Here is a 123,638-nt window from a genome sequence, read left to right as displayed (position 1 = left end):
GAAACAATACTATCATATCTTTCTTTTGATTTGTTTAATAGGTTTATTGAGTTAGGATCTTTAGATTTGTTTAATATGATCATGTTTGGATATTTTTCTTTAATGAATTGTAGTCTTGTTTTAATATTGCATTCTTGTATTCTCCCAGCCCAATACCTATAACTTTCATAGAACTTTACTTGTTCTCTTTTGTCTGAATCATACTTTTCTAAGATCTTTTCTAATTGTTCAGTTGTAAGGTTCTTTTTAATAATAATAATTTTATGTATTCTTCCTGGATCTTCAGTATGTTCTGCTGCTATTTCTTTAAGCTTTGTGTTTTCTATTTTTAATCTTTACATTTATTGTTCTATCTCTTCTACCTTTCTTTGTAGTTCTTCGTTATTGTGTTTGTATTGCCTGAAACCCTGAATAAAGTAATCTTCTATAATGTTACTACATTTATCATAAAAATCAAACGACAACCATGAAGCTATTTCTAAAAGTATTCTTTTGTAAACATATGTTCTGAAATTAATAAGTTACTTTTATTCATACCTTTTGGTTCTAGGTAATATGATTTTTGCCGGAGCATACCTGCTCCAGCTAATTTTTTATCATAATATAGAAGTAGTTTCTTACTTCTTACTAATCTTAGCCAATCTTCAAATGATTTTACACTCTTATTACACAACTTAGTAGGATTAAAGTATCCTGTACTCTTATCTATAATCAATTTGAAATCACCAAGAAATACCATACGTAGCAAATATCGTTTAAGCTAAGAGAGCTATCCATAATACTCATATTTATTATATAGAAAATCATTATTTTTTAACTTTATTTCGATCGTTATCCTTCTCATTGAAACTAGTCTACCGCCTTTGACAATCTTAGTCATCCCCACGAATTCGGTTCAATGTCTTTATATAAGAAATTAACTCTTTAGATTATTTTGTAACCATTTATAAAATTTCTTTCCTCCATCATGACACAACTTAGTTGCATTGAAGTATCCTGTTGTCTTATCAATAATCAATTTAAAATTACTAAATAAACCATACCAATAGTTATCTTTAATCTGTTCGTAGCAAATATCACTTAAACTATACGACTTATCCATAGTGCTCATATTATATAAAATATTTTTTTTTATTTTTTATTTTTCGTCGTTACCCGTAAGTTTTATTCCGTAAGTTGCTTTAATGAAGTTTTTAGAATTATAGGAGTTAAGTTTTTCGTTGTAATATTTTAATTGATACGTTTTCTAACAGATATCATAACACTTATCGTAAAATTCTTTAGACAACCAATGTGCAATAGCAAGAAAAATTTTTCTATATACGTATGTTCCAGAAATATTCGATGTTTCTTTATCTCCTCCTTTTATTAGATATGTAGAGCAACAAAGCAAAAGTGCTCCATTGGTCTTTTCCGTTGTGTTGTTAATTTTTTCATTATCCTCTTTAAAATATTTGTGGTAAACACTATAATATTTGATGAGTTGGTAACACTGACATTTTTTATTTTTTAACATTGATGCTGAAGCTAAATATGGTGGCTAGGTAAACATACTCTAGCAGTTACTCACTCATTCAATAGATGGTGTTGCATATCATTTAGCTTATTACTATGCTAATAGATGGCTGTTGCTGTTACCAAACTCTTCAAATAGTTGTACGCTTCTCTAAGAGATGGCTCTGTCTTTATGCATCACTTTCTTCTTGTGTGAATAAGAAAGTGAATTTTCTCTCCTATATACAGCGTTAACCAGTAGCTCAGTTGGTTAGCGCGCGGTTCCATTAAGCTTGTGATTTGTTACTGACAACGTAGGTTCAAATCCTTGCCGACGACTTGCGAATTTATATCTGCAGCCGGGGTATAAATTTGTAATTTCTCAAGGAACTGTAAAGTGAATTGAGCTAAGGGTTGTGTACCAACTTTAGCTAAGGGTTGTGTACAGTGTCCCCACCTCTGACTCATGTGTGGGATGTGGCTGGGCGTCTCTGATGCTTGGAACCAGCACATTAGAAGGAAAGGGAAAGGGGAGACCTGGCGCCAGGGGTAGGATTGAAGACAAGATTGTGAGCTGTGTGGGTAAATGTTGTGACTCATATTCAGATAGTGACTATACCGAGGCTGGGTGGAAAGCCACAAGTTCACTTACAGACCTCAAAGTAAGGAAGAAAGGTACATAGAAATTAAACAAAAAATCCTGGGATCCATCTGGGGGGAAGCAACAACAACAAACATTAGCGCTGACCTCTCAGGTGGATCCTAGGATTTCTGCGACGGCAGTTTTGCTGAAATAAACTGATTTTTTAAACATTTAACCTATTTATGATGATCTCGTGTAGCGCTGGTACTGGAATCGTTCAAATGAATGATAGATCATCTGTTCCAGCAAATGCTATATTTATTATACATTCCTATTCATTGATTTCTTAAGTTAATTTTTAACCGAATTTAATGATTCAAGTGTCAAATGAAAGCTTAGAAACTGGAAATTAAGATGCTGTAATATATTTTGTGTAGGATCCCATTGTAAGTTTTTATGATTTTAAATGTCATAAAAGCCTATGCTCAGAGACAATACTCAATCTCACTTGCGCTATCCTTGTGTGTTAAAGTGTAATGGTCAGCGGCGGCTTCATAATTTTTTGGCAGTTAGGAGTAGAGGGGAAAAGTGGGCTCGTAGTTAGGTATGTTTGCTACTAGAAATCACACATGTATGCCAGACGTCGCTGCTTGCGAGATAAGAAAACGACTCGCGAATTGCAAGAGAAGAGCAGAGGAAGAAATATTTACACCGGTAAATCAGATCTTCAAAGACGAAATGACAGTACCAGTAAACCAGGGTTTAGATTTGGTGAGAACAATTCCAATGTACAGCGACAAGAAAGACTATTTGACAAAGCAAGGAGAAAAGCTCAGTTTGAAACAGGACACAACAACAACGCCTAGCAACATCTCCTTCCGTGATGATATTCTCCTATTTGAGGATGGATCCTCATTCTTGCAATACGACAGATTAGAAGACAAAATGATTTTGTGTTTCGGTTATGAGGGTTTAAGACGAGCACTGAAAAATAGTGAGGAATGGTTCTTGGATGGAACTTTTGAGGGTTTCTGTAAACATTTTGCACAACTATATAACTTATATGCTGATATTGGAAGTATACATAGCAGTATATCGGTCGTGCCCGTTCTTTATTCATTACTGCTCGACTAGAGATGCAAGGGCTCGAAAAAAAACAGCTTTTTTTTGAAAAAACTCGGTTTTTTCTGCTTCGCTTTTTTGCTTGGGAAATGTTGGGCTTTTTTGAAAATTTTGTTTTAAACTAATAAAGCAGACTTTGTTTCGCTTCTCTACAACAAAAAACTCATTCAAATAGTGGTTGATGCAGATAATAATATGAAACCTCGAAAATAAACCATGAATTCCAAAAAGATTTTTTAAAATTTTTAACATATTTACATTATGAATTCCAGTAATATTTTAATCTCTTATATACAATAAGTACTTTAAAAAATGATACACAAATAACTAGCGAAATTGTATGTAGTATTCTTACTTCAAAATATCACACACCCTCTTTTTGAAACAAAATAAACAAAAACATGAGAGAAATCTGCACATCAAGAGCTTCATTTCGGGTGATTCTGTACATTCTTGAAACTTTTCAGTTAAGTTTTAACTTTCATATACATTGTATTAATATTTCGAACAAATTTTTCACTGATTGATCACATACGTATTAATATGTTACCACCTATCAGGTGCTTCGGATCTGCAAAATCGGTAAAGCTCCAAATTCTATAATGCACTGACTGTTCCTTAAGCTTGTTCAGAATCGGGAAAGTGTCGAATTTTCTGTTCATGGATCATATACGTAATAGACGGTTCATCTGAGCATATGGTTTCCTAGGCTGTAGAATATATAACCACCATCACGGTTTCTGAATTTTTAACAAGAAAATTCAACACATAGTCACGAAACTTTTTTTCATATAAAAAAAGAAAAACTATGGAATACATTTAAAAAGAGTGGAAGAATCAATCACTGTTCCAATTCACAAGAAAGACAAAATTGCTTTTAATTATCGAGGCATTTCTCTTAACATTCTATTAATAAGATTGACCCCATACGCAGATGAAATTATTGGAGATTATCAGTGTGAATTGAGTCGAAATCGGCCAGATATTTACCATTCGAAAAATACTCGAAAAGAAATGGGCATATATTACCCAGTATATCAACTGTTTATTGATTTTAGAAAGGCTTACAATTTGGTAAGGAGGGAAACATTGTACAACATTCTTACAGAATTTGGAATACTGAAAAACTAGATTTATTAAGTGTTTAAAAGAATCCCAGAGTAAAGTCCGAGTAGAAAAATGCGAGCTTCCACGTCGATATTGGCCTGAAACAAGGATATGAGTTATCGCCGTTATTATTCAGCTTTGTTCCGGAGTACGCTATAAGAAAAATCAAAGATAGGAACAGGGCCTAGAGTTGAATGCTATTCACCAGGTTATGGTGTATGCTGATGATGTAAATTTGATAGAACGATCGAAAGAAATGCAGAGGCCTTATTAAATGCTTGCAGGAACATGAGTAAATGGAGAGAAATCTAAATACAAGGAAGCTACGGCAAATAATGAATGCGTTAAAATATCAATTAATACTTTCGACACAGTGGATACTTTCAAATATCTTGGATCAGTATTACCAGACTAAAATCATACCCACAAATAAATTAAATGTCGACTAAAATCAGGAAATTCTTGTTATTATTCAGTTCAAAATATTTTGTCGTCGCGAATTCTGTCAAGAAATTTAAAGCTTAAAATATATAAAATGATAATCATGCCTGTTATGCGTTATGGTTGTGAAACATGGATGCTTACGCTGAGGGAAGAACGCAGACTGAAATTATTTGAGAATAAAATTCTGAGGCGAATATTTGGACCCAAGAGGAACGGGAATGGCGGAAACTTCATAAGAAGGAACTACATAATTTATACGATGCACCAAACATCGTTAGAGTCATCAAGTCTAGGAGGCTCAGATGGGCAGGTCATGTAGCCAGAATGGGAGAAAGTAGGAACGCTTTCAAAGTTTCAACTGGAAATCCAATCGGGAAACGTCCATTAGGAAAACCTTGGCCCAGATGGGAGGACAATATTAAGATGGATCTAGCAAAATTGGAATACAGAGTAGAAACTGGATTGAATTGGATAAGGACAGAAGTCAATGGAGAGCTTTTGTGGCCACAGAGAAAGAGAGAGAGAAAATACAACTGCACAACAAACGAATGAATGGTTAGCTTTCGCGCTTTTATCGTTAAGTCCGGGATTCAACTCCGCATTCGACCATTTTGACAAAAGTTTTTCTTAATTCCACCTGTAAATGTAGAGATAGTGCGTGTACTGTGAGTCCTGGCCGACTTACTTTCTAATCGTTTTTAAATCTTTGTTATTATGAATTACCAGCAGTGATGGGTTTGTGAAGAGGGTTAGGGTGGGGATGTCTTTCGGATTGAAGCCTCAACCCAGAAATTACGGAATTTCTAAAACAAACTAAATATTAGTTTTGCCTTTACTCATAAACGTCAAGCTCTCCTCAAACAAAAAATTAGGAATTTTTAGAAAAACTAAGCATTAATAAGAAAAGCCCCTCCCAAAATACTTTTCTAAATCCGCCACTGATTATTATCATAAAATGGTCTTCAAGGTTGTATCTGGAAGATTATAGCTCAATATGCAACCGAAACGAAATATTTGTTATGCCCGTACTCATAAACTTAAGCTCCTCTTAAATAAAAGTTAGGAAGTTTTAGAAAAAAAAACAAACATTATTCAGAAAAGCCACTCCCAAATATTTTTCTAAATCCGATACTCATTATTCCTATCAAATGGTATTCAAGGTTGTATCCGAAAGATTATTGTTAAATCATTGCACAACTGCAGTATAACGGAAATGTGGAAGTACGCTTTGACAGATATATTGAAAAACGTACGCTCTGATAGATATATTTGAAAACGTAAGTTTAATTATGTGCTAGAAGCTAGAGTACTAAGCTATAAGAAGTGAAACACGGATGACTAAAATGAAATGATCTAGAGAAGAAAAAATGTCGATAATTCAGAAGTTAAAATAAAGTTAAATAGCTTCTAAAATTGCCTTCAAATACTACGTACTTTATGTTTACTTTAATTCATAAACCATGTGCTCCATCCATCATAATGGTGAATTACAGAGCGAAATATGGCATTCAGGTCATGGAATCTTATTTAACTTTAGAGTATACTATAAGAAAGCTACTTAAACAAAAAAATCATGAAAATGAAAAAAGCCAAAATTTCCAAAATTCTCGTTATTTTCCCAAAAAAGCCGGCTTTTTATGTGCAAAAAACCATCGATTCAAAAAGCCAGCTTTTTTGCATCTCTATGCTCGACAAACGTGATGTCACGTACAGACATTGTTTTCATTCGTAAAATCATGGTATGGAGCTAACCCAAAATTGCTGAAAGTCAACTTCGAAGCAGCAGCTGTGAATGCTCTGAAGACTGTATTCCCCGCTGCTCAGATCTCAGGGCGCAACTATCACTTTAACCAGACAATTTGGCGCAAGGTACAGGCTCTCGGCATGGTGGAGGAGTACACAAAAAACGAAGATATACGCATCCATGTGCGGATGTGTGCTTCTGTGGCACTTGTGCCTCTGGAGTGCTTTGACGATGGTTGGTTAGTTATCATGGAGGACTGTCCAACAGGAGAGAAGCATGAGGCGTTCAATGAATATTTTATTGAACAATGGCTGGAGAACGCTAACGGCTAGAAAAATGTGGAACTGCAGTGGGCAAAGACACAGGACGAACAACGTCTTTGAAGGTTGGCATCATCGATTGAACAGCACCATATCAAGAAATTCACCGCATCTCTTCTCTCTTATGTTGAAAGCAGATGCCACATCCAGTTTCCATGTCCTTAACAGACAGGAAGTGTTTGGCAACAGCCAGAAGAGGAGGAGGTTGACATATGTGAAACAGGATAAATCAAATACTGGAAAATTTTGGAGAAGATGGTGACTTAAAGAGATGTCTCAGGAGATTGAGGTACGTACATAAACTCGAGTAGGCTAGATATTGTAATGTGTAAATGTTCATAAATTTGTAGCCATGTATTATTTTCGACGAGGTGCACTTAGTACGGATATTCTCGACAAGGCTCCTATCGGAGCCGCCTAGGGATATGGATCGACTGCGATGTAATTATGTAGTCATTGCTTTTTTTTCATGCTCTTGAGCGGCATGTTATAGGTCGTCCAGACGTATCAACGTATATTTTTGTTTTGCATAAGTTTGTATCCAAACTAAATTTTGTAGCTGTGAAGTGTTACTTAATATGCGTAACTTTGTACTGATGTGCTTTAATTTTAATATTTCATAAGTTTGTAGCCAACTGAATGTAGTTTTTCATGAATGTGCGTAATGTTGTACTGGTTTTGTTTTATTTTCATATTTTATAAGTTTGTAGCCAGTTTCTTATAGTCAGTTCCCTTTTCTATGTAAACAGTTTCACCCCTCTGCGCACCTCGCCTCAGGAAGCGTGCGGATTAGCACGATAATAAATACAGATAAAAATACGTGCTGATGTACACGAAAATCGTACTGTGTGGATGTGCACGCGTGCCGATGTGCACCACACCATAGAAACAGAAAAGGTTCCGAAGTTATTTATGTGTAATTCCCTCAGATTATAAATTGCGGAAAGTTTGGTGAAATAAATGTCAGAAAGACACATGCAAAGATGAAATCCGTCTCTGTTCCGAATTACATATCAAAAGTTTATGAATGTTTATAAATAAGTTTGAATACCTGAGCTTATACACATCGCTCTCGAAGGTCTCAAAACATTAAGTATTAGAACATACCTGTTTCGAATCTGACGAATTTCTATTTTAAAATATTTCATGAAGGATTCCACTTAGCATTACAATGCAACAAAGTAAAACATGCTCCACCGAAATAAGCTCTTCCAAAGGTACCAAGTAAATTTCGGTTTTGTATATCCATCCTCGAGGAATTATGTATGGTATAGAATCGTCTTTTCTTTCGAGGTACATGTCTTGTTAAAATAATTAAGACATTACGCAATCGTTACATACCACTAAAAATATTAACATTAAATCTGTATGTAATGCGCAAGAACACAAAATTATCTCTATGATAGTTATATAGTTTATTTGTCACGTAAAAGATTTGGCACATTGTACAAGAACAATAATATCTTACCCCAAAGTATATAATAGATTCTCTCATTGGTAACAATTATTTCATGCATGGTGGTACCATATCACGTAAGAGCATCAAATCTCTCCAGCACTTTCACACTGCAATGATTTATTTCTACTGCAAATATAGTTTTCCACGGGGAAAAAATTAAGTTTTCCACAGGGAAAAATTTATCAACAACAGTACAAAATTAATCTTCAGCATAATATTTACAATTTATAAATTTGTAAATTCAGTTCATATTTTGAAAAATTCTTTTTTATCATGCGATAATAAGAAATTTATAAACTATATATATATATATATATATATATATATATATCTGGCCATTTAAAATTCACATCAAGGATTTTGGCTAGGTTTAGACATTATATAATACTAAAACTAGGAATGAATATATTAAATTGTGAGTATCTTAAATTGTGTCTAATTAAGCGGCAGTCACAATAGGATCGCATATACTTTTGAGATCTCTCCTCTTCTGTTCAATATCTTCCTTAGAAGCACCTTCTTCCATATCAAGCCAAAAAAGTAAATCTTTACATTTCTCAAGAATAGTATTTTTGTCCGTATCAGAAATTTTATCTTTCAATTTATCTTCTACCGTTTTCTTCATGTTTAAGCAGTACAGCTCAAGAGAAATCCTGGCTTCAATTTTCTGTCTTAGCTTTTCATCTTCGTCTCTATATCCTTGTGCCTCAGCAATTAGTCGCTCAACATCCTCTTTGCTTAAACGACTTTCATTCGTAATCTTTATCTTATTTTGTATTCCAGATGACTTCTCAACCGCGTTTACATTTAAAATTCCATTCGTATCAACTTCAAAGGTGACAGTGATTTGCGGAACCCCTCTAGGCGCTGGAGGAATACCAGTGAGCTCAAAGGTACCCAATAAGTTGTTGTCTCTTGTAAAACTTCGCTCACCTTCGTAAACCTTCACTGACACGGAAGATTGCTGATCAGCATATGTAGTGAAGAGCTGTGTTTTCTTTACTGGAATTGTCGAATTTCTCTCGATTAGAGTTGTCATAACACCCCCTCTTGTTTCTAAACCCAATGAGAATGGTGTGACATCAAGGAGCACCATGTCTCTAATTTCTTCTGATTGATCTCCATGTTCAATAGCTGCTTGCAGCGCAGCACCATATGCTACAGCTTCATCAGGATTTACAGATTTTGTAAGTTGTTTGCCATTGAAAAATTCCTCCAATATCTGCTGAACCCTTGGGATACGAGTAGAACCACCAACGAGAACAATTTCATCAATATCTTCCTTTTCCATGTTTGCATTTTGAAGAGCCACCTTAACAGGTTCAAGAGCACGCTGCAGAATTTCTTCAATAAGAGACTCGAATCGAGCACGAGTAATTACCATATGGAGATCTATGTTTTCAAATAATGAGTCAATTTCAATTGTAGCATGTTTCTGAGAAGATAAATGTCTCTTTGCTCTCTCGCAGGCAGAGCGAAGACGCTGTAAGGCACGGTCGCTTTCATCTAGATCTTTGTCATGTTTTCTTCTGAATTCTTGCATGCAATAATCCACCATTTTGTTGTTAATATCTTCACCACCAAGATGGGTATGTCCAGACGTAGATTTTACTTCGTAGACGCCGTCTTCAATCTTAAGAATGGATACATCTAAAGTTCCACCTCCAAAATCAAAGACCAATATGTTAGTTTGACCCTCGAGCTGAAAGGAAAGAACACACTATTTTGAAAATTGGTATTACGAGTAGAGAAAATGCACTAATAATATATGTATGGAAACACTAAAATGTAACTATAAAAATTCACTGAAAACTCGAATCCAGTTCTAGAACAATGCATGATACATTTATCTGATTAAAACAGAACCTAAAAGAGCAAAACAAGTTCTATTATAAATTGTACCTTGTGTACCACAATATAAAAATCTCGGCATTCTATCATCACTTTGTTTTAAGATATCTTCTCAATATTTTTCCTAAAAAGCTACTCTTGAAATATCGCCACAACGTTCAGCAGAACAGAATATATTGCAGCTGCTATTTGTACGATTTAAGTACGCGTTTCCCAAGTTGTCTACGTCCTAAATTAAAAATTTCAGTTTTTAAGCATCCCTGACTGATCTAAGTGTTAGGATAGAGGAAGAACTGACGGAAGAGAGTGCAATTGGAAGGGGAGTTCGACAAGGATGCTGCCTCTCGCCAACGCTATTTAATGTATATCTAGAAGAGATAGTGAAAAATAGTTTACATGATGATGATGGTATTTCGGTAGAAGGTAGAATGATTAGATGCATAAGATTTGCACACGATATGGCGCTTGTTTGCAGAATCTGAAAAGAAAATCAATAAAATGTTAGAAAAAATGAGAAAGGGCTTTGAAATCGTATACCAAACGTAACTCAACGTTTCTATGTAAGATTAACTTTTAATGAGCATAGGAATAATGCATAATATGTGTGATAGTAAAATTCGTCTCATAATGCCTTAAAAGTCTTTCAATTGTAGCCTTATAGTTTTACTATGTATTCCTACTATTCTGGTGAAAAATAATTCCCTTGCTTTTCCAGATTTTCGAAAGACTGAATTTTCTCCCATTTTAGCGAAATTAAACATTGTGCTATCCACACATCAACATATAAAAAATATTCTCCTACGGCACGCACACTGGTAAGTCTGACAGTCTCTCAGTGTTATTCTTACCCATTCATGTTTCAATAGCAACACTAGTTTTAAGTATGGATAATTTCCAGTAACATGAGTACATTACAATACATCCAATAGAATCCATTAACTAGAATATTTTTCTTAAGTATCAACACACATAACATTTTACAGCCATCTCTATCCACACATGTGGTTTAAAATAACTGGTATATTTTTCTATAATACTATACTGTGGAACAGTACATGTGAATACGTGAGAATTAATAAAAAATAATAATACAAATATATGACAAGAATTTACTTCTAAGGTATAAATACTGACAATCTTCTTTTAACACAGCTACTGTATTCTTCCAAAATATAGAACAATACATACCAGCACGGGACAGAACGCAGAAAACAAAATACGTGAATATGAGAAGTGTAAGGTAGAAATACTTACAAACATAATTACAACAATAAAATAGTAAATTGTTAATAAAATAGCTCAAACCAAACATCCACTATGAACGCGGAAACATATATTTAGTCTGAGAATATTGTAGCAACGAAAGAAATTTCAAAACACGGACTTCATGGATAGTACCCAAAATATAGATAAACAAGTTTGGTTTTCCAACAAAAGGGAAACGGGATTTGAAACAGGGTCCAATAGAAATTAGGACCTGATATACATTCTTATTAAATAAGGATAATGTTCAGATATGTAATGCATTTAATATAAATAAATGAGTCTTTTGCAAAAATGATGATATTAACATTTTATAATAAGTTACACACATTTATTCCCAGAAAACATAAAGCCTCGAACTTTTCTATTCACAATAATTCTGCCCATTCGCACTGGATTAAACGAAATCTGTGGATCAACCTTTTCCTGACGAATACAGATTTGTATCCAGTAATGAAGTGTTAAAGCAAGGAAAACAGGTTTTCAATTTAGGCACCTTGAACAGATGTCCCAGCCTATTTTTAACCCTTGTACGTCCCTCGATTTTTGCATACACATAAGTTCCTCTGGGTCAAAATGGACTCATTCATTTTTTTATGTTTCAATTTGTAGTTTACACTACATTTGTACATGCAATAGCGTTGTTACTGGTTTGTGTCAAATATAACAAAAGATGGGTCAAATGTAGACAAGCGTCACTGTTTGGGGGGATGTCCTCGGCCCCCTGTACTTTTAAATACATGAAATATTTCCGGTCGTCCTCAAATATTTAGAAATAATTGTACAATTTTTGTACTATTCACCGAAATTTAACATGCCAGAGATGCCCTTGCATCTGGAACACTAAAACATCACACACACACACACACACACACACACACACACACACATATATATATATATATATATATATATATATATATATATATATATATATATATATATATATATAATACTTTTGACTTCTGTTGCAAGCAGGTTTTATTTAGGTTACTTTTGGTTATGTTAGGTCATGCATTCCTGTTGACTTTTATTGAAAACCTCTGAGAACAAAATCCACGTAAGTGGTTGTTTTCTTTTATGCTACTTGAAACATGTGAACACCCATTTTACTGTTTTTGACATTGCTCACAAATGTGATTGGGATGTCTTTTACAGATAAATTTGTTTCACAAACTGTATTTCATCGTATTTTTGTCGTCTGTTCCCTTTCACGTGTGGCAATACCTATTTTCCTTAGGGCATCAGGGCTACTCGTCGTTTGATGAACACACTCCTCCTGTGTCTCTCCACGGAGCGATCGTACGATTTCTTGGGCTGCAGGTTTTGCACATTTTTGTTTGTTTTATGTAGTTTTCAGTTGAGTTGATTTTAGTTTAGCGTTCTTTTGAGCAGCGAGACAATATGAGACGTAGACCTACTGATTAGCGTGGAATCCAAACCACATGAGCTCCCACCAGGAATCGAACCCGGGTGTCCCACGCCAAAGGCACAACCACTTAGCCACGAGGGAGATCTTGATGCAGTTTTCAATCAGAGCTTTCCGAAGAATTTTCATCAGACAAGGAAGACGAAGACAAAGAATCCTGCACTGATAATTGATCCTCCGTTTCAGATGTCAGTTCATCGTCAGAAAAAGTAAGAAAGTTTTGAATTCTTCTGGTGTCAAAGCAGTCATTTTGGACACCAAAGTGGTGTGTAATTACTACACAACGAGGAAACAAGCAATACTACGAATAAAAGTTTATCCAAAATGAACCTAAACAATGTTGCCAATACAAGGTATCTGAAAGAAACTAAACAACTTTGCCAGTACAGTATACTGGAAGAAACTAAATTATTTTCTGGACAGTGCAATAACTAATAATAATAATAATAATAATAATAATAATAATAATAATTTTTGCATTGTTTGTGGATGTATTATTATCAGAAATCCATTCAATAATGATTTTTCAGTCACTTAAATATTCATTGAACTAATGGGTCTAAATGAACCCGAGGAACTTATGTGTTAGTTTTTCTACTGTGACGTAAGAGGATGGAGATTTGAATCGAAATTTTTACAAAACACATATTTGGTAAAATAACTAAAAGTCACGAAGCATGATGATCACAGCTGACATAGGGTCCGAGATAATAAAGTTGAAAACTCGCTTTGGGTCAAAATAGACCCGAGGGACGTAAGAAGGTTAATAGAAATAACAGGCCCAAAAGATATAGGCTACAAACACAACAATGGTATCGACAAAAGAAAAGATATTGCTAAAAAATGGATTTATTTCCGATTATGGCCAGAACTCGTACAAACTATAGAAAGTCGCTTAGAAATGTATCTTAGAAGTAATACTGAAACTTCCGTTACATTTACGAAAGAATTTTGCAAAATGTGAAAATTATTACGCAAAATTTTTTAATGCATTACGAACCTATCTGGCAATTTGTCGATGTCAACAAACATACATAGAAATAACTAAGAAGAAAGTATCAACCAAAATTAAAGAACACATAAAGGATTTCAAAGACCAAAATCTCGGTTTCTGGATTGTCAAAACATTTCGTGTCTACAAAGCATATCAATAACAAAGTGCAAATGTTTCATAGAACTCATTCGCAAATTGTACATTGAATATTACTACATCAGAGCGAAAACAACCAGAATTAAGTCTCAATCAGATGTACATTGGATAAAAGCTGGGACCAAATAATTAAGCTTTTCAACTCTACCTCGACGACTTCTAATTAATAGACAGGTTCAACGCAAACCATTTAACAACAAAGAAATTAGAGTTACGCATTTGCATGTACAATCATTATAAGCACAGTAAGCATTTTTTTGTATTAATAGATTGAACATTTGAGAAAATATAAACTAATGGAAGCTGGATTTCGTAATTCGAAATTAGGAAACACAACAATAGATGTCAGCGAAAACCACAGAATAAATTCAATGCAAATATCATGAGGAAGTGTACTGCACGCAAATATGTGACTAGTATATTTAAATCGCAGAAACCATACTGACTGCACGTTTGGCAACATTGTTATGAAAATGTGATAGCTGGTTACAGCAGACTACAGTAAGAGAGTAGGACTATTCCATGCATTTTACGATTTTGTTTGAATTGTATATATATCAAACAATACCGAATTAATACGTGAATATTGCAACAGCGGAAGAAATTTCCAAAATATGAAGAGACAGAAAATTAAAATACATGTAAACAAGATTGGTTCTTAAACAACAGAGAAATTGTGCTTGACAAAGTTTCCAGTACAAATTAGGATCAAAAATATCCCTATTAAATAGGGAAAATACGTAGGTAGGACATTTCTTATTATATTGTGACATTATGACTTCTTGCCATATTAAGGAAAAACAAGACTAGTCTTTATGTTTTGCTCCTCTCCTTACTCTCTTTTTTATACACACACACACACACACACACACACACACACACATATATATATATATATATATATATATATATATATATATATATATATATATATATATATATATATATATATATATATATATATATATATATATATTCATATTTGTGTATGTAATACGTGTGTAAAGAGCTACAATAATATAAACTCTCTCTCTTATAGGCTAGGCGCTGGAGTTAGTGTTACCAATTAGTGTTAAAACTTTTCTCAAAACTTCTGTTCGAGTAGCAGCAATTATACAAAGAAAATGCAGCCTGAAAGGAAAAGTAACTTCTTTAAATGTATCATTCTCAATCATAGATAAACATTTCCAGAAATCAGAAAACACTCAACTTCAGGAATTCTGTTACAAGAATTTTGCTTGTAGTTTGTTTATTGAAGTTGTTTCTTCAATAGCGAAGCTATATGAGACATTGTTCTACAGTTTAAAGTGGAATCCAAACAACCATAACTTGTTCAATGCTTTCTACTGGGAATGAACCCGGGATCCCGTATACTGAAGGATCGCGTGTTGGCCACCACTATACCAGCAGGAAGGGTACACTTTTTAGACTCACGAAGGGAACACGTGGACAGCTTAGTTCTGTTTCGGGACACTAACGAAGAAAAAAATCACCATATACTTATATTCAGGGCCCAGAATTTAGGTTTTCTTAAATTCATGCAACAACTGACAACTTGCTCGTTGCCTTTGAAGAAGGTGCAAATAGTATAAATTAAAAAAAATTATCCATAGATAGATCAGCAGTTAACTGGAAATCTATATATATAAAAGAGAACGTACAATTCTTTGTCCGCTCATCACGCTAATACGGCTGAACCAATTTCTTTCATTTTTGGGGGGTTATTAGGATTTGGACCCTAGATGGTTTTTATCATATCACTTTAATTTTTAATTACCAGTGTCTTGAGATAATTGACCATTCAAGTGTCCATAACGTACAAATCCTTTGTTATTAGTTCATCATAGGTAAAAATAAACGTATTTATATGCAACCCGCATGACCGTGTCACTCGGCGGGTTAACATAAATGACAGGCGATATACAGCGGAAAATAGCTTGAATCTTCTGTTTAAAATTTTTTAATTGATTTGCTTATTTTTACAGACACTTTTACAATATGCCAGCACCGGGATGACCGCAGCGAAGCGGGGCGGGTTAACATAAATGACAGGCGATATAATGTTAAGATTTACTGCAATCTTCTATGGTTTTTATCATATCACTTGAAAGCGAAAAAGTAAAAATTATCTAAGTAACAAAGTTTATTGCGTTCCGGGGTGACCGCAGCGAAGCGGGGTGAACGCTGCTAGTTCATTAATAAGAGTAGAGCTAATTATGATCCATAATGCAAAATACTGAAATTAGTAGCTGTCTCTTTCACATTGTTCATGGTACCTTTAAAACATAGTTTTGGAATTTGGACGGGCTTACAAGAGTTATTTGAAACTTATTTAGCAACGTTTTAGTTTCGAGGGCAAGTTTTGCAATAATTATTGAATAAACAATATTCCCTCAGAAGTTTTTCTCGATAGAAGGAATGTGAACGTAGTTGATTGAGTATAGCGTCTGTTGCCACATTTGAAGGAATAGTCGATTCAGTTTTACATACTAATTGAGAATCATCCTGTGACAGCTTTTAAAACTTTTCTGTCATGTTTGAAAGATTCTTTGCGATGAGCTAAATTAGCTTGCATCCAACATATTCCAAACTAACATTAACCTTTCCTTACCTAATTACAGTTACATTCATCGATGGTTCCTTTTCTCTACGGTTCCTACTTATTTGGCAGGCGCGAATTCCCTGACTTTTTAGGTCACGAATCATTATATCAACCCCATGCCATAAGCGTCGGTGGACCACCGATGGGCAATAGCGACATCTCGCCAAAAATTGGCGGCCTCGCAGCGACGATCCGCGGTGGCCCCTCTTCCGTTTTGAAAATTATACCACCAGTGAACCACAAGTGGCAGAGACGCGACAAAACGCCAATGAATCACAAAATTACTCTCCCAAAATTTTGTTAAATCACCTGTATGTCTGATTTGTTTACATTAAGGTGAGTCTAAAATCACTAAAAAATGTACCAAAAAAGTACCCGTACGAGGCTCGAACCACCAAGCTCATGATTACTGGGCGGGTGTTCTTCCGACTTCGCCACGGAGGTGATGAAGGAAACGTCGCTCGGAAACGGGATAAATTGTTGAGATCTTTTTAATTTGGTGAATCAGTGCTCCTTTAACCGTGTATATGAGACGATAACTGTTTGGGGTAAGTTAAAATGCGTTCCCCATGTAAGTTTATAACAAAATGACGCGTGTCTATTTACTTTATTTCATAGTTCTCCCATATTCACTTTCTAATGATCAACGACAGTTGCGATCTAAATTCATACAATTATCGCACTTATCTCAAGATTTTTCACTTCATGATGTTGAGGCAGGGGTTCTTGTTGACCCCCGGAGCTCCTTTAGGAACAATTCGTCAAGAAAAAAATATATAATAATAACCGCATGCATATGACTGGCGATAGTACGTATTAGTCCCTTTGCGATTCTCCGCGACGAATCGAAGGAGCGTGGACCAAAACGAAGTCCTCGCTGCTACGCGGTGGTATCTTCAACACCCCGACTCGAGATATCTGTTTCGACTCGACGAAACATTGCCGCCGGTGGGACACTAGCGGCAATGCTTCGACTCGTCGCTATATTGACGATCGACGTTTACCCACAAGTGGGCCATTAGGTGTTGGCGACGTTTACGGCAAAGGGCATATATAGAGTGGCCCATTTTAATCTGGTTAACCCTTTTAAATTATGGCTTTTTTGAGGTATTTTGTAGACTTTCACTCAATCATCTATTGCGTCAAGACTATTTATAGTAGGATCATGGTTCATACCCCGTTTTATTTCTAGTAAAGCAGTGTTTCTAACTGCGTCCGTAAAATTTCCCTAAAGTGTACCAAATGCAGGAAATTTTCGCTCAAAGTGGGAAGTTATTTTCTTTTTTCTTTTTTTTAAAATTTTTATCGCGAATATATCCCCTTTGGTATAGGATACAATAATGCGAATGCTACTGCAAAGAAATCTTTGCTTTATGGTGAAGAGAATGAGATACAAAGAGTGGCCCTAGGATGAAAAGTTTTGATGCTACAGCTGATTTACATATTTTCCCTTGGTAATACCTTTTTAGCGAATTTCTATGCTATCATCATCATCATCATCATGACTGTTCATTGTGGGAACATGAATTGTACCTCGTTTTCTTTGCCATGAACCAGTCTTTCAAACGGTACTAATCGCATGTCTCTAGCATGTACCATATCGTGTACCTGTGAAGATAAAAATGGGAAAAAGGGACAATTTTCCCAAAAAATCCCCTTTTTCCATTTTGGACAGAGGTTCCCACTTCTGGTACACGATAGGGAAATTTGAGTGGTACATTTCGAAAGCCTGTCTCATAACGAAACCAATGAGGTACAAACCATGATTCTAGGGTAAATAGTAATGTGTCAGAGAGTTTTTGAAAAAACTTCTCAATTATACCCTTTTTTAACCCCATCGTTTATATTTGTGATGTCACAGCCCCCAGACAGAGCACGCGTGGCTGCAAAGTGCCCATAAAATGTGTTCTATGATGCTTCAATATTTGAATGAATGCAAAAAACCCGGTCTAAAAATCTTTACTAGAGACTTATAAAGCAAATTCCGAAGGTCGACGCCATGGCACAGGTGTTGTGCCATCATAATTTAAAAGGGTTAAATGAACTGAATAAAAACTCAAATAGGAAATACCATGAGGTAAATCGAATGGTAATTTCGCGATGCGCCTTAGGGCCCCTCTTCAAGGAGGCCCGGGGCCCAACTTAAATAGAAACAGAAAAATGAAGCGACTAACACCTCGTTCGATAGATCTCTAGAAACCAAAAAGCGATGTGGCAAAAGATTTTTCGTATCGGTCACCGTATTCAAAATGGCCGCCAAAACATCTCACCTGTATCAGATAAACGTCCAGGGCCAATTTAGAAATTTTAAATGAAAATATGGGTCAAGTTCTATAGATCTTCATACACTAAACAGCATTGTGGCAAAAGATTGTTTATATGTGTCACCGTTTTCAAAATGGCCGCCAAGACATGGTGCCTTTATCAGATAAAACGACCAGTACCACTAATATGAAAACGTTTGGAAATAAGTGAACAGGATAAAATTTGTACAGGAAATCACAGAGGGTATTTATCATTCCACGCCTCGAGAATAATCCAACGGAGAGAAAGATTATTAAAGTGTAAGTGACATAATGCTAAAGAGGAAATCTAATTGTTAGAAAATTATCTTTCCGATCTCCCTTTGTAAGTGGGTGAAGTGGGAATGAATTGTAAAATCTCAAATGAAAATCCCACTTTTACTTGCAATAGATATGGTTTGTCTGAAACACTTGGGTCTACAAGTGACTGGCACTGTAATGAACCGATATTGTACAGACGACTTTTGAGGAAAACCAAGGTTTGTACACATTGTTCAACAAATTGGTTGGTTTCGCATTTCAGTTGATTCATTTTTGCATAAATCATTGCCTGCAATCAAAATGGAAGCTACAATTTAACAAGAATTTTACCTACTTTTTTCCCATTACGGACATATATCTACCTATTAAAATGCTACAGTACCAATTAAGAGCGTTCGTTCCTTCGTTCATAGCTAGTCATAATGACTAGCACCCTTTTAGAGAGTTACGCCCTCTCTTAAAGAAGAGTATTACGTAAATGGAAGATTTGAGGGATTTTGTGACGGTCTCATAGAAGTTCTTTATTATAATAATTTTTAAGGTCTTAAATATCTTTCCGATCCTTAACATTTGGTAGGAAATTAACGAGGAATTGCAGTTAATTTAATATTGCACAGAACTGGAACAGCAGAAATATGATAGTAAGAATGGGTACCTAGTGGTAAGGCATATCATATTTATACAGAGTGTGAATGATGAGCAGGAAGAATGAGGCGAGGTGTGCCATCACATCGCAACACTATAAGTGTTAGTCAGACAGACGAAGATATCTTCTCGCCTAGGGGCTGATCGAGGTTTTAATGTAGATAGTGGGAGCCCTGTTGGTAGCAGATGGATTCAGCGTGCAAATGATGGAAATATGAGTGGAAGATGATCATGAACTTGATAGTCTGTGAGGAGTTCCTGGTCTAATGCGTCAGGGGGTAGAGTGTAGCAGTAGAGAGTAGAGTAACGATAGCGGTGGGGGTAATATCGAGATGGAGAGCTAAGTGGTGCATAGTATTCAGAAGTAAAGGGTGTTGTGTTTTATAACGAGAGCATATGTATGTGAGACGTAAAGTTTCAAGATGAAACTGAAGTGTAGGAAACTGAATCCGGTCGTGCAAATCTGCTGTGGGACTAGGCAGTTTGACTCGATATGCAATGCGGAAAGCATGTCGTTCTAACACTAGTAACTTTTCGTAAATTTTGCGGGTGGCCGCAATACATGCAACGTTTCCGTAAGTCAGCACAGGCCGTAGAAAGGCCTTGTATGTGTTCAGAATTGTGTTTGGTTTTAGTCCCCAGGACGTTCCCGTGAGCCTTTTTAATAAGTTAAGTCTATTGTAGGCTTTAGTTGTGACTGTTTGAAGATGTAGTTTCCAAGTGAGATGTTTATCGAATGTGAGCCCCAAGTAAGTTACAGTTGAACGTGCCTGGATGGGAGTTTGGTCTACTTGTAGTGGAAGGTGGTTAGGATTTCTTCTGACTCTTGATGTGCGTTTTGGTGGAATGAAGACAATGGCCTGTGTTTTTGTGGCGTTGATCGTTAGCTGCCATTTGTCGCACCAGCGAAGAAAATTGTTAATTGCTAACTTTAGAGCAGTGTTGATGGATTGGATAGTAAATCCTAAGGCAAGAAAGGCGGTGTCGTCGGCATATTGAAAGAGGTGAATTTTATCAGGAAGTGGACGCATATCGGCAACATAGAGAAGATAGAGGAGTGGTGACAGAGCCGATCCTTGAGGTACTCCACAGCGAAGGAAAATAGGATGTGAGAGGTAGTTATTTATTGAAACATATGACAGACGGCCGATTAAAAAGTTATATATCAGTCTTATATATGGAACAGGAAATCGAAGATGAGTTAATTTGTATATAAGTGCGATGTGCCATACCCTGTCAAATGCTTTCTCGACGTCAAATAATACAAGACACGATGGTTTGGCCGAGTTATAGTGTTGTGTAAACATTGTGGTTAAACGAAGTAGTTGATCGCTGATCGAATAACCTGGGCGAAATCCTGCGGTATCTGGCGTCTTTGTATGTATGCATGCAGACGTCTTACTAGAATACGTTCTAGGATTTTACTAAAAGTAGACGTTAATTGAATTGGGCGGTAGGATGATAAGGTGGCAGGATGTTTCTTTGGTTTTGGAAACATTAACGTCTTAGAAGTTTTCCAGGTGACAGGAAAATAGCCAGTTCGCAGAATAAAAGTGAAAATCGTGGCTAACAAATTAAGCAATATAAGCGGGCTTTCTTTTATATGGCGATAGGTTATTGTATCAAAGCCAGGTGCACTATTTCTTTTGTTGCGAACAACTGTACTTAGATCTTGAACTGTGATTAGCTCTGTTAGAGGTTCATTTTGCGAAAGAGTATGAAGGGCATGAGGTTGTAATGAAGGAGAAGATGAATTGACTGTGTCAGCTGGATGTCTATATAAATATGTGGAAATGAGTGGTGTGAAGATGACTTGGAGGAAATCAGCATAAGCGTCAGCTTTGGCGGAATCTGTTTGTATAGGTAAGTCACCATTTAATAATGAATATGATGTTTTAGTATGTTTTCCGCAAAGAGCATTAATACGTTTCCAGTACTTGCTAGGATGAGTGACATCAGAGGGAATTACAGGTTTTAACCCAACACCGTAGCTTGTAAGCACGAATGTAATTCTTGACCATCCTCTGAAGTTGCCGATGATCACGGAGTGATTCTGGATTTTTTGTACGTTGATAGTCACGATAAAACTGTCGAGAGCGAGTGATAAATGTGAGATATTCTGGTGGCAATGTTGGTCGATAAGGCATTGATGTATTTACTGGTATGTAAAGTGAACTAGCTTCTTGGATTGAAGTTTTGATGGTATGGATGTCATGATACAGTTCGTCCTCTGATGTAGAAGGTTGCAAAGGCTCTACTGCTGCCGATAGATATGTTCTCTATTGTTCCCAGTTGGCTTTGTCAAAACGGAGGCTAGTTCTTTGAAATTCTGTAGATTGAGACGTATGACGAGTACTGAGTTGTAATTTGATCGGAACATGGTCACTTCCTAATGGATCGAGAACATCAATATGGATTTGTGAAACGAGATTAGCAGAAGTAATGACAATATCTGGTGTGCTTTGTGATACAGGCCTAGTGGGTTTTGGAAGATCATGAATGATACCAGTCGTGTGAGTTGTGACAAAGGTTTGGAAGGTAGATCTGTCTCTTTCTAATCTGTTGTGCATGTTGAAGTCGGCCATAATTATGAATCTCTTATAATTTTCGGAAATGTGTTGCACGAATGCAGTAGATAGCGGCTTTCCAGGTCTGATATAAACTGTAGCAACGGTTATGGCTACATTACGGAAATAAAGTAATGATGAGATATTCAGGAAGATCTGGCAGCCTACAAAAGTGTCGACGTGATGGAATACGTGGAGAAAATCCGATGACTGTTCCTCCATTTGCGCGCCTCCTAGGAAGGATACTATCCTGTCGAATTAGTGTATATCCAGAAAAATGACAAGTGATGGAGCGAGTGAGAAAGGTTTCGTTAAGGATAAACACTGCCGCTCTTTCTTCCAGTAACAGCGCTTCGAATAAAGCTTTATTCTGACGAATGGATCTAATATTGAGAAATATAAAGACTATATCCATGATCAGTAGGTTAGACAGTAGTTTCCAAAGGTGCTGTATGGAAATAGACATTTTGACCAGAATATGTAGCATTAAATGTAACATGGAATATTTCTTTTGCTGCGTGGGTGATTTGTTTTAAGACATGCGAACGATGAAATGGTTGAATATTTTGAAGAGTAAGCGTTAGAAAGGCAAGCATATAGTGCACTGTTATAGGAGAGTCCAGTGAATGTGGAACGTCTGTAGAATAGTTATATATACGTAGTGGTGCCACGAACTCAGGGTGAGCTTCGGTAGGGGCGGGTTTGCCCTTGCACTTGTAACTATATGTCGGATGTTGTTCATGGCAAGTGTAACAATTCGGTGGTTGTTGTAGATTGGGACACGGACGAGTTGAGTGATCACCAGAACAGTAGCCGCAGATAGTGGTATTTGGGCATGTTGCGGTAGAGTGTTGATTATATGTCTGGCATTTTTCGTATCGAAGTGGTAGGGGTGCTGGTGACCGTGAAGGTTCAACTCTGTGTCTTCTGTTATAAATGTTTGCCCCATTATTCAGAAGAGAATCAATGGTGGTTTGAGAAGGTGTTAGTACTCGAACAATGTACGTGGGGCCTGCAGCATTTCTAATTCGCATAACCTTCTGGAGTGTGTGTCCTTCGCATATAAGTTCCTCCTGAATCTCTTCATCGCTATAAGAAGGATCAACACCGCGAATCACCACGGAAAGGAGAGGAGGACGGCGAGGTGGTGGTATTTGCTTGCGTTGAGATGCATTGAGATTAGTAAGTTTAGCATCTTTGCCGAAGGTATCTATAGGTACTTTGTTCTTTATAGTACTGAGCAAGTTTGCATCTTCTGTTTTGAAAATAAAGCCGTTCCTAGTCTTGACTATTTCTTTGGGTGAGGCACGAGGAAGGTACGTGCCTAGTTGTAGAGCAACTTGTTTCTCAGTCGAGAAACGTGAATCGAAATCGGTCAACAGAAACGAGTAAATTGATTGAGATAAAGCTGGAGCCGCAGTAGAATCTGTTTCCATGTCCGTAGGGTTGTCCACTCTATCTGGTGTAGTGTGTGCTTTCTTTGCAGGTGGTGAGAATTGCAAGCAGTTAGAATAACTTTGCTTGATTGAAGAGCGGGAAGCCACAGACGCAATACAGCTTTGAGATGAGCTTCTGGTACGACCAGAAGTGGTTTGTGACTGTACCTTGCGTTTTTCCACCTTAGTGGAGCAACCTGGAGGACCAGGGATGATAATGTTGGTAAAGCTTGTTTGCTGATTGTGCGTTTGCCATGATCGATGCCATTGTCCGCCATAGTGAAAACCGCCTGGTGGGCTAAGCCCAAGTATGAGATGATGCCAAATAAACCGTAAAACCAAGAAGAATAGCAAAGTCGTCAATAGGTAATATCAGTTAGGCGTGTTAGCCTCCGTGGAGGCTTCAAATCAACTCGACGGTTCTTTCCTTGACCTCAAAGAGGCAAGTAATCCAACTATATATAAGATGTTCGCGATTCAACCAAAGGGGATGGAAATACTAAAGGACTCGCTTATTTTTCTCCGCCAGCTACGGATACCCTATTTTTAAACCTGGTTAGAGCTCAAGGTGGCCAGTTCGACTAAGAGCGATTTTTTCACATGTCTTTCATTCCCATCCGTGGATGGGCGGGCCGCAGACGGTTATGCCGTCTCTATGGCCAGTGATAGAAGAAAACGTTTGACGAATTAATATGAGAAGGTTCTCAGGCTGTTATGCAAGATTAAGACGCAGATATGTCATCTAATAAAGAGTTGTAGAAGCAAGTCGATTATGGATGAGCACGGAGTGGTGCATAGATTGGGAATGTGGTCGTGTTCAGACGGTGGAAGCTAAACTGCAGAGAGATCCATGTGTGGGATCATGGATTGTGGATGTGGACATAATGGTGATAGATACGGCGAAATGGGTTGTGCGTCTCAGGGGAGTTGTCCTGTTCTTAAATGGCCAGTAGATGATCGAGAGGCGGGTATGCGTATCTGGGTTCCGTAGGTGTTTGTTCCAAGAGTTCGTGAAGTAGAGGATGGGCATTTGAAATGCGCTGAAAGATGTAGCGGCTGCGAAGGCGTCGGAGATGAGGAAGAAGTGTAGGGATAGTGGTGCGTCGGTAGACCTCTGCAGTAGGTGTTTGCTGCGGTAGAGAATATGCTATGCGGAGTGCACGGCGTTCAAGGATTTGGAGGCGTGCATAAAAGTTGGTAGTCGCTGATAGTCAGGCAAGATGGCCGTGTTTCAGTGTCGGTCGGACGAAGACCTTGTAGGTGTAGAGAAGCAATTGGCGTTTAGACCCCACGTAGTGCCTTTGAGATGTCGAAGGAGATTAAGGCGACGGCGAATGTTGGCTACCAATGTACGAAGGTGGGCGTTCCATGTGAGGTGTTTATCGAATGTGACACCAAGATAGTTAAGGTATCGTGGACCGGAAGACGAGAGTCTAAGAGGGTAATCGTGAGGCGCTCAGGATTGCGAGTAGGGCAAAACTTATTCCTCTTGAGGCCAAATAAGGTCATCTGTGTTTTCGTTGCATTAGTTTAAGCTTCCATTTGAGGCTCCAGGTAACAAGATTATCCAGCGCACGTTGAAGATGATAAATTTGGTAAACGGAAGACCGAAGTGCGAGATACGCCGTATCATCGGCAAATTGGAGCATATGGACTGGAGGCGGAAGTTGAGGCATATCAGCGACATAGAGTAAATATAAGAGGGGTGAGAGCACGGAACCTTGGGGAACGCCAGCACGAAGTATGAAGGTTGGAGATTTGGTATTATTAATCTGGATATAAGCTAGTCTATGGTGGAGAAACTGAGCTATGATCCGCACGTAGGGAAACGGCAGAAGGGAGGTAAGTTTGTAGATTAGTCCAGCGTGCCAAACAGTGTCGAAAGCCTTTTCGATATCAAGTGATACTAGGACGGATGGGAGGTGTTTGTTAAAATGGTTGACCAGTAAGGAGGAAAGTTTGACAAGTTGATCGTTAATGCCAAAGGAAGGTCGGAAACCAGCTTGAGTAGGTAGAATGATCGCCCTTTCTGTAATGTATGGCTGCAGACGCTTCATAAGTATACGTTCGAATGTTTTGCTAAAACCATTCGTGAGACTGATCGGTCTATATGATGCCACTGAGGAGGGGTCTTTTTGAGGTTTTAAAAAGACCACTATCTTAGCAAGCTTCCACGTTGCTGGAAAATAGCCGGTCGCAAGTATTGTGGAATTTAAGAGCGACCGAGCTCTAACCTATAACCATAGCTTTCAAAACTTTGATTTACGGTTATTTGTGATTTCACGTTTATAACAAAGACAAATATTTTTAAAAGAGTGTACTTTAAATAAATTACTTAAAGAAATATTTTTCACAAAGTTTATCCTTTTAAATTGTTCAAAGCCCTTTGTCTTTAATAAGCATTCTCCGAAATAAATGCAAATGAATTGTGCTTCCATCTTTGGAGCTCTTTTAAACTACGTGTATATGTTTCTGTCCAATCCTTTCGACAATGAGATCTCGAAAACTACAGGCTCTAGAAAGATGACGTTTTCACTGATCGATTGCAAATTTCATGTGGATTGTCCAGTTCTAATCGAATATTTAAAGAATATGGGCACTATTTCTTTATTACATTTTTACGGGTACACTGGAAGTGTTGAAATAAAAAAATGAAAAAAAAAGGATCACATCCTAAGCATTATACATTTCAACCACATTGTTGTATATCGGGGTTGTATATGTCTCCGGCGTTTGTTTCATGGCCATATAATAATGGAAGAGGAAGGATAACCATTTCTCCAGTCTAAGATGAACCTTTTTTTGGGGGGAGTGTTTTGCCCAATGAACACCATATATAACTGACATTATAATTAATTGTGTATGTAATGTATTTGCTTATTACATACTACATGCTTATTACATACTGCATAAGAAGAAAGAAAACACTGGTCATACATGAATTAGAAACTCCAATCGGAAGCAGGCTCAAATCTTGCAAACGGTGCGAAATATTGAGAAAAAATAATCGAAAAAGGTCTCCCCTTTATGATACCCCTTGGCTTTTTTTTACTCAAGACGTCTTTCACTTGTGTCTGTAAAGGGACATGTACAGATGTTGTAAGGAATGATAAGGAGATTTATGCTCATATGCGAATGATGCGCTGTGTTGAGAGCGCAGGTTCAGCTAGTCTTATAAAAACACATTTCACATAATTTTGTTGTGTAGATACAGTTTGCAAAAGCTAAGGTTCTCATTTGCAATTTCATCGTTCCTTTCCGTCCCGCTTCACCCACTTACTGAGGACGTTGGAACGATGATTTTCTAGGAATTAGATTTCCTCCTTTGCATTATGTCACTTATATTTCAATAATCTTTTCCTCCGTTGGATTATCCTAGAGGCGTGGAATGATAAATACCCTCTGTGATTTCCTGTACGAGTTTTATCTTGTTCATTTATCTCCAAACGTTTTCATATTAGTGGTACTGGACGTTTTATCTGATAACAGTACCATGTCTTGGCGGCCATTTTGAAAACGGTGACCCATATGAACAATCTTCTGCCACAGTGCTGATTAGTGTATGAAGATCTATCGAACGAGGTATCACTTGATCCGTATTTTCGTTTGAAATTTCTAAGTAGGGCCTGGGCCCCCATCAAAGGCCTCTTGGGAGGTACTGCGATAACATCATTCGATTTGCTCCATGGCTTTCCTATTTGAGTTTTTGTTTGGTTCATTTATGTTCAATTATTTTCATATTAGTGGTACTGGATGTTTATCTGATACAGGTAACATATCTTGGCGGCCATTTTGAATACGGTGACCGATATGAAAAATCTTTTGCCACATCACTTTTTGGTTTCTAGAGGTCTATCGAACGAGGTGTCAGTCGTCCCATGTTTATATTTATAATTTTAAAGTTGAGCCCCAAGCCCTCTTGAAGAGCGGCCCTGCGGGGCACCTCAACATCACCATTCGATTTGCCCCATCGTGTTTCCTATTTGAGTTTTTGTTCAGCTTATATATGTTCAACCGTTTTCGAAATATTTCCGTGGAAATATTAAAATAGGCTACCCTGTATAATGTAAGGAAGCAACTAAATTTTCCCCCACCAGAGGATTCCTCCTTTATTATGCACGTACATGTGTGTGTGTGTGTGTGTAGGTAGAGAAGTTTTACAAAACAAACTAATTCATTCTACAAAATATCTCCTACCAATTAGCCGGGTGAAGCAAAATGAGAAATCGGTTCTGAGAAGTAAAAATTCCTACTTAAAATTCCCTGGTTTTTCCAGGTATATGCAGCATTTCGTAAGTTTAAGACCTTTATATGACTATGCTCAATTCGTTGACTTATAAAATGCTCTGCAACGAAAACCACTTGATAAAAAGTCCCTATTAAAATTTGTCTAGATGATCGTAATAAAACTTTATGTTTAGTAAAAGGAATTGATGTTGAATCTGCAACTCGTTCACCTCTAAAGAGAGCTTAAGCGAATGCGATATCTTAAGTTTTCGTAAGGTCTTGTTACCTATTAAGGTAGTAAAGTCTGGTTTAACACGTCTATGGAAGAACATTTCTTATCAGTCTTCAACGAAATTATGACTCACCTATGGAAAGGTATGTCCCTCCAAATTAAGTTTCAGACAAGAAACTTTAGAAGGAATAAATAAATGTGGCGTTTAGAAGTGCTTGCGGAAATGAGTTATTTGTCTGATCCTGCTACTGAAGTAAACCGACTTACACTTTTAACCTGGTTGGATTAGTTACGAGTGTATCCTTGGTGATATTAGCAACGTCACCAATAGCCTGTCAATGTTTAATAAGAAATTCTAGTCTTATCACAAAGACAATTCCACGATTGAAAGCAGTTTTTCTTTGAATAAGGAATACCTTGTGGACAGTGGCGGCGGTTGGACGTTAAAAGTGGGGGGCCAAGACATGATCTGAACAATTATATATCAATGTTAGATTTCCTGGTTGTTTGTAACACTGTTTCATGAAAGGTTGTATAACTAATAGGATACTATCTTTTTTCACTTAAAATGCCGTATATCGTATTTATATTTTATTAAGTAAATTTATAAGAGCAATACAGGTAGTTACTAGCCCTACGAAAATGTAAGAAGAGATTTGAGTTCTTGCTCATGTCTTTAAAATTGTGTGATCAAATTATTTAATAAATTTGCAAAACAAATAAATAGAAGGGATAAATACGGTAATATTATTTATAGTAATGAATAATGACGCTTGTTTTGCAGAAGTTATATTGAAACTGGGATTAATGAGGAACTTACACTTTTAATTCCACACATGCCATTAAGTGAATGTTTTTATTCGTAGAAAATGAGATACAGTAAGTACTACAAGCATATGCTATGACATTTTAAGGAAATATGCAATTGCAATATTAATTGCTTTGAATTGCAATTAAAAGGCAATTCCTGTAGCTTTCTTAACTCCACGGGAAGACAAATAACCAATACGTACTCACGCAACGGCAAATATCGTAATGCACCATTTTTTTTCTATGAAACAGTAATACATACAAAACCTTTACCAGGGTGTCCACATTCTGGAAAATAGTGAAAGTCAAGGAAGTAAAAATGTATCAGATGAAGTCATGGATATGGCAGATTGGTCAGGGTAAGTCAGGGAAAAATCGATTTAGGTCCATTATTCAACTACTGAATTTATGAAATAGGGTTGATTTCTTTACTGTTACTGGATGCAAAATGTGGTGTTTTCAATCATGATATTGGGGGAGTCAGTATTCTCTGATATATTGTTGAAAGTAATTTTCTGCGAAAAACACATTTAATTGCTGGCATATTTGTTCAAAAGGGTAGACGCTGTTCTAGAAGAATTGCATGGTGCCAAGAGAATATCTGGACAAGTGGCTGAAAACGCGAAGAAATAGTATCTCCAGCTCATAGTGAAAGCTCAGGCTGAAGAATTTAAGGAACACTCGAATGAATTCATAGCCAATGAAAGAGATGGTATTGGACTTGATGAGGGTTTTTTTTTTTTTTTTTTTTTTTTTTAATACTTAGTCTTAGGAAATGGGAAGAACTTCGTTGACTTATGGTCAGTTATGAAATTGTGTCTTATCTTCTTTCACGGAAACGCATTTTTTGAAAGTGGTTTCACAATAAATAAAATTCTCATTGTTGACAACTTACAAGAAGAATCTCCGGTGGCTCAACGGATCATATGTAATTCTGTGACGAGAATAGGTGGATCATCAGGATTAATAATTACAAGAGGTATGATACATTCAGTGAGAAGTTCAATGAGACTATATCAAATATAATTAGAAAAGAAAAGAGAAATAAATGATGGAGACGAGAAGAGGAGAGAGAAACGGAAGATTCAGCAACAACTAAAGGAGCTAGAGGAAGAAGAGAAGAAAATCAAACTGCGGACACAACAAGAAGGATATTCAGATCAATGAGAAGAAAACTATGTGAGAAAGGATGAAAACAAATGTCTAAATGGGTTGTATTTAACAACTGCAGCCGCAAAAATATGTATTACATAATGTTTTTTTTTAATAATCAGTAAAATCATGATGAACAAACTCCATAGCTTTGGATAAGTAGCTTAACAAATAAAACACAGTTCTGACCAGAGCAGAATGAAATATATTAAAAACTATATTTACAATGTGTTACAGTTTCAAGGATCTAACGTCCTCTTCATCAGACACCAACATCAGAGTGTTGGTGTCTGATGAAGAGGACGTTAGGTCCTTGAAACTGTAACACATTGTAAATATAGTTTTTAATATATTTCATTCTGCTCTGGTCAGAACTGTGTTTTATTTGTTAAGTAAAATCATGTATGAACTTTTTATTACTATAGGCAATATTATAATGCTGTGTAATTGGTATTATAGTGTGTAAGCATATAATGTGTAATTTTTTCATATCTTAAGTACTCTGTATACTGCACACTTTCGTTTGTAACTTTACATTTTGTGTAATATGTAGGCCTAATCCACATATTTGTAAATTTATATTCCTTTGGAAAGAAAATTGAAAAAAGAAAGAAACAGAAGCGGAAGAGAACAAGGCCAACTATGGGGAGTCTGGAGGCTAGGGTTTCTTTCTTTTTTCTATATTTTTAAGTTATTCAGGGTTCAGGGAAATCTGGAAGTTTCGTCATGGAAAATCAAGTAAAAGTCAGAGATCTTTTCTCCAAATTGTGTGGACACCCTGTTTACATTTCCAAAGGAAATTATATAAATTAGGGCGTTACATCAAAAAGTGGGGGCAACTGCCCCCTCTTGCCCCCCCCTCCCCCATAATCGCCGCCCATGCTTGTGGACAATATATATGCAGGGGTAAAAGTGGATCTGAAAAGGTAGGGTAACGGTAGGCAACAGCATTACGTTACGCCGTCGTTTTGCCTATCTTTGCCCTTGTAACTTTTAAGGACCTGGAGAACGCCGTACACATTTTTTGGAGATGGGAGAACGGTATACCCCTGCGGTCCCCCTCACTTTTATCCCTATATTATATATATATATATATATATATATATATATATATATATATATATATATATATATATATATATTAGGGATGGCCAATTCCGGAATTTTTACTTTCCGGAATCCGGAAAGTAAAATCGGAAAAATTCCGGAATTCGGAAAAATTCCGGATTTCGGAAAAATTCCGGAATTCGGAAAAATTCCGGATTTCGGGAAAAATCCGGAATTGGGAAAAATTCCGGATTTCGGAAAAAATCCGGAATTCAGAAAAATTCCGGAATTCGGAAAAATTCCGGATTTCGGAAAAATTCCGGAATTCGGAAAAATTCCGGATTTCGGAAAAATCCGGAATTCAGAAAAAATCCGGAATTCGGAAAAATTCCGGATTTCGGAAAAAATCCGGATTTCGGAAAAAAATCCGGAATTCGGAAAAATTATTTTTTCTTTTCGTAATCCTAAGAATTTTGTTCAAATGCAAACGAACAAATTTCCTTTTTGTAATCCTAAGAATGTATGATGCAAGTTAAGCTGAAACTTACATCCTAAAGTATACACTACTCAATCTTCCCACGGTTAATGAGATGTAGTCCAAAAGTACGATGTACTCCTAATATTTAATTTTTGTTTTACTGTGATATTGTCCAGAGGCAAGACATATATCACACTGAGATAAACAACTTGACATAATGAAGATGTTATCATACGTAGTTTTCCAGAAAATTGTGAGAAACGATTTTTTATGAAGTTAAAATATGCGTCGCTTGTTGCCAGTGTGATGCAATTGATAACTTTTATGCTGGAATAGTCTTATTATTATTATTATTATTATTATTATTATTATTATTATTATTATTATTATTATTATTATTATTATTATTAATCGTTTATGTACTGTAAAAGAAAAATATGAACCGTTAAGTAGTAGATTTTATCTGTTGTTTTTTGATATCTTCTAACAGTAATAAATTGCTTGTAAATACGCAATGATTATCAAGGACAATGGCATATTAATGTAAGGACTACTCTGCAGATTAGCAATAAACAATAAACAATAACAGATAAACAATAGTCTCCCCCCAAAAAAGTAACTAACTTGGGCACGTCAGAATGTTCGCGAGAATATAGGGACGCATTGAGACTAGCAAAAAACGTGGTGTTATTATTACTCAAAGGGCCGTACGATGGAGGCATTAACGTTAATGTTAATGGCACCAATGAGCACTTACTTGCTCTAACGGTTAACCTCATTTTTGAGATGATTCTTAGAAGTGGGCGTGTTGGCATGCAGTTGGAGTACTAACGATTTGCGTCACTATCGAACACTAACGTAGCACTAGCGACGTTTAAAGTCGAAATTGGAGTCTGACATAAGTGGCTTGTCAACTTCACGGACATTATATTTTCCTTGAATGCGAGAATTTTGCGCCGGAAAATTTGCGCCCTACCACAAAAATAGGAAAAAATGCGCTCGCAATATATTTGCACTGGGATGTTTGCGCCCTACCCCAAAAAGAGGGGAAAATGCGCCGGCTATATATTTGAACTGGGATGTTAGCGCCCTACAATTCAACTTATTATTGTATTGTGTAAAGTAACTTCCACTCGCACTTGAACTAGGCTTGCCTCTCATCGTTTCAGTGAGTTACTCCATCCGTTATAATATTCCGAACAAATGAAAAAAATACAATTTTAGTTCACTAAAGGGCAATCCATACAAATACAATTTTTCATTATACTACAAAATTTACAATAAACGTATAAATGACTGATATATAATTATTTATTAATATAATCAAAGAGTATAATTTAGTCTACAAAAGGCTGTTTGGCTCTACCCAGATATCTCTGTTCACAATCCTTGCGAGTTGTCTGGCTTTTCAGGACACAAAATATAGAAAAGAAAATGTAAAGTGAATGTAAAATCAGTTCAGTAATATTATCAAGAAAACTATGTACAGTGTGTTTACTTGCTGGAATTACACTTCAAACACACAATTGCGTTCAGTCGTTCTTTCAGGAAAAATGTCCCGGGGGGCACATTTAGTATTCCGGAGGGGGGTCACTGCTGGTACTATTCTATTTATTATTATATTATAGACGTATTATTTTGGTCTCCTCCGAGGGGGCACTCTGAGAGCTCTGGGAGGCCAGTGTTCCCCCAAAATCATATCTGGAAGAAGCAGTGATTGCGTTGATCCGTTGTGTTCTTTTGGCTTATATTGAAGTTTATTCTCCCCTTATATAGCCACAATGAAAATAAATCACAAATGGCATGGTTGTGGGGGGAGGATTGTTTATGTTGTAATGTCAGCCCCTCCGAGGAAATGCGTAAGCTCCAATAGGTTCTTTTATTTCGCAGGGCTCAAACTTCCCGGTGGAGGTACATCGCAGGCGCAATTTTCCCTGTTCTTGAGGTAGGGCGCAAATTTCCCAGACGCAAAATTCTCGACACCGTTCGAATGACCTCGGAAGACGATATCTTTTTCAATACTTTTTTTTATATTCTTTTACTCGAGATTTCTTCATAGCTTCTTATTAAAATACTTACTGATATATCCTCATTTTATTGTCCTAACCAATCAATATGGGTATGTTGTCAGTAAAATATTTAGATTGATCGAGCCTCTGGTGTGTAACCACAGTATTTCATATCATGCCTCCATTAGAAATCTTGGCTAAACGAACCAATTTATGTTGCCAATAAAATAGTTTAGAATGATTGAGCCCCTGGTAAATAACCACAGTATTTCGTGACAGACCCACCCCCCTTCCTATTACCATATTCTAGCTACGTGCCTGACTCAGCTAATTCTCTACATTCTTTACCAAGCACACATTTTCTAAAGCGGAAAATGCTCTCTAAATACCTAAGCTCATTATTTTCTGCAGATGCACAAACTGGGTAACATTCTATCTACATGAATGTTATATATGTCGATTACTGGAAACCGCTTCTCGCTATCTATTACCATATTTACTATATAATGATTAACGTTAAAACCGAAAATGGTTGATTTGTACCGCTTCCGGTTTGAATATTACATTCATCAGGGCACTCGATTCTTAACTATTGACTCTGTACATCATGGCCAAAATTGATTGGTAATCCATCAGATAGTTCTTGAGACTGTTTGTTTCACTGACGGACAGAATGAATATATGGCTATAGAGTTCTGATAAACTAAATTCGTTAGTGAGTGATGATGGAACAAATATAAGAAAGGGAACCAAGAGTACCACCGGGAAAATTTTCGAACACAAAATTAGCCATCGAAAACCCACATGTCCTGGGTTAGAATACCATAGATGAAAACTCTACCACTGAGTCATCAATCACCCGCTTATTAGTTTTGTTAATTATTATATTAATATAAATTAATGAATGCCTGCTTATGTTAATTATTGAACAATTACATTGTATACTTCGTAAAGTCAAAAATTATAAATTTGTATTTACTGTACATACAGTGAGCGCAGAAAGTGTTCGCACACCTATGCTATTGAAACGAGAATGCCTGCGAAAAAGAAACAGAAAATTTAAGAAGTGTAATAACACACACAATATGAATAATGAAAACTAAGCTTTATGAATATATCAATAAAGAACCACAAAGACAAGTTTAATGGTCAGAAAGTAAATAAATTCCGTAGAAAATGTATAGAGTAGACGCAAAAAGTGATCGTACACCTGACGTACGAATACGAAACAAAGATACCACAACTGGGGTTCACTAGTATTCACCTGAGTATACACCTCTGTATAGCATGACGAGTAACAGAATGAGTTTAGTTGTGAATAGGAGTGAAAAAAACTGCACGGTGGGCTGTCGAAATGGGAAGCAACCGAAAAGAAACAAATGAGGAGACAAGAAAAGTAATTATTAAAGTGCATAAGAAGGGTAAGTCTTTGAGAAAGATAGCAAACCTCAGGGGCAGATCCAGAGGGGGGCGATCGGGGCCATTGCCCCCTCCCCACAAGAGGAAACTTTCTTAGTTTATATATAAACAAACCCATCCATAACAAATTTGGAGCTCTTAAAAGTAGCAGTATTACTGCCGACCGCCCCTTCCCCAGAAGTCCGTCCTGGATCCGCCCCTGTATAGAGTAGCCACAATCGAGTATTTTCCGCTGTATGTTTGGAGTCGTTGTCTAGCTGAACAATAAATTGTTTTCAAGAACCATCTTCTGCGCACTAGTATGGAGATATTCCTTTAATATGTTAATATACACTTTGTGGATCATCACTCCATCGATAAGGTGGAGACGACCCACTCCTGAGGCACTCATACAACCCCAGACGAGCACGGACCCTCCTCCGTGTCTTACTTTAGGGACGAGATTTTGAGGATTCATCTCTGTATTCACCTTGCGCCATACCATACGCCTCCCATTGGACTCGATAAAATTAAATTTACTTTCGTCCGAAAATATGACCCTATTCCAGAAAGAAGCCTGATCCCTTATCTTTATACTCTTTTTCAAACTTTAGTCTCTTTATACGATTTGTCTTGTTCACCCAGAACATTTTCCTGGCTATCCGACCATGATACCCTGCAAATATTCCGCACTGTACTGGCTGATACTTTAACACCGCGAGTTTCCAGATCCGTTGCCAATTGCACAGCACTACTTTTTGGAACCTTTTTTCTTTCCCTAATAATGTAACGTTTAACTTGTTCACTCAACACTCTTGGTCTTCCAGTTCTTTTTTATTATTATTATTATTTTTATTATTTTTTTTATGATTTCGCACAGTGATAGAAACATTATACATCGCAATTATTGTTTGTACTGTTGAACAAGGCCTGTCTGCAAGGTTTGCCAGGGGCGGATCCAGGACGGACTTCTGGGGGGGCGGTCGGCGGTAATACTGCTACTTTTAAGAGCTCCAAACTTGTTATGGATGGGTTTATTTATATATAAAATAAGAGTTTCGTGTTGTGGGGGGGGGCGATCGCCCCGATCGCCCCCCTCTGGATCCGCCCCTGACTCTATAATACCTTGAAACAGCTTCGCACACCTCCCCAATCCCCAGACATGAACCCCATAGAACATCTATGATCTGTTCTGGAGACAAGAATCAGAAGGCACAGCTTGTCTACTAAAGAAGGCCTAAGAAAAGCTACTCAAGAAGAATGGGACATAATCAGTCCCGAAGCTACAGAACTACGAACAACTACAGGTGAAATCAATGCCACGAAGACTACAGACAATCACTAACGCACAGGGTAATCCCACAAAATATTAAATAACGTAATATACTTTATAAGCATTAATTCAAGCATAAGTGTACGGTGACTTTTTGCGTTTACAAAAAAGGAATTCTCTCTTTTCTTCTGAACAAAACAGTGATTGTGTTTGTTTGGCCTTTCTCTTGTATATAGAAATAAAATGTATGAATGTGTAGTCTTAATTCTGGTTATACGTATATATATTTTCAACCTCCCGTTCTCATGTTATAGAGCGTCCCACCCTTAGATTGCAGTACAGGAGTAAATGGCAATGCTTTTCCTTATGCCCATTGTTGCCAAACTTAGCCTGAATTTTAGAAATAGTTTCTTTTACTAGGTATGAATAAATTATTGTAGAACATTGTATTCTTTATCAAATAATCTGTTTTTCTCACATCAAGAAGAATTTTCAAGTATTGAAATAAATTGAAAGAGTGAAATCTTGCTAATGGCAAATTCTAACGTCGCGTTAAATATATCACGTCATAAGTTCGGAACTCTAAGAGATACAACGATGAAACTTATACAGCTATTAATACCATATTTGGTGCCAATGTTGGAAAAGTTTGCATTCAAAAAACTTTTTGAATTTTAAAATAAAAAATAAAATGTAAGAGAAAGTGCATATACTATTCCAATGCAATATCTGAAAAGTTGACTAGTGAGAAACTTTTTTATTTTTCAGGTTAGATGGGGGTGCAAAGCGAGAAAAATATTGAGAAAAGATTGAAATTATTTTTAAAACAATTCGCAGGTCAATATCTTTCTTTATTTAGGTTTTATGACTTTTAGTGTTAAGCATCAACTTTCCAAAGCGCGCGCATCTGATCAGAAGGAAAGCAGTGATAAATCTTGCCGATGATATTTTCCTTATAATGTTTGTTTTAAAGTTACTGATGTAGAGTATTGTGCTATAACGATGAGTGTTTACTGTTGACGGTATGCGAGCACGAATCTACTGCTTAACGGAAGCATATTCGCAAAATCGAATCCTGGACCTCACCTACGATAAACATTGCGTCAACTCCACTCAATCTTACGTTCCACTACTTACTTCGCTCGTTTTCCTTGAGTTGCACGCACACACATACATACATGCATACATATATAATATGACCAATATCTATTAATAATAAGTCTCCTCATTCCTGGTGATAAAAAGTTATTAGTTTTGTAATTGATTCATTTATAGTAGTCCATAATGCTGTTTCAGATGCTGACAATTTTGACAATAAAAGTTGGTTTCGTTTGCAACTCCACTTCTCTTATTTACTTTAGCTCACAAAGCAGAATGAAAGGCCTCTTTATTCTCCCCCCCCCCATGCTTCTTTAGGAAGCAGGGTTTGATAATTCTGTTTGGTTTTTTTTCCTCGCCCAACGATCTGTATCTTGTTGGCTGTCACTACACGTGATTTAAAGTCACAACTTGCCATTTGTTTAGAACGGACATAATGGGGTTTCTTTTCATTCTTCTTCTGTTTCCAGACTGATAGAGGTGTCAGAAGTGAGTATAGAAACTAGGGAGGTTCAGTTCCTATTCACCATTGCATTTGTCATAATCATCATCATATTTTATTGGCAGACCACTTGCTGCAACTCAGAAGCTTCCACGATCCACGGTCTTCGGTTAACCTCTTCGTCTTCAAGTATGATTTTTCTATTTTGATATCGTCCAGTAATTGTAGTCTCTTTTCGTCCCCTCCCTCTTTTTCCTGCCACCATACCCTCTAGCACGTCCTTCATGATACAGTCTTAAAACATAGGAAGTGGGGAGAAGCCGCCTTCACAATATACTTTATGATGTAACTTGTTTGACAAACGGAATTGGATTAGCGGATATTTTGCTTACACAGACGAATGAGCGTTCTCGTACGTCACATTTTCTCGTCACTTATCACTATCACCCTACTCCAGTTTTCACTCTTATCCAAATTCAGTAGCAGTATCTTACCCATTGCTATTCCTTAGTTTGCCGCACAATCGGTACAGGAAATTTGTGTGTGGAACTGTTTAGCCTGCCATTTATTTCAATCATATGTTTTCTATTCGTTTCATATGTTCTCTCGATTTCGTATTGCTTACATCAAAATTTTATTGCAACGATTTATAAACCATCATTAAAAAAAAAAAAACTTCTAACATACAATTGTTAGACTGTTATTTCGTACCCTCCAATTCGCCGTTCTAAATGGATTTGCGCGATTGGAATGACAAAAGAGTTGAAAATATATGAATTTAAGAAGGATTTATTTACAGACTCATCACTCTTTCTGTCTTTCTTGTTCTTCGAAATAAAACATACGGCGGAAGAAATGTGGCAACAACGCGCTCCATTTACTCTGTACTGCAATCTAAGAGTGGGACGCTCTATAGGTGTTTCCAATATAAAGTATGCGCGGTGTACAAACACTTTCTGCGCTCACTGTAGGTATGTTGACAATAAGCGAATGTTGTTAGAATATTTGTTGAGAATTCACTGCCTTTCGCCTGGTTGAAAAGTAATTTGCAGTGCTTTGGAGCAGCTGCAGGTGGGAACGCGATAATGTTTGAGACATACCGGCGACTTTTTTGTGTGTGAAAATAAGACCTTTCTCGTAAAGTAGTAAATAACTGCAGTAGCAATTGTCTACGTAAATGATAAAGACATATCCAACTACAAGAAATTAATACAGTATATATAGCCTATTCATTATTGTGTTTCTCTTTTAACAGCTACTAGCTAAGGATGGCCAATTCCAGAATTTTTACTTTCCGGAATCCGGAAAGTAAAATCGGAAAAATTCCGGATTTCGGAAAAATTCCGATTTTTTCTAAATTCCGGATTTTTTCCGAATGTCGGAATTTTTCCGAAATCCGGAATTTTTCCGAATTCCGGATTTTTTTTCGAATTCCGGATTTTTTCTGAATTCCGGAATTTTTCCGAAATCCGGAATATTTCTGAATTCCGGAATTTTTCCGAAATCCGGAATTTTTCCGAAATCCGGAATTTTTATTAATTCCGGAATTTTTCTGAATTCCGGAATTTTTCCGAATTCCGGAAAGTAAATTTTCCGATTCCGGAAAACAAAATTTCCGGAATCCGGATTCCGGAAAATTTTGGCCATCCCTAATATATATATATATATATATATATATATATATATATATATATATATACAGGGTGGGCCATTTTAATCAATCCACTGAAATATCTTAAAAATGATAAAACATAGAAGAAATGTTTGAAGTACACGTTATATATTGCTAAGGGGGAAAACCAATTCTGCCAAAAGTACTCCTCTCTGCCCCACGTAAATGGGGGGTAACAGGGGGCAACTTTGAAATGTCAAATGGGAACATGGGTCGAGGGGTACCTGGTTCGATAAATCTTGCAAAATCAAACATCTTGCTGCAGAGAACGATTGAGGTGAAATGGCAGTGTTCTCAAAAAACCGCCGAAACATAATATCCGTGTCAGAAAAAAGGTTTAGTACCCGTTGTATGAAAGCGATTGGAGAAAATCAACAGAAGAAAGACTGGAGTAGGTAACTGACGTAAGGCACATTGAGAGGTGTTGTCGGGGTGACTCCAAGGGCCAACTGATGGGTATCCGGGGCCAACTTGAAAATTTCAAATAGCAACTTCAAGCGAGTAACATCACGTAAGATAGACAAATAAATATTAAATAGCTTCTGTAAGAATATTTTCGACATGAGACACCGTTTCCAAAATGATCGCCAAGACATGGTGACTGTGTCTAAGAAAACGTCTAGGCCCATAGTATGAATACGGTTAGAGATAAATGAAAATGACGAAAATTAAATAGAAAAACCACGGAGGCGTTCCATGGCTCGAGAATGATACAACAGAGATAAAAATGTTAGAGTAAAATTGCCATAATGTATAGAGAGAAATCCAAGTCCTGCAAAGTAATCTCTCCCTGCGCTCTGTATGTGAATGGGGTGGAAAGTAACAGTGAAAGTTCAAATGAGAACTCTACTTTAATTCGCAAATTAAGGCTACGCTACAAATAGGTATGGTGTGATTGAAACATTTGTTTGTAAGGATGACGCTGTAGTGACTAAAAAAGGTGAAATTTTATTTGAATGGTAATGCATATCTGTATGACTGCGTATGATTTGATGCGAAAACAGAAGGAACGTTATACGAAAGAAGTTGTCGAATAATGCAGTTGCTGGAACTTACAAACGTGTGAATTTGCTAATCTCCGTCGCCACAGAAACTTTTATGCAATGCGTGCTGGTTATTCGAAAAGCATTTCGGGGATATACGTACATGCCGTTTCGTCCCTCAAGCTCACCACATGACATGAGTGCTAATAGTTAATCAAAATGTAAATGTGGCCATCCGTATTAACTCAGTGCACCAATTCTCTATCCCTGAAGTCCGCCTTCCAAACAACGTTGGGTAGGTCAAGCGTACGCCCGAACCGTTGTCCGGTCGGACATTGAAATATTGAAGTTAGCCCCCAGGACCCCTTCAGGGAAGCCGTTGGAATCACAGGGATCACATCATTCGATATGCCCTATATTTGCGTATTTCAATTTTGTTTCATTCATTTACTTTCCATAGTTTTCATACTACGGGTACTGGAGTTTCGGAACTATATCACGGCAGCCATTTTGAAAATGGTGCTCCATATGAAACATCTTTTGGTACAGCGTTACTTAGTTTTCCAAGACCTTTCGAACGAGGTATTACTCGACCCATATTCCCATTTGACATTTCAAAGTTACCCCCCGTTATCCCCATTTACGGGGGGCGGAGAGGGGTACTTTCGGCGGAATTGGTTTTCCCCATTAGCAATATATAACGTATACTTCAAACATTTCTTCTGTTTTATCATTTTTCAGATATTTCCGTGGATTGATTAAAATGGCCTACCATATATATATATATATATATATATATATATATATATATATATATATATATATATATATATATATATATATATATATATATATATATATATATATATATATATATATCAGTATCTTTCGTATTTTGAGCTCCTTCGTGGCTAAGCGGTTAGCGTACATGCCTTTGGCATGGGGGACCCAAGTTCAATTCCCGGCTGGAGCTCATGTGGTTCGGATTCTACGTTAATCAGTATGTACCGCCTCATACATCCTCAGTGGTGAAAGGGACGTTAAACTCAAAATCAACTTTTTTTTTTTTTTTTTTGTATTTCAAGATAAATGTCTAATTGAAATTAGAGGCTAGCACCTTAAATGCTTTCTTAACAGAAAAACGATTTTCTGTGTAACGAAACTTAAACTTCTTTAGCGAAACGAGACTGAAAAGTTGGAAAAGAGAATCAGTTCGAGGCGTGTCTTCGTTGAAGCTAAATATTTATTTCCAGTATTTTGTAAAATAAATTTAGCATTAAATTTTGCAGAATATGCAGAAATTCAATGGCTTTTCCAGATTTTCCGCACTAATAAAGATCCTGCTAAGAACTTAATGAATATGTTCGTGATCTCACTGAGACTTGAAAATGGAGCAAGTTGAAGCAGTCGAGTAGCAGAAAGTTCGAGCGTTATAGACGCTGGGAAAGGCATTATTTTATGTCACTCAAGCTTATCTTTTTCTAAGATTATCTTAGAGAATATATAGGCGTAAATTGTGATTATATATATATATATGATTATCTTTTACTGTACACCCAACAGCAAAAGTATCCCCCCCTAAGTGCTCTAATTCCATTACTTGGGGTACAGGTAATTTGTAGTTGTGAGAACGCCAAGATAGATGCAACCCAACTTACACGTAACTTTTCTCGGCACTGACAGCAGTTAGTAGCCCTGATCCAGGTGTTTATGCAGGTAAAGTTGTAAAGTAGGTGACTAACGAAACAGTTCTCCATTCTAAGATGAATCTCTATGGTTCGGAACGTGTTTTCGAAAGAATACCATATACTGTATTTATCTTAATATTGCTGTGTATGTAATGTATTATTTCTTTATATACTGTATGTTTAGAGAAATAAAAATACTGACCACACATAAATCAGAAAATGCTTGAAAGTAGCTGAAAATATCAAATCTAGGAAAGTAGCTGAAAATATCAAATCTAGAACTGCTGAAAATAAGTTAGTAAATAATTGCCTTCATTGAGAGACCTCCAATTCTCCTCATTCCATCTTTTTCTTTCTGGAGAAGATCTGGCTTGTCACACTGAGTACGTATTGAAATTGAAATTGAAACATTTGAAAATGTTAGAACCTTACCGGGATTTGAACCCGGCTCCGCCGAAGAGAAGTTCAATGCGCTAACCACTTACCTACCGTGTCACTTCAACTTCCACCTAAACTATTAGGTAGTTGAAAGCATTGCATGTAAGACTATACCCAAAATACTCTACTAATACTCGTATAAGGAGACGTTCCTTATGAGTGTCACAATGGCTTCCTCGAGATTTCCTTCTTTAACTCAGAAACAAGTTATATAAACCTTCGTGAATGAGGAAAATATCACGAAACGTTCTTCAAGATGAGGCTACCTCATCGTTTTTAACTGGTCCCGATTTAATTACTGCAATTCTTCCTCACTGTAACTTCCAATTTCTTAAGTAGAAAAGCCGGCAGACATTATTTTCGCATTCTTTCAATTGCATCAACACGTGTACAAATAGTGTTTGCTATATTTATCTAACATAACTACAAGTTTATTTTCTTATCTTTGTATGAGGAATTGATGGAAAACTTCAAAAACAGAGAACTAGCATTTCAGTGACCTGGGTTTAAGTCCCGGCGTGACGTTTATTTGTTCTTTATTGGAAGGTATTGTTTACGTAATTATTATTTATATTATTATTATTATTATTATTATTATTATTATTATTATTATGTATATAATTGTATGAATTTCCATGGCAACTCTGTCGCCGAATATTAGAAAGTGAATATGGGAGAACTATAAAATAAAGTAAAGAGATGCGCGTAATTTTATTATAAAATTATATGGCGAACGCATTTTATCTTATCCCAAAGGGTTATCGTCGAATATACACGGTTAAAGGAGCACTCTGTTGGTCAAGTTAAAAAGACTCAACAATTTATACCTCAATAAGGAGAGGTTCCTTATGTGAGTGTCACAATAACTTACTCGAGATTAATTTCTTTAAACCGAAAAAACATATAGACGTTCCTCAATGAGGAACATATCACGAAACGTTCTTCAATTTACGGCTACGTCATAGTTTTCAGCGATGGTCCCGATTTACATTACAATTCTTTAGGTATGGCACGAGCCAAGCTACAAATCGATTCGACTCGAAACTCGAAGCGAATTCGAGTCGAGTCAAAGGCAATTTTCTCGAGTCAAGTTCCAAGTCGAGTCACTGTTCTGATGTCGAGTTTGATAAATGGCTCACTCATTTAGCTCGTTTTAACTCGCTTTGAAATCATTTACCTGATTAGACTGGAAAGCGAAAGCTATGAGAAATGTAAGCAGTAATGTGAAATATTTTTAGTGTTGCTCATGAGATGGGACATTGCTCGCATCTCGTCTCGTCTCAATTAACAGGACGACAATGGGTTTTTATAACGAGACAGCCTCAAATGTCGTAAGCACTAACATAAGTATATACTGTATTTCTTACCACCAAGGCTAAGACCTTACTACCAAAGATTTGTTTTGAGTCGAGTTGAGTCTGAGTGAAAACTTGCTCGTGCCCATCCCTACAATTCTTGTTTACCTTCTAGTTTCCAAAGAAGAAAAACGATAGAAATTATTTTCACATTCTCTGAATTATATCAACACGTGTAGAAATAGTGTGTGCTATGATTATCTAACCTAACTACTAGTTTATTTGCTTATCTTTGTCTGAGGAATTGATGGCAAAGTGTGAGAGCAGAGAACTGGCATTACAGTCACCAGGGTTCGAATCCCAGTGTGGCATTTATTATTTTTTTCTTGATCGGAAGGTATTGTTTACGTAATTGATATTGTACTTCTGTTATTCCTTTAATTTTATTATTATTATTATTATTATTATTATTATTATTATTATTATTATTATTATTATTATTATTATTATTATTATTATTATTATTGCAAAGTCGAGACTTTGCTACATATTTTATATTTTATGAATTTTCTGATTGGATTTCACGTGTTTTTGTTGAATAAACAACACACTCCATTGAAGGGGACTTGGCGGAGGGGAATATCATCCTGTTGTTTTTTATTTGTTTACTTCGATGCTACACCAAGAATGGGTACTAGATTTCACCTTTCTATATTTACCCGAGGTATTCTCTATTCCATCTATACATGTGCAGTTTGTATATAAAGGATGCCGCCTTCTGTGTGGGGGGGCTAGTGCCATAAATAAGTCATCGTCCGCGAGAACTTGAGGAAAACACCCCCGATAACTAAATGGCCAACCAGAACCCTCATTTCTAGCATTTGACAACCGCTCTTCAAGTCCACGTGGGGTACTTAGTTGCCACAGTTCCAAACGCTGCCCTTTCAGTCAGTGATTAGAAGATTGCTGTTCAACATATATAGTTTTCTTATACATATATATTATGCTGACGAAATGTGAAATGTGAAGGCCTGACATCTGTTTCACATTAGTGATAGTATTGGGAGTGAAAGTAAGAGACACGAGACACAGTGGGTGCTGCGGCATTGCAACCCCGCAAATGCGGTCAAAAGAGGGATAGGGGGAGGAAGAGATACTGCTGTAAAATCCACCAGGGTAAGTTCAGATAATTTGCCGAACTGCACATCTATAGATGGAATACACAACACCTTAAAGGTTGTGATGATTAAGAGACTAAGTGAATAAGTGTTGAGATCAATAAACTTTGCGTATTAACAACATTTAAAGTATCAGGTTGTCAGAAAAGTCATGACGTATTTCGGTAAAATATGATAAATGATAATTTGTGGATACACTGAAGTTATTCGGATTATGCAATAGTCATGTCATGAATAGCTAACATGTTGAGCGTTTTGTGTAGTAGTATTGCTCTTCGTTTGGTTTGATTTTACAGATTTGACAATATACAGAAGATGGAAGACCAAAAATTGCATATTCTCCATATTTTATTGTTTTACTTCAGGCAAGGGAAGAACGCGCGAATAGTGTTTGTGGTTTTTACACTCCTCAATGTTTCTGTGGTTTGTCCCTCTTCTTAAAGAGTTAGTGGAAAAAATGTAAAAGTGAGTAAAACGCATAAAAATAGGAAACAAGGTACTGAGGAAAGTTCAGAGATTCCTTTTTTTTAATTAACTTAAAAAAATAATCCAGTGGCCTGAAAGACCAGATTCCAATCAATATAAGTATCTGTCCAATGCCGTGCCGTGAAAAATCAGGGCCCGAGGCGAGAGCATATGGCAGAGAAACAAAATGCATTACTAGAACAAGGGCGAAACAAAATGCATTACTGTTATCAGCTAACAAATATTTATCTAATTTCTTGTCATAAAATGATAATTCTATCTGTAAATCCATAAACGTAATAATATTATTGCGTTCATGTGTAGGGATGGTATCGAGACGAGACGAGACAAGACTTTGTAGTCTCGGTCTCGTCTCGGTTGATAAATAGCGATCTCAGTCTCGGTCTCGTCTCGAGTAAAAGATCGCCGTCTCAGTCTCGGTCTCGTCTCGGTTAAGAGATGCTTGTCTCGATCTCGGTTTCGGTCTCGAAGGCCAAGTCTCGGTCTCGCCTCGAAAGTCTCGAAATAAATAATGTGAAATTAAATTGTGAAAGTATTATTATCGTACAGTCTGTCGTTTCTGCTTCTTATTTTTTGCCTTCATTCTTCTTAATTACGGTATGGTATACCTCTTCATAGCTACTTTGTTAGCGCTAACGCTTTCCATGCCTGTGTTCCAGGTTCAATCATCAGTGGGTATATTTCCAGGTTCAATCATCAGTAGGTATATTTCCAGGTTCAATCATCAGTGGGTATATCATATCTGGGATAAAACCCTAATAGTAACCCATATTTCACTTTTTAGCATTAGACTTTGTCTCATATAGCCTCAGTACTGCCTATACAATTAAACTCTATTAAATTAACTCCAGTACTATACAGTAGTTTATTTCCTTCCTTTGAATCAGAATTGATCAATACATCCTAACGGATAACGCAACACATAGCAACACGAATGTATTAAATCGGACCGAAATTAAAATTTTACAATTTCTCATGTATTATCCAATACATTCTGCTTTGACTGTCATTTTAAAAACAGAATATAACGTTCATTATCTTAACAAATAGGGCAAATTATTACTACAATATATTTTGTTTCAAATTGATCAAATGTTTCATTACCGTTTCACATCTCCGTGTTTAATTGACACTTTATAACACGAACTTCCTGAAATTTGTAATGGAAGCTAAGGCACTCACCTTTGCTGTGTGTTCTCGAATTGAATCACCAAACAAGTTAGATTCAAAGTCCGATATTTCGCATAGTTCGGGTCTCAATTTAAGTACCAAATTTCACAAAATTAAATCCCCACGTTACGCGGGTTTGCATATCCAGGCTCCTAACTATGAAAATATTTTCGCTCACTCCAACCTCAATCATTTCACGAATTCAACCTGTTTTACGTATGTTATTAGGACATAACATCGATTGTGATTTATTCTAAAAACACTTTTATACATTGCAAGAGCTGTAACGTCCAAATATTTACTGAGAACTCATAGTCGTATCGGAATAAACAAAAGCGAGTATGGAACAGTAAACTGCTTTCACAAAAGGCAAAGGAAAATGTGCAAAGCATACAAAACGGTCGAGTGGTTTGGGTCGATACACAATCAATCACATGTTTGTGTGTTCAAACCCGGTAGCAAGTTGTTTCTTTTTTAAGTGTCTTCCTATTTTCATCCGGAGGCTGAAAATATTTCTTTGAGTAACTCATTGAAAACTTCTTTTGTTTCAAATTCGATTAGAACGGAACATTATATGAATTGCGAATCTTAAATCCATAGCTTAAAAAGAAAATGAAGTATACTCACTACTCCATTATCCTCTGATTTGTAACGAAAAACTATTTATAAACAGTGGTGACTTCAGAAAATTATCCTCGGGGGGAATTTCAATATTCGGGTGGATTGCAAACATTGGTAGTCCACATTGAGCACGATCGAATATATGGTCCTGAAGGCGGAAATTTCTTAGCTCGAGAGGGGTCTCAAATTCTCCCTCAGATCACGTCCTCAAAGCATCATTGCTTTAAAGCTTTTCGTAACAAATATAATATTACACTTGTTCCTCGTTCTACATTTAGAATTGGTAAAATCATAACTTATAATAGAGGATTATAATAAAAGCATAAAAATTACAATACCAATCATGTATAAATTATCCTGTAAGTTACCAACTTTGGGTCAGATTAAAAGTCATATATTTCTTTTCGGATTGCACTTAGAAGTAAGTCCTCTCTATATAATCCTGATTGGAAAGCCATGTATAACTCTAATTAATTAATCAATATTTATACAAATATTTTTTTTTATTTTACTATTTTTACTATTCAATATTATATACACTTCATTTCCAAAATCAAAATCTCGAAAATGTATATTGTACAAGTGCAGATTCGGAAATAAATGATTATTTATTATATATTCGAAATTCTATTTAATCGAATCCGACAGAAACATCGAGAACAGGTGAAAAAAAACAGAGAAAAATTGGCGGGGATTCGAACTTAGTTCGAATGGTGCTTTAAAAGCCGAACGCCTTAGACCACTCGGCTATGGTAACAACTAGTAATTGTAGCAAAGGCTTCGGGTAGTAGTTCTTATTACAGAATAACATTTTCTATTGCCTAATATTTAAACCTAATTTACTTTGATATAATATATCTATTAATTTGTTTCATGAACACGTTTTCGTTACTTTGATGAATGATGTATGTTGTTGATATAGATTCTATTACACGTTCTTTCGTAAATATTATAGAAGTATCAGGGTTATTTATGATCTTTTATGGAAATTGACTGGCGCATGCGCAGTACACAGACAGTTCAATTGGAAGGCGAGGAAGGAAACGCTAACACGCTGTTAGAATGTTTCCCTCGCAAGCAGTAGTTCCCAACCGAGGGACGGCGGGACGCACTTTATCCTCCTGGGGTGGCGTGAAGGGTTTACGAAGTCCCTTCGTTGTGTTATATTTCTTAAATGATTATGCACAATATCCAGTCACATCTACTACACATTTGGAAGTGATAAATCGTAGTATAAATAAACCGTCCTCCACACACAGAGATTGTTGCTTTTCCAAGATTATAAACTGAAAACCTTTTTATTTCAATAGAATATAAAAGTTTCAATGGGAGGGGTTACAACCCCGTCAACCCCCTGGGTCTTTGATATGTCACCGCCTTAACTGTAACTTTCAAGTTAGAATCGAAAAATGGAGACATGTGACCTACTAAATATATTTTTAGTTCATTATACATTTTCATAAATAAAATATCCACAATTACAATGACAGTAAATGCTAAGTAGTCTATTGTAAATCTTTGTACTTTCATTTTCCCTCTTTCTTCTCAACTGAGCTTGAAAAATGTAAAAATGGGAGGTTTAGAATTCCAAATATTACGTATATTTTAGCGTATTACGAAATTATATCTAATAGAATCCGGCAGGATCACAAACAGAAACGTCAAGAAGAGGTAAAACCAAATTGTACTGTGGTGGGATTCGAACTACTCTTGAATGATGCCTCAGAATCTCTAGCCGAATGCCTTAGTCCACTCGGCTAATGTGACAAGTTGAAAATATAGTAAGCGTGTTTCATGTTCAATCTTTTGTTACAGTATGAAATTTATTTTGTATTCTCTGATGTTTAAGCCTATTTTGGTCTGATGTAATAGTCTGTTGAAATTGTTTTATGTTTACGGTATTCTTTACTTTGACGAATGATGTTGTTAATATAGGTTCTATTACGTATTCGTTCATAAATATTACAATTGTCAGGATTATTTATGTTCATGAAAATTGACTGATGCATGCGCAGTAGAAACAGAAAGATGCACTTTACCGACATTTGTCATACACGCCAGAACGCAAATTTCTAACAGGTTCTGAAAATGCCTCGCTCTAAAGGTTGTGGAGAACTGTCTGTTGCTCTGAGAGGAGAAATCATAGGCCGAGCAAAAATGGGACAAACTGTGCCTCAGATCGCTAGAGATCTGGGATGTGACAAGAAAACGATCAAGAAATGGGTTCAGCGACATGAAGAAGGTGGTGAATGGTTCAGGTCTCGGTCAAGAAGTGGAAGGCCAAAAGTGACAACTGCAGCTCAAGATCAAGCTTTAGTTACAGAAGTAATCAACAGACCTCTACGCCACACGTCAATCCTCTTGGACAAAGCCAGAGAATATAATTGTTCTCACGAAACAATAAGAAGAAGATTATTGGGGGCTGGTTTACACTGTTAAAGACCCGCTAGGAAGACTCTCCTGAGTGAAACTCACAAGGCCAAACGAATGGAATAGGCACAGAATAACATAACCCAACCTCAGTCATTGGGACTTAGTCATCTGGACCGACGAGAATGTTTTCAAGTCTAACCTACAAGGCAGAGTTATATTGTATAGACCGCGCGGAACCAGGTATGCTGAACAAAATATTATCAGAACTTCTTGTTCAGGGCGAATATCAGCACACTTTTGGGGATACATGATGGCTGCTGGTCCTGGAGATTTAGTTGCTGTGCCTGAGAGAATGAACAGCAGTGTTTACATTAATATCCTCGAAAATACGTTGTTACCGTCCTTAGAAAGAAACTTCCCCGAACAGGAAGAATATATATTTATGCATGACAACAGCGCTGTTCACACTTCCCGGCAAACACGAGAGTGGCTAAATGAACATCCAGAGTTAATTTGTATTGAGTGGCCCCCTCTATCCCCAGATTTGAACCCAATTGAACATCTGTGGGCCTACATGGTGCAAGAATGGGAAGAGAGACGTGAAGACAGAGACCAAATGTTTCTTCAAAATCATGTTATGGAACTGTGGGCAACATTTTCGTGACACACCGTCATATTGCTCGAGACTTGTATCTAGTATTCCCTCCAGACTTCAAGAAGTTATTGACTCTGGAGGTGATTACACGAAGTACTAGTGTGTTATTTTTTTGTGTAAACATTTATTTAAGTTTCATTTATTTATTATATTTTTTTCAAGAGCAATACTTTCGTTCTTCATTCTTTTCCTTTGCTTGTTTACTTATTAGTTCGTTAAAACGTAAAGGAAGAGTAGTATATCTTGAAAAAGTATTTGTGAATTTACTTTGAACGTTTCTAAGAATACATTTACTTTTTTTCCTTACTCTATATCATGCCCAATATTACTTTCATTTCAGTTAATTAATAACTTCATTCCACATCTCGGATAAAAGTATTATTGTCTTTGTAACGATGTTTTTCCTTTTTATTGTGTAATTTATAGTTTCACTGAATTATCTCAATTCGAATGAATAAATCACATTTTGTTTATTGTCCCTTCCTTAGCTAGGTTCGAATTCCAGAACAATGTGGTGTAATTTACGTTCTTTATTCTTCATATTCTGCAGTAATGACAATATTAATTATTTTTCATGAGTCCAGTTGATTAGTGAGAACTTGGACAAACATTAACCTGGTGATTCTTTACGCAATTTCAAGCGTAAAATACATAGTTCTTTATACTTCACAGCGATGAAACATTCTAACAGTGTGTTAGCGTTTCCTTTTTGCCTTCCAATTGAACTGTCTGTGTACTGCGCATGCGCCAGTCAATTTCCATAAAAGATCATAAATAACCCTGATACTTCTATAATATTTACGAAAGAACGTGTAATAGAATCTATATCAACAACATATATCATTCATCAAAGTAACAAAAACGTGTTCATGAAACAAATTAATAGATATATTATATCAAAGTAAATTAGGTTTAAATTTTAGACAATAGAAAATGTTATTCTATAATAAGACTACTACTCGAAGCCTTTACTACAATCACTAGTTGTTACCATAGCCGAGTGGTCTAAGGCGTTCGGCTTATAAAGCACCATTCGAACTAAGTTCGAGTCCCCGCCAATTTTTCTCTCTTTTTTTTCACCTGTTCTCGATGTTTCTGTCGGATTCGATTAAATAGAATTTCGAATATATGATAAATAATCATTTATTTCCGAATCTGCACTCGTACAATATACATTTTCGAGATTTTGATTTTGGAAATGAAGTGTATATAATATTGAATAGTAAAAATAGTAAAATAAAAAAATATTTGTATAAATATTGATTAATTAATTAGAATTATACATGGCTTTCCAATCAGGATTATATAGAGAGGACTTACTTCTAAGTGCAATCCGAAAAGAAATATTTGACTTTTAATCTGACCCAAAGTTTGTAACTTACAGGATAATTTATACATGATTGGTATTGTAATTTTTATGCTTTTATTATAATCCTCTATTATAAGTTATGATTTTACCAATTCTAAATGTAGAACGAGAAACAAGTGTAATATTATATTTGTTACGAAAAGCTTTTAAGCAATGATGCTTTGAGGACGTGATCTGAGGGAGAATTTGAGACCCCTCTCGAGCTAAGAAATTTCCACCTTCAGGACCATATATTCGATCGTGCTCAATGTGGACTACCAATGCTTGCAATCCACCCGAATATTGAAATTCCCCCCGAGGATAATTTTCTGAAGTCACCACTGTTTATAAATAGTTTTTCGTTACAAATCAGAGGATAATGGAGTAGTGAGTATACTTCATTTTCTTTTTAAGCTATGGATTTAAGATTCGCAATTCATATAATGTTCCGTTCTAATCAAATTTGAAACAAAAGAAGTTTTCAATGAGTTACTCAAAGAAATATTTTCAGCCTCCGGATGAAAATAGGAAGACACTTAAAAAAGAAACAACTTGCTACCGGGTTTGAACACACAAACATGTGATTGATAGTGTATCGACCCAAACCACTCGACCGTTTTCTATGCCTTTGCATATCTTCTTTTGCCTTTTGTGAAAGCAGTTTACTGTTCCATACTCGCTTTTGTTTATTCAGATACGACTATGAGTTCTCAGTAAATATTTGGACGTTACAGCTCTTGCAATGTATAAAAGTGTTTTTAGAATAAATCACAATCGATATTATGTCCTAACTAGCAGCGTTCACCCCGCTTCGCTGCGGTCACCCCGGAACGCAATAAACTTTGTTACTTAGATAATTTTTACTTTTTCGCTTTCAAGTGATATGATAAAAACCATAGAAGATTGCAGTAAATCTTAACATTATATCGCCTGTCATTTATGTTAACCTGCCCCGCTTCGCTGCGGTCATCCCGGTGCTGGCATATTGTAAAAGTGTCTGTAAAAATAAGCAAATCAATTAAAAAATTTTAAACAGAAGATTCAAGCTATTTTCCGCTGTATATCGCCTGTCATTTATGTTAACCCGCCGAGTGACACGGTCATGCGGGTTGCATATAAATACGTTTATTTTTACCTATGATGAACTAATAACAAAGGATTTGTACGTTATGGACACTTGAATGGTCAATTATCTCAAGACACTGGTAATTAAAAATTAAAGTGATATGATAAAAACCATCTAGGGTCCAAATCCTAATAACCCCCCAAAAATGAAAGAAATTGGTTCAGCCGTATTAGCGTGATGAGCGGACAAAGGATTTTGTACGTTCTCTTTTATATATATAGATAATATACGTAAAACAGGTTGAATTCGTGAAATGATTGAGGTTGGAGTGAGCGTAAATGTTTTCATAGTTAGGAGCCTGGATATGCAAACCGCTTAACGTGGGGATTTAATTTTGTGAAATTTGGTACATTCTGCTTCTTATACAAGTTCATAAGGTCGTAATGCATTACATAAGCATATATCCAGAGCCGTAACTAGGTAGGAGCAACTGGGACAATGTCCCGGGTTCCTCACCCATAAGGGAGTTGAAAAACCCAGTCAGGCTTACAAAATTTCTACTCAGAGAACTAAAGAAAGGATAATACCTAAGAAATTGAAGAATTTAGTGCTATAATTTAAATAAATTGTCATGGATACTGCAGATCTATCTCTTTGTACGCTAGGAAAAATGTCGCCCTCGGTAGCGACGAAATCAGCTTTGGGGGCCCACAGAGTTATTGTTACTCATCTAAGTAGGACAAAGCAATAATTTGTTTCCTTTTTGAAATACCTTGTTTTACTCTTCGTACTACTCTTCGCAGTAGTTTATGTGAAGTATATTTATTTATTTTTATTTTATTTTATTTATGTTTTGCTCTGATTAACCATTGAATTTCAATGATGTCACGCAGAGACCTAAGCAGACTACAGCACGCTTGACTACAGCAAAGCCTAAGCAGCACGCTTGACTACAACTCGCGTGGTTCCATGTTCGATTCCCGGTGTGGATACAGTTGAACGACCGAAGTGGTTCCACTATAATCAGTAGTTCCACGTCTCTTTTATCCGCCCTAGCATAAGCGTGGGACGTTGAACTAAAACAAACCAACCCAAAAATCAACACAATGCATATTATTAACTGTAAGTCTTTGAATAATTGCATATACACTGAAAAAAGCTAAGTCCAGATTTTAGGAAGAAACGAGGATAATATGCTTTTTGTTGGGAACACCATGATAAGACGGTGGTGTCAATCGTAATACTGGGTGAAACACCCTTATTTCCTATGGCGATGTGCGCCAGTAAGTGAGAGCCGTGATTACTGTTTTCACAGGAGTAATTGGTGCTCTCACTTACTGACGTAAGTCGTCAGATGAAATAAGGGTGTTGCGCCCACTATTGACAACACTGTCTTGTCACGGTCTTCCCAACAGAAAGCATTTTATCCTCGTTTTCTCCTTATATCTGGACTTGGCTTTTTTCAGTGCAGCTAAATGGTATATATCGAGTTTTAGGCGGTCGGTGATCAAACTAAAACAAGTGAAATGTAATTAGGGTGTAATTAGAACTTTTAATTAAGCACTGGTTTAATCTAAAGTGTATACCAGACCTAAGACATACAGGGAACAACTAGTGATACTGAGAAGTTTCATGTTACGTTTAATTTCAGTTACAATTTGCACTTACATGTATTGCTGGAACGAAAACTTTGACATTAACATTATACGTGGTCTTTTCAGAACATTCTTGCACCATAAAACAAATTACGAGTAATTTTAAAATATTTTGCAGTTTAACTACGTTATTTGGACTATATTTAGCAATTTAAGTTGTCAACACTGCTCAAAATAATGTAATTGTGACTTGTTATAATTAAAACCACAATTATTGTGAAAATTTATCACAAATACGTCATTTTAAGCAGTATAACAATCACTACTCATTTATTTGGTATCTCTGAAACGGTTTGAAATAACAATTGTAAATGGCATTATGATCACTTAAGTCTTCTGGAAGCATCTACATGATGAGACGTGACATGTCAGCACGTTTTCGAAGTAAAGTCTGTAGAAAAAGAAATTATTTATTGTAACTTTGTTCCTTCCTTCATTCGAAATACATTACACCATAATCATAGTATTTGACGTAAGATACAATTGATGCGCATTGCACCGTCCATACCATTTGAGTTATTAGAGATCTTCAAAATGTTGATGACATTGATACTATATTGTTCTTAGTTACACTGAATAATGTATGTGGTACTGTGGTTTTATTTAATATCGAAATTAGAAATACTTGTATGTAATACCTTACGTAGTGCAATTTGAGAAAATACAAAACAAATTTATGTAGCGTTGGCAACATTGCTTGTTTATCTAGTTGTATTGCAGAGTATCTAGAAGTATTTCCCCTTCAATATTTTACACGACATGGTACAAAATTATACACTAGCTGATATACCCATTCTTTGCACGGGTCAGATAAAATATCTATGTAAACAAACAGAACAACGGAAGAAAAAGATATCGGCCATTTTCTACTACTGTTACATATCCTGGGAAACACCCCCTGAAATCCCCATTTTGCCAGCCGATGGGGGCTGTATCTGAAAGTCAACGCCTGTGGGAATATCACCAATTATCTTAACGACAACTAAAACTATGAATTTGATACTAATGTTGGTCATTTTGGATTATTTTTACATTTCTCGGTATTCCCCGGTGACCCCGGCCCGAAGCCGAATGGGATGGATTTGGAAATTAATGCGATTCGAGTTTCACCATTAATCTAAACGACTGCTAAAACTGAATTCGACACTAATATCAGTCAATACTACTTTTACATATATCGGTAAGTACCCCGCAAGTACCCCTAACAGCACAAGATTTGCTAGGCATGTGCCATTTAGGTGTCCCAGCTACTTTCTAGGTACCCGACACTTGGCACAAATGATACTCATGTGCTAAGTATGTACTTCAGCTACTTACAATTTTAGACACTTGTTACGCCTAATTGGTATTTGCAACTAGGTACCACAAATATAGCATTTTCGCACTTTGTTTCTATGTCTTCACTTGGTACATATCTGTCATGTTCTAGGTACATCCCTTAGATACATACTGTTTTAGATACCCTAACAGCACAACATGTGCTAAGCATGCTACATTTAGATGTTCTAAATTCATCTTCCACATTTGATCCATTTGCTACTTCTTTTTCTAAGCGATTGTGTACTAGAAGCAACAAACGCATCAACTTTATTAGATGTCAACTGGCGCCGATCATTTGAAAGTGAATATAGAAGAACCATGAAATAAGTAAATAGACACTCGTCATTTTCTTATAAAATTACATGGCGAGCAGATTTTATCTGATCCCAAACGATTATCATCGAATATACGCGGTTAAAGGAGCACTTTGAATAGCCAAATTCAAAAGACCTCAACAATTATCCCTCTACAAGCGACGTTCTATGCATCCCTTCCGTGGCCAAGTCGGAAGAACACGCGGCTAGTAATCGAAAGATTGGTGGTTTGCGCCCACCCTGGGGTACATTTTTTTTGTAGTTGTTTAAAGTGTTTTTTAGACTCTCCTTAATGTAAACACATTACGCATATAGGCGATTTAACATATTTTGGGGGAGTAATTTTGTGGTTCATTGATCCTTATGGCATGGACTGTAACTATCACTTGCCATACATGTGATTTCTCTCTGAGAGGTACATAAGGCACATACTGGACACATTCCCATGTTCCTGAGGATAGGTATATGCCTGCTTTGTAATTGTGCTGTTAGGGGCCCTCTGAGTCACATCCAATGGTAGCTGAATTTGAAGTCATCGCTACTGGAAGTGTCACCATTGATCTTGTAATGTACCATTACCGTTGAAAGTAATGGCAACTTTTTTTTACTCACCCTGTACCTAGTGAATTTTTTTAAAAAAAATTCGATTTCGGTTTAAATACACAATTAATTTATTCTCTTTACTTCAAATTAAATGTAATGAATCGAGAGGTCTCATTAGTAATCATACTTTAACTGAATAATATATTTATTTATATTTTGATTAATTGTAAATCCCATTTTCGCATATACAAGTTGAATAGTTACAAGGTGAATAGTTACCATTCTGACGTCATACCGAAATATAGTTCTGCCATTGGATGTAATTTTCTTAATTTCAGACCAATGTAGATTTTGGCCAGGTACCTAAACTTTCTCTCACTCCCTCTCACTAGTCCATAGTCACTTTCAGATCCGGTTATATCTGGATTTGACAAATTTCTATTTGTTTTGTAATTTCCGCGGCTAAAGGTTCCGCCCTGATTGGTGGAATTTTCCAATCCCTGTCGTTTTCGGCGCAATGTTATCATAATAATCGAAGACACGTCACGAAGCACTATCTGTGGAAGTGATCACCATATTTTGACTTCAATAGGACTGAAATTCAAACGAACTTAAGGTAATATCCAGTTAATTTCATTGATAAACGCCGTGTGATCATTTAGGAGCCAGAGACTCATATTTTTGTTGAAAGAACTGTAAAATAAAGGAGAAATAGGAACCAGCTTTTCAAACGCCATATTGCTCGTCATCCAAGCCAAAGAATAGACAGAATGAAATACTGATTCTACTTTCTTTTTCTTTCAAATTCAGTTAGGGATTAGGGAAATACGATCTGTCTCGTGCATTTTTTTCTTGTATTTGGTAGATGTGATTTTTTTTATTATTCAGTAAGTGCATGTACATGGTAGGTTTCGTAGTGTGATATTAATCATCAGAATGGCAGCTTAAGCTCACAAAAAAGGGCCCCTATTTCTCTTTCCAAATTGAACCAGTTCTAGCGGGGGAATGGGTTAGTTATTGTTTGTTTTAGGGCCTTTTCCCCTCTCAGGGGAAGGGTCCCTCAATAAACCTCGTTAAGGTGCCCCCAGGGCATCAATCTTTAGTAATAATTTTGTAAACAATTGGTCAGGTCAATTGGACCGAGGGTTAACTCTTCTCATTTTGCCCCCATAAAGTTTAATAGAGCCAACTGTACGTACCGACAAGGGAGTAGTGTATTTTAAGTATAAGATATTAGGTACTTGCCTATAATATGCATGTAATTAAATGATGCTTGTTTGGTTTAGTAGCCTAGTATATATATTGTTATGTGTAGTTAGTAGTGTTGTGTGAGTGCGTAAATTTTCAGTTAGGACAGTGTATAAATATGCGTTAATTTAGTACCATTTGTCTAACTCGAAGTTTACTAAACCAGAGTAAATATTAGATTTCTGATTAATAAGTACAAGTATATATTTCAGTACACGGTAAATTATGTCTCCACTACAGCGCCATCGTGTCCGTCTTCGCTAATAAATTGTTTGTTGACATTATGTCATTGCACGAGTTAGTGATTTAGTTAGTTTGATTTTGGCCTCTTATTTCTAAATTACATCCCGTGGACATGGTTTACGGTTCGAATGAGTATGCATTCATATGAAATAGCATGAGATCTTACTATCCTGAAAATTACAGCTTGCTATGTCATTTAGAACCCGAAATATCCACTGAAATCAAGAACGCCTATTTTCTTAATAGCCCACATGATGTTACTGTTTGTTTCAAAATGTAATATTAAATTCTCTTTTCCCGTGGCTGTAGAAAAATTCCATTGTTCTTTAGTTTTATCAGCAAATCAAAAATAAAATCATCGTTGACAACTTAACTTTCAGTGAATACACGTATGATTTTTTTTAACTGCGAAGTAAATATAATTTGGGTGCTTTGAAACAAAGAGTCCGTGGTTCGATGAATGTTATCGTGTAATAGTTTAAGCGCGACAGATTGTGATAATTATATATTTATTAGTGTGTAATATAAATATGTGTATGGCCTGCGTGTAAAAATGTATGAAATAGGGTGTCTGCAAAATATTACTTCGCGCGAAAATGAGTAAATAATGGATGAATGTAATGATATAGTAATAATACGATATAAAATATGAATGAGATGATATGACACCTATATTTAAATGGATAGGCCTAGTGTACATTATATAGTGAGAATATGAATATGTTTACTAAAACTCTCTCGCGTTTTGACTTCTACACCAGTACATTCATCCAACCGAGTTTGCTATTTGGATAGTAAATTGTAGTTGGGAATTGTGTGTTACTTCGCATTTAAGGACCTCATATTAACAGCCCCGGATATTAAGCCTTTCAACAGATAGGGTAGCATCATGTGGGAATTACTTTTAAAGGTCAACAGAAGTGATAATTAAGAAAAATAACTGCTATATCTTGTGATCATCGAAAAGTACAGGTTTGGTCATTTGTACCTTTAACATTCATTGACTCTCCGAAATTTTCTTTTTTTCGTTGCTTACCATGCACATAGCTAGTGTTCACATAGCTAACAATTTAGATCGGACTATCCGATTAAATCAACCGCTACTAAATTAATATTTATGTCCATTGCGTAACCGGACGTCGACCCATGAACCTCTTAAGTATTTTCGTTTCTTTTCTTAGTTTAATTAGATGATGGAAATTGACGACGTCCCAGACTTTGGCATGTCTGCGCAGGGTAGCCATCGGTGATGTTTGGTCACTGAAATCACCGATTCAAAATTCAGTTTATTTAATTTTTTTTATTTTGGCAAATCACTAATTAGGGATATCTTAGCTATTATTTTACTCTAGTTTCATTACTATTCTGGACTTTTTTAGTTTCTAAGAAGTCGGATGTTGTTTTTCTTTTTGAAACTATAAATTAGAGCCTTCTCTAACCTTCCGGTGGATTCCGGGATCTGCAATGGCGTTGACTGGATACGGTGAGTGGTGGGATTTCCCTAAAGCCTTTGCCTTTCCGAAAATCCCATCGAGGGCACAGACTTGTTTCGTCCTTGCAGACTTTTGTTTTCGGCTATTTATTTGGTAAGCCGAACCCCCTTTGGCATAAAAGATATTTGGTTATAGTATGTTGTATACGTAAATTCGACCACTTATCTTTCGTAGTTGTAGTGTTCTGTCTCCTCTCTTTTAACCTATCCTTCTTCTATTCCTTCTCTAAAGCTTTTTTTATTTTTCCAACCTTCCCCCCCGGTTCTGAAACTCATGACAACATACAATGTTCATATCAATTATTTTGATCGTATGTACTAACTCAGACATCGAGGGATACAATTCGTGGAGGTATTTCTGCACAACTCAGGATCGTTTTCACGATACTCAATCCACCACGGTAGAAACTGACGAGAAGGTACACTATGATTCCGGATTCCCAGAAACTTGCTTGTTATTCATCGATCGTACAAAGAGTACCCATTGATTACTGATTTCTGGTTTCTTTCTATTGATTGGTTATATGGTGTGTATGTATTAGTAGTTTGGGCCCAAAAATTTTAAATAATTTTTTCTTTCCTTCTCTGTATATACATCTATATATGTGTGCTTACATAGTTTGGAAACTTACGTGCCTGCTATATTTGCTGTATTTCCACTGTTGTGTCGACTTATTAAATAACATCAACCATTTCTTTAATCGCGGATCTTAATAAAATTGAAATTTTATTGATTATCGGGTTTATATATGCATTGCAATGTTGCAATCTTATTAAAAGGAAAAGATTTTAGTTTGTCAGGGTTTATGTTTATTTTGAGCGAAAAAAGTGTGAATACTTATTGAATATGAAAATATTACGTATAGAATTGAGTGTCGACGAAATATTAAGATTGATATTAGAATAAAATTTCTTATATTGAGTAATATGAATATATATATGAGCGAATATGTATGTAAAGGGCTCGGTATTTACCCTGGTTGTTTTAGGTTGCCATAGATTTTGACACCCGATATTTTTAACAACTATTTGTGTTTGTAAAATATTACCGCGTAATTTGTAATAAATGACACCTTACTGATTTGTTAGTAATGTTCGTAACCTTTAAAGTTTAATACTATGTTAAATATTGCATGTAAATAGAACAAGTAGCAGGTCGTAAAAACAAAACAAAAAAAACCTAATCCGTATCTAAAGTTACTTCGTAAAACAATAGTGAAATCAGTAAACTTCGAAACAGTGCGCCCCGCCACTTCTATCAGTGAACTATGAAGCAAATCCTTCCCATACGATTGGAAACATAACTGTTTGTCATTCGTCAGATCAGTGACTAGAATCTGTTGACTCCATGATCTAGACCAGGAATAAAAATTAGCGATCTTAATTTGAACTGAAATGTGGTCAATAATTTAGTACTGTGAATACAGGACCTAGATAGGTCCAGAGACTTAGCTCCAGTGAGACATATATTTGGTCTAGGAATTAATTCGTGCGGGTGGACAAGAGATGGCGCAACGAACGGAGCGTCCCACAGTTCCGTGTATCCACACATGTGTTGCAAACCCCTGTCATCGCGTATCGTTCGTAGTATAGGGCAGTGGATTAAAGCGTCAACAACACCAGTTTGTAGTTAAGTGAACATGGCGCAATTTGTGCCTGATAAAGTGTTTTTGCGGGGTCCTGCTGCATTACTTTAACATGCAGAAAAGTGCGACTGAAAGTCATCGTATTTTGGTGGAAGTGTATGGTGACCATGCTCTAGCTGAGCGAACGTGTCAGAAGTGGTTTGCACGGTTTAGAAGTGGTGATTTCGGCTTGGCAGACCAAGAGCGAGCTGGACAGCCAAAAAAATTTCAAGACGAAGAATTGACAGCATTGCTCGAGCAGGATTCGTGTCAAACGCAGGAACAACTTGCAGCAGCATTAGGCGTTGATCAAACAACAGTCTCCAAACGCTTGAAAGCCATGGGAATGATTCAAAAGATGTCACATTGGGTTCCACATGAATTGAAAGACAGAGACGTTGAAAGACGAAAAACCATTTGCGAATTGCTGCTTCAACGACAGAGCAGAAAGGGGTTTCTGCATCGGATTATTACGGGTGATGAGAAGTGGATCCATTACGAGAACCCTAAACGAAAAACGGCCTGGGTGAAACCAGGTGAACCAGGTCCATCACAACCAAAACGAGATATTCACTGTGCAAAGGTTATGCTGTGCATATGGTGGGATATGAAAGGTGTGGTGTACTATGAGCTGCGGCAACCGGGTGAAACTATGAATGGAGAACGTTATCGACGACAATTAATGCGTTTGAAGCAAGCTCTGACCAGAACACGACCAGCATGGGAGAACAGACATGATAAACTTATTGTTCAACATGATAACGCTCGCCCACATGTCGCAAAACCGGTCAAAACCTATTTAGAAAATGTCGGATGGGAAGTTTTACCCCACCCGCCGTATTCACCAGACGTTGCTCCTTCGGACTACTACTTGTTCGATTGCATGAACAACGATTTGATTGGACAGCGGTTTACTTTTTCAGAAGATATCAAAACATGGGTCTCTGACTGGATCGCTTCCAAGGATGAGGACTTCTTTCGCCACGGAATCCGTACATTGCCTGACAGATGGGCGAAAGTGGTGGCTAGCGATGGACAATATTTTTCTTAAGGTATTTATGTATTTTGTGTTTGTACTACAGCTTCAATGTGTGCGTACCAACCGCACGAATTAATTCCTAGACCAAATAGTATTATGGAAATATGGTCCCAATGTCTGGGATTGGATTCGATAATTTTTTTTTAATCTTGATAAATTTTGAAACTTTTCTACCAAGTGCGTCAAGTGACGAAATGAAAAAATATATAATATGAAGAAACTATTTTTTCTTCCGTCTATAGTTAAGACAAACGATTAAATACTGTCATGGACACCAATCACAGTTAATAAAGAGAGTTGATAAAGGAGTTGCTATCGACGTGAGAACAAAGACTCATAAAATTGTCGAAATTTCTCCTCTTGGGACAGAGACTCAATAAAAATGCTACCAAAGTTTTTTTTAAATGATTAACCGATGTTTTTTTTCTTCCTTCTTTCGCATTGGTATGTACTCGTTTAGTTCTGAATCTGAAATATGTGCAATGTTATTTTTCTTTCTTTTTCTTTTTTCGTTTTGTCGATTCTTTTAAACGCAATCCAATTTGTTTAAATGTATCAACAAAGGGAAATGTATTATTCTATATTGTCGAAAGCAACAGATTTCTGTGCATGTCTAAAAACCATAATATTATCATTATTAATTTTTTTTTAAATTCATGTGTCAAATTTTTTCTGTTATGTCAAACTAAGTTTTCTTTTCTTGAAATGTAATAAATGTCTATAGAAATGTAGTTAGATTAGTTTAATTTAACAAAATACAACCTGAAGTATACATTGTCCTGTATGAATGTGTGTGTGAGTGAAATGTAGGTTTAGTATTAAGTGCACCAATTCTTTTGACATATATGTGTGACTTACTACAATTAATGGTAGTTGGCAATTAAAGTCTTTGAATGTCAATACTAACTTAATTTAAGTTGGCTCTATAAAGGAAGCGAAAAGGACCGAAGTAACCTAAACGAATGATCACCATAGGAGAACTTCGAGAGTCAAAATCTTCGACAAATATATATTACTCTGATTTTTTTTGTCGATTCTAACATGCCATCAACTTCGTCATTTATCGTTCAAATGTTGGGTACTAGTCGAGAACTTTCGGAAATATTGAATAAACTGTTAAATCAAACTTTCTCATCTATCTCAGATCTAGATTGGGATAATTCGGTAGTTGGGGTTACATGAATCTAGGTCTGGGAAGTATGGGTTGACATGTGTCTACCTTTGATCACCTTAATACCAAATATTCACCCAATAGCTATTGGGAATGATCCCAATTCGATAATTATTTAGTTTCCTTTACCATATTTCTCAAAAATATCCAGTAACAGTTTCCCTCTTTCTCACCTTCTTACTTCCCCTCTTTTATCTTCTATCCTATCTTCCTTTTCCTTTCTTCATCTTCTTCTTCTTTTATTGTGAATAAAACTGAAAAGGGGGTCGTGACTGGGAATTCCATATATAATAAACACGGTCATGTATTTATTTATTTTATTTTCTTTAGAAGTCCGATAGAAAAGTTTTTTTCTCATTTCGATCGAACCTAGTATGTTCGAAATTAAGAAATGGATAATATATTCCAATATAGACATAAGCCTATAGCTTCATGAATATCCCCACCAGGGGTGAAGGGTTCCCACTCACGACCTATTCCATGCATCTCATTTGCACGATACAGGGTTGCCCAACCCTCATATATTACAGAGCTTTCTTTTTCCTTTTCTTTTCTTCTTGCCCTTTTCAATCTCAGTGACCACGAAAATATGGATATGACACTAATATCTGTCAGTTTTTAATATTTTTAAATGTCTCGGTAATCCCCGCCCGCAGCCGAATGGGGTGAATTTGGAAGTGATCCCCCTGAGACTCTCTGGTTTGAATTTAAAAAAACTTCGTCTCGGTCTGGGGCCTGGATCAAGGTATACGTGACCAAAATTTGACAACTCTCGGCCACTCGTCTGGTCCTCAGACCTCACGCAGACAGACATACAGACAAACACACAAACCCTATTTTATTTATATTATCTATATCTATCTATCTATCTCTATATACAGATTGTGATCAGGAAAATGGAAAGACCTGAACGAAATTGCAACTTACCAGATTAATATGGTGTCGGGCCACCTTTCGCCTTCAGAACAGCTTTGATGGGACGCGGGATGGAGGCATAGAGGTCGTGAATGATAGCAAGTGGAATTTTACACCATTCCTCGTGAAGGGCATCGGCCAGTCTGTGAGAGAGGATGGAGGTAGAAATCGTCGCCGGAGTCGTGTTTCTAAGACGGACCACAGATGTTCAATTATGTTGAGATCTGGGGATTGGGAGGGCCAGAGGAGGTATTGAACTTCATCCCGATGTTCCTCAAACCACGCTGCAACAATTCCAGCTGTGTGAATGGGTGCATTGTCATCCTGGAAGATGGCGTCATTGTCCGGGAACAACATCCGGACCATAGGATGCAAGTGGTCTCCTAAAATTGCGACATAATCGTTGGCAGTGATTCGTCCGCTAAGTGTGACCACAGGACCCAATGAAAACCATGATATGGCGGCCCACAGCATCACCGATCCGCCGCCATGTTTCACAGTTGGGCGGAGACACTGCAGATCATAAGCTTCTTTGGGCGTTCTCCACACATAAACACAGCCCGTGGTTGGGAATAGGGGGAAGGATGACTCTTCCGACCATATCACACGTTCCCAGTTCTCAACGGTCCAAGTGGTATGGTCGCGGCACCATTTGCGGCGTGCGAAAGCATTATGGTCCCTGATGAGCGGTTTGGTCCGTGCAAAACGACCCCGTAAGTTCATGTCATGTAATTCGCGGCGGACTGTGATTGTTGAAATAGGGTGGGGGAGGTGCTGATTGAGTTCCTCCGTCACTTGCTCCGCAGCGGCACGACGGTTCTGCGTGACAATGGGCTTTAATACCTGGCGTGACCTGTCAATCATGATTTTCTTCCGCCCACTGTTCCACTTCCCCGATGTGGTTTTCCCGTGTGTTGTGTAGGCCGTCATCATCTTCGACACAGTCCCACGCGACACATCTAACACAGTAGCCACTGCCGTCACACTCACTCCACATAACCGCGCACTAACAATTTGCCCTCTTTGAAAATCTGAGAGTTCACCCATTTTACACTACCTCCGTCTGCTGCAGCCACTGGACACTGCTGTTCCACTGCGCCTGACGTAGTATGGAGACCGACCTAACACACCACCAGCAGCGGTCCGGCGCTGCGGGCGCCACGACACCACTGCCACCCATACATCTGACGTGTTGCCAACTACAGGTGTTTCCATTTTTCTGATCACCATCTGTATATAGTAATGCTTTACAAACACAAACATTACGTGCTAATTACTCCGAAAGTATCCCTGATGCAGAAAAACTAAAATCAGATTTGAATTCAGGAGTGAAAATACTTTCAGAATCACTACTTTGTTACCCAGAAACAAAACTTTATTTATTTATTATTATTATTATTATTATTATTATTATTATTATTATTATTATTATTATTATTATTATTATTATTATTTGTAGAACAGTGTAATTATGAATATAAAAATATAATGGTTATTATACCTTTTTGTGGAATCCATACGCAATAGCAGCAGCTGTTGGTTCATTGATAATCTGAAGAACATTTAATCCACAAATTTGTGCTGCAACTTTCGTTGAACTTCGCTGGGAGTCATTGAAGTAAGCTGGAACTGTGATCACAGCATCAGTAACTTCTTGCCCAAGATGTGCCTCTGCTGTTTGCTTCATCTTTTCAAGAACCATCGCGCTGATCTGCTCGGGAAAAAAGGTCTGTTCCTCTCCTTTGTACTCGATCTTGATTTTCGGCTTCTCGCCATCCTGCACCACTACAAACGGCCAGTGTTTCAAATCCTCTTGGACACTTGGATCATCATATCTACGACCAATGAGGCGTTTGGCATCTGAAATTTAATGAATCGATCATTATCATTTGTAGCATTTAAGTTACTTACATTTTGTTTACATCCTTTTTACGAGAGAAAAATACCGGTATTTCCGTGACGTTCGGTAAAATTGAAGACGTGACAAAAGAAGCAAACAATTGAGATATGGAATCCGAAAATGCACCACTTCCGAGCACTACCTCACCGATAATTTATCGGAATGATACAAAAATGTCCGTAACTGGAGAAAGAATTGTCGGGTCGAGAAGTGATAAAAGGAAAGTTTTCATTGTTGGACCTGTAGACTCCGTTAATGGAAAATGGATGAGGAGTAGAGGATGGCGCAACGATAACCCACAGAAAAGTACGAAATTCCACATGTCTTATAGAAATGTACAGGAATAATATATATATATATATATATATATATATATATATATATATATATATATATATATATATATATATATATATATATATATACTATACTCTGTGTAATTGTCTCAAGTAAAAACATGTGCAATATCACTGACAACGAAAGATAAAAAAAAAGTGGGACTAGAAAAGAATGTATACACTAACACCACGTCTCGGGTATTGCTATTAATTAGAGATGCAAAAAAGCCGGCTTTTTTGAATCGATGGTTTTTTCACATAAAAAGCCGGCTTTTTTGGGAAAAAAACGAGAATTTTGGAAATTTTGGCTTTTTTCAACTTCATGATTTTTCTATCTAAATAGCTTTCTTATAGTATATTCTATAGTTAGATAAGAATTCCATGACCTGAATGTGATATTTCGCTCTGAAATTCACCATCAAGATGGATGGAGCACATGTTTTACGAATTAAAGCTAACATGAAGAATGTAGTATTTGAGGGTAATTTTAGAGGCTATTTAACTTTATTTTAACTTTTGAGTTATCGACATCTTTTTTCTTCTCTAGTTTGTCATCCGTGTTTCATTTCTAAGAGCTTTTAGTACTCTAGCTTCTAGCGCAAAAGTTAAACTTGCCCGGTTTTCTATTTATCCGTCAAAGCGTACGTTTTTCAATATATCCGTCAAACCGTACTTCCACATTTCTGTTATACTGTAGCTGTGAAGTGATTTAGCAATAATTTTCCAGACACAACCTTGAATACAAATTTATATAAATAATCAGTAGCGGATTTAGAAAAGTACTTTAGGAGGGTTTTTTCTGATTGTTTCGTTTCCTAAAAAGTCCTAATTTTATTTGGGAAGTGCTTGAAGTTTATGAGTACAGGCATAACTAATATTTCGTTTCGTTTATATGTTTAGCAATAATCTTCCGGATACAACTTTAAAAATCATTTTATACTGAGAATCAGTGGCGGATTTAGAAAAGTATTTTGGGAAGGGTTTCTTACTAATGTTTAGTTTTTTTAAACATTCGTAATTTTTATTTGACGTGAGCTTAAAGTTTATGAGTAAAGGCATAAATAATAGATATTTCGTTTGTTGCAGACATTCCGTAACTTTGGGGAACGGGTTTCAGTCCGAAAGACCGCCCCCCTAACCTTCGCAAAACCGTCACTGCTGGTAATTAGTAATAATAACGATTTAAAAACAATAAAAAAGGAAGTCGCCCAACTCACAGTACACGCACTATTTCTACATTCACAGATGGAATGAAGAAAATCTTTGTCAGAATGGTCGAATGCTGGTTGAATCCCGGACTTCCCGATAGAAGCGCAAAAGCTAATCACTCAGTCATGTTTGTTGTGCAGTTGTATTTAGCTTAACTTAAATATATTCCGTAGTCTTTTTTGGGGGGGAGGGGGAGTTCCGTAATGATATGTTGAATCCCTCTTGTTAAAAATTCAGAAAACTTGAGGATTGGGTAAACTGTGATGGTGGTTCTATAAAACTTAACTGTAGAATTTCAAGAATATACAGAACCAAAAGCTCTAGATGTGCAGCCTTTAAGTGTATCATATAAATCTAAGTATTTCTCTCATGTTTTATTTTAATTTTATTTCGTTTCAAAAAGAGGGTATGGAATATTTTGAAGTAAAAATACTACATACTATTTTGCTAGTTATTTGTGTATTCTTTAAAAAGAAGTGTTTACTTTTAGGGTTGGCTGGTTTACACCAACTTTTTTTTAAAAAAAAAAAAAAATAACTGGTTTAAACCACATAGAAAGAATGAAAAATGCGAATCGTGTGAACTTCATGGTAACGTTTCCAGATATCAAACCACCTGCAATAGTTTTATTTCCTTTTCACCTTTTAATCAAGGTATCCCATGTTCAATTCTCGGTCGAACCACAAACCTTCTTTCATGCGTAACCCAAGTAGCGGTTCGGATGTCAGTTTAAGCGAAAGTCTTCTCCTTGATAACCTCGGTATTCCGTAAGGATGTTAAGCCTAAATATACGAAACAAACCAAATTGTATATTTCTACATGCCTAAATGCGTGTTGTATTATAAAGAAGCCAATATTGCTTAAATATATTGATAGAAATTGGCAAAATTTATCGATTGCCTACGTAGCTTCCAACATTAGCTTGGATTGGACTTTCAATGATATCTACGTACCGGTACTAAATTTGTAATTTAATACCTCAGTTTTAGCGTACTGATTATGGTACGTTGACCTTTAAATTTTACATGCAAAGCAATAACAGGATTTTCCCGTTATTGTCTTACATTTCAAGTAATGACGGGATTTTCCCAATGGCTAGGGCGGGAGATTCTCAACTTAAGAAATTTACTGACCGCACTTCTTTAAGCTTATGGGAGTTCTTCCGGCATAACCCCGCTGTTGCATAATAACATCAAGGCGAAACAAACTTATTTCTGTGAATATGTAATATAAATACATAAAGCAAAAAAATCTAAGTCAAAAAAGCCTGGTTTAAACCAAAAAAGCCTGGTTTAAACATCCCCCAAAAAACGGGTTTTTGGCATTTTCAAAACCAACCACGGTTCTTGCCAACTCTGCTTACTTTTGTATATAGGAGGTTAAAAAATTCTTATTATATACATTGGTTAATCCTGTGGAATTCATAATGTAAATATGTTGAAGAAAAATTGTTTGAAATATTTTTTCGAAATTCATAGTTTATTTTCGATGTTTTATATTATTATCAGCATCAACCACTAATTAAATGATTTTTTGTGTTATAGAGAAGCGATACAAAGTCTGTTTTATCAATTTAAAGCAGTATTTTGAAAAAAGCCCAAAATTTCCGAAGCAAAAAAGCAAAGCAGAAAAAACCGAGTTTTTTTCCAAAAAAGCCGGTTTTTTTCCGAGCCCTTGCATCTCTACTATTAATGGCTAATGACAGAAGAAACAGTTTGAGATATGGACCTACAGTCTACAAACACGTCCCTTCCAAGCTATAACCCGCTTACAATTTGTTGGAATACGATAGAGAAATGACCATAACTAGAGAAGGAACTGTCCAGCTTTCATTACTTTCAGCTGAATGAATGTTTCCAAGAAACTGTTCATAATACAACCAAGAAGTTGCAACTAATTTTTAACTATAACGTGAGATTTCCACAATACTATTAGTGTTTAATACAATATTATAAAATATCTAAGTTCTAGACATACCGAAAGACCGATTAATGGATGTTTTATAGCTGACCAAAATTATATGCGTGAGTAAGCACTCACGCATAGTTTTCGAAAATACCGAAGAAAAAACAGTTAATTTGTAAACTTAAAATCGATGGTGTACTAGAATCAAATCACTTACTATATCCTCATTATGCTCTTCATTACGGTACTAGCAAGATGATGAGGTATAACCTAAAATTACGAAACTCTTAAATTTCATCTACATATTGTCTATATATGTAAGGCATGTATCAATCAACTGTTTACATAGAGCTTAGCATGATAAAAATGCGTGAACTAAACAAAATAAAATCGTGAAAAACGAACTTCTCTGGCGCTAAAAATGTTCATTTCCATTTTGAGTTAACAGTTTTTCTTTTGCTGGGAGAAATTATTTATCTATGTACTTTATATAGAACAAAATACACTATATAAAACTGTCTCGTTCTATATAACTTCGCTGCTCACTGCTAGAATTAAATGCAATGAACCAATCAATTAACAAGTTTGAAGGAAGGAAAAGGCGAAAATTTCAAACTGATATTATCTACGTCTAGTGAGTACCTCGTCACTATATAAACAGAGTACGCATCTCTGGCGCGGGATTCGAATGCGAGTATACAACGATAACGTTGTATATAATATTAGCAATCTGTGCCAGCTTATAAAAAGGGATCAGAGGCGATATTTGAGCAGTATTATATATAAAGAAAAGAAAGACACATAGAGATTTCGATTTTGTAATCGTTAACTAAAAAGAGAGTTGTTACTATAGCAACGTCGTAAAATAAATTTACATGTACGTAGACATCTTGTCGAGTAAAATAAGTGTCTGTATAAAGGTGTAGACATCTTGTTGTACAGTATATGCAGAAAGTTGATTATGTACGCTTCTTATGGTTAAGTATTAAAAACCAGCTAAGAAAGTGTTAAAACGTTTGAATTATTTTGAAGATTACTAAATACGAACCAGGAGACACCCTTACAAATACATGTTGTTTGGATTATTCTGTTGGACCACGATGCCTCATATAGCCTCAGTGATGCAAAAGACAATTAACTCTTATCAACAAACTAACCATTGTCTACTTATAAATAGCTTATCCCAAGCATCGATCGGGTTTCAGATCAAATAATGTATTTATTATATAATTTATTTGCTTCGTTAAAATTTTTGATTGGTATTTGCTCAGTAAGTCCCTTTTTCCGTTTCACATAGCCTTGGCGCTGAAAGGGGAAGTTAAACGCTGACCCGATCAATAAATAAGTTTACGTTTGATCCAGTTTCCGTGATGATGTTTTAGAAGTGCAGACACTCATAATCTTTAAGAACTTAAAAAAAAGGAATGCATATTTCGGTAAGATGTCGGGTCAACTCATCACGTAACTTGCGAAATTATCGTAGAAGATTGAAAAATAGTGATCAGAATAACTGACCCCGGGATTTAAGCAAAATATATCTTGTTAATGAGCCGAGGTTTTCCAAGGTGTAATTTAAATTAATGACCTGCCTACTGTTGTGAACCAAATTATGTTTTTGGCTTCGTTTATTTTAGTTATAAGCTTATTTTAGTTTAGTAAAAAGCTTTGATTTTTCGCTTTTTATTTGAAGAACATATACTGCATGTTTAGTAATTACTAAATGTTACGTATTTTTCGGAATATTCACTAACCTTCTAAATAATTTACAGTAAACTACTCAATTTATAAGTTGCAAATACATTGCAAGCAAACTGATAATCGCCAGTATCGATTTTTTTCTTACATGTTACATTCATTTGCTTTTCAAAGATGTTGCTTGAATGGACATCTTAAGGGGGTATGTGAAAGGGTCACTGCTCAGATGCGAAGGGTTCCTGCTTCGATCTCACGTCAAATCAGTTTTTAGTGGACTACATCGTGTCCGTGGGTTTCTCAGCTTCTTCCATTTCCTTCCAACACAATCATTCCACCAATTACTACATAATCATTCACTTCATTAGCAATTCATGTCCTTTAGCCAACCGGCATAATCGTCGCACGTAAAGCTAGAAATGAATATATATATATTAGGCAATTTGAAGAAAGAAGGAACAGCTCGTTTCTTTCCTGATTTGAAAATATACACATTATACATGACAAGACAAATATTTATCTACAATGAACTCATAAAAGACTTATAGCCTACTATTATACTTTATACGGGGTAGACCTATATGTGGAATATAAATGGTGTTACAAACGAGAGCAAACAAAAGAGGAGGATGAAATGAAACCAAATATTTCCAAGTCCCGTGGCTATATTTTTTAAGTTAAAGGAGACGGGTGATTACTAGGGTGCAGCGTTTTACCACTTTTTTTTCGGAACGAAATGTAATACCTGGCAAAAGTGGCCCACCCACATGGACATTACAGGTATAGATTTTTTTTTAAATCAGATAATATCTTCTGTGGGAACTATTGCCTCAAAGTTTCAAAATTTCATTGAAAATTAGAAAAAATACCAACGTTCTTCATGAATTTTAGTTATGTTAAAGTAAACATTTTTGGTTAAATACATGTCAGTTGCTTAGAAAAGTGACATTCAAGTATAAAAATGCCGGTTATGTGCTCTTGGGAGGATTGGGATGCCTCCTCTGGGGCCAGAAAAGGGAGCAAATTCAGTACCTTTAAACGGTTGTGCAGGTCCTCGCTCATCTGGTCATATAGCCTGTCCAAGCGTCCCAGAGTCTATCACGTGGAGGTGGCTGCACCTAGGGCTCCTGCGCCAGCCCTACCCAACCAACCAACCATATAAAGGGACGGATGAATTAATCGAATTCGTCACTGCCAGGAAAAATTGTCACAAATTGGGACTTTGATTGCAATTTAGACACAGCTTGCTTAGTGAGTAAGGTTGACCTGATCATCCCGTCCCTAGCATCACTGCACATACTCGAGAGGATGCTTAATATCACTATGCGTTCTACTGCCACCGTGTGGCATGGATAGACGGTGGGGGACTATTCTGGCACAGTGTTTTCAGAAAGTGAAAGTTTGTTCATGAGCTATTTGTTTGATACCGTCCTTATAACTGATGGTACATTTATTGAAACATCAGTGCTTTCCCAAAAGATCATTTGAATGTAATCTTTCGACTCAAAATTCAGAATGGGAATGATGTTATATCTAATAGTGTTATGAAGATTCTCTGCTTCGTGTTTTCGAGCACTAAGAATCTTATGTAATGCATCTTGTCGGACAGCAAGTAGACCATCAGTCATCATGGCGAAAAGAACATTCTCTGGGAATGCGAGAAATGCATTCGTCTAAATGGATGAACGGATTACAGCCTGGTATTCATTTGTTAAGTATCTAGGCCTATGAATGGTTTCAAAGACGTGACGAGGATCATTAGCAATGGAAGACTTGAGACAAGTATCTCAGGTCTTTACTGAGTTTTCTGAGCTCTTCTGACTATGATGAGGTAAGTCACATTTTATTGGTTTGAATGACACCACTGGAAGCTTTTCACAGTCAGATAGTTTTCAACCTATGGGATCTGTGTAAGAATAGGGGCTTGAATTAGCACCAATATGCGTGAAGAGACCTCGGAAGAGCAGTTCATTAAAATGCAAGAGACAAACAGCCTGTTAGTTCCTTCAATTTTCGACGAATACTTCCCTTCCAACCTGTGTTAGTGTTTGTTCCATCGCACCCAGGAACCTCAACTTCATCAAAGCCACCTTAGATTTGGTTCATGATGTACTCGAAAATAGCCGTGGTCTCGTCATGGCCAGAGCCAGAGGATGATGTCACGTCACCAACGTATTGAGAGTTAGGTTCAGCTTCAAGTGATAAGTGCTCTTCTCTAACGATGCCTGCGTGTGTTTTTGGTCTTCCTTTTGACCATCAAAGTATAGGTTTTTAATGGGATCATCATTTCTTGAACTTTATTTTAAATTCCGAGCAACTTTAAGTTTCGCACGCCTTATTTTGCTCCTATCCACAATTAAAGCAGAGTTATGTTGCTAGATTTTTGAGAAGTTATAATTCCAGCCTTTAAAGCTGCCTGAAGCACAGTTGATGTTGTATGTACCGCAGCCCTTTCGCTTACATTGTATCTCTGAACAATCATAGCAGTTTCAGTCAAATCTAGCTTCGGTTTAGATGTTCTGTCTCTGGGTTTGGTCTCTTCCTCAAAAGAGCTTTCCTCTGCTTTCTCTTCAAAGTCTTTTTCATTGTCACTGAAGTCATTTTTGTGATATAATAAATAATATTGACTTTTTTTAAAAAAAAAAAGAAATACAGAATTTTCTGTGAAAATAGTGTTTAGCAAATTATTATCTGTAACGGCCAATTCATGTAAGTTGAAGGGAACAGTAACCAAATATAGCGCTTGAGAAAAGGCGCCCAATTTGAAGCGTATCCGGCTCGTTCCTGATAGTGACGCTGAGTTACGCAGATCGGGATAGGAGAAGGGCGTTGCAGTATTGTGAGGAGGAGGGGTGGGAGTGTCATGGTGAAAAATATCAATGCTCTGCTATCACTATGAACCACCAGTAGAAGGAAAAGGCAAGGACAAAAGTAGTTGTAGAAACGATTAATTGTACTGAATTTGCCCCCTTTGCCGGCCCCAGAGGAGGCACCCCTATCCTACCGCAGGGGCATATAACTGGCATTTTGAGACTTGAATGTCAGTTTTCATAGCATCTGGCATGTATAAATCCAAAAATATGTTTACTTTAACATAACTAAAAATAATGAACAATTTTGGTATTTTTTGTAATTTTCAGTGAAATTTTGAAACTTTTAGGCAATAGTTCTCACAGAAGATATTATCTGATTTAAAAAAAAATCTATACCTGTAATGTCCATGTGGGTGGGCTACTTTTGGCAGGTATTACATTTCGTTCCGGAAAAAAAGTGGCAAAACGACCCACCCTAGTGATTACTGAAGATGAATCGGATTATTAGTGGAGATGAATAATTGTAGAAGAATTAGTGGAATGAGAATGTGTGGAATGAATGAGAACGCCGAGAAAACCCAGATACGATACTGTCCACCACAAATTAGTGTGGCTTGGGATCGAACCAGAACAACGAAGTAGAGACGAGGGCTACGTATAACAATGGACTAGGGATGTACCGATACCTTTTCACTGATACGCGATACCGATACAGAAAAGGTCGATACTGACGATACTGACTCATTTCTTATATATTATCAGGAATTTTCAGAATAATGAAATGATCAACGTTGTAATAGAGTAGGCCTATATTAGATATAAGGCCAAAATCTGACAAAGACAAAAAGCAGAATTTTATATTAGATTCCGCACAAAAAATATATTTCCTCTAAATTTAATCCAGCTCACATAAAATGAACTATAAAGCAGTAAATCTTACATACTTCAAGTTTAATTCTAAGCAGGGTTGGCAAAAGCCATGTTTTCTTAAAAAATAAAAAGAAACTCGTCTTTTCTTGGGTTTAAACCAGGTTTCATTTGGTTTAAATAATTTGCTCTATGTATTTATATTACATATGGATAGAAATAAGTTTCACTTTGGTATTATTATGCAACAACAGGGTTATGCTGGAAGGGGTTACAATAAAAAAAATCGGAATCCAAACTACTTCTCGGCTTACATCCGAGAGAAATTGTCCTCCATTTGAACTTGGAACAGCAGAATGGAAGTCCCCCCCATTTCACTCAAACACTTATTCGGAAATCGGGACTGTCCCGTTTCAATATAAAGTTGGATGGTCCGGTCAGTAAATTTGTTAAATTGGGAAACACTTGCCTTAGCCACCGGGGAAATCCTGTTATTACTTTAAATGCAGAGCAATAACGGAAAAATCCCGTTATTGCTTTCCGTGTAAAATTTTACGGTCAACATATCATGATCAGTAGGCTTACGCCAAAACTGAGGTATTAAATTACAAATTTAGTATGTAGATATCATTCAACAAAAGTAAAACTGTAAGTCCAATCCAAGCTAATGTTGGAAGCTACATAGCCAGTGGCTAAATATTGCCAATTTCTATCAATATGTTTAAGCAACCATCGTATCTTCATAAAACAACAAGCATTCAGGCAAGCAGAAATATACAATTTGGTTTCGTTTCGTATGTTTTGGGTTAACATCTTTATGTAATACCGAGGTTATCAAGAAGACCTCCGCTTGAAGAGAAATCCGAACTGCTACTTGGTCTACAGTTGAAAGAAATGTTGTGGTTCGATCGAGAAATGAACATGAGACGCCTTGATTAAAAGGTGAAAAGGAGATAAAACTAATGCAGATGGTTTGAGATGTGGAAACGTCACCATGAAATTCACATGACTTAAAGCGTTTTTCGTTTTTTTAAACGGGTTGGTTCTTTTGAGAAAAAGAAAGCTGGTTTAAACCAGCCAACTCTGATTCTTAGTTATTAATATTTAGATTGATAATGCACTTTGATAGTTACGTTATATTTACTAATCTCTATTACATATATATAATGCAAATAGATGCAATGCGGTCCAATGCGAAAATGAACAGTGCTATCGTTACAAATTTTTATTGTTTACAAAATGCATGCTGAACCAGGTGTTGCTGTGTATAGGATAAAATAAATAAGAGAATTATTTAAACGAAGTCGAAAACGATAAAACTATTTATTAACTTTAGAACTAATTGTGTTTTTAACTAGGAAGTACGAGTAAATAACGACAAAGTGAACGTCTTGTCGGTTTCTTCTATAGCATTTTCTTCTGAATAGAAACCTCTGTCTTGTTCGGGATTCAAATTACGGGTCTGCCATCCTAACCAAGGGCGCCCGAAGGAGGGTAGGATGGGGGCTCCTGGCTCACGAAAATGTATACGTAACATAGCAAACCATGTATATTAAATACCAGACGTAACATAGCAACCATGGAATGGGCCCTCTCTAGTAAATTTTCTTCGGGCACCCATGATCCTGACTGAGGGCCTTTGGTTTTTCTTCTTCACTACAGGGGCGTCATTTAATGAGGGCAGGAGGGGCAACTGCCCCCCTCCCAAGGATTTGAAGAATACATATACTTTATTTAATCGATGTCTACTAATATACTAGTACAAAACGTGAAAGTCTGATGTCGATGGTGCTCTTGCCCCCCTTAAGCGAAGTCTGAAATGACGCCCCTGCTTCAGTAATTTGGCATCGAGGGACTAAAAATATCAGTTAAGCACCATTAGTGCAAATCAAAGGCGTACAGAAGCATAAAGAAACCGATTGTACAATTATAATAATTTAGATCAACTTTAAATCTAAAAAAAAAAAAAAAAAAAAATGAAATATAAGTGTCACTGTTAATAAACAAATTGAAAATAGTTCGGAAAATGTATCAGTAAATAGCCGATACCGATACTCCCAAGAGTGGCCGATATCACCGATACCGATACCAATATATCGGTCCATTCCTACAATAAACAACTGTGTCTCCGAAGGAAGAAAGGTGTGAATTATGTTACTGCTCAGGGTGACATTCGTTTTATGTACAAATAAAGTACTTAGCAATTTAATGGAAACAAGAAGCTGGAAGCACATAAGATGCTGGGTTTGACAACGGTCAGGCAGCAACGGAAGGGAAGGCCCAGGCAAACTCGATACTACGTAACCACATCGGCGAAAATAAACAGTGCTCAGAAATTATTCTCGGTGAAAAGTCCCGACTAGCATTATCGCTGATTGTCGCTCAAAAGCGTCGTGCGGCTGATGGAGGATTTCAAGCAGAAACTTCCACAGCTTGTGTCGACATAGTCCGTCACGAGTTACATGGCGGGGGCATACAGAGTCGTATTGCACACGCGGACCTCTAATAAGGGAACATTACGGTTTAGTATGATGTCAATTGTACAGTAAACATCGTTGATGACCGGAAACGTGTAATACAGTCGGAATCGTTTACCTTATTTCAAACCACAAGTCGTGTTTACATGCGTTAAGACGTCCAAAGAAGCATATTAACTACAGATCTTTGACAAACCGTGAAACATGGTGATGGCTCTGTGATGCTGTGGACCACAATATCTGATTTTTTTTTTAGTGTGTCTTGTGATGACGCTCAATGGTTGCATCACTGTCCGTGACCATGTCGTCCTTTTAGGAATGTATATACATCTAAATGTTGTTTCAAGGCAACAACACCATATTTCAGGACGACAATGTGTCCATTCAAAATGCAGCTTTCGGAGCGTAGTTTGAAGAACGTCGGGATAAAGATAAATACCTATCTGTCACACCGAATCTTCGCAATTGAACCATAATTGAACACATGTGATCCGTTTCGAATAGAATCTAGTACAATTTACCTTTATATTCTCTCTCTCAGAACCGAGTGATGAAGTTTTAAATGGAATAGGATAATATTCCACTTGTTTCTATTCACGACCTCTATAACTATTCCACGTTGCATCAGAGCTGTCTGATGGCGAAAGTTTGTCCATCGTCATATTAATTTGATATGGTACTTCAGGTATTTCCATTAAATTGACAAGTATGTGTATCAGAATGGAGTTCGACATAGGATGACTGATAATGAAAACGTTAATGATGAGGTAAAGTTTATAATTGCTAAAATAGTAATAAAAACAACAATACATGATAGTATGTTAAAAATCATGGATATTTTAAATGAACTCAGATATGTTTATTTGATCAAAGAAAATAAGTAATACGAAAATTCTAGCTACTTACCATAAACTGTGTTCGTTGGGTTTATTACTAGCTGATTCTTCGCGGCTTCTCCGACTAAAATTTCTTCCCCTGCAAACGCAACGTAGCTGGGAGTAGTTCTATCCCCTTGGTCATTTGGAATAATTTCTACTCTACCGTTTTCGTACACTCCAACACAACAGAATGTAGTTCCGAGATCAATGCCTATAGCTGGCGCCTTCCTCGACATGATTTCACTGAAACAGAAAATTTGGTGTTAATATATGCAATGATATACGTTGATTCTGATTCAGTTTAAGGTTAAAAGCTCTAAGTTTTACGAGTCTAACTTAGTAAAAAGACCATTTAGCATTTTTCCTTGTTTATTCATAAGTGAAAGATCATGAAACGCAACTTACCACAATCATAGAAAATGTTATTTTACAACTGAAAATGTGAACCTGAAGAATGTTGAGTGTTGCCATCCATAGAAATTACAGTGTTGCCAGAATAACAACACCCCTTAAATCTAAGTTAAGGCAGCGACTAGAGGAACGAACTCAACTGTATTTGGTTACGTATCATGTTGTTTTGGTTTCCAGTGAACTACTTTTTAAATGATATTATTATTTAGTTTTAACAACTGTGTTACAAGTATTTTGTTTATTACAAACTAGGCTAAATACAGCTATTATTTTAAAAGTACGTAGTTCACAGGAAACCAAAACAACATGATACGTAACCAAATGCAGTTCAGTTCGTTCCTCTAATCGCTGCCTTAACATAGATTTTAAGGGCGTCGGAGGTAAGGGACTTACGCACATAGTAAGTATAAATAATTACTATGAATGTAACTTTTCCCCAAATGTGCGTCTCTTAAAACTAACTTCACCAATGTTTTCCTGATTAAATTCTAGCCCGAAATTATGTATCCTATTACCCTATTCCTATTTAAAAAACTTAACGTTAATTCAAAATGACGGATTTCAAGATGGCTGCCGTCAAGGTTATACCTACCATACGACTCCCTCTAGGTCTGATATGTATTCACATGGTTATTCTTCACTTTTTTCATTAACGCAAAGGGTAGAAAGAGACTTCTGCAGTAACCTCTAATAACCTCATCACAACTCTTAAAAATTATAACAAAAAAAGAAAACATGCACCATGGCAAAAATTTGTCATCACATACATACATGTCCTCTATCAGCAAGAAAAATCATTGAAATCGGAGCCGGACATTTGGCTAATGTCCCTTATTAGCTCAGGTCTCCTTATGAAGTGCCTTAATTTGTTATTTCCGTATAAGGATAAAACTTCTAAACTAATGGGGAAACTATTATACCAGGGTCGTTAAGTATTCTAATAACGTGTGGCATCTAAATATTACTGGACCTTTTGACAAATATCTATGATTTTGAGTACATCTTATGAATGATTCCTTTAGTCGATTTGATTTCCTTAAACCTTTGGAGGTTTAATTTCTAAAGGCATTTGTAATAAACTCTAAGTGTTGTTTTGAGATTGGTTTTCGGGATCAATACTTCACGATGGAACTTTGTATTTCATTACTGAGTTCTTCATACAGTTTCTTTATACCTACTGTGTTCAAGGGGTAAAAGCATTTCCAAATAATCCATCGCCGAACAAGGCGGAAAGGAAGGTGAAAAAATCTTTCCCGAACTTATGTTCATAAGCCTCAGAAGAATTGGTCCAAATGATATCCAAAATAGCTTTCATTATCAACATAAGCACTAACGAATCCACAGGTGTAGCCTCTGTGAAGCTTACATGGGTAAGAAATTTTATAATCATAAAGTGGTTATAAGATCTTGGTGTATTGGGTGAAGATCAACACAAGCTAGAGAAGCTAGCTATAATAAACAGTAATATTAAGAAAGCGTGGAAACATAGTGCAAGAGTTTATTCTCAAAAATGTCCCTTTTAACATTAATACAGGGGATCTGGTATTGGGCAAACGTATGACGAAATTGGCCGCAAAGCAACACTATAACCCCAAGATCGCACCTCAATTTAAGAGTCCTATTTGCGTTTTGAGTAAAACTACATGAGTAAAATACAGTTTGACCAGAGCATATAAAAAATCCTACTATTTGTATAAAACGCCATGAAATGGTTTATAAACAGTACCCTCTATGTTGAATCTAGTCCAACACTGGATATTCAAATGTAACTTAATGCTAAATGGTTCAGTATTATCTAGAAGTCTAACCCCACTAAAGTAAAATTGCCTCTGTGAATTGTTCTTGAATGTGTGTTTAATTTCATTTCCTGCTGGAAGTTATGTTCATCCATCATCTGTGTGTCGTCAATGTAAGTATAACGAGATGCTAACTAAGAATAAGTAGCCAAATTGGAAAGGATATTGTAAGAATGAATAAATAACCACAAAGTATGTAGAAATGGGATAATGTTCAGAGAAACTATATTTCTCTCTCATTTGTTTTAGATATGTCAAATAATACGCAATTTTTGCGTGATAAAATTGTAAATGAAGCTCCCATCCTAGAAGTTATTGGAACATCCGCTAAATGGAACCCCTTGTTCAGAAGACCTGTGTAACAGTTTCCTAACGTTTACTTAAGTCTTTACTAATTGGCGAAGATGGCAATGACGTGATTCCTTTATCACATATTTCCGCACGGTGGAGCGATCCACACACTGCTTTGCAGGTACCGGTATGAGTCAAGTAGGAAAAACAATTTTGGCACGTACCAGTACAAAATCTAAATTTCGAGAGATATTTAAAATTTTATTAACCTATTGTCTATGTGGCTTAATCTTTGAGAAATTCTTGCTTCGGTTAGAAAGAAGACAATTTTAGCAAATATGTGTTCAATTTCTTGTGTTTTCATATGTTAATGTCCATATTTGCTTTTCCTACTTGTCTAAAATGTTAGGAATATCTGACATACTATTAGGATATGTTATTTATGCTCTTTGGGAGCCATTTGCAACTGTCACATGAAAGTTAAGGCTGTGAGTGCCCTTATTAATGTCGTTTACTGCTGTTTTAACAATTCTTTTGATTAGTTATAGTAAATTGTAGCAGCTCATTGAATTGGTTAACCACTTGCATGTTTTGTTGAACTTACATAATTTTCACGGAAAGAAAAGTTCGTACAATCACCTAGAGGATGACGGACTAAGAACTTTCTCAGATATGCATTTAATATTTAGGTTCTTGTATGTTAAGCATACAAATTCTGGACTCTTTACAACACTTTCTTTTTTTGCAAGCAAAGTGAAATGATTGATAAGCTTGAGGCACAGAACATCATTTAAGTTTCTTCATCTTCAGGGGAAATCAACATATCTGATTCACGCAGGGATGAAAGAGGTCTATATGGATGAAAGCCCATCCTATGAGGTGGTATCCAAATGGAAACGGCAATTCCAAACTGCACATACCTCTAAATCTGGAAGACCATCTTTCACTGATGATGCCACATTGACGGAGAAAGTCGAGAAGATCATATTCGAAAACGGGTGGATAACCACTGAAAGTATTATGTGTGTAATAGGTATGGGTTATAGGTCTGCCTGAAATATAATTCACAACCAGTTGCATCTTCATAAAGTCTCAGCATGATGGATGCCACGACTGCTCACACCTTTCCAGAGGACGCTGCAAGAGGAATGTTGCATCGCTGTGAGATGGATGAAGAGGAATTTTTCGGCAGACTAGTGACAATGGATGAAAGTTTAGTTTATGACCCAGAAACAAAGAAAATGTGGAAACCTCTAAAAAGGCACGAGTGCAGATGTCTGCAGCCAATGTGATGCTTTCCATTTTCTGGGACTATGAATGGTCACAACGACAGATTACCTACTACCACAGGGGCAAACTAATACTGGTACGGTATCTATTATTTCCATCTCCTGATTAAGTTATGAGAGAAACTGAAGAAGAAACGTCGTGGATTGGTCACAAAAGTGATAGTACTGTTAGCAGACAATGCAACAGCTGATTCCGCCTGTATATCCATGATGAAGGCAGTGGAATTAGGACATGAAATATAGCCGCACTCCATACTCACTTGACTTGTTTCTCTTCCCAGACATAAAACGTCCACTCAGGGGGCGTCATTTTGACAGAAGGGATGACATGTTTTGTGAGGTTGAACTGTTGTTTCAAAGCCGAATTGCAAACTTTTCCAAAGCGGGCTGACAGAAAGTGATAAACGATGTGTCGCTAAGTATGATGACCACGTACAGAAGGACTGATCCCATCATTGCGTCAAAGTTTTCCAGAGTGTATTTCTTCTAGGTGTTTGCACGAACGCTTTGATACCCTCTCATACGAAACTTGTTTTCTTGTGGAACAGTTTTCTTATAATTTATGATTCGGCGATTTCATATATATTATTTTCTCCTGTAGAAAATATTATAAAAAGAGAAACTGTTTCAGGCTCCTACCGAATGTAATTGCTGCTTTTGCATGTTATTGTTATAAATATTTTTTTTTTTTTTTTTTTTTACAGTAAACAGTATTTGCTGCAAGTAGTTCTGCCATTTACTCTTGGAATATGTATAGTTGTAGTTGGTAGTACCGACGCAGATCACTTTAAAGGACTGAAAATGAAACGAAAGCTTAAATAACCTCACACACAATCGCATAGACACAGCAGTTTTCTCCAGAAATATTGCTGCAGTTCTTGAGGACTAACTAAAAATGTTAGTATGAATAGGGATAACGAACTATAGACTAAAATAGCAATATCAAATATTTGCATAATTAATATTATACTAATACAATAAAAAAATTGAGGACAAATAAAAATAAACAACTCATAAGATATGAAATAATTTGTGTAAACTAATATCAACATCAGAAATAAGTAAATAATTAACAATAAACAAATTATAAGGAAAACAAAAATATTAAATTATAAGTGGAAAAGGAAACTGTATCCACATACAACACAGATTATATAGTTGTCTTTAACAGCTGTATTACAATAACGGTTTGATAACCTGATGTACTTCAGGATTGCCAAAGAAATAATCGAACTAAATTCATTTAGAAATCATTAAACTATTGGAAATAATAGTGAAAGAAGAGTACCTATATCATAAATGAACCTGAAAATTTTCTTAACAACTTCGAGTAATGCATAAGGGAGTTTGGAAAAATAGGAAACAAACTAAGTAACAAATGACATACACACATACAAAGAGAAACACTAGCGCTTCAACATAAAAGTAAATGAATAGTCTCCAAATTTCCCCCAAAATATAAATATTTAATAACCAATCATATAAATGTAATCATTATGGTATAGAGAAAAGTTTAAAAAGAAAGAATCAGAAATGGAATACAGAGGTAACCAGTATCATGATGGGAACAAACATACCTTTCAACCATTTAAAACTTAGCATATTTTTTTCTAACTGTAGGAAGTATTACATAGTAATAAAGTTGCATAGCTTTATGTAAGTATTGAAGTTTTGGAAACGTTTCACTCATCTGAGAATATATAATCATTCCGGATCTTATTCAGTTTGACAATCCGACTCTTCATTGTTTCCTAAAGACACGAAAACTATTTTAATGATATAGTAGTTACATAAATTCTTGATTAGGGGACTTTCAATAACTAACTTTTATTTACATATGCCGTTTAAGTTTAAATGTTCAGTTGGGCCATGTACTGGAACCGGCATAGGTTAGCTTGTATCTATCGTGTGGTCGACTACTGGACTTTTATGGGTAATGACAGAAAATATTTTCGAATGAATTAATTAAGTCTCATTTCTACAACTGTTACATATGCTCTCTAAACTCTTCATTCGCTTTACATACGCTCAATAAACACACAATTAGAAACTGAATATGTAAATATTTTATTTTAAAAAGTCTGATACTGTCTCATTTACCCCAGTATGACAAACTTATATATTTTAAGTAAATCTTGAATATACATACTAACTGAACTTATTCAATTGTAAAACTCATCCTCACTCGGGATCTCACTCAATAACCTTGTTGGACTCGGGCTTCTTGCCATGGAAAGGCTTTAGCTCACTAGGGCTCGCGCTGAATTACTCATCTCAGTCCCGGTTGAGTGTGAGTTCAGGAAGAGCACACATCAAGTTCGTGAGTTTGACTACTTATGCTTTGGCGTATATTATTATTTGGTTCTTATATGGCTCTTGTTTTATTAAATTCCTCTGTTGATTTTGTGTGGTTTATATGGAAGTTGTGGTTGGTGATAAATACACTTTTCTGCTCTTATTAAAATACGTAAGAAGTAGCTGTTACAAGTCTTTGCTCCAGTAATCTTTCTGTGGTTGGTACTCTATCGGTAACTTCGACTGTTTTTTTTTTTTTTTAATGTACACTCGTGTTAATCACATTGAAGTATGCTCGATGTCTAAGCATTCTTCCTTACTCCAAGATAGGCTCTACCAATCTCCCGCAATAATCTGGGAAACTTTCCCTAAGATGTTTTTCATTTACAACTATTCCCCTATTGAAGATTCCACAACGACAATTTGGATGCAAGTACAGAGGATAATCTTCAGCTCTCTGCAAGCTCTTTTTGTATTTTGCTTATAAGCCCAAAATGGTTGGATTCCTTGTCTTGGAAAAGGACCATTCGAACTATTTCCCAAGTGAGTATCATTGAATTTTCCAACTGGAACTCATAGTGGATCTCCATCTCTGGGCGGTTGAAAAATTTTGTACTGTGGTCCATTATGAGGTGTCTTCCAAATACAGCGCCATGAACACTGTATGCTCAGCATTGGTCAGACAGAAACAAGCTCTCATTATCTATATGATTTCGCATTACTGGCAGTGGGACTTTTGGCTGACCTATCAGGGACAAGGACGAGCTTTAAAGTTGTACTTACATCACCACATAACCAGAAATGTGCCACACTTGTCTCTTCCCATGTTGTTCTTTACCTTGGAAAGGTGTCTCTTGTTGTTCTAACATCATCTCCACTTCCGGTTGGTAAAAAACCATGCCAGGTATTCTTTTGTGTGATACCACTAAAATATGACGAGGTTACAGCTGTTTCCTTTCCAGCCCCACACTCTTCTTTGATGTTGTATAAATGGGTAGATTTTACTAAATCACACCCTAAATTGTTAGTGATTTGTACGATCTATATATAGAAAGTGTTTTTCGTTAGTTCTACTTGTAAGATGTAGTTCGCACAAGAACCTTCATCCAATGTCCAGAAATCTTAACCTCACAATTCTAGGTCCGTGGCCACAGCTTGGACACACTACACAATCGAGATGCAGCCCTTTTATATCGGAAGGAACTGTCATGCAATTGAAATAAAACAAGCCATCTTGTCCCAAGGTATGAACCTAAATTAACCGAATTGAGACAACAGGATGCATTATATCTGTTTGGGAATTATCGAGCTCAATTTTCTAAATTCTTATTCTTTAAAGAGTTAATATTAAACTTAGAATAATGCAATTTCCAGCTTGCCAGGAAAGAAAAAGTTGCAAAGGTGAGATTTGCCTCAGAGGCATAAATACAGAAAGTAAAAATGAAATCAAATGACATCTTTCAGTTTAACTTCCCATGATTTGCCCGTTAGGCTAATAAAGATGGAAGAATCGGTGGAATGAGAATGTGAGAGGAAACGGGAGTACCGCGAGAAAACCCACGGACCCGATATTGTGCTCCCCACACTTACTTGGCTGGGATCAAACCACGGACCTCACACACTAGAAGTATGCGTTCTACTACAGAAAGTGATCTCGACGTTTAATTATCAAAATAACTGACAAGAAACTTGCTATTGTTGCAAAAATGTATTATTTAATCTCCTTATGAACCAGGTATCCACAAATCTAATACTTGTTCCATGAACTCGTTTCCTTACCTACCGTAAATATATAACCGTAGACAAAAATGTTCGATTGAAGTAGAGTTGTCAACAGCAGGTGCTTTTGTCAGGCTTAATTGAGATTTGAGATTTTATTCGTTAGATGGCAACCTCACCAAGTTCAAGAAGAAGCAGGAAACTAAGCCGCTGTATTGGGAATTGTGCTGTACTGTTCTGTGCTACTGTGTGAGTATAATAAGGAAACAGTGAGAATAGTGTATTCTTTGGAACAACACCAGATTGTCGTTAAAAGTTTTGGAGAACGGAATTTGTTGTTGCTATGCAAAGGGCATTCAGAAACAACTTTGCTTCACGTTATGCCCCAGACAGGAACATAATGTGGTCGCTAGTAAATACAATTGGAAGAAACAGGATCGCTTCTGAGTGAGACAGGGGCGCATCGGACCCCGCAGGCGGTTGTTATGGAAAATGTCAGTTATCGAATTCTTAGGTCGCCCAAGAAATCTTTCCGTCGTTTGTGGCAAGAAACCGGCTATAGCTATCCACGTGTAAATTATGGGTGTTACTACTAACACTTAATTTGTATCAAAGTGGAAAAAATCATGATTTAAAAAAAAAAAATCATATTTGATGATTTTTTGGGATTGGAATCGATTTTTTTTTATTTAAATCAAATCTTTCTCTTCGTATAATACGGGATACGGACAAAATCTCGTGGCCGAAACATCGCCGCCCAAAATCTTGTGGGCCAAAACCTTGCCGCCCAAAACCTCGCGGGATAAAATCTCGCCGGACGAAAACCTCGCGGGCCAAGATATCGCCGGGGAATACCTCGTGAGCCAAAATCTCGCCTGGTCACAACCTCGCGGACGAAAATGTCACTTGGGCAAAAACTTGCGGAATGAAACCTTTCCTTAAAGTTTACGCAATGAGTTTTTTAATACGCAATTCCATATTACAAATAATAATAATAATAATAATAATAATAATAATAATAATAATAATAATAATAATAATAATAATAATAATAATAATAATAATAATAATAATATAAAACATCGTGTGTGTGGACTTTCTCCGGGTATTCCCATTTTGTCCCACTTCCTTCATTCCATAATTTCCTTCAGCCTGATCATCTACGTCTTCTTTAACCTACAGGACATAATCGAGGGACGTAAAAACTCTCATATTATTTCACACTTTCATAAATATTCGATTTTGTTAGAATTTCCTAAGGTCACTGTCAAAGTGAAATAAAAACCACCCCAGGCTCAAACTCCATCTATGTTGAAAATTTGATCGAGACCGGTCGGGTGGTTCAAGAGTTATTAAGCCACAAACGCAGCCACTTTCATTTTTATGAATTTCTATATGTTTCCCCTCTGCCTTCCCGTCAAAGTGAAAAGATGAAAAACATCCCAGGTGGTAACCTGATCTGTGTGCCAATTCGATCGAGATTGGTCTCGTGGTTCTAGTTATTAAGCTTTATATATCTCCCCCTCCACTTCATTATGCCGTCAAAGTGAAATTATAAAAGACATCCCAGGCCCGAGGCTCATCTATGTTGAAAATTTGATCGAGATCGGTTAGCTGGCTGAAAAAGTATGATGTCACAAACTCAGTAACTTTCATTTTTATATATACAGAATTTCAAAGTATGTGTTAGAGAGCTCCTTCGTGGCTAAGTGGTTAGCGTACGCGCCTTTGGCGTGGGAGACCCGGGTTCGATTCCCGGCGGGAGCTCATGTGGTTCGGATTCCACGTTAATCAGTAGGTCCACGTCTCATATAGCCTCGCTGCTGAAAGGGACGCTAAACTAAAATCGACTGAACTCAAAGCATGTGTTAGAATATTTTCTTGTCATTATTTTAATGCAATTATGTGTTATTACAAAATATACACATATAGCAATATATAGAGAATTTTGTATCGAAGAAACCGCCGTGACGAGGTTTTATACTAACGACATTTCTTCTCAGGCAAGATTACGTCCCGCGTAGTTTAGACCAGGCGAGATTCTGTGTCCGAAGATCAGGACCACGAGGTTTTGGCCAGGCGAGATTTTGGGACGCGATGTTTCGGCCCAGCGAGATTTTGGCCCGTGAGGTTTTGGGGGGCGAGGTTTCGGCCCGTCGAGATTTTGCGCGGCAAGGTTTTGGACAGCGAGGTTGTCGCCGCGAGGTTTTGTACCCAAATCATATAATACAAGTCACACTGGAGAAAAAGCATTAGGAATTAGTATTAAATGCTAATTTATGCCATTTAAGTGAAAGTATTGCGGTTGAATTTTGAATTAATCCCCAATCGTTAACCTATATCAATCCCAAATAATGTTTCTTAACCGTTTTAAATTATGACTTCTTTTAGGTAAATTATAGACTTTCAGTCGAGCAGCTACATCATCCCTATTTATTTATCTTAGGATCATGGTTCATACCTCATTCTCTTCAGAATACAACAGCCTTTGAAACGGCAACATTACATTTCCCTATCATGCCCTTGAAGGGGGAATTTTGAGAGAAATCGGGATTTTTATGAATTCGTTTTTCAAATTTTGATCCCCTCTGGACTCTCCTGTGTTGACGCACAGATCTCAAAATCAACAGGGAAATACTAAGGGATATACTAAATGTGTGTACAAAATTTCAAACTTCTATCTTGAATAGTAAGGACAGGAAAAATATTTAACAATGAGGTAAGAACATCCTACAATGCCCCAGATGACCCGGATGCAATATAAAAATTTCCTCAGACATCTCTATTTATCCTACGATTATGATTTGTACGTTATTCTCTTCAGAATAAAACAGATTTTCAAATGGTACCATTTAAATGTCTCCATTGTGTATCTGGGGCCGGAAAATCACGAAGGATTTTGTTAAAAATTCCTTTTTTTTAAATTTTTACCTCCCTGGACCCCCTTCCCTGTTTTAAGGCAGAGAAAACATACTAAGGGGTGTACTGACTGAGTGTGCAAAATTTCAATCTGCTAAGGCAAAAGTAAGCCCGCGAAAAATATTATCCTCCAAATACCCCACATTCCCGTATAAAACAGGATCCCAGGTAATAATTTCCTAAGACATCCCTATTTATCCTAAGATCATTCTCTTAAGAATAGAACAACCTTTCAAATGCTACCATTCACATGTCTCCATCTGAGGCGGGAAAATCGCAAAAAAAAAAGCTATTTTTTGCTATTTTTGTTCCACATTTTTGCCCCTCTGGGCCCCCATGTTTACATACACAGATCTGAAAACATCTGAAAAATACTCAGGGGTGCACTGAACGAGTGTCCAAAATTTCAGTCTTCTGAATGCAAAATGTAAGCCAGCCACAAAATAATAAAAATAGGGATAACAAAAATATCTTTTTAAATTTATGACGTCATCACACCCTATGTCTCGACACAGAAAGACATGAAAGGATCCGTAATGTGTTCTACAATGCCTTGGTGAAAAAACCGAAGTAGAAGCTTCATTGGCACTTTTTTAATCGAATAATGAAGATTCTACGCTATCACCTAAAAATAGGTGATAGCAACGTTTATCAAAATCACACTTTTTGTCATGAAAGTTATTGACATTTGGCAGGGGTATATTTTTATAAAATCGTAACTAGCTTGCGGCACGAAATAGATAAATTTCGCCTAAAGTTATAAAATCAAAAGGATTTAGGAGAGGGGTTAGGACCCCTCTAAATATGCCCTATTATCTGGGAACAAACAGACGGCCACACAAAAGAATTTTTGTCTTAAATGTCGATGGTGATTTCCCTGTTGAAATAGTTAACGATTTAAAAACCCAAATCCAATGTTACGAAGAGAAGAAAGTAGGATTTCTCCGTTACCCGTTCAAAATGGGATTTTCCCTAATCTTCCTCTGCATGACATTTGTTTTCATACTATGCTGTACATACTGTACATTCGAGTGTCAATTGTGTTATGATTATTATCTTCCATAATCGAAATAACAGAACAGAAACTGAATTTTATTTACTTTTAATTTAAATTAATTTATTTCGGAATTTGATTTAAATCAACGATTTTTATTTTAAAAATCAAGTAAATTAAATCTTGACTTAAATCGTGATTAAAATCAGACTGATTTAAGTCAATCCACCCTGATTTGTATTCTGACTAACACTTAATTTGAATTCTGCAATTTCGCTTAAAATGTCCAAAACCTCATTCCAGTTGTAAGGTACACTGGCAAAAATTTGCTGTTTTTCTTGAGGCGTGATCGATATTACTTCGGACGAATTTAAACCAGTACACATAGTCCCATAAATCTCCCATCCTTCGTTGATCATTTGCCACAAACCACATGAAAATCGGACTTCAGACAGAAATTCTAGACCCAAATGAAATCCGTGAGTTTTAAAAGAACCACCCTGTATAACCTAGACTTTAGGTGGAAATGTTGACATCAATAGTAACTATAACAATAATAATGATGACCTTAATTTTTTCATCGTTTCGTTCACTTTTCTCTCTAACAATATCACTCTCCAGATAAACATGGATAAACATGCCCCCTTCTTCATGTTCAGATTCTAAATAAAAGCCTTCCACGTTACGTCCTCACATTATTTATCCATTTAACTGGAATGAGTTAGAACGTGTGTAGTTTTCTTACTTTATATGAAAATAATGTATTTGGACTTTTAATCCTCCCCACATACTTAAATGATCTTGTGATCCTGTGTGCAACACAATATTATATTCCTTTAGATAACCCAATTACAATCTCACCCGATCGTCCGTATACACAGTGAGGAGCCAGTGTCAAATTTTTAGGGGACGGGGAAAACGTAGGGGCAGTGATTTTTTTTTTTTTTTTTTTTTTTTTTGTTTGAGCGGGGGAAGATTTTCCCTGTACACCGGAAAGGATAGTATATTACTTGAGTTACTTCAGAATACATGTTTTGAGGCAGATGAAATCACCGTGGATCGTTTGCCCCTTATTTGCTTTAGCATCTCCCTGCGTATACACAATGCAATTATAATCCAAACTTCAAAATATCTTGTGTACCTTTCTTGAAGTAATAGCGCGAGACCCAAGTTCGATTTTCGGTCTATGCTGCTCATTTGATTCGGATCCCACGTCATGGTGTAGGTCCACCATCTACGTTTCATACAGCGTCGGTGCTGCAAGAGTTAGTAATCTCAACTCAACCAATCTTCAAGTTAGCTTAGGTGAGCACGATTACATGAACATTCAAACTGCTAGAATGGCATGTGACAGTATCTCAATTTCAATAAAACAAATTCTTTCGTCTGCCTGGTCTTGTCTGGATATTGGCCAGAAATCATTTGATACAAAGGCATTTGAAATGAATTGCTAATGACAAGTGATTTATGGAACTCGTGTAGGCCTATATACTCTTCTTAACATTTAGAGGTGATGTAATCCCATACGCATTACCGTAATTTGTGGGGGGGCACGGAGCAACTGACCACCTATTTAAGCTCCCAACAATTTCAGAAAGGGTCACTACGAGATAAACCTTTCTTACTCCATATGATTCAATACAAACATGAAAGAATTAATGAAGCATAGAATAGGTTCACCCCATCCCGCAAGTATTGTATATAGTTGCACAATATTCGTTTTTCGCATGGAGAATACGGTTCATTTAGGACGTAAAGGGCTATGGATTTAAACTGCATCGAGTGTCACTGTTCGTTTCAGCGACTCCGAAAACTATGAATTCGGCACTAATATATATAACTATATATACAATAATATATATTTTCGACTAGCTGACCTGCGCTCTCTATACAGCGCATCATTCGCATATGAGCATAAATCTCCTTATCATTCCTTACAACATCTGTACATGTCCCTTTACAGACACAAGTGAAAGACGTATTGAGTAAAAAAAGCCAAGGCGTATCATAAAGGGGAGACTTTTTTCGATTATTTTTTCTCAATATCTCGTACCGTTTGCAAGATTTGAGCCTGCTTCCGGTTGGAGTTTTTAATTCATATATGACCAGTGTTTTCTTTCTTCTTGCATGCACGCGGTGGCTCAGTGGTAGAGCGTTAACCTCTGGTGCTTGGGGTCCCGGGTTCAATCCCAGCCCCCGCCAAGTGAACTTTGTCGTGGACAAACACCGTGGGTTTTCTCGGGGTTATCCCGTTTCCTCCCACTTTCTTCATTCCATCATTTCCTTCATTACTCATCGTCCCCGTCTCCTTTAGCCTAAACAGCATAACCGTGGGACGTAAAAATCACAGATTTAATATCATTTCATTTCATTCTTGCATGCAGTATGTAATAAGCAAATAGATTACATACACAATTAATATGGTGTTCATTGGGCAAAACACCCCCCAAAAAAGGTTCATCTTGGACAGGAGAAAAGTTATCCTTCCTTTTCCATTATTATTTGGCCATGAATCAAACGCCTGAGGCATATACAACCCCTATATACAACAGTGTGGTGTTGGAATAATGGTATAATGCTTACAACGCAATAATGGTATAATGGAATAATAGAATATAATGGAATAATGGTATAATGCAACAGTGTGGTATAATGCTTAGGATATGATGCTTTAATTTCAACACTTCTAATGTACTCGTAAAAATGTAATAAAGAAATAGTGCCCATGTTTTTTAAATATTCAATTAGAACTGGACAATCTACATGAAATTTGCAATCGATCAGTGAAAACGTCATCTTTCTAGAGCCTGTAGTTTTCGAGATCTCATCGGAAGAACGATGCATGGATCCTCCACCAAGACAATGCACCTGTCCATAATCCCCTTTCTGTGAAGCAGTTTTTAGCAGCCAAGCGCATTCCTGTGCTCGATCATCCTCCGTATTTCCCAGACCTGGCTGACTGTGACTTTCATCTATTCCCAAAAGTGAAAAGTGCATTGAAGAGAACACACTTTCAGTCTGTGGAAGAGGTAAAACGAAAAATGGCAGAGTTGTTGAACAGTGTGACATCTGATGACCTACAGCATTGCTTTGAACAATGGAAGGCACTATGCAGCGGTGTATTGATAGGGGAGGGGAGTATGTTGAAGGGGATAACAGTCAATTTTAACTTTCTTTGCAATACATCACATTTATGATACCAGTCTCGTTATTTACTTGCCACATCTCGTATATCCCCTTCCCCAAGTTGTTGGGCTGAATTTGGAGTTAAACAGCATCGGAAGTGTCAGTGTTCAACTCAGCGACCCGAAAGCTATAGATTCGACATACTAATATCGGTTATTTTCGATTATTTTTAAATATCCTCCCCCTCCCCTAAGTTACACCGTCAATCCGTCAATGTGATATGATAAAAGAAAAACCTTCCCAGGTCCGAACTTCAACTATTTTGAATATTTGATCGAGATCAGTCGGGTGGTTCAAGAGTTACTAAGTCACAAAGACAGTCAGTTTCATTTTCATTTTTTTAAAAATATATCTTCCCTTTCCCTACGTTGTACCATCAAAGTGAAATGATGGAAACCACTCCAGAACCGAACCACATCTATGTTGAAAGCTGTGGCGTTGTACCATCAAAGTGAAATGATGGAAACCACTCCAGAACCGAACCACATCTATGTTGAAAGCTGTGGCGTAACAATGGCCTTTGGCGCTCCTAGGCAAAATTCCTAGTGGCGTCCCCTCACCCATCGAATAGGCCCCATGCATGATAATCTGTAACTTATGCGTATGCGCAGAAACGGCCATAAACGAAAAATTATTATCAGTGGGAGGGTGTTGACCGTTTTTGTTATATCGTTGTGGTATGTCTTTTAAAAGTAAACTTAACAGAGTGCACTGTTCATTAAAAATATAGGCTACTGATGTAAAATTCGGATTTTTTGCAGTGGTAGTGTAAATAAACAGTATTGCGTCAACCAGTATTACCAAAAGCATTTCAAATGAATATATATAGTATGTTACGATTTTACATAATTATAAAACAAATAATAAACTTCGTAAAACCGCTTATAAGCAGTTTTCTATTTTCAGTTTTTTGCTTCTGCAAATTCTGTTAACAGATCAGAGGTGTTCAATTCATGAGCTCTTGTTTGCTCAGTACTCAGCATGGCCACACCCCGAAGGCGTTATTGGATCATACTGTTTCTGAGATATGTCTTGATTAATTTTAACTTAGAGAATGATCACTCAGTAGTTGCAATTGTAACAGGAAGAGTTACAAACAAACAAAGCGCAGCCACCAGATCTGGAAATGCTGAGATGAGGTCAGATATAAATGCTGAGATGAGGTCAGATGGAAATGCTGAGATGAGATCAGATGGAAATGCTGAGATAAGATCAGATAGAAATGCTGAGATGAGGTGAGATATAAATGTTGAGATGAGGTCAGACAGAAATGCTGAGATGAGGTGAAATGGAAATGCTGAGATGAGGTCAGATAGAAATGCTGAGATGAGGTGAGATAGAAATGCTGAGATGAGGTGAGATGAGGTCAGATTTTGGTAATGAAAGGAAGAATCTCTTCGTTGGTTGAAAGATTTGAAAGTCTGTCTTGAAAAGTTGTCTTTGAAGGTTCACATTCTCCTGGAAAGTCACTGGATAAATCTTGTGTACAGAAGCGCAAACAGACTGCTTGGTGACCTCTTCTTCAGGAGTGATTCGTAACATTGACGTGCATAAGAACGAATGTCTTTTACAAAGTTTCCTCATTCCTTCGAAGCGTACCTCATGTTTACTACTACGGAGTCGAGGATAGGCACTTTGATCTCGAATTCTTTGAGAGGGTCAAAAATTGCGTATCTTGTGCCAATTCATCAAAGAATATTTTCGGCACTGGCTTTCTTTTCCTTCTAACTTATCTGAAACTATCTAAAGAGACAAGTCATCACGTCTACAAAAATACTGTAAGTAATATTGCATTCAGTACTTTAAAAGATCAGCTAATTATTACTATCCAATAATGTTGATATTAGCGCCAAAATAGGTCAGCATCCTCCTCATCCATTTAACATTACGTCATCTTAGTATCAGGAGCGGACGAAGGCAAAGTTTTCACTCGGCCAAAGAGTCTTTTTGGCTGCCCCCTACTTAGTCCTAGCTTATATTTTACATTTTACTACCATGATATTAGAAAATACGTTCGAAAATGTATTTTGAACGCTCGTTTAGGTGCTCCCTGATTTTAGCGCCCAAGGCAGTTTCCCGGTTTGCTCTACCCTTGGCGCTTGTGCTTGGTTTTGTGTAGCCGCGGTACGTGGCAAATGTGCTGTGTTTCATAATCATGGCAACATTTTTAAACTTGTTTCAGTCCAGATTTTATAGGTCATATAGAATTTGTTATTATTGTCAAAAGCCTGTTACGCAGGGGAGTTTTATTTAAAGTTAGCAAGCTTAGTATATGTAATATAGGACTGATATCGTATTAATACAGGCGGATTAATTTCTTAATCATACAGTGCTATACCCTTAACGAGTTTACAGTAATGCCAATAACTTTATACGCAAATGCAATAAACTGCGAGCGAATTGAGTAGGAATTCTTATTCTTGCCATGTTCGGAAAAGAAGACCGCGAAAATTTGAGGCTTCAATATTCAATTTTATAATTTCCTTCTTTTTTTAATTAAAAACCTGGGGCGCTCCCTAATATACCGAGACACCCTGTGCCCGTAGGCAATGCCTACTCTGCCTACCCTATTGCTACACCACTGGTTGAATGTTTGATCTAGATCGGTCAGGTGGTTCATGAGTTATTAAGTCAGAAACAGTCATTTTCATTTATATATACAGTATATATATTGATTTTTATATATATCTCCAGCTCCTCCTCCTCCCCTAAGTTCTATCGTCGAAGTGAAATGATAAAAGCCATCCCAAGCAAGAACCCCATCTGAGTTGAAATTTTGATACAGATTGGTCGGTACATATATGGGTCGTTTGCAAATAGATTGATCTTTTGAAGTCTTCCAGTAATAAGTCAAAAAATTGTTTTTAAAAATGAGTTCTTTTCGAGAGGCTTATTATTTATAAATATATCAAACTGGTAATCAGTACTTTTTACGTATTTTGTAATAATTTCATATATTTTGAGAGAAAAGATGAACAGAAATGTCATTCTCCTCGATTTCCCTATGTATATACAAATATTACTAATAACTCTTGTATATTTTCTTTTGTTGTCAATTCTAAGTAAAAAAATTCACAAAATATTTTACGTATATGGCACTTTTCCAATTCAAAACCAGAAAAAAAGAATATTTTTAATAATAATTTGCATAACATCAAACTCTGTCAATCTTTTGGGTGATTTCTCGACTCTTTCAAGATCACATTTGATTACATGTACAAAATCGTAAAAATTCATTTTCGTACAAATAGTATGTTTTATATCTGTGACATTGACAACACTGTTCAACCTGCGTGTTACGTCAGCCAGTTTCTGAGTGAGTGTACTGCGAAGTAGATGTGTGATTCTTTCCTGCATTTCCAGTCATTCTTCTGATAAGTAATTCTAGTTTGCTTTCTATAATATGTAAATTAATTAGCTTTCTTGAGAGAGACAAAACAAATATGTTTAAAATGGGTAGAACATTTCATGTAACAGATAAATAGGGTGTAAAATTTTAACGAAATATTAGTGAAATGTCATTCTCTTGTCATAATTATGCAGTCATTCTCCTGGCATTTTCGTGCCAGGAGAATGGCAACTACTGCGTTATCAGGAGTCAGAGACCCCAGACTTACTTTTAAGGGGTTTTCTAATGAACTTTCTTGCCACTTGCAGATGGCGAGAAAGAAGCAAAGTAATGAAAAGCGTCTTCGTTAAAAAACAAAAAAGAAAGAAAAAAGAAGAAAAGAAAAAAGAAAAAAGAAAGAAAAGAAGCTGAATGTCGAAGATGTGAGAGACTGAAGCAAAAAACCTGCAGAGTGTCCTTCCTTCGCTGCAGAATTGAAAAAAGTGTCCAGAATGAAATACCAAAGAAGACGAAAGAAAGAACAGGTTTAAGTTCATAAAAGAAATGCCAGAAAGAGAAAAGCTAATCAAGAGAAAACAGTAACGTCAAAACACAGCGAGAATAAGACAAAGGTGGGGAATAGCAAGTAATACGAATATTTCTTTTAATATTATCCCACCAGACAGTGCTTCGGAAGGCAAGTATATTCCATATCTCCCCAAAATTGTGGCAGAAATTAGAAAGACAACAGAATAGGAAAAAACGCGAGTAGAGAACAAAAGATTAAGTGATTAAACATCTGAAGAGAAAGTTGGATAAATACAAGACACGGCTGCAAAGATTGAAAACGAAATCTTCTAAGGAAATTAGCTCAGACAAAAAAATAACTTTTAAGTCCAAGAAAGAAAGTAGGAATGCTCATAGACTCAAGAAATAAGAGTGAAATAAGAAACAGTCTTCTCTTTGATGAGGTTATAAATCAACAGTTAACATAATCAATTGAGACAATGAAGGGTGGGGACTCAGAGGGAAATAAAACGAATGGTATACTTAATTACCCGAGGAAACATGTTAAAAAAGCATAAGATGTCCCGCATCTAGATTTCTGAAGAGAGGAAGCGTAAAAATGTTAGAGGCAGAAAATGCCGGAGTGAGCAAGAGAGCTATTCTGGAGCTTCAACGGGTATCGTCTCGTTTTACGAACGAGACTCAGTAAAATATTTCCAGGAAAAAAAGGATTGTGTCATTGGCCACAAATGCAATACGTCTGAAGATTCCGAAGGGCTCCTGATAAAAAATACTTTATACTGTTCTTTACATACTTGTTAATATAATTGTCAAGTCATTTCAAGACAAAAAGATAAACAGTTGCACAAGGGAAACCATTATACAGAATTACATATGGACAATTTCAAAGTACTGCAGAGTACAGAAGAACTAATTTGGTCTAAGTTTGTTCACTACGACTTTTATTATTCCAAGTTAAACAAATACAACGACTTAATTTGTATATCAGTAAGAAAAGTGAATAAAGGTACGAATTATTTGAGTCCACTTTGGCTCTGACCCATGTACACATAAATAGATACCAAAGATACTTCTGATTTCAATAAATGCATCTCGTAGGGTTTGTATCCCCCCCCCCCGAAAAAGTACGGCATTTCGATGTATTTTATCAATAGTAAACATTATTTAAACTAAACAATATTTAGAATTTTCCTTTGATTGCAACTGCATAACAATAATAATAAAAAATTATAAAATAATCACAAAAGAAACATTCATAAACTTATTTTAAAAAAAGAGTTGCTTTTGTAGTATAATATCTGAGTAATGAATGGAGAATTTAGGCCTGCCTATAATATGAATAATATACGGAAGTAAAACCTGATGTCGCACAAATGTGTATTTATCAAGATTTTACGAACACTTATATTTTACAAACATTTTTCGTTTTAAACCATTTTTTTTGGGGGGGGGGGGGAGGGGAGACAGCTGGTTTAAACCAGGTTTAAACCAGCCAACCCTGCTCGGTACCGGCCGAACGGTGAAAGAGAAATGTGCAAGTGTGTGAGGCATTCAAATATGGAAATGTTAACAAAAGTCTCTACGCATGTGGTTGCTTAGATGTGTCAAAACAAAGCTCGGTGTTAGAAATAATTTGCTGTGACTCGCAAGAGGAACAGTGTTTATTAAGAGAATGTGAAAAAGGCAATAAGAAAACAATGATCTTCAAGGAATTTCATGATCATGAAGCTGAATATTCAAAGTGGATCACAAAAACTGAAAATTATACAGATTGCAATGGATCGGTCAAATCAGTGAAAAAAGTTGTTAAAGAAAAAGTAAGTACGACAGTTTCAAAAATAGCAAATGAGCTAATAAAAACGCTACATGATTTTTCAAAGCATGTGGCTCGAATAAGGTACCAACAAAATAGTTCGAGTTCACAGAAAGAGATCATAACTCAAAGAGAAGCAATAATTCACATGGATTTTAGTGAGCCTGTGTATTATTTTCTAAAACATACAATAAATTTATATAGGTTTGTATGGATCTCGTAATTAAAACTTAGTATTATGCCATACATGCCGCTTTATTATTTTATGTTCTCTCTATTCTTTTACGCTCTGACTCCTTTACTTTTTAACTACTATAGTTAAAGATGATCCTTGTTTTAACGCTTAAGGGTATGTGAGTCTCTGACTGCCAGTTATGAGCATCAAATTAAAACATTATGTCATTCTCCTGACGCATGGATTTCTCTTTTTATTGTAAAAAATGATGAAAATGAATAAATGAATTGGCCTCGACCATGAAGGGTTTAAATATTTAGTAGGTATGATGAGTATTAATTATGAGAATGATTTTTTAATTATTTAAGTTTCGCCGTTTTTAGACTCCAAAAAGCCCACCATCTAAACAGAATGTATTTCCATAAGACAAAGAATAAATGTACTCTAGTGTACACAGAACTCAACTATTTTAATATCTATTCTACAACAGACTAATTGCGTTGTAGGAAGCTTGGCTAACAAAAGTAAAGAGGAAGTTATTGTATCGTATATTCCTGTCGTGACGTCATGGAATGATGTATCTCCACGCGATGATGAACTCCACAATAGACGCTCTGATGTTAAAACAGCTTGGCTTCTCTGTACAGCTGGGTTTTTGTAGATGTTAAAGATGAAATGAATCTTTGAATTTTACGTCCCACGATATGCCGTGTGGACTAAAGGAGACGGTGATGATAAAAATGAATGAAATAGTGGAATGAAGAAAGTAGGAGGAAACGGGAGCACCTTAGGAAAACCCACCCACACGGTGATTGTCCACTCAAAGTTAACTTGGCGCAAGCAGGGATCGCACCAGGGACCCCATGCACTAGAGGTGAACGCTCTACCATTAAAAAAAAACAAACTTAACTGATTCACCGAACGTGCCTGATCAACTTGCTTATCTACTTATTACTAGTTTCTAGCTACTTAATTTGACTTGTTTTATTAGTAAGCTAAAGGGACATGAACACAGAAATATCGAGGACAGTTAAAATGCCAGTCTCTCGTACCGGTGATCGAACCCGGGACCACGCACATCAAAGGCGCACGTGCTAGCCATTAGACCAGGGGGGAGGGCATTAATAAACCACTGTGGGCGCTCATGTTAAAGAACAAGGAATAAAAATCTACATCCCTTTCCTCGGGACTCGGGGAGCTATTAAAAAGTAAAAATTATTTTCGTTCTTACCACACCAAAGAGATTAAACTTGGCAAATTTACTCCATTCCGACAATTTTGAAGGGGAGGACCCTTGTTTCCTTTGTGTATATACATAGAAAAGGTTAGTTTTGATAGATTTTATTCCTAAGTGGAAGTCTGTGTATCTTGCAAGTTTCGCTTGAACTCCTAAATTTCTTCTTGGTTAGATCCAAGAGCTGACAACAGGATTTTATCGGAGAATATACCTACCCTACGCCACTAAGAATAGAAAAAAAAAGCTATTATCAAGCTGTCAGAGAGATTCAATTTTATCAAGATTTTTTTTCGGTTTTAGCCGTAGACGAAAGAGCTATGGCTTCTGTAAGTTTCGTTTCAATCGCCAAACTTCCTAACCACAGGAAATTAGACTATGGGGCAAAATGCTCCCTCTTCTATTGCCAAACAGGGTTGGAGAAAAATTATTAATTATTTTTGTTCTAAATATGTCAGGGAAATTAAATTTGCAAGGTTATCACATTCAGACTTTTTTTTTATGATATGCCCCTGTTCTCCCTCGTATATGGAATTACCTAGGTAGAAAATATTAACTAACTTAAGTTTCTCTGCAATCGTTGCAGTCCTTCTGGGCTAGACCCAAGAGCCGAATCACTTATATAACGGGGAATTTTTCCCCTGCTCCCACCAAATAGGAATAAAAATTTAAAGAATATTTTGAGGGAGAGTAATCTTAGGCGAAGAGCTATGGACGTCAGGAAGATTACCTTTTTCAAATTTTGTTCCATTCGGACGATTTTTTTAGATTTCCCACTATTTCCCGGTCCCCCGCTTGTATATATAAACAGAAAATATTACTTTTCCTGGGTGTTAATCGTAGACCGAAGAGCAATAGATCCTACAAGTTTCGTTCGAATTGCCAAATTCTTTCTAGGATAGAAACAAGTGCAGAATCATATTAATGGGGGAATATGCTCCATCTACTACCGTCAAACACGGACAGAAAAGGATACAAAACTATTATTTGTGTGTGTGTGTGTGTGTGTGTGTGTGTTTAAAGATATCACAGAGATTAAATTTTCCAAGTTTTATCCTATTCTGAAAAACATTAAGTAGTACGACCTGTCCTCTTTATGTATGTAAATGGAAAGTATTATCTTTGGAGGGAGGTACCCTAGGCCGAAGAATGTGGGTCTCGCCAAGTTTCGTTACAATTGCATAACTCTTTCTAGGCTAAATCCTAGAGGAGAACTATAAGATTTTATGGGGGAATGAATACATCTCCGTTCTCGTCAAATAAGGATAGGTAAAAAAAACTCTTCATTCTCAGGTAGATTAAAATTTAGATTTTTGTTTCATTCGGACAATTTTTGAGTGGCAGCCTATGTTTTCGGTTTCACCCATGTATATGTAAACACAAAATGATATTTATTCTGATACGCCGAAGAGCTTTGGATCCTGCAAGTTTCGTTCCAATCGTCCAGCTTCTTCTTGGCTATACCTGAGTCGAACTATAGGATTTTATGAGGTAATATGCCCCCTCTGCTATAGCGAAATAGGGATAGGCAAATTTGATTTTTTTTCCTCAAGACTTCAAGGATATTAAAATTTGAAATGTTTTATCCCATTCGGACTTTTTTTTTTTAGGTGTATCCCCCTCCTTCCTCCTCTTTTACGTGTAAACAGGAAAGTTTTTTTTCAGATTTTAATCGTAGATCAAAGAGCTATAGATCATGCACCAATTGCTGAACTCATTCTAGGCTAGATCCAAGAGCAGAACTATTACCCATCTCGCTTCTCAACGTTTCTGTAATATTACCGCTAGAATCACACACTTTTGTTTCTTATCTACCTATTCATGTGCAAAAGACTATTTTTGCCACATTCAAATTAAAAAACCTGATGGGGGGGGGGGAGGTCACAAAATGTTTAGGTCCGAAATTCCTGAAAAATCATCCTTATATACAGTGTCACAACATTTACTCAATCGGGTGTTGATCTAGTTTCACTAAAAGCATGAAATTATATATTTATAATACGAAGAGAATAATAACATGGGAGTTTCGTTTCACACTTTGAGAGTACGGTAGACTTCCAAACTATGTGATTTCAATACTTGAAGCACTACATCTATGACTACTGGTTGCAATAATTATCAAGATTGAAAATAGAATCTGTTCCTCGGACCTTGAATTCATATCAGAAAGCAATTACTCGTTATGCCTTACCGTTTTTCTTCTAAGGCAATAACGGTTGAAACCTGAAATCGTTAATTTCAACCAATTCAGAATTGAGTAAATGATTCAGGAAGGAAATACAACTTAAGTCATGGGAAGCTGAACCAATTGAAGAAACTCCGTCTTGAAATTTCTTACCGTTTCTGCTCCATGGAAATCAGAATTGCAACCGGAAACACTAGTTATTTTAACAACTTCCGGGTTTGGTAGTGTTGCCGGTTGAGACGATATTCTGTCTTGACATATTGAATCGATTGCAGGAAACAGCTTACCACTTTCTGTTAGGTCTACTATTTTTTGTTTTATGGCTGTTTTAAACCGGAAATAGCTAGATTGAACCACTTCCGGTTTGAATAGAGAGTTAATGAAGATGGAACCTATTTTTGTGACAATGAATTTATTATAGAAAACAGCGTCCCGATATCTCTTATTGTTTTGCTCTATATAGTCATGGAAAACAGTACTGAAACCGGAAGTCATAATAATTTGAACCTCTTCTGGTTTTGGTAATGCGTTCGGGATAAGTGTGATTCCTTGCGTTGAGACGCTTAGCCGTTTGCAAAATCCACTTCTCACTATTTCTTACCGTTTTCGTTTAATGGCGATGAACGTTGATACCGGAAATGACCGATTTAAACCATTTCCAGTTTGAATATAGAGTTGACGAAGGAGATAGAACTTATTCTTGGGACGCTGAATCGATTTCACGAAACCACATTTAGATATCTCTTACCGAAATCGTTTTTGCTTCTTGGAAATCAGTGTTCAAAACGGAAATAATAATACATTTGAATAACTTCCGGTTTTTGGAAAATGTTGAGAATATTCATCGTACATTTCCTTGAGACGCTGAATAGTTTGGAAAAGATCACTTCTCGCTATGTTAACGTTTCCATTCTATGGCGACAAGCGTTAAAACCGGAAATGGCTAATTTAAACCATTTATGGTTTGAACAGCATGTTAACGGAGGAGATGGAACCTATTCTTGGGATATCTGAATCATTACAAGAAACCGCCTCTCCTTATATCTCATCACAACATTTACAACTTAACTACGTTTATTTTTTGCTCTGATACCTGTCACAGACGGACGAACGGACAAGTGACTTCCGACACTTATGTATACCATAGTTTGGGAGTCTAATAATAATACTTAACCAATACTTGATATATTCGCTTTTATTCCTATTTCGGTTTATCAGTTATCACAGTTGGACCCTGTACCTATACATACATACATATATAGGATATATATATGAGAGTAAGAGAGAGAATGTTTCATTTCATTTCTGTGTGATGGTTGGGAGAGGTATCTAGGTCTATATAGGTGAAATTTATTCCTCTCTCCCAGGAAAAAGATTTAGTTCGTACACTGCTCTTCAGTGTTGTAAAACCAGTTGTTCAGTTTAGTTTAACACTGTAATAGTTATACAGTCACATTGGTAAATCTAATAACAACATTCGATCATAATTTTCAGTTGGCCCCGGTTCGAACCCCAGCCAAGTTAAGTTTATTTATGGTGGATAACATCGTGTCATTGGATTTCCTGAGGGTACTACTGTTTCCTCCAACTTTTCATTCCACCAATTCTTCCATCATCATTCACTTGCCTACTAGTCGTCTCCCTTAACCTAAAAGAGCATAACCGTGGGATGTGCTCTTTATTTAATTTCGTTTCATACTTTGCAGTTGTTTTCTAGTATATCCTTCTCAAACTTGTTTCTTAAAAAAATATTTAGAGCTTCATCCAAAACGATGCTTGTCCGACCAAATCTTCAAGCCTGGCTACGACCGTGAATTCTGGAAAAGTATACTGGATCTCACAAGATCACACTCGGCTACGACCAGAATCGGATCTATCCCGGGACCGGGGGACCTAGGCTCCCCAATTTTCTGAGTGAAAAAAATAATTGAAGCCATTACTTAGGCTATCTATTTTTGAAAGTTTACAGGAAACTCATAATATCTATCATAGTTTGCGTTCTGGTTGCCCCCCGGTAGTTTTTACCTTGTAAGAGCTCCTTCGTGGCTATGCGTTTCAGTGGCGTAATTACGTTTTATGGGCTCCCCCGCAACAGAATACCCAGGGCCCCTCGCCTTAATAACACCTTTATGGAATGATATATAATATAATAAATAACCATACTTCCCTGTATCTGTGAATAATGAGTTAAATTCATACAAGTACTAGGCGTAAATATTTTTAAATGGAAACCACTTTCTTATACATACAAGAGCTCCTTCGTGACTACGCGCTTAGCGTACGCGGTTTTGGCGTGGGAGACTCGGGTTCGATTCTCGGCTGGGTTCATGTGGTTCGGATTCTACGTTAAACAGAAGGTCCCGTCTCATATAGCCTCGCTGCTGAAAGGGACGTTAAGCTCAAAACCAACTCAACTCAATTTGTTATACATATAATTTATTCAATTAGCTTTACAGTGGAAGATGGACTTCACTTCTTTGCAATCAGTGATGTTAAGTGTTCGTGAAGAATAGCAGAAATTAATTGAATGTTTTTCTTCTTGCTTTTCTGATGTGCCGTGTCGTGGAAAATCAGCGCGCGAGGCAAGAGTATACAACGCCGCCCCCCGCCCCCCCGAGTGAGGTCGACAGACTAGCCGCGAAGTGCCGATTTTGAGCACTTTCTTAAAAATCACTTTTCCTTACATTTTATATATATCTTTTCTTTTTTCTTCCCGAATTTTGCCCCCGCCCCTCACTTCGGCGCCTGGAGCCATCGCCCCCCCCCCGCTTTCACGGCACGGTACTGCTTTCCTGTCACAAAATCCTTTACTGACTTTCGTACACCCATTTCTTCAACTTCGTCCACATTTATTAAGAACAGTGCTGGTTTACTTAAGCTATTTTGGCCCAATCTGCTTCTCACACAGTTTTATATTAATTTCAAGTTTGAGAACTTCTCCGCAGAACTGACAAGAGACAGGGAGCGTGAAAAACAACAAATAAGCGTTAATAAGTTCTGAAAAGCTAGACACCAATGACTTATATTTCACAATTAAAAGGCTTGTAGGTTAAACACAGCATACTGAACACTTATTTCACATTTCAGCTGTTTCACAAAGCAAATTACTTCCATTGGAAACGAAGAACCAATATCACGATTGTTAAATTGTTTGAAGTATCTGTGCCTTTCTTAGAATTTCACCATCAGTGAAATGAATTATATTGACAGAAAATGAAAAGGAAAATTTGGATACTAGGCCTATACCACGCAAAGATGTATAACGACTATGGAACTGTGAATTTAGCATGTCAACTAGTTTAATATAGACGCTAATTTTAAAGTTCGATTCAATATTTCCCGCCGAAGAAAAATATATAGCCTATAAAAGCCGACCGAACAGACAGACACATCTTTCTTGTTCGAAGTGCTTGACGTACATGTCTACCCTTACTAAGATAGCAGAAAAAAGGGGAGGATGGAAAAACATTGCCAACTAATACAAAACTGAAAAGCATGTTGATTCGACCTATTAGGAGGCTAGAGTAAAGGCTCCATTGAAAGTGTCGCCCCCCCCCCCCGCATTGCGGTGTTTCTCGCCATAGTAGTTATGCCACTGATGCGGTTAGCGTACGCGTCTTTGGCGTGGGAGACCCGGGTTTGATTCCCGGCGGGAGCTCATGTGGTGTGGATTCGACGTCAATCAGTAGATCCCGTCTTATGTAGCCTCGCTGCTAAAAGGGGCGTTAAACTCAAAATCAACTCAACTCATTTACCTTCTAGATGAGGCACGAATATACCTATACATACACACTCAGAGAGAAAAACATATTCAAGGTCGGATCCAGGATTTTTTCAAGCTTACAATATCACCGTTATTATCGGTCATGTATGACTCGGAGATCAACACAGTTCGAAAAAAAAAAAAATTGTCATACGTATTTAAAATACTTAATTGGATACTTTTAGTATTTTATCAACAAAGAAAAAAGTAAAAGGAAAGAAAACTCACATGTATCTCCTGCAGAACAGAACACTGATACTGTATGTATGCTATCTTATTGATACGGATGGAACTTCCGATACGACTTCAGAGTTTTATCTCGTCAGATGTGTGAGTAATAAATACCAGTGCTTTCTGCTTTCAACAACGTCAGCACGCGAAGTAAATTTCCCGTTTGTCCTCCAATTTCCCCCCTCTAAGTCCAATGAGGAACTTTGTTTATGTGTAAGTCATGTGAATTCAACGTCAGTGCAGTGTTGCCAGTATCCAGAGAATTTAAAATATTTCATATTTAACATTTGAAGTTAGCTTTTCTCTCCGTTCTGTAAGATAGTGTTTCGCAATATTTTTCTATCGTGGCATATTATAAATTTACTCATGACCAAACATGGCATATCAAAAAGATTATTCCCTCAAAGATATATAATATAAATTGTAAGTTGCTATTAATATAAACGCATTGCAATCAACCTATTATTATTATTATTATTATTATTATTATTATTATTATTATTATTATTATTATTATTATTATTATTATTATTATTATTATTATTATTATTATTATTATTATTATTATTATTAAGTTTCCATGTCAGAAGGGATCGGACATAAGAGCCCGAGATAGGCCCGGTCAAGAGTCACGCGTCTAAAGAGCTCTCGGAAAAAGGCAAAGCTTCAAAAGGAACCAACCGGATCAAAAAGATTTCGCGTAGAAAAGAACACGAGTCGTCAAAAGAGCCTCAAATCCAGTGGCGGCTTTAGCGAGTAGGCCTGGTACGCACGGTCTACCCAAAAAATTTGAAAATTGTATAAACACTAAAAGATACAATAAAGAGTAAATTTTTCACTATTTATATTAATGGTAGATTCAAGAAATAGCATCAACCATTACTGTAAAATTATCGTATTGTCATTAATCGATCAAATGTGTATATGCAACTATGAATGAGGAAGCGGGCCTACCCAAAATTAAAATCCTAAAGCCGCCCCAGCTCAAATCGATAGGCTGAGATCAAAGTATCAAAATGTATTTTATAAGGAACGGTACGGGTACCGCACTAAACTTTCTCGCTCTGACTTGTCAAATTGAATTATATTATGCTGTATATTTCGCAAAAGTGTTTATTTGCGATATATATATATATATATATATATATATATATATATATATATATATATATATATATATATATATATATATAAAAACTAAAATAGACGCTTTGGGAACACTGTATCGAAGAAAACACTTCCAAGTGCAAACTACCCTTGTGAAGTTTTCATGAGAAATTATTCCAGAGCTATTCGTCGATGGTACACGGCGGTACACGGCGTATACCCTCTGCTTAATCATTAGAGTGTACCTTCTGCTTTAAAGCGTATAGTACTTTCTACTTTTGTTTCGTTAATATTTAATTATTTAATTGGGCCATGATTCCAATGATAACCCGGCGTCGGAATGTGGCGCCTTCATCGCCCATTTTTTCGGCCTGATCCTCCAGATTGGGGATTGTACCGGGCCGATAACCCGACATTTAAAACCTGGGATCGAGCGCAGTAAGCCTCAGAAGTGGACTGTTGTTTTTAGATGCCAACCTTGCTATGGCCTGTTTATGATAAATGGATTTGTGGTTTTAAGACGCATAGACCCGGAGCCATGGGACGGAGGTGTGAAGCGAATGGAATGGATCGAATCGTGCCGCGAACGGTTAATGGGAGTCATTGGAAGTGGTGATTTAAGTAAGAAGTGTCATCAAGAAGATGGCATGAAATGCTATCTTATATATAAAAGAGAACGTACAAAATCCTTTGTTCCCTCATCACGCTAATACGGCTGAACCAATTTCTTTTATTTTTGGGGGGTTATTAGGATTTGGACCCTAGATGGTTTTTATCATATCACTTTAATTTTTAATTACCAGTGTCTTGAGATAATTGACCATTCAAGTGTCCATAACGTACAAATCCTTTGTTAGTTATTCATCATAGGTAAAAATAAACGTATTTATATGCAACCCGCATGACCGTGTCACTCGGCGGGTTAACATAAATGACAGGCGATATAATGTTAACATTTACTGCAATCACTTGAAAGCGAAAAAGTAAAAATTATCTAAGTAACAAAGTTTATTGCGTTCCGGGGTGACCGCAGCGAAGCGGGGCGGGTTAACATAAATGACAGGCGATATAATGTTAACATTTAATGCAATCTTCTATGGTTTTTATCATATCACTTGAAAGCGAAAAAGTAAAAATTATCTAAGTAACAAAGTTTATTGCGTTCCGGGGTGACCGCAGCGAAGCGGGGTGAACGCTGCTAGTCTTATATATAAAAGAGAACGTACAAAATCCTTTGTTCCCTCATCACGCTAATACGGCTGAACCAATTTCTTTTATTTTTGGGGGGTTATTAGGATTTGGACCCTAGATGGTTTTTATCATATCACTTTAATTTTTAATTACCAGTGTCTTGAGATAATTGACCATTCAAGTGTCCATAACGTACAAATCCTTTGTTAGTTATTCATCATAGGTAAAAATAAACGTATTTATATGCAACCCGCATGACCGTGTCACTCGGCGGGTTAACATAAATGACAGGCGCTATAATGTTAACATTTACTGCAATCACTTGAAAGCGAAAAAGTAAAAATTATCTAAGTAACAAAGTTTATTGCGTTCCGGGGTGACCGCAGCGAAGCGGGGCGGGTTAACATAAATGACAGGCGATATAATGTTAACATTTACTGCAATCTTCTATGGTTTTTATCATATCACTTGAAAGCGAAAAAGTAAAAATTATCTAAGTAACAAAGTTTATTGCGTTCCGGGGTGACCGCAGCGAAGCGGGGTGAACGCTGCTAGTTAGACTATAAAACAGTAATGCATCCTTTATATTTTAATTGAATTAATACATGCGTTTTCGTTTTAAGAAATGCCTTCTATGTCTTTTATGGCAATCATAAATGATCACAAAACAGCGTATACTCTCTCAAAATTTTAGGTCTACAGCACTGAATTATTCATAGCATGTTGTAGAGCTATTAGAGAAATGTTTATTTATGAGTTGTGATCAAGATTTCCTCAGTCGTTTTTCAGAAAATCGTTCCTGAAAAAAAACCACCAAAAGTAAATTACCCTCTTGTGAATGTCTTAATAGAAAATGATATATATCATATTGTGAACTTATGAATGGAGTATTTTTTTAATGAAATATTAACAAAAATGCCTAGATACTTTTTGAGAAAATCGTTTGGGTAAATACTAAGCCCATGAGTAAACTACCTTTCTTGATCTTTTTTCAATATTTTTTTTAAAAATATCATATTTTGTGTTTCTTAATGAAGCAGGATAAAATTACCTGAGATATACTTGAGCGGATTGTCCGAGAAAATCTCACCCCATGAGTAAACTACCCCTTGTTGAGTTTTTCAGATCAAATTAGTTATGATACACTGTCAGATTAGAAATGTACTATTTATTTGTGAAATATGAACAAAATTGCCTGAGTCGTTTTTCAGAAAACCGCTCGAGACATACTCAACCCCAAAAATGAACTATCTTTTCTGAATTTTTCTCAGAGAAACGACTTACAGCACACTGTGGAGTTGCTAATGGATATATTGATGTATGAAATATGACTATGTAACGTATCGTTCCTTTTGTTGTGGGACCTGTGTGACACATCGCTGTTTTGACTCGGGCCTTTTTTTATCTGGACCGTTCATGCGAACCCTTCTTGACGTGACACCTAACAAATCCAACAAACAATTTAAACAGAAACGGGAATCAAATTTATATTTCGCTGGCAACCCTGTTGCATACACTCATTTTCTACCAGGAGTCCAAGATGTGATGGTGTACGTGACTCAAATCAATATTCCCGTTGGGAGAAACAGAAATCCCTCACAGAGATGGAAAAGAAACATCGGGAAATTCCCGACTTAGTAGCAGCATGAGTATGCGTTGCGTACCAAATCTTGATTCATGATGCTAGTCTCAAACAGGGTGTGCTTTACGTTATGAATGGTTTTCCCTTGTAATTAATAATTCACAATATTGGCTAATAATAACTTTCCAATCTCTGCTTAGACGCACACATCTGTGTTGCACAATGAACGCGTGAGTGACAGGTGTCACTCATTTATTGAATATAATCAGAATAAGGAGTCTTTTTTTTTTTTTTTTTCAGATGATGCAATGTTTAAGGGGCTCTACATACCACCATTGAAAATGTGGTTGCAAAACCAAATTTCACCAGAGTTCTATAAACTAAGAGGGGCACGATGGCTCAGTGACAGAGCGCTTACCTCTGGATCGCGGGGTAGGGTTACCAGACGTACTCTTTTAAGAGTACATGTACTCTTTTTCAAGGCATATACTTTTGTACTCTCTCTTTTTTCAGTGAAGTACTCTTTTGTACTCTTTTTACGTGGGCTAATATTGTTGTGAATAAATTATGTGTTCAGGAATTTTGTTACATTGCAGTTCATCATTAGATATAATTTTAAACTCAAGAAACGATTCGTAGTGACAAAAATAAAAATCCTAGCATAGCATAAATGAACGAAAAATCAGTCATATGATAAAATCACTCCTGCGTCAAGCACCTGCAGTCACATTAGCAGTGTTGTCAATCCTAGCATAGTTATACGAAACTTATCATAACTTGAAATGTCTTAGCATCTGGCATAGCGTAGTCCTGCATAATACTTTACCTTAGCTGAGACCAAAATGTTATTTTTTGCTCTCTCTCTCTCTCTCTCTCTCACCCACACGGAGAGTAAGAAATGTAGTTTTTGTAGCGGAGGGTAAGAAATCAAAAAAGGCGTTCAGTAAGCACAAAAACAACTGCCGGGTTCTTGGCCTTACTTAAGGACGCAGATGTCTGTGAATGAGCATATATCGTTTGATTTCATATCATCTACACAAATAGCATCTTTAAGCTTCCTGATGCTAATTGTTGAGTCTGATTGCGGATTTCATAACCTTATTTCAATGTCAGAAACGTACATAATCGCTGAAGAGGAAATCTGAAATCATGTAAATACATATTTATTTAGTTAAAGCTGTATAAGCAACGAGTTATGGGGCGTTTACACTTGGTCGATTTAGTCGCACGACTAAATCGACTCGCTGCATTTGCCACTAAATCGAAGCAACTAGGCCGAATTAGATCGATTGATGTGTTCAATTATTTTAACCACAGAAAATAGAACGTCTTTCAATTCAGTTGCCAGTCGATTAGTCGCCTTCGATCAACAAGCGATTAAGTTGAAGTCCCGTTTACACGGTCGATTAAGTTGAAAGTGACGTCAATTCAACTGAATCGAACGCAAATCGACTAAGTGTAAACGCCCCATTAGAGTGCAAACAAATTCCTTTTGGTAGAAGTCGTGATTTTGAGCCGCATCGCGTCCTCAAAAAAATAAAATTGATTTTTACTTATATTTTCTCGGTTTCAAAATTGTCACCAGTTTTGCACAGAAATGAAATCCTTATGAAACACGCATACTGATACTTCTTACACGTCGTGTACAGGAAATAAAACTTCGAATTTTCCTGAATTTAATAGATCCGGGTAAAGGAAGTTATTATTAAGAAAAATATAATAAGGAAGAAAGCGAGTCTAATTTTGGCATAATTATATATGAAAGATCATAATTTTGTTAGCGTAGTGGTGTAATGATCTGCTGTTTGGGTGGCAACGCTGGGCAGCAGTTGAACAATCGTTTTTAATTCGCCAATTAGTTCCTGACTGTGTTGACGACTTAGTGTTGTGATAAACTAAACAGCAAGAACATTATTATTTGGATTTTTTCGTGTCAATTGCTTTGAATCAAAGTGGTAGATAAAATGTCACGACGAAAGTGCAAATTTGATGACTGTTTACAGAAGGAGTTTACCGTGTTTAAAAAGACAAAAAGTGACTATGAAGTGTTTTGTGAAGTGTGTAATTCCGTCGAATCGATAGCGAATTCGCCTTGGATCAACATTTATCTTCAAAAAAACAAAAATGCATACGTAATGCTCATTCATCTAAAACAGTGGACAAATTCTTCTTAAAATAAGACACTACAGAAGAAAATAAAGTATTGGCAGCAGAGGCTGCATTGGCGTTTCACACTGTGGCTCACCAAAGCTACAAATCATGTGATTGTTCAACGAAATTATTTAAGCAGATTTTCAGTGACTCCTCAGTTGCCACCCACATTTCCTTAGCAAGAAGGAAAGCAGAAGCTATAGTAAATAATGTTTTGGCTCCTCATTCCTTGAACATAATAGCAAATGAGTCCAACATTCAGAATATAAAATATATTGGTGTTTTAAGTAACACTTCCAATCACGGAGCAATCAAGATGTGTCCTATTTTGATTCAGTACTTTGATGCTAATACAGGTATGTCACATAAACTGTTAGATTTTACATCAATTCCAGATGAAAAATCTGACGCAGTTTCGAAAGTTGTGGTTAATGCTTTAAAAACACAAAAATGTCTGATAAATGCATAGCTTTCAGTGGGAGCAATTGCAATAGCAATTTTGGTGGTCTAAATAGGAAGGAGACTAGTAATGTTTTTTATCACCTTCAAACTTCTCTTGATAAAACTATTTTAGGAATAGGTTGCCCTGCTCATATCTTAAATAACTGTGTACAGCATGGTGTGGATGGTTGGGCAATTGACATTGAAAGCCTTGTGTTGAAGATATTTAACTATTTTTCAATTTACACCGTCCGAACTGAAGGATTAAAGGAATTCTCATCTTTTGTCGACATTGAATACAAACAACTTCTTTATCACTCCAAAACTAGATAGCTTTCCTTGTTCCCTGCTATCAACAGAATACTCGAGATGTTCCCAGCCCTGAAATCATATTTCTTCTCCCTAGAACATCTTCCTGTTGTCCTAAAACCGTTTTTTGAAAACCCTTTAAATGAATGTTACCTCTGGTTTCTTCATTCATTGATGTTTGTGTTTCATAATAAAATTCAGGCAATGGAAAGTGAGAATAACTCACTTGTGCAAATCATATCCATTCTCACTTCCGTGGAAAGGACAATAACAGAAAGAAAAGAAGCAGAATTCTTGCCACTAAAAGTTAAGGAAGTGATTAAAAAGAGCCAGGAAAGTGAGCATCAGTGTTTAGTCTTAAAAAAGACATTATTGTATGTATATGACAGCTGTTTGGAGTATCTGAAGAAATGGACTGAAAATTTTGATCAGTTTTACATTTTTCAATGGATGGAGCTCCATAAAATTCCACAGTGGACAGATATCGAGAAAAGTATAAAATTTATGAGGATAAAGATATTAGTATCGAGGAGTCCCTCTTATTTGATCAACTTTCGAATTGGAAAATTTTTCTGGCGGAAAAGGAAAATGATAAAGAGTTCAATGAAGCATCGTCTCATAAGAAGTGGGTGAACTATTTCAGTGTTAATAAAGTATCGGTTTATTCTGAACTTTTGAAGACATGTCAGTTTTTCTATGCAATACCTGCTCCCAATGCCAACGTGGAAAGGATTTTCAGTTTAATGAAATCACAGTGGACACAAGAAAGAAATAGACTGTCAGTGGATTCAGTTAAAAACCTACTGTTGACTCAGTACAACTTCAAAGACTTTAGTTGCGTCCAATTCTATGAACTTTGCTTGAAGGACAGAGACCTACTTCAGAAAGTCAGAAATTCATCGAAGTACAAATAATTTGTAAGGTAAAACTTTGTTTTAAGCACGTGGTTAAAATATTGTAGAGAATCGTAGTTATTTTAATTAGGATTTCATTTCCTTCCTTTTAATCTTGATATAGTAATTATCACAGTCAATTCAAAGTTACAATGTTTAAAAAATGTTACAGTAAAGCCGCGATTATCCGCGAGTGCTGCAAAAAGGTGTTTCGAAAGCAAGAAGCAAAGATGAGTGACTGATTTGTTTTAAAAAGGCGTAACTGAAAACTTTTTTTTACAGAATAGTATTGTTCTTTGTTTATTGTTCTTTATTTTAGTGATTTAGACGTAGAGCAAAGGTTTCTGTTGTAGTGTACAGTATATTAAAAGGTTTATTATGTTTTTTTGTACAATAGAAAATAGTTTTTATGCTGAAATATTTTTTTTCGTGTTTGCATCTTATTTTTAATCTCTCTTTTCGGGTAATCCTTTGCCACTCAATTCCGCGGATAGTGGTGGACAAATACCGTGTGCGTGGGTTTTCTCGGGGTTCTCCCGTTTCCTCCCACTTTCTTCATTCCACAATTTCATTCATTACTTATCATCACAGTCTCCTTTAGTCTAACCGGCATAATCGTGGGACGTAGAACTCAAATATTTCATTTCATTTCATTTTTAATTCCGCGGATAATCGTGGCTTACTGTATTTTAGTGGAAAGAATGTTGAACATTTGTTGGTTATCAAACTCATTATTACAATTATTTTTATTAATAAATTATGGAAACTTGTACAATATTTATCTATTATTATTATTATTATTATTATTATTATTATTATTACAGTGAAATTTCAGTTACACTTTATTCATTTATATTGTTTTTTTTTTTTTTTTTTTAAGAAACATTGCTAAGTGTACTCTTTTTTCACTTTCACGATCTGGTAACCCTATCGCGGGGTCGCTGGTTCGATCCCCACCCAACTAAATTTGTGGTGGACAACATCTTGACCATGGGTTTTCTCGGGGTATTCCCGTTTCCTCCCACTTTTAATTCCACCATTTCTTCCATCGTCATTCACTAGCTTTAATCACAATCTTTCTTAGCCGAGAAGGCATAACGTGGGACGTTAAACTGAAAGATTTCATTTCATTTCATTTTCCTATAAATTAAGAGAAATGAAATCTGTCACTTTAACGTCCCATGTTTATACCCTTTTCCTTAATCTCAGGAAGATTATGATTAAGCCAAGTGAATGATGATGGAAAAATTGGTAGGTTAATAATGTGGGAGGAAACGGCAGTATCCAAAGAAAACCCACGGATACGAAGTTGTCCAGCAAAATCTTATTTGACCGGGGATCGAACCAGGGACCCCACAGACCAATCTAAACGCTCTACCGTTAAGCCACCGTATCAAGGTTATTGTTATGACGGTGAACGCCGTAAAATAGACCGTAAAGTTGTATAGTGTACCAAATTTCATAATAGGCATCACTTCAGAACGGCCCGACTTAAAACAACCCCGTTTCAAGAAGTTAGAAAAAAAGAGAATGTATTGACACCGCTCCACGTAAAGAATACGCGAGTCACGAGATATTCTTACAGGATGCTTTTCATTAGTCAGTGTGAGTGATTCAGGGAGTAATCTACCCCCCCCCCAACACCCCCAAATTTCTTTACACACGCCCCTGGATGGAAAAGGAATACTCCCACCCAAAAATCCAATTGTATCAATCAGGATCATATAGGTTATTTATTACATAAAGTTAAAAAAGGTTTAGCGTTTAGGAAAGAAGGCAATATTCTTATTTATTTACTTCACTTCAAAATACAAAGCGAACTCGTTCTCATGTATGGCTTCGAAAAAGATATGACCTCATTGTTTCGGGCGGTGTTTTGATCAAGACCAATTGACAAAACAGATCCGCTCATACCTACCCTCCTGGGCTCCACGGTCGTTTCGAAGAAAAGACATTGATGGACAGACGCAGATGACTGAAATTGGCAACGTCTTGAGCGGTCATTCACCTACCTCCTCCTCAATAACAAAAAAGTGACAATATAGTAATAAGCCTATACCAGATTCACTTGGTAAGTGCTACTCTGGAAGTGTGTATCAGCGGACGGAAGTTAGAAGGGTGTAGTCAAAACGTTTGTAGAAACGAAGAGATCGATCGAGGTGAGAATATATATATATATAAACTGAGCCTAGTGTTATGCAGGAACGCATTCGTCACTAGCTTTTTTTTTTTTTATTTGGTTTTCTCTTTGTATTAATATGAAAGCTTTGAACTTAGTTCCCTATTCCTGTTAATATGAAATTTTATTTTAATGATCCAATGTACAGAAATTAATCTATTACAAAGTGTTTATTTTCTTTTCATTCTTTCTTTCTTTTCATTTTTTCTTTTTCTTTTTTTTTTTTAGCATATTGAGCTTCATAAATAAAATCTGTGACGGAGGGGGAAACATGGAACCAGTTACGCTTGCTAATAGTTGCATAACAAAATATACTGTTTCTTTAAGTTTTTTTTTTAAAGTGTATATCTCTATTCCGAGAGCACCCCCTTTTATTCTGAAGCCCCCCAACTAAAAATATCTGGCGTACTTACTCGATGTTTTAACAGTGATGGTATTGCGCGATTCTTCTAATGTAGATTACAGAATATTTTTTAAATCACGATTATTTATAATTAAAAAGTGTTTTAATTATGCATGGGGGTATTTTATATTTTAAGGATTGAAATTAATGTCCAACTATACTTGCCGTCACACTATCAAATCAGGTTTAGATTACAAACTTTTGTTACTGCTGTTAGGTGCCCCATCGAGATAATGTTATTATCTATTAAGGAAAATAATACAGTTTTCGGGATGGAGTATTTCCAGCAATTATACAATGCAATATATATATCATCAACTCGTCTTAACGAAAGAAAACGATTGGTAACGGAATTTGTCACTTCTACTCAACCACTTCCGGTACACAGTACCTAATACAGTTTCCAGCGATTGCATGATTGCTACGTATATGTATCAATCAATTCGACTTGATGATAGAAAGTAATCAGTACCAGAGTTGGTCACTTCCACTCAACCATTTTCTGTACATGACTCGTAATACAATTTCGAAGTGTGGCGTATTTCCAGTGATCGCACACATGTAACACACACACACAGATTATATATATATAGATAGATAGATATAGATAGATAGATATAGATAGATAGATATAGATAGATATAATTATATCGTTATACTTCGTTCGAACAACTCTCGTATAAAAGGGATGATTTCCTGGAATCAGCGCTTGGCCAGTCGAAATTTACTCTGGGCACCAAAGTAAAAAACCTCTAACCTCGTAGGCATTTAAGAGGAAAAGTTGACATACAGCGTTTTCGCAAAGTTCATTGTGTACATAATCCAGATCCACCGTATGCCACCGAGTAGTTTTGGCCTACGTTGTTTTGTAATATTCACCAGAAAGAAATGTAGGCACTACGTAATCTTGTGTATCGAGATTGACGGGTACGTTGCAGATATGAAAGTCGCTATATGATAGGAGTCTTAAAACTTAATTTCATGGTAATTAACATTACTCGCAAGAGATTTTTGTTAATAATAAGAGCGGAACATGATATAAAACTAGAAATTTTAATAAAATAAACTTTGAAATCCGCATTCTGTTAAAGTTGTTTGTATCTAGTTAAGATAAATATCAAGTCTTGCAGAGTAGTGTATTGAACTTCCATCTTTATAATCTTGGTTTAGTTTTCGTCATTGTTCACAAACTGAATCAAGGAGCCTAACCTCTCTTGTCTCTGTTAATGTGCTAGCTAGGACCAAGTGTTGCATACGCATTTGTGAGCACAACACACATACAACACTTAGAGGGTAGACGGAAGTTCTCACTTTCGGAGGGCAACTTGCTTTTTGAATCTCATTCATCATCTTTTCACTAATTTTCACATTCATTTGGACTTCGGCCCTAGGATACTTCATTGCAATGGCGGACTCTTGCAATACTAACGGACAATCGGTTCTCGCTCTACACATGCCCGCCGACTACGTGGGTGCTCCAGGGCTCCAGCACCCACACAAATAATCTTGTGGGTTCGCCGCACCCACAAGATTTTTATTTGATAGAAACAAAATAAAATAAATATTTCTCACTTGCCATTATCAAAAAATAATAAGCAATTAAAACATTGAGATGGAAGTTAAAATTTCTAACCTCTAAATACATTTGTTTGTTTCAAATGTGTTTGTGCAAAGGCAAGCGAGCAACACATTAACCCATTTTTGCCTGTCTCTGATCTAGTCAAAGGCAGTCCCACAATAAAAGAATGGAACTATATTGTGAATATAATTTAGCACAGCCCTTTATGACAATGTTCATAAAAGATTTTAACTGAAAGCAAATCAATTAAAAAATATCAAAACTTCCCTGAAAACATATAACATGTCCCGTCATTGATATGCACCCACACAAATTTAGGGAAGTTGACGCCGTTGGCTAGACATACAGAATTATCAGCTTTTCACTTCACGTGCTCAAACTGCATCAACTGGAACTACCAGTCACACTCGACATTTTTCCTAGGTAATTCAACCAGTAACTAGCACATCTAAAGAGAGACATCCATCCACGGAGTCAGTCCAGTCTGCAAAGAGATTTCGCGGTGAATCCCAATCTTCAAACGCCCAACCAATAGACATTGGATCCCCACCTTCAGGAGCATCATCCGCAACTCTCAGTATAGCTGCAGACCCCGTTCACAATTTTCTCCTAACTGACTTTGACCCGAAATACACTCATCCAAAGATGATTTTACTCCAGATCGTTACGTTCCTCGTGCAAATGTAGAAAAAATAGTACAGACTAGAAATGGATATATCATAAAATCCATAGATTATAATTTTGGAACCTATTTACGTAATAAAGCATCTTACGAAACGTTTGGAAAAAACGCAAAATTAACAAAACCGTTTGGTTCTAGGCCGAAACATCCACTACCATCTAAGAAATTGCCAATGCTATCTGTCGTTATTCGTAGCGTTCTCCCAGAGTTTACGGACGACGGAGTGCGCGAAGAGCTTATTCAAGAGAGCATTAACATTGACAAATGCATACGCATTAAAACAATAATGGGCCAACGTATATGATTCGAGTTTTGTCTCAAAACCAGCAGGCTATCGATCATCTTCTGGCACACGGTGCACCTATTTATAAGAAAATTCATAGGGTCAAGCCTCCTAAAACTCCTGGACCTGTGCCTCCTAGGTGCGAGAGATGTCAGACCTACAACTCTCATTTCACAAACAGCTGTCCAAATCAACTGCGATGCGGATATTGTGGCAACCAACATGAAACTAGGTTATGACAAAATCAACAACAACATTCGAAATGTTCTACATGTGGGGAGATGCCGCTGAGAGGTAAAGCCACCGGCAGAACCAACTCACCCGGAGTTTACTGCACCAATTTGAAGTTCTGATAAAACTACACCTCCAGCTCAATCTATTCCACAGGGTGGTCCGGAAGTGGGCGTACCCCCCTTTAGTTTCAACAGTATAGTGTTAGTTATGGTAGAATGTCTGTACACAGTTACCTTGAAGTCTTAAGAGTTTTAAGAGTCATAAACATCGGTATGATCACCTTCCACGTCGTAATACAGCTGAATTCTGCGCCAAGTTCTCGCAGCTGTTTTGCGGAGATACTCCGGAGTCACGAGGGTGAAGGCGTGTTCTATAGCTGCTGGTAATTCTGCGTTGTGTGATACCGAGTGTTTCTTACTTGTTGCTTTATGAAACCTCAGAGAGCATTGTCTTGTCGTCAGATCGGGACTTCTTGGAGGCCAGGCAAAGGGAGCTGGTGAAGATGCACAACCTCTTCCAATCAAGCGGCCAGGAAACGTCTGATTTAGGTAATTGCGCACATGAATCGCGAAGTGCGCTGGTTCTCCATCCTGCTGTATCACAACAGTGTCTTTGATACCATTTTCTTCCAGTTGAGGTACCAACCACTCATTGCGCATCTCCAGGTAAGAATGTCCATTTAACATTGTCTTCGAAGAAGTAAGGCCCAAAAATGTGTGTTGCACTCATTCCAGCCCACACCATCACGTGTGGTGGATTTCTCTCCATCTCTTTGTAAAACCGGGGTTTTTCCTTACACCACATTACAACGTTTCGAGAATTCATACTCCGGTAAATAGCACACTCGTCCGTGAAGAGGACCGCACTACGTAATCGTTTGGAAGGGAACGCTTTAAGGAAAGTCTGCATGCCTCTTTCCGCGCATCGATGTCGGCGTCACTAAGTTTATTCACACGCATTGGACGGTAAAACCTTCTATTTTAGATCTTCTTTTATGTGCCTCATCATGGTGGTTCGAGGAATAGAAAGCTCCGAAGACCTTTTACGTGTTGATTTTGAATGCGACTGCTGCACTGATGCTTCCACTTCACGGCACGTTTTCCTCCGTTTTATCGGTCGACCGCCTCACTCTGCCCGTAGCAAATGCACGTTTTTCTCACCCCAACATTGTTGCTTTTCTGGGTGGATAAATACAAAAGCGGTCTGTAAATTTCGCTTTAACACTTTCCGGTGTCATCTGTGTAACGCCTTTCGTAAAGCCAAACCGCAACTAATCTTTGTTCAATGTTACATGGACTTTGATCACACATTGTTGGTCACTTCAACTTCACTGTAAATAACTGTTACCAAGCAGAAAACTGCAGAAAACAAATGAACATGGATAGCAATGTTGCCAGACAATGCCAAGCAATGTTACTAAACAAAGGTGGGTAAAACCTAAAACCATCAGAAAACACCAATTAGGGATACGCCCACTTCCAGACCACACTGTACATAATTCAATATCGAAGATTTTCTTCGTTACTTCACTATAGTGCTCCAGAACGTTCTGCCATTTCAACGCGATCATGTACTTTGCATCATAACTGCCACTGCTAAATCTTTCTTTAACATCAATATGCATGCTACACATTCAAGACATTATGCTCACTTTCAAATCGCGCCTCTTGAAACCGTCGTTTAAATCCGTGTCATTTCTGATCCTAGTTATGAATTTATTATTTTTTAATATTCGATATTTCCAGTAACACAAACTTCTCTTAGAACATCTCTTACTGGAAGAACAAATTGATATTTTTGTTATCAATGAAACTGCACTCAAACCCAATGTCACAACTCGCATCAAGGGTTATCTCCTTCACCGACATGACTATATAGGACCTGCCGCCAGAGCTCAAGGTGGAGTTGCACTGGGTTTTTCACCTAAATTACCATTCCGACAATATCATGTACAGGCTTTATTCAATCATCCAGAACATCTTCTGTTCTCCGTTTACTATCCCTCCATTGTTCTCAACGTTGCTACACTCTATATCCGGCCGAGACATCCAATACCATTTGATTTTTCCAATCACATTGCTCATAATTTTCGAAATATCATCATTATGGCTGATATCAATATTCACGAAATACATAGCCTATATATTATTTTTGCTATTAAAATGATATATGTCTTTCGTCATTACAACGTATTTTTGAGGTGATATAGTTTATGGAAAATGAAGTCAACGCTATCATTGGTCTCCAGTTCTCTCATTCATAAGTGCTTGTGTCATTTCGGTAGTTTCGGATTTTGTTGTGTTTCTGAATTGACATTATTCAGATTCCAACATGGAAGCTGTTTCCAGCCTCAAAAGGAATGAGAAGCCCGATGTTGAAGAATGCCTTGCCTGTCAAGAAAGAAGAAGTGAGAGATTAGTATTTGGTACTGAACGAGGTCTAAAGATGTTAAATCAAGCTACCGAGGCAAGAGACTCTTGAAATGGACAACAGATCTGCAATCAATTGGATCCAAGCAGTGATATCGTATCATCAGGAGGCAACTTACTGTGGTGGCCGAAGTCATGTTTTTCATCCTTCAAAAACAAGATCAAGATTCAGCGACTACAAAAGAGAGCTAACAGCTCAGAATCTGAAAGTTGCATATCTTCCTAAAAAGCTGAGAAACTCCGTTTGATATAGCGCCCAATGGTAAAGAAAAAAGCAACGTTGCGACATCTTTGTTGGATAGCAATGAAAGTAAGTGCGTGTGGTTTGAAGTATCCTGGTCTAAGAAGAATACAAGGGACTGCCACAAAGAAGATATGAAGAAGGATCACACGTAACGTCAATCCAAGACAATGGCGTCGCCAACAGAAGGAGAGGGGGCAGGTACAAAAAATAAATTGAATTGAATTGATTCATGGAAAACGTATTAATTGCTTAGTGATATAAACGAGATGAGACAAGAGGAGAATTGAATAAAATTAGAAAGGGCCTAAGTGTCAAAACTCAAAAAAAAAAAAAAAAAAAAAAAAAAAAAAAAAAAGAAAAAAAAAGTCGATAAACATGAGTTATCGCAATACAAGTTAAACGAATACTGTATGTAAGTTATTTAAAACAGAAGCAAACACTTTTAAGCTACAAACTCCTTACAAACGTATTCTGTTTGGTACTAAGGCAACTTTGAACGATACTATTCAATTCTACTTATTGCGGCACTTAGATCCTGTCTCATTATTCAATTGTTGTCTCGTCTAGAAACAAGCGCCAGTTCCCAGACAAGTTCTAACGACATAAAATAATTATCTTTTACTAAGACGCTGCTGTAGGTGTACGTGCCTACCTGGCACACGGCTGACGGGACATTTTGTCGAAGTCTTTCCTGGCTTTCCTCAGTCCCCCTTGTGCATGCTGGCAAGGTCCTTTTTTTCCAACCCAGGGCCACTTCCTTTTCCACCAGTTCTAGATTCACCTAAGTATCGATGTGACCTTGGAGCAGAGGCCCGATCTCTCTTTGTATCATTTCTCTGAACAAATAAATAAATAAGATTTCTCCGCTGGTGACCATCATTATTCATTTACAGGTTTCGTCTCGTCTCGTAAACTTGTTGCCTCATCTCATTTCGTTGAATGATTGTCTAGTGTTGTGTATGAGTTTTCTAAACGAGACGAGACATGAAAATGTTCTGGCCTCGTTAGCAATATTACTTATGTCATTGCAAAGGAATTTAAAAATGTAGAAGCCAGCTATATCAAATGAAATGAAATCTTTAAATTTTACGTCCCACGGTTATGCCGGTTAGGCCAAAGGAGACGGTGATTATGAGAAATGAATGAAATGGTGGAATGAAGAAAGTATGAGGAAACGGGAGATACCAGAGAAAACCCACGAGCACGGTGCT

General features: G+C 36.7%; 1 protein-coding gene across 1 annotated transcript; it reads right to left on the bottom strand.

Moving 5' to 3' along the window:
- Nucleotides 1–8,193: 8,193 nt before the first annotated feature.
- On the bottom strand, nt 8,194–106,880 carry LOC145668076 (heat shock 70 kDa protein cognate 4-like). Its single transcript, XM_081735583.1, has 4 exons — nt 106,718–106,880; nt 78,592–78,806; nt 65,986–66,344; nt 8,194–9,975 (listed from the first exon to the last, which is right to left on the bottom strand). The coding sequence occupies exons 2-4, from the start codon at nt 78,797–78,799 to the stop codon at nt 8,713–8,715; spliced, it is 1,830 nt and encodes a 609-aa protein (XP_081591709.1). The 5' UTR covers nt 78,800–78,806; nt 106,718–106,880; the 3' UTR covers nt 8,194–8,712.
- Between the last annotated feature and the right edge of the window lie 16,758 nt (nt 106,881–123,638).

The sequence above is a fragment of the Thermobia domestica genome, chromosome 13 (genome assembly GCF_964235325.1).
Source record: "Thermobia domestica chromosome 13, izTheDome1.hap1.1, whole genome shotgun sequence".
Taxonomy (NCBI): Eukaryota; Metazoa; Arthropoda; class Insecta; order Zygentoma; family Lepismatidae; genus Thermobia; species Thermobia domestica.
This window is presented reverse-complemented; position numbering and strand designations above follow the sequence as displayed.

Coding starts and splice junctions, on each gene's coding strand:
- LOC145668076 (XM_081735583.1), bottom strand. CDS start 78,799: ATGTCGAGGAAGGCGCCAGCTATAGGCATTGATCTCGGAACTACATTC. Junction 66,345..78,591: donor CCCAACGAACACAGTTTATG/GTAAGTAGCTAG, acceptor ATTAAATTTCAG/ATGCCAAACGCCTCATTGGT. Junction 9,976..65,985: donor CGTATGGATTCCACAAAAAG/GTATAATAACCA, acceptor CTTTCCTTTCAG/CTCGAGGGTCAAACTAACAT.